Below are 116,498 nucleotides of genomic sequence, written 5' to 3'. Positions count from 1 at the left end.
AGTTTAGCAAGGCATAAAGAAGTCATAGTATAGTAAGGCATAAAAACGACATAGTATAGTAAGGCATAAAAAGTCATAAAAATTTCATAGTATAGTAAGGCATAAAAATTCATAAAAACAACATAGTATAGTAAGGCTTAAAAAGTTATAAAAACGACATAAAAAGTCATAAAAACAACATAGTATAGTGAGGCATAAAAAGTCATAGTATAGTAAGGCAATGAAAAGTCATAATAATGACATAGTATAGTAATGCATAAAAACGTCATAATATACTAAGGGATTAAAGTCATGAATACAACACAGTATAGTAAGGCATAAAAAGTCATAGTATAGTAAGGCAAAAAAAGTCATAAAAACGACATAGTATATTAAGGCATGAAAACGTCACGGTATAATAAGGCATAAAAAGTCATAAATATGACATAGTATAGTAAGGAATAAAAACGTCATAGTATAGTAAGGCATAAAAAGTCAGAAAAACAACACAGTATAGTAAGGCATAAAAAGTCATAGTATAGTAAGGCATAAAAGGTCATAGTATAGTAAGGCATAAAAGGTCATAGTATAGTAAGGTATAAAAAGTCATAAAAACGACATAGTATAGTAAGGCATAAAAAGTCATAAAAACGTCATATTATAGTAAGGCATAAAAAGTCATAAAAAGGTCATAGTATAGTAAGGCATAAAAGGTCATAGTATAGTAAGGCATAAAAGGTCATAGTATAGTAAGGTATAAAAAGTCATAAGAACGACATAGTATAGTAAGGCATAAAAACATCATAGTATAGTAAGGCATAAAAAGTCATGAAAATGACATAGTATAGTAAGGCATAAAAGGTCATAGTATAGTAAGGCATAAACAGTTATAAAAACAACATAGTATAGTAAGGCATAAAAAGTCATAAAAACAATATAGTATAGTAAGGCATAAAAACTCATAGTATAGTAAGGCATAAAAACTCATAAAAAAGTCATAGTATATTAAGGCATAAAAACGTCATAGTATAGTAAGGCATAAAATGTAATAAAAACATCATAGTATAGTAAGGCATAAAAAGTCATAAAAACGTCATAGTATAGTAAGGAATAAAAAGTCATAAAAACGTCATAGTATAGTCAGGCATAAAAAGTCATAAAAACGTCATAGTATAGTAAGGCATAAAAACGTCATAGTATAGTAAGGCATAAAAACGTCATAGTATAGTAAGCATAAAAAATCAGAAAAACGTCATAGTATAGTAAGGCATAAAAACGTCATAGTATAGTAAGCATAAAAAATCTGAAAAACGTCATAGTATAGTAAGACATAAAAAAGTCATAGTATATTCAGGCATAAAAAGTCATAAAAACAACATAGTATACTAAGGTTTAAATGTCATAGTATAGTAAGGTATAAAAAAGTCATAGTATATTAAGGCATAAAAAGTCATAAAAACAACATAGTATACTAAGGCCTAAATGTCATTGTATAGTAAGGCATAAAAGTTCATTGTATAGTAAGGCATATAAAGTCATAAAAACGACATAGTATAGTAAGGCATAAAAAGTCACAGTATAGTAAGGCATAAAAATGTCATATTATAGTAAGGCATAAAAAGTCATAAAAACTTCATATTATAGTAAGGCATAAAAAGTCATAAAAAAGTCATAGTATAGTAAGGCATAAAAAGTCACAGTATAGTAAGGCATAAAAATGTCATATTATAGTAAGGCATAAAAAGTCATAAAAAGGTCATAGTATAGTAAGGCATAAAAAGTCATAAGAACGACATAGTATAGTAAGGCATAAAAACATCATAGTATAGTAAGGCATAAAAGGTCATAGTATAGTAAGGCATAAAAAGTCATAAAAACAACATAGTATAGTAAGGCATAAAAAGTCATAGTATTGTAAGGCATAAAAGGTCATAGTATAGTAAGGCATAAAAACGTCATAGTATAGTAAGCATAAAAAATCAGAAAAACGTCATAGTATAGTAAGGCATAAAAACGTCATAGTATAGTAAGCATAAAAAGTCATAAAAAAGTCATAAAAACGTCATAGTATAGTAAGACATAAAAAAGTCATAGTATATTCAGGCATAAAAAGTCATAAAAACAACATAGTATACTAAGGCTTAAATGTCATAGTATAGTAAGGCATAAAAAAGTCATAGTATATTAAGGCATAAATAGTCATAAAAACAACATAGTATACTAAGGTTTAAATGTCATAGTATAGTAAGGTATAAAAAAGTCATAGTATATTAAGGCATAAAAAGTCATAAAAACAACATAGTATACTAAGGCCTAAATGTCATTGTATAGTAAGGCATAAAAGTTCATTGTATAGTAAGGCATATAAAGTCATAAAAACGACATAGTATAGTAAGGCATAAAAAGTCACAGTATAGTAAGGCATAAAAATGTCATATTATAGTAAGGCATAAAAAGTCATAAAAACTTCATATTATAGTAAGGCATAAAAAGTCATAAAAAAGTCATAGTATAGTAAGGCATAAAAAGTCACAGTATAGTAAGGCATAAAAATGTCATATTATAGTAAGGCATAAAAAGTCATAAAAAGGTCATAGTATAGTAAGGCATAAAAAGTCATAAGAACGACATAGTATAGTAAGGCATAAAAACATCATAGTATAGTAAGGCATAAAAGGTCATAGTATAGTAAGGCATAAAAAGTCATAAAAACAACATAGTATAGTAAGGCATAAAAAGTCATAGTATTGTAAGGCATAAAAGGTCATAGTATAGTAAGGCATAAAAGGTCATAGTATAGTAAGGTATAAAAAGTCATAAAAACGACATAGTATAGTAAGGCATAAAAAGTCAAAGTATAGTAAGGCATAAAAGGTCATAGTATAGTAAGGCATAAAAAGTCAGAAAAACAACATAGTATAGTAAGGCATAAAAAGTCATAAAAACAACATAGTATAGTAAGGCATAAAAACTCATAGTATAGTAAGGCATAAAAACTCATAAAAAAGTCATAGTATATTAAGGCATAAAAACGTCATAGTATAGTAAGGCATAAAATGTAATAAAAACATCATAGTATAGTAAGGCATAAAAAGTCATAAAAACGTCATAGTATAGTAAGGAATAAAAAGTCATAAAAACGTCATAGTATAGTCAGGCATAAAAAGTCATAAAAACGTCATAGTATAGTAAGGCATAAAAACGTCATAGTATAGTAAGGCATAAAAACGTCATAGTATAGTAAGCATAAAAAATCAGAAAAACGTCATAGTATATTAAGGCATAAAAACGTCATAGTATAGTAAGCATAAAAAATCTGAAAAACGTCATAGTATAGTAAGACATAAAAAAGTCATAGTATATTCAGGCATAAAAAGTCATAAAAACAACATAGTATACTAAGGCTTAAATGTCATAGTATAGTAAGGCATAAAAAAGTCATAGTATATTAAGGCATAAATAGTCATAAAAACAACATAGTATACTAAGGTTTAAATGTCATAGTATAGTAAGGTATAAAAAAGTCATAGTATATTAAGGCATAAAAAGTCATAAAAACAACATAGTATACTAAGGCCTAAATGTCATTGTATAGTAAGGCATAAAAGTTCATTGTATAGTAAGGCATATAAAGTCATAAAAACGACATAGTATAGTAAGGCATAAAAAGTCACAGTATAGTAAGGCATAAAAATGTCATATTATAGTAAGGCATAAAAAGTCATAAAAACTTCATATTATAGTAAGGCATAAAAAGTCATAAAAAGTCATAGTATAGTAAGGCATAAAAAGTCACAGTATAGTAAGGCATAAAAATGTCATATTATAGTAAGGCATAAAAGGTCATAAAAAGGTCATAGTATAGTAAGGCATAAAAAGTCATAAGAACGACATAGTATAGTAAGGCATATAAAGTCATAAAAACAACATAGTATAGTAAGGCATAAAAGGTCATAGTTATAGTAAGGCATAAAAAGTCATAAAAACAACATAGTATAGTAAGGCATAAAAAGTCATAGTATTGTAAGGCATAAAAGGTCATAGTATAGTAAGGCATAAAAGGTCATAGTATAGTAAGGTATAAAAAAGTCATAAAAACGACATAGTATAGTAAGGCATATAAAGTCATAGTATAGTAAGGCATAAAAGGTCATAGTATAGTAAGGCATAAAAAGTCAGAAAAACAACATAGTATAGTAAGTCATAAAAAAGTCATAAAAAAGTCATAGTATAGTAAGGCATAAAAGGTCATACTATAGTAAGGCATTAAAAAGTCATAAAAACGACATAGTATAGTAAGGCATATAAAGTCATAAAAACGTCATAGTATAGTAAGGCATAAAAAGTCATAGTATAGTAAGGCATAAAAATGTCATATTATAGTAAGGCATAAAAAGTCATAAAAAGGTCATAGTATAGTAAGGCATAAAAAGTCATAAGAACGACATAGTATAGTAAGGCATAAAAACGTCATAGTATAGTAAGCATAAAAAATCATAAAAACGTCATAGTATAGTAAGCATAAAAAATCATAAAAACGTCATAGTATAGTAAGACATAAAAAAGTCATAGTATATTCAGGCATAAAAAGTCATAAAAAGTCATAAAAACAACATAGTATACTAAGGCTTAAATGTCATAGTATAGTAAGGCATAAAAAAGTCATAGTATATTAAGGCATAAATAGTCATAAAAACAACATAGTATACTAAGGTTTAAATGTCATAGTATAGTAAGGTATAAAAAAGTCATAGTATATTAAGGCATAAAAAGTCATAAAAACAACATAGTATACTAAGGCCTAAATGTCATTGTATAGTAAGGCATTAAAAAGTCATAGTATAGTAAGGCATAAAAAGTCATAGTATATTAAGGCATAAAAGGTCATAGTATAGTAAGGTATAAAAAAGTCATAAAAACGACATAGTATAGTAAGGCATAAAAAGTCAAAGTATAGTAAGGCATAAAAGGTCATAGTATAGTAAGGCATAAAAGGTCATAGTATAGTAAGGCATAAAAAGTCAGAAAAACAACATAGTATAGTAAGTCATAAAAAGTCATAGTATAGTAAGGCATAAAAGGTCATACTATAGTAAGGCATAAAAAGTTATAAAAACGAAATAGTATATTAAGTCATGAAAACGTCATAGTATAGTAAGGCATAAAAAGTCATAGTATAGTAAGGCATAAAAATGTCATATTATAGTAAGGCATAAAAAGTCATAAAAAGGTCATAGTATAGTAAGGCATAAAAAGTCATAAGAACGACATAGTATAGTAAGGCATAAAAACGTCATAGTATAGTAAGCATAAAAAATCATAAAAACGTCATAGTATAGTAAGGCATAAAAACGTCATAGTATAGTAAGCATAAAAAATCATAAAAACGTCATAGTATAGTAAGACATAAAAAAGTCATAGTATATTCAGGCATAAAAAGTCATAAAAACAACATAGTATACTAAGGCTTAAATGTCATAGTATAGTAAGGCATAAAAAAGTCATAGTATATTAAGGCATAAATAGTCATAAAAACAACATAGTATACTAAGGTTTAAATGTCATAGTATAGTAAGGTATAAAAAGTCATAGTATATTAAGGCATAAAAAGTCATAAAAACAACATAGTATACTAAGGCCTAAATGTCATTGTATAGTAAGGCATAAAAGTTCATTGTATAGTAAGGCATATAAAGTCATAAAAACGACATAGTATAGTAAGGCATAAAAAGTCACAGTATAGTAAGGCATAAAAATGTCATATTATAGTAAGGCATAAAAAGTCATAAAAACTTCATATTATAGTAAGGCATAAAAAGTCATAAAAAAGTCATAGTATAGTAAGGCATAAAAAGTCACAGTATAGTAAGGCATAAAAAGTCACAGTATAGTAAGGCATAAAAATGTCATATTATAGTAAGGCATAAAAAGTCATAAAAAGGTCATAGTATAGTAAGGCATAAAAAGTCATAAGAACGACATAGTATAGTAAGGCATAAAAACATCATAGTATAGTAAGGCATAAAAGGTCATAGTATAGTAAGGCATAAAAAGTCATAGAAACATCACAGTATAGTAAGGCATAAAAAGTCATAGTATTGTAAGGCATAAAAGGTCATAGTATAGTAAGGCATAAAAGGTCATAGTATAGTAAGGTATAAAAAGTCATAAAAACGACATAGTATAGTAAGGCATAAAAAGTCAAAGTATAGTAAGGCATAAAAGTTCATTGTATAGTAAGGCATAAAAAGTCAGAAAAACAACATAGTATAGTAAGGCATAAAAAAGTCTTAAAAACAACATAGTATAGTAAGGCATAAAAACTCATAGTATAGTAAGGCATAAAAACTCATAAAAAGTCATAGTATATTAAGGCATAAAAACGTCATAGTATAGTAAGGCATAAAATGTAATAAAAACATCATAGTATAGTAAGGCATAAAAAGTCATAAAAAGTCATAGTATAGTAAGGAATAAAAAGTCATAAAAACGTCATAGTATAGTCAGGCATAAAAAGTCATAAAAACGACATAGTATAGTAAGGCATAAAAACGTCATAGTATAGTAAGGCATAAAAACGTCATAGTATAGTAAGCATAAAAAATCAGAAAAACGTCATAGTATATTAAGGCATAAAAACGTCATAGTATAGTAAGCATAAAAAATCAGAAAAACGTCATAGTATAGTAAGACATAAAAAGTCATAGTATATTCAGGCATAAAAAGTCATAAAAACAACATAGTATAGTAAGGCATAAAAATGTCATATTATAGTAAGGCATAAAAAGTCATAGTATATTAAGGCATAAATAGTCATAAAAACAACATAGTATACTAAGGTTTAAATGTCATAGTATAGTAAGGTATAAAAAAGTCATAGTATATTAAGGCATAAAAAGTCATAAAAACAACATAGTATACTAAGGCCTAAATGTCATTGTATAGTAAGGCATAAAAGTTCATTGTATAGTAAGGCATATAAAGTCATAAAAACGACATAGTATAGTAAGGCATAAAAAGTCACAGTATAGTAAGGCATAAAAATGTCATATTATAGTAAGGCATAAAAAGTCATAAAAACTTCATATTATAGTAAGGCATAAAAAGTCATAAAAAGTCATAGTATAGTAAGTCATAAAAAGTCATAAAAAGTCATAGTATAGTAAGGCATAAAAATGTCATATTATAGTAAGGCATAAAAGGTCATAAAAAGGTCATAGTATAGTAAGGCATAAAAAGTCATAAGAACGACATAGTATAGTAAGGCATAAAAACATCATAGTATAGTAAGGCATAAAAGGTCATAGTATAGTAAGGCATAAAAAGTCATAAAAACAACATAGTATAGTAAGGCATAAAAAGTCATAGTATTGTAAGGCATAAAAGGTCATAGTATAGTAAGGCATAAAAGGTCATAGTATAGTAAGGCATAAATGGCAAAAATCATCACAATATAGTAAGGCATAAAAACGTCATAGTATAGTAAGGCATAAAAAGTCAAAGTATAGTAAGGCATAAAAGGTCATAGTATAGTAAGGCATAAAAAGTCAGAAAAACAACATAGTATAGTAAGGCATAAAAAGTCATAGTATAGTAAGGCATAAAAGGTCATAATATAGTAAGGCATAAAAAGTTATAAAAACGAAATAGTATATTAAGGCATAAAAAGTCATAAAAACGTCATAGTATAGTAAGGCATAAAAAGTCACAGTATAGTAAGGCATAAAAATGTCATATTATAGTAAGGCATAAAAAGTCATAAAAAGGTCATAGTATAGTAAGGCATAAAAAGTCATAAGAACGACATAGTATAGTAAGGCATAAAAACGTCATAGTATAGTAAGCATAAAAAATCATAAAAACGTCATAGTATAGTAAGCATAAAAAATCATAAAAACGTCATAGTATAGTAAGACATAAAAAAGTCATAGTATATTCAGGCATAAAAAGTCATAAAAACAACATAGTATACTAAGGCTTAAATGTCATAGTATAGTAAGGCATAAAAAAGTCATAGTATATTAAGGCATAAATAGTCATAAAAACAACATAGTATACTAAGGTTTAAATGTCATAGTATAGTAAGGTATAAAAAAGTCATAGTATATTAAGGCATAAAAAGTCATAAAAACAACATAGTATACTAAGGCCTAAATGTCATTGTATAGTAAGGCATAAAAACGTCATAGTATAGTAAGGCATAAAAAGTCATAGTATAGTAAGGCATAAAAGGTCATAGTATAGTAAGGTATAAAAAGTCATAAAAACGACATAGTATAGTAAGGCATAAAAAGTCAAAGTATAGTAAGGCATAAAAGGTCATAGTATAGTAAGGCATAAAAAGTCAGAAAAACAACATAGTATAGTAAGTCATAAAAAGTCATAGTATAGTAAGGCATAAAAGGTCATACTATAGTAAGGCATAAAAAGTTATAAAAACGAAATAGTATATTAAGTCATGAAAACGTCATAGTATAGTAAGGCATAAAAAGTCATAGTATAGTAAGGCATAAAAATGTCATATTATAGTAAGGCATAAAAAGTCATAAAAAGGTCATAGTATAGTAAGGCATAAAAAGTCATAAGAACGACATAGTATAGTAAGGCATAAAAACGTCATAGTATAGTAAGCATAAAAAATCATAAAAACGTCATAGTATAGTAAGGCATAAAAACGTCATAGTATAGTAAGCATAAAAAATCATAAAAACGTCATAGTATAGTAAGACATAAAAAAGTCATAGTATATTCAGGCATAAAAAGTCATAAAAACAACATAGTATACTAAGGCTTAAATGTCATAGTATAGTAAGGCATAAAAAAGTCATAGTATATTAAGGCATAAATAGTCATAAAAACAACATAGTATACTAAGGTTTAAATGTCATAGTATAGTAAGGTATAAAAAGTCATAGTATATTAAGGCATAAAAAGTCATAAAAACAACATAGTATACTAAGGCCTAAATGTCATTGTATAGTAAGGCATAAAAGTTCATTGTATAGTAAGGCATATAAAGTCATAAAAACGACATAGTATAGTAAGGCATAAAAAGTCACAGTATAGTAAGGCATAAAAATGTCATATTATAGTAAGGCATAAAAAGTCATAAAAACTTCATATTATAGTAAGGCATAAAAAGTCATAAAAAGTCATAGTATAGTAAGGCATAAAAAGTCACAGTATAGTAAGGCATAAAAATGTCATATTATAGTAAGGCATAAAAAGTCATAAAAAGGTCATAGTATAGTAAGGCATAAAAAGTCATAGGAACGACATAGTATAGTAAGGCATAAAAACATCATAGTATAGTAAGGCATAAAAGGTCATAGTATAGTAAGGCATAAAAAGTCATAGAAACATCACAGTATAGTAAGGCATAAAGAGTCATAAAAATGACATAGTATGGTACTGTATAAAAACAACATAGTATAGAAAGGCATAAAAAGTAAATAAAAAAAGACATTGTATAGTAAGGCATAAATGGCAAAAATCATCACAATATAGTAAGGCATAAAAACGTCATAGTATAGTAAGGCATAAAAAGTCATAGTATAGTATGGCATAAAAGGTCATAGTATAGTAAGGCATAAAAAGTCATAAAAACAACATAGTATAGTAAGGCATAAAAAGTCATAGTATTGTAAGGCATAAAAGGTCATAGTATAGTAAGGCATAAAAGGTCATAGTATAGTAAGGTATAAAAAGTCATAAAAACGACATAGTATAGTAAGGCATAAAAAGTCATAGTATAGTAAGGCATAAAAGGTCATAGTATAGTAAGGCATAAAAAGTCAGAAAAACAACATAGTATAGTAAGTCATAAAAAGTCATAGTATAGTAAGGCATAAAAGGTCATACTATAGTAAGGCATAAAAAGTTATAAAAACGAAATAGTATATTAAGTCATGAAAACGTCATAGTATAGTAAGGCATAAAAAGTCACAGTATAGTAAGGCATAAAAATGTCATATTATAGTAAGGCATAAAAAGTCATAAAAAGGTCATAGTATAGTAAGGCATAAAAAGTCATAAGAACGACATAGTATAGTAAGGCATAAAAACATCATAGTATAGTAAGGCATAAAAGGTCATAGTATAGTAAGGCATAAAAAGTCATAAAAACAACATATTATAGTAAGGCATAAAAAGTCATAGTATTGTAAGGCATAAAAGGTCATAGTATAGTAAGGCATAAAAGGTCAGAGTATAGTAAGGCATAAAAGGTCATAGTATAGTAAGGTATAAAAAGTCATAAAAACGACATAGTATAGTAAGGCATAAAAAGTCATAGTATAGTAAGGCATAAAAGGTCATAGTATAGTAAGGCATAAAAAGTCAGAAAAACAACATAGTATAGTAAGTCATAAAAAGTCATAGTATAGTAAGGCATAAAAGGTCATACTATAGTAAGGCATAAAAAGTTATAAAAACGAAATAGTATATTAAGTCATGAAAACGTCATAGTATAGTAAGGCATAAAAAGTCACAGTATAGTAAGGCATAAAAATGTCATATTATAGTAAGGCATAAAAAGTCATAAAAAGGTCATAGTATAGTAAGGCATAAAAAGTCATAAGAACGACATAGTATAGTAAGGCATAAAAACATCATAGTATAGTAAGGCATAAAAGGTCATAGTATAGTAAGGCATAAAAAGTCATAAAAACAACATATTATAGTAAGGCATAAAAGGTCATAGTATAGTAAGGCATAAAAGGTCATAGTATAGTAAGGCATAAAAAGTCATAAAAACTACTTGGTATAGTACGGCATAAAAAGTCATAGTATAGTAAGGCATAAAAAGTCATAAAAACAACATAGTATAGTAAAGCATAAAAAGTCATAGTATAGTAAGGCATAAAAGGTCATATTATAGTAAGGCATAAAAAGTCACAAAAACTACATAGTATATTAAGTCATGAAAACGTCATAGTATAGTAAAGCATAAAAAGTCATAAATATAACATATTATAGTAGGGCATAAAAAGTCAGAAAAACAACATAGTATATTAAGGCATAAAAGGTCATAGTATAGTAAGGCATAAAAGGTCATAGTATAGTAAGGCAATTAACAGTCATAAAAACGGCATAGTATGGTAAGGCATAAAAGCCATAAAAACTTCATAGTATATTAAGTCAGAAAAACAACATAGTATAGTAAGGCATAAAAAGTCATAAAAACGACAGTATAGTAAGGCATAAATAGTCATAGTATAGTAAGGCATAAAAAGGCATAAAAAGTCATAGTATAGTAAGGCATAAAAAGTCATAGTATTGTAAGGCATAAAAGGTCATAGTATAGTAAGGCAATTAACAGTCATAAAAACGGCATAGTATGGTAAGGCATAAAAGCCATAAAAACTTCATAGTATATTAAGTCAGAAAAACAACATAGTATAGTAAGGCATAAAAAGTCATAAAAACGACAGTATAGTAAGGCATAAATAGTCATAGTATAGTAAGGCATAAAAAGGCATAAAAAGTCATAGTATAGTAAGGCATAAAAAGTCATAGTATTGTAAGGCATAAAAGGTCATAGTATAGTAAGGCATAAAAAGTCACAAAAACGTCATAGTATATTAAGGCATAAAAACGTCACAGTATAGTGAGGCATAAAAATGACATAGTATAGTAAGGCATAAAAAGTCATAAAAACGTCATAGTATATTAAGGCATAAAAAATCATAGTATAGTAAGGCATAAAAAGGCATAAAAAATTCATAGTATAGTAAGGCATAAAAAGTCATAGTATTGTAAGGCATAAAAGGTCATAGTATAGTAAGGCATAAAAAGTCATAGTATAGTAAGGCATAAAAACGACATAGTATAGTAAGGCATAAAAAGTCATAGTATAGTAAGGCATAAAAAGTCATAAAAACGCCATGGTATAGTAAGGCAATTAACAGTCAAAAAAATAACATAGTATAGTAAGGCATAAAAAGTCATAAAAACGACATAGTATAGTAAGGCATAAAAAGTCATAGTATAGTAAGGCATAAAAAGGCATAAAAAGTCATAGTATAGTAAGGCATAAAAAGTCATAGTATAGTAAGGCATAGAAAGTCATAGTATTGTAAGGCATAAAAGGTCATAGTATAGTAAGGCATAAAAAGTCATAGTATAGTAAGGCATAAAAACGTCATAGTATTGTAAGGCATAAAAAGTCATAAAAATGACATAGTATGGTAAGGCATAAAAAGTCATGAAAACGTCACAGTATAGTGAGGCATAAAAAGTCATAGTATAGTAAGGCTATTAACAGTCATAAATACGACATAGTATATTAAGGCATAAAAACGTCATATTATACTAAGGCATAAAAAGTCAGAAATACAACATAGTATAGTAAGGCACAAAAGGTCATAGTATAGTAAGGCATAAAAGGTCATAGTATAGTAAGGCATAAAAAGTCATAAAAACGCCATGGTATAGTAAGGCAATTAACAGTCAAAAAAATGACATAGTATAGTAAGGCATAAAAAGTCATAAAAACGACATAGTATAGTAAGGCATAATAAGTCATAGTATAGTAAGGCATGAAAAGGCATAAAAAGTCATAGTATAGTAAGGCATAAAAAGTCATAGTATAGTAAGGCATAAAAACGTCATAGTATAGTAAGGCATAAAAAGTCAGAAAAACAACATAGTATAGTAAGGCATAAAAGGTTAGAAAAACAACATAGTATAGTAAGGCATAAAAAGTCATAGTATAGTAAAGCATAAAAAGTCATAGTATAGTAAGGCATAAAAACGTCATAGTATTGTAAGGCATAAAAAGTCATAAAAACGACATAGTATAGTAAGGCATAAAAAGTCATAGTATAGTAAGGCATAAAAACGTCATTGTATTGTAAGGCATAAAAAGTCATAAAAACGACATAGTATAGTAAGGCATAAAAAGTCATAGTATAGTAAGGCATAAAAAGTCATAAAAACGCCATGGTATAGTAAGGCAATTAACAGTCAAAAAAATAACATAGTATAGTAAGGCATAAAAAGTCATAAAAACGACATAGTATAGTAAGGCATAAAAAGTCATAGTATAGTAAGGCATAAAAAGGCATAAAAAGTCATAGTATAGTAAGGCATAAAAAGTCATAGTATAGTAAGGCATAGAAAGTCATAGTATTGTAAGGCATAAAAGGTCATAGTATAGTAAGGCATAAAAAGTCATAGTATAGTAAGGCATAAAAACGTCATAGTATTGTAAGGCATAAAAAGTCATAAAAATGACATAGTATGGTAAGGCATAAAAAGTCATGAAAACGTCACAGTATAGTGAGGCATAAAAAGTCATAGTATAGTAAGGCTATTAACAGTCATAAATACGACATAGTATATTAAGGCATAAAAACGTCATATTATACTAAGGCATAAAAAGTCAGAAATACAACATAGTATAGTAAGGCACAAAAGGTCATAGTATAGTAAGGCATAAAAGGTCATAGTATAGTAAGGCATAAAAAGTCATAAAAATGACATAGTATAGTAAGGCATAAACAGTCATAGTATAGTAAGGCATAAAAACATCAAAGTATAGTAAGGAATAAAAAGTCATAAAAACGTCATAGTATAGTAAGGCATAAAAAGTCATAGTATAGTCAGGCATAAAAAGTCATAACAACGTCATAGTATAGTAAGCATAAAAAATCATAAAAACGTCATAGTATAGTAAGACATAAAAAAGTCATAGTATATTCAGGCATAAAAAGTCATAAAAACAACATAGTATATTAAGGCTTAAATGTCATAGTATAGTAAGGCATAAAAAAGTCATAGTATATTAAGGCATAAATAGTCATAAAAACAACATAGTATACTAAGGTTTAAATTTCATAGTATAGTAAGGTATAAAAAAGTCATAGTATATTAAGGCATAAAAAGTCATAAAAACAACATAGTATACTAAGGCCTAAATGTCATTGTATAGTAAGGCATAAAAGTTCATTGTATAGTAAGGCATATAAAGTCATAAAAACAACATAGTATATTAAGGCATAAAAATGTCATATTATAGTAAGGCATAAAAAGTCATAAAAACTTCATATTATAGTAAGGCATAAAAAGTCATAAAAAGGTCATAGTATAGTATGGCATAAAAAGTCATAAGAACGACATAGTATAGTAAGGCATAAAAACGTCATAGTATAGTAAGGCATAAAAAGTCATAAAAACGTCATAGTATAGTAAGGCATAAAAAGTCATAAAAACAACATAGTATAGTAAGGCATAAAAAGTTGTAGTATAGTAAGGCATAAAAGGTCATAGTATAGTCAGGCATAAAAAGTCATAAAAATGAGAGTATAGTAAGGCATAAAAACATCATAGTATAGTAAGGGATAAAAACGTCATAGTATAGTAAGGCATAAAATGTCATAAAAACATCATAGTATAGTAAGGAATAAAAAGTCATAAAAACGTCATAGTATAGTAAGGCATAAAAAGTCATAGTATAGTCAGGCATAAAAAGTCATAACAACGTCATAGTATAGTAAGCATAAAAAATCATAAAAACGTCATAGTATAGTAAGACATAAAAAAGTCATAGTATATTCAGGCATAAAAAGTCATAAAAACAACATAGTATACTAAGGCTTAAATGTCATAGTATAGTAAGGCATAAAAAAGTCATAGTATATTAAGGCATAAAAAGTCATAAAAACAACATAGTATACTAAGGTTTAAATGTCATAGTATAGTAAGGTATAAAAAAGTCATAGTATATTAAGGCATAAAAAGTCATAAAAACAACATAGTATACTAAGGCCTAAATGTCATTGTATAGTAAGGCATAAAAGTTCATTGTATAGTAAGGCATATAAAGTCATAAAAACAACATAGTATATTAAGGCATAAAAATGTCATATTATAGTAAGGCATAAAAAGTCATAAAAACTTCATATTATAGTAAGGCATAAAAAGTCATAAAAAGGTCATAGTATAGTATGGCATAAAAAGTCATAAGAACGACATAGTATAGTAAGGCATAAAAACATCATAGTATAGTAAGGCATAAAAGGTCATAGTATAGTAAGGCATAAAAAGTCATAAAAACAACATAGTATAGTAAGGCATAAAAAGTCATAAAAACAACATAGTATAGTAAGGCATAAAAAGTTGTAGTATAGTAAGGCATAAAAGGTCATAGTATAGTCAGGCATAAAAAGTCATAAAAATGAGAGTATAGTAAGGCATAAAAACATCATAGTATAGTAAGGCATAAAAACGTCATAGTATAGTAAGGCATAAAAAGTCATAACAACGTCATAGTATAGTAAGGCATAAAAACGTCATAGTATAGTCAGGCATAAAAAGTCATAACAACGTCATAGTATAGTAAGGCATAAAAACGTCATAGTATAGTAAGCATAAAAAATCATAAAAACAACATAGTATAGTAAGGCATAAAAAGTCACAGTATAGTGAGGCATAAAAAGTCATTAAAACGTCATAGTATAGTAAGGCATAAAGAGTCATAAAAATGACATAGTATAGTAAGGCATAAAAGTCAAACAAACGTCATAGTATTGCAAGGCATAAAAAGTCATAGGATAGTAGGGCATAAAAAGTCATAGTATAGTAAGGCATAAAAAGTCATAAAAACGTCATAGTATGGTAAGGCATAAAAAGTCACAGTATAGCAAAGCATAAAAAGTCATAGTATAGTAAGGCATAAAAAGTCATAGAAACATCACAGTATAGTAAGGCATAAAGAGTCATAAAAATGACATAGTATGGTACTGTATAAAAACAACATAGTATAGAAAGGCATAAAAAGTAAATAAAAAAAGACATTGTATAGTAAGGCATAAATGGCAAAAATCATCACAATATAGTAAGGCATAAAAACGTCATAAAAATGTCATAGTATAGTCAAGCATAAAAACAATAAAGTATAGTAAGGCATTAAAGGTCATAAAAATGTAATAGCAGAGGAAGTTATAAAAACTTTGTAAAAATGTTATAGTAAACTAAGGCATAAAAATTCATAAAAGTTTCATGGTGTATAAAGACATGTATTAAGACATAAAACGGCACAGTATAGTAAACCATGAAAACATTATATTATATTATGTATAGTCAGTCAAAAACTGACAGTATAGTAAGTAAGCAATTTAGTTTTTGTTGTTAAATACAACACAGCAGCTGTGTTGAAGAAAAGAGGAAGTTGCCATTTCCTCTTTTTCTTCTTGGCACATCAGATGGCAGGTGGCAGCAGTGTGCAGTTGTAAATCAACCTGTGGGTAGTTATTCGGAGACACACAGTAGCAAGAAAACATATGTTAACTCTGTGGAATTCTGTTTTCTGTATTGATTGGTTATAAAATGTGATCTGATCTTTACAATTGCTCTGACAGAAACTGCTTCAGCTCAGGCATATTTTTATGATGTCTGGTGTGAGCGGCTGTCTTCAGGTCATTCCTCAGCATCTCTACTTAGTCATTCTGTAGTAGATTTGCTTTGATGTTTCCTGTCCTGCTGCATTACTTACTACGTAACTTCTATTGAGCTTCAACAGGTGGACAGCCAACCTGATATTATCCTGTAAGAGACCTTGATAAAGTGTATAATTAATTTCTCCCTCTATGATGTCGAGCTGTTCGGACCAACAGGCAGTGAAGCACCAAATCATCATCTACTTCACCTTTGTGATGTTTTCACGTTGGTATGCAGTGACCTTTTTACACCTCACATGTGCTGTGTGTTCTTCACTAACTTTTCAACCTGAGTTTCATCAGTCCATAAAACATTCTCCCAGTAGCATTAAAAAGTGTCAAGCTACTCTTTGGCAAACATTAGGGATGTCAGCACTGCTTTTTTTGGAGAGCAGTGGCTTTTGCTGTGGACACCTCGACTATTTATTAATTCGCATTTGGTAGACTCATGAACGGAGACAGTTAATCAGCTCCAATGATTCATTTAAGCCTATAGTTGTTACTCTGGCCTTGTTTTTATTTTAAAGTGTAAATCGTTGCAGCTCTAAATATAATACATATACACAACTCTCTGAAACCCTGACTACTTTCAGATGTGTGCGTTTTGTCATAATACTTTAACTTCAGTAAAGGATGATGTTCACAGAACACAGGAAGCGAGTAGTTTCAAGTATGTTTGATTTATTTCCAAAAAATTAGGGTCAACACCAAACATGGTACAAAGATACAGTAATGAAAAATGACATCTTTGAATAGTTTCATTTCTCTTTTTCTTTTTTAATGAAACTGTATAGGTTGCACGAACAGAGAACAGATATAATGAAGATCTCTGAAAACCACAGTGTCCTACTTGATATATTCATTTACGTCTTTAAAAGCCCTTAAGACACAGAGCCTGTCTGGACAATCTCAACAACAAAAACGAGTCTCCATTTTCAGAACAATGTTTCATCACAAACAGGGAACAGGCCACTCAGGTTTTTGAACCAGTAACGACACATAGAAAACAAAAAAAAAAGACTGGTTAATCACATTAGAACTGCGGTTAGAAAAGTATACTTATGTTCAGTACATACAGTATATAAAATGAAATGTCACACATGTATTTACAGAAAAAACATGTAGCCACCACACTTACAGTTACACTTTTAATAAAAAATAATAATTTACATTACATGAGACACGTGTTAACCACAAGTCAATAAACATTCAACAAAATAGAGAAAAAGTCACTTATTTAAATAGAAAAATGTCAGGTAACTCTTTTGAACTCACTGTGCAAATTCTGTTCATTTAGTCTTGTCATGAGGAAACGTCGTATGTACATTGTAAAGTAATGCCTTTAGCCTCGCTGTCTGCATCTGTTAGAAAATCTATATTTGATAAGGAGTGCATACTTTAGAGCTAAGTGCAAACAAATTGCTTCTTAATGTTGTGCATTAAAATCTCTGAGTTTTTGGTGGTTCACACATTTCTTTAAGCAGCAATAACCTTTCCTCATAGTAAAATATCTGATAGAAATTATTTTATAGGTTATTTTCTATATTTCCAAAGTCTAAAATTGAACCCACAGTTTGAATGGCCAGTGATATTGCTTTGATCTATTTACAGCTTAAGTAGGATAACAATTCCTCTGTAGTGCAGTCCCCTAAAACGTCAGCTTATCTTCACTTCATCCCTGTCGGAGGCACAGAATGAGGGAGCTGACAGCAGAGACGAACGTGTTCAACCGACTCCGACTGAAGCAGAGTGATGACAGCCTGATGAGCTGCTTAGTAACAGGCAGAGAGGCAGATGGACAGTACTCATCCTCCACTAACAGGCACTTTGTTCACTGTGGTCCCCAAATTTAAAGACATCTGAAAGCTGAGTTGAGCGGTTGTGTCATGTCTCTGCTCTCAGCCACCTGACGTTGCCTCTAATGTTCATGATACGACCTCAGTGTTCAGGCGTCAGAGATGCAGTTCTGGATCTTGTCCATCCACAGCTGAGCGCTGGGTGCGTCTGAAGCACAGAAGTTGTAGACTCGCTTGCTGGTCTTCAGCTAGAGGGGTATCAGATAACAAGGGTTAAATGTGGACCCAAGGGATAGAAAAGGGCAACAATAACAGAAAAGGACAACCACCAATGTCACAAGTACATGTTTGTATGTCATTATTAATTTGCTAAACCTGTTTCTATTGCATTTTGTTGTTGTTTTTTGTGATATTTAGAATTTTTTCCTATTTCAAGTGTTTCCACTTTTTTTAAATGCAAAAAACTGAAAATGCGCAGACAATCAGGTGGATAGAAATGGACATCATCTTTATCTGTCAGGTCTATTTTTGCCGAAGCAGCCACAATTTTCTTTCTACTAATATACAGAGATTAGATAGTATCCTGTGTGAAGTCATTTAAACCAGTCTGCTGATGTGCACTCACGTCAAAGAAAGCCTTTTCACTGATGTGTTTGGGAGCTCCTATAGTCGGTGCAGCGATCACCACAGACTCCACCTCTGCCAGATCGATGTGGCCTCTGCAGTTGGTGTCCTCCCCAGTGTCATAGTACCTCAGCTGTGAAGACATGAACGTTACGTTAACCTGCAGCCGGTCACTCGGGTGAAGCTTTAGTGTTTCTTAAGTGCGACGCAGCTTGCTCACCTGGTGTTTTGTAATGTCTAATACAAACCAGCGAGGTTTCCAGCCTTTCAGCAGCGCTCCACGTTTATACAGGATCCCCTCGTAAGACCTAAACAATAACACACTGTGAGATCCAAGTGCATTTAGACTGGATGTAATGTCTCTGAACCTTCTGGAATACAGATGATGGTGTTAAACTACAGTGAGCGTGAACAGTATCCCTAATATCAATATCCCTAATCTTTTTTGTTTGTTTATGTGGAGCCTTTCTGAAGCATTTGTTGCACAGAAGGCAGAGAGATGAAGTGAACAACACAAATACTGAGCGGCATGTTTCTCCATATGTTCAACACCAGCACTGTTTGTACATTGTGTTCCCAGTGTGTAAAGAGGCCAAAAATGGGTATTTGCTCTGTGAGAGTAAAGATCAGGGGGTCTCTCCTAGAGGTTTCAACTCTCATATTTCAACTTAGTCAAAGTTTTCAGTTATGTCCAACTTATGTTTCTGTCTCAGTAATTTAACTGCGTTGTAGAACAGTGAACATCTGGTAATATAGGTTATATGATCCATCAGTGATTTATCATATAGATACAATGATGGTTAACATTGAGTTACAAGCGTGTTTCTAATGCACCAACATCATCTGTTAAGACATTATTTGGAATGAAAAATGTGATTAGCACGTGGAAGAAAGTAAAAAAAATAATTTACATGAAGTAGATTTTAATCACTGTTTGTCCAACTCAGTGGAAAATATCCAGATATTTGAGCCAAGAGACTGTACTTTAACCTCTCAGTAATTGTAAAATTACACACCCAGAGTTTAACAGAGTACAGACAATCCTCACAAACATGACACACAGCATACCACAGCACTGACTCATCTTCCAAAACTGGACTGGCCCCTCAGCAGCAGCAGTTTGTAAGTGAATCAAATGTGGACTTCATATTTTTTTCGGGACTCAGGAAGTTCACGACCCACCTGTTTTCCTCGCTCTTGGGGGTGAACTGGTTGTAGAGTGTTGCAGCGCGGCGGTTGATACCGTTGGCTGTGGCTGTGCTGCGATCCTCGCCCAGTGCGCTGTCTGGCAGGTGCAGCATGGAGCGCCGCTGGAAGGCCTGCAAGCTGGACGTGGGAATGAGGCCTGAGATGGACATCGATTGTTTATGGAGCTGCAAACGCACAAGACAACAAAGTATGAGTGGGAAAAATACACACAAAGGAACAGTTTTTACACAAATGCACAACTGAGATTTGAGACTATTCCTGGTGTTTTTTTTAATGTAACATCATCTCTCTTCTTTTAACACGCACATTTCCTTCTTGCTTGAAATCTTCCTGAATGCTGATCCTGACTCTCTCCAGAGTTGTCTGCCATTTCTCAGGTGCCTGGTTGAGCTCACCCTCCAGCTTCTCGATGTCCTGCAGCACCAGTAACGAACAGGGAAGATGACAGATGTGACATATGATACAAGAACAAAACAGGATGAAACTAAAGATGATAGCTTTGGTAGCAAACTCTTACAGCGAGGAGTTTGGTGATGGCGTCAGGCTGGGCGCGGCTCACACTGCTGTAACACGGCCAAACAATCCTCCTCTTACTGTTGGAGATGGTGTCTGCCTCCTCTGAGCTCTCCAACCTCACAGCCATCATGCGCCAGTCGTAACATGGCCCCGTAGACAGAGTCTCATCTGTGAAGAAGTCCCATTTCTTCAGGCTGGGGATGCTGATCAAAGGCTTCAGGATCACCTATGACAGAAAGGTTTTAATGAGAATCAGATGTAGTCCTATGGTGTCCATTGTGCAAACTACTGAGGAAAAAGGTCATTTCTTAATGAGATTAAATAAAAAGATCACAATTTGTAATGGCCAAACAGTGTGAAATATCAGGCTGTATGGTAAACAAGCTCCTCTCATTGATTTCCACACAGCTGAAATATAACAGGAAACATGAGGCATCATCAACATTCAGGGCCCGTTCATTCCTCAAAACAAGACTTATATCAGTGACAGGGAACTTCTGTCTGTCAGAAAACAGCAAGAACACGGAGACACTCAAAATGATTACAAAACTAAATAACTGCAATCATACAATAAAGACAAAACTCCAGAGACTAAACTTCATCTGCTGAGTTTGATATAGTATTTCTGCAACTGTACTTTGGTCAAAGATTTGGATTCTTTATTAACCAATAAAAAAACTGAAACAGCAGAAATTTGAAGAAGTAGAAGAAAAAAAAAAAAAAACAAGAAGCAGAAGTCCAAGTTCTTCTATCTTAAATCATAGAAGATAAAAAGCCCACATTGCATAGGCTGGAGGACAAAAAGTACCCACACATATCTGCTCAGGCAAACTTTTTAACCATCGTTAAAATGTTTATCTATTTTCAGTCACCACAGAGTGCTTGGAATTTCTCAGTAATACTGCTAGGCTTCTCTTTTTAGTCAGCTAATTTTATCTGCTGCCCTTACTTCAGCAAAAGCACTAATACCAAAATACTCTGTTACAAGTAAAAGTCCTGCTTTGAAAATGTTACTTAAATAAAAATATGCAAGTATTAATTTAAAGTAGATATACTTAATTACATTTCACCACTGAATAACAGTGATATACTATAATATACAATATATATAATATATATACAAAAGTATTTACTTTGATGAGGAGCAAAAATAATTATCTTGTCTAGTCAGCGCACGCTCTAAAAGCTGCTTGACCTTGAAGAAAGTGTTGCAGCCCACACAGACAAACAGATAATGCAGCTTCCTTTAGTGAGACTAAAGTTAAAATGATCTCACTGTGTCATTATGAAACCTTGACACGTATTTAGCAGCTATTTGGGTCATGACTTTCTCAATTAAACTTTGAAGCCCATTTTATCAATATTTTAAGCTCTGAAGCAACTTGTCCCATCAGCCTGAAGGTAACATTAGCTCTATGAGAGCTGAACAGACTGGGGTTGGGTTGTGTGGGTTCACTATTATGGTATCGCGACACAAAGTCATGGACGTTTGTATCATGGTTTTGTTCTTGATATCAGAACAGTTACAATGGTGATAATAGTCGGTTGCCAAGCGCTTCGGCCATCGTTGCATTTAGAAGACGAGGGATTAGAATACGCCCTTGGATCAGTGCTACTTCTTCAGCCACTCATGCTGAACTGGAGGCATGAGTGGATGCTATAGTGAGTGACTCGCTATCGCAAAGTAGTAGTTGCCAACGTTGGCTATGTAGAGCTACCAAAACTTAAATATAGCACTTTTTTAACAACATTTTTAGAATACTTTATATGATAGCATGAGAGGAAAGTCAGCAGGCAGTGATTAGTTGAACCACACCATTGCTCCTCAGTGCGGCAGCTGCATGACTCAGCTGTGGCTGTCAGGACACAGGTCAGACAGGCGGTTAGAAACACTCACTTCACTCTCTGAGGGGCTGTACAGATAGTTGAAGAAGATGGGACTCCTCCTGTGCATCCTGTTGATGCACTCCCAGATACAGATGCCTCTCCGGGCCTGCTTATCACCCTTGTCATCAAATAACAAGCCTGTGACAAACACAGAGGAGAAGCTGTTGAGCACATGGGCAAGTTAATCTTGTTTCAGCTGATGCAACCCGCCAGTCAAAAAAAGTTTTAATTCAACAAAGGTGTTTGTGTTATGTTATTGGATACAAGAGAAAGTTTTGGCTTGCTGTCGGGGTTCATCACTGGAGAACTACAGTACATAAACACAGAATTCAAGCACAGACATCTCCCCTCATAATTTCCACACATCTTTTCTTATTGCTCTGCTTTGCAAACTTAGCATCACTCATCAATTATCTGTCCAGGTACAAGTATATTCAGATTATTTTTCACTTCAAATTGGTTTCAGATAATACATTACACCAAACATGTTTGTTTATAGTCTATGTTTATAGTATATGTGTTGCATTCCTTCATCTTGTTCCTTACATGGACATTTAAAAAGAAAAGGGAGAAAGAAGCAATGGTAAAGTATTAATTCTGTTACATTATTCTCTGATTATATGAAAGTAACATATAGCCAGTTGTAGTGCAGCAGTTCCACAGTAAGAGGAAGTATTAAAAATGTAATAAAAAAAATAAAAAAAATCCCCCTGGGGATTTAGCTTGCAAAGGACACTTACCATGTTCCAAGCGCTCATAGTCTGAGTCCAACAGGAAGTTCTTGAAGCGGTTAGAGATGTGATGATAGGCCAGGAACTTCAGATAATACTGATTAAACTCAAACTCCAGAGGATGTTGCTCCAAAATCTGCAAAGACATGAAAAGAGAGATAAAGATAGTTGAAGACAGAGAGAAAAGGTCAGTGTGTGTATGACAGCTGGATCATGTCCTTGTTTTGTGGCTTCATATCCCTCAACTGCAGAAATGACCAATTAGAAACAGGAAAGAACCTCTCCTGTGCTTTCCGGGGCAAAGGTTGGTGATATCATCACCGCCAGACACAATCCAGACTGAGCCAGGAGGACTACAGCTCCATTGTTCCCATCCAGTGGTGTGAGGTGGCCAATGAGAGAGAAGAAGTGTTGAATATTTGAGGCCACCTGGGCCTATTGGAAAAAACAACAGCTGTTTTGGAGATGAGGCACTTCTATTTTCAGCTTTTGTCCGAATCCTCTCTCCCCCCTGTTTATAGCTCTCCAGACCCCAGGACCCCCGCCAAACTGTCTTAGCTGCCAAGCTAACAGTTTAAAAAGACAAATGCAGAAACTATGTGTTGATGTAAGTGTATGGGAGTGGGTCTCTACAACCCCAGGAGACACAAAAAACCCCAAAACATCCTCTAAAGTTAGCATTTCAGAGCGGACACAGTTTTCTGGACCTCAGCTGTATGAGCTTCATTCTTAACCCCCCCACCCCCCAGCGAAATCCTGAAGCACACCCAAGCCTTCCTAGAGACTCTCAATCCCCAGAACTGCAATTTTCCACATGCAGCTCTAAACACGCACTGAATTGCAAAGGGATGCTGAAACACATGAGTGCAGACAGCTCAACGCTGATCACTGGGTTCACGGACCATCTGGGCAGCAGCTTCCCTGCACACTCTGCTGCAAAACACTGTTGAAATTACATATCCAGCATTAGGAAGTGCAAAACTAAACCAAATGTATGGATAATGACAGCTGAATTTCTCGCCTTCTTCACCCTCTCGCCTGTTTGCTTTTGAGGAATGTGATGAGCTCAGGAAGAAAGTATGAATGACGTTCAGTTGTGGAGGGATATTGTAAGGGCAGAGATACTTAAGTGCACAAAGCACCTGTGGAAGTGAGGATCAGTGGGGGTAAACCTCACCTGGTGCACACAGTCCAGGAACTGCATGAAGATGGGTGTAAAGCCGCTCCCCTGGCTGCTAGGACTCAAGTTGCTCCGCTGGCTGAACTTGTGGCCGAAAGACAGCCATTCCTTCTCCAGCAGCACCTGAAAACCCTCCAGGGTCCGGTAGAAAGGATCACTCAGCAGCTGCACCAAAGACACCACCTGCAGAGGGAAAGAGAAAAGGTGAGAGAAAACACAAGACAGAAAATGAGGATGAGATTTCTCACAGTTTCACACGGGAGTCAGTCGGGATCAAACACAAGAAACTTATCTGCAGTACTAAGATCATCCATTAACAAAGAAAATATCATTTTGTTCTGTATGTTTCTCCTGGATTGTGGTGTGTGTTTTCTTAAGTACTTTGGCGAAACAACAAAACTCCAACGTATACTATTAAAGTTTGGTTTATATGAAAACACTTGGCTCCAAATTGTTCAGGACATATATTTGATTAAGAAGTTTACCTGTGTTTAGAGAGTTAAAGGAAATATATTTGACAAACAATGGGAATAGGGGAAATTAATCATTTATATTAAATAAGGACAAAAAAAACTAACTGTTTAAATATGGAATAACTGCAATGTGTGTATTAATGTCCATGTGACTCATGACAACCTTTTATGTTATCTAATGTTTTATTTGTATAACTGTCATGTTGCCAGATTTGAAAACCCAATAAAAATGTCAGTATTAGCTAGAATTACTGCCTCTTGGTTGTATGAAATATGAAAAATATGGCCACCATCTCCCCTTCCAGAGTTACAGCATTGAATAATGGCCAGAAGTGTTTTTGAAGGGCATTATGATATCATTGACAATTTAGTTATATTTGGTCTACATGACCCAGAGTTATTAAATTTTATATTATGCATTAGTCATTACATTTTTCAGTACTTCCCGGCAGTATACGACAATAATTCCTAGTGATATAACAAATAAAATTTACGCGATCTGGACCAGTAGTGACAGCGTTTGCTGTATCTGTGGTTGGAATGTATTCAAACCCATCAATAACTCACTATCACTGATTGAACTTGATATCGCTTATTATGTTAAATACACAGTTGAAAAACCCTCATATTTTGGAGATTAAGCTGTTAAATCATTTTACCACTAGAGGACAAGGAAAGTGGAAACTGTTCCACTACCAGTGTGAAGGATTTTTTTTTTCTCTTCTAACAACACAATGTTAAACTGATCATCTGCTATCAATAACATTTATATAACATTGTAGCGAAGTCTTCAGGCACACTTGAGCTCACTCCACAAAACACCAGTTGAGAACCACTTGTCTACACATATAATATGCTTGGCCAGCTTTACTGCCCGTGTCTCCTCCAACACAACTAATGAGGCCTGACGCGTGTGGAATGAGCGGGAAAAACAGTTCATGGTTTCCCCATGGGGTTTACAAGAACATCCAGCCCTGAGTGGTAGAGAAAGCACCCTGGGCCCCGGCACTGAAATAAACCCCTAAGATTATTGTGAGACTACAGCCGACTGAGGAGTGGATTTAAGAAAGAGGGCAAAGCATGAGAGAGCAGAATGAGGATATGAGAGAGCGGCAGAGGGTTAGATGAGAAATAGAAACATAAAACAGGGTTTAAAAAGAAAGCAAGACAGTTCTGCATCCTGTCTGCTGGGTGTCTATGGTCCGTGGACAGAGGCTGGAGAGCCAGAGCATATGGAGCCCATTTGCCTGTGTGGGTCGATCAGGACGTGGCGTGATGGAATTGGTGGCCCGTGGAGAGAGATGCTCCAGGCCGAACACGTGCCTGGCATAAGAGATCCACAAAGTGTGCTTTTAAACAGCAGCCCAGGGCTTTACCAACCCTATAAACACATTTGAAGGACAGGCGCTTGCAACACAAACATGTGCACTTTAACAGGTCAACATGGAAAATATGAGCTCAGAGAGCAAACATGCGATGAAATACTGAGTGAATCAGCAAACGGATACTGAAAATTGATCAGGATTGAACCAGACTTTCTGTTTACATGCCTAAAAATCAGAACCATGAACTTTCATGATTGAAATCAGCAGATATCAGTGACATATGGCTTCAAGACTTCAGACCTTTTCATTATCTATCTCTGCATAATCGTGTCAACAGTGACAAGTGATTAGAAGATGAGAAAGTGTGGCAGAGCGAGCCAGATTTATGATTCACACATGGCCCATTCAGAAGTGCAGTCTGAATGGATGCCACGGGTGTCTGTGGAGAATCTTCAATAAACTTTGTCGTCAACATTGAAAAATCACATTTAAACTATTATAAGTTACTTGTTTCTGCTTTAAATCTCTATAAATGACAAGAATGGAGGGCAACAAGACAGCTCTCTTAACATAAACACCAAACAGTTTGGCCAGAAGTAAAGCATTGTTTATCAGAGGTATAACATTTGTGTGGCTGCATCTGGATCCTTTTTTATATCTTTTTGTTTTTATAAATTAACCAATTAGTTTGTTTCTTGTTGTCTTTGCTTGGCATTTTATTTATTACATTTATTTGCTCAGCTGTAGTGAAGTGAAGTGTTTTTAACATGAAAAAAAATAAAAAAAAAAATAAAAAAAAAACCTGTCATGATAAAAACAAGTGTTTTATGGACAGCCAACTGTTTTCTGTCAGTAATTCATCTTCAACAAGTGAATCTCTTGTCGCATTTTACAATTACAGTTTGTAGCCAGTGCCCAGTTACGCTTTCATTAAAATGTTTCAAGGTAATTTTTGAAATTTTGGCAAAATACAATGTGAATCAGTGCTTATTCCATCAACTACATTTTTTCCAAAATTCAGGTGGCATCCATCACGGCATTTTATTGCTGCTTCCCACTAAGGATGGCACTTGTGTGTGTTTTGTAATGAATTAATTTGTCTCTTTTGATCCGTGTGTTCCCTGTAGTGTTTTTATCAGCTGTTATGATTACAAAGAGGTGGTGTGAAATATGACAAGGACCCCATCTGGACACAACCCCAATCTGCACCAGGAAGTTGTACTTATATACACTTACCCACCCCCCTTCTTCTTATTCCTCCATTTTATGGGCTTTTAGGTGCAGTGGAGGCATATAATGGTGAGTAGCTGCACAAAAGGAATAATTTGTCTATTCTAGTCTCCATCACCATTTACCGCACCCGATTTTCTTATTTTGTTATGCCCACATTCCCACTTCTGTTTTTTGTAATATATCATCTTAGTATTAATATTCTGTCATTTCTATACAGAAAATCAAAATCTGTAGCAGCTTGATGGAAAAGAACCTAAAGACAAACTCTGCACCTCTCTGTTTTTCCTAGATATTGTGCCCCTTACTTGTGTGTTAATTCATAAAAGGTATTTGTGCATTTTTTCTCACTTGTGTAGTAATGTCCCAGCCATCCTCCAGGCTGAGGAGAACAGATGAGCCGCTGTCCAGAAGCTCCACCAGAAACAGTGCCAGCTGCAGGATCTTGTGAATCTGTGGGAGACGAGAATATGTGCATGTGAACACACACACACACACACACACACACACACACACACACACACACACACACACACACACACACACACACACACACACACACACACACACACACACACACACACACACACACACGCGCACAGCACACACAAATTAATCCTCTTTGTGCATACAGTATCATGTTTGTCACTGCTTGGTGCCTATAAAGGGTTTCCCACAGATAATACTTTTCGACAGTGTATAATATGTTCAATGTAAGGACAAAGGCTGCAGAGGGTCAATCAGATAACCAGCATGATAAGAGCTCTGCTGCTATCCCATCGTTGTGAATCTGTTTCCCTTGGGAAACTGGCTTCAGAGTGGATTTATCCATTATGTGAATCTGATACACAGGATGAGCAGGAAGAGTGGACTGCTGGGTCGTTCTCACACACTAAAAAGCTGACTCTGAGTCACTGCGAAGGAGAAATACAGTGTTGTTTGTGTGTGTTTTGTCACCTGCAGGATCCATTCAGAGTCTTCCAAGGCTTTAAGGAAGGAGTCCTCCGAGTCGGACGAAGTGGCACTAGGAGCGCAAGCCCTCAGCAGCTTTTTAAGTGCAGCTTTCACCTGCCGCGTGTCTGCAAACTCCACTGGCACCAGTTCACAGTTCAGAGAGGAGTCCACTCTGAGACCCTGTCAAAACAGAGAGCCAGCAGTGGATGAGACAAATCTTTTAAACATTAATACCGCTCCGGTTGTATGCCTCCGCCAACCAGCAAAGTTACAAGAAATGTAGTCATCAATACTTTTGCAGAATATTATGATGTCACAGTGAAGTTGACCTTTCACCATTTGGATATAAAATGTCATCACCTCATCATTTGTGAGGTCCCAATGACCTTTGACCCCCAAATTCTAATCAGCTCATCCAAAGTGAACGTTTGAAGAAATTCCCTCGAGGCGTTACTGAGATATCGCATTCCAGTGGCATTTAAGTTTGTTTTGTTTTTTTTGATCAAAATCCGCTTGAAGGAATGTGGATCGTAACCATCGACTCGGGACACTGTGGATAAAACACTGTGCAAAGTACAACTGATGTGTAACAACTGCCTTAGTGGCAATGATGAAAATGCTTTTGGAAAACTGCACACTCAGATACTCCTACTCACACTACTTCCAGTACACTAAGTGACACAGTAGTGACTCAGTTTACCACTTATTTTACTGATATGATTTTATGTACTAGCACACTGAGAAAACTGAACTTAAAACTAAGCCACTTTATGGCTGTTGATATGTGATTATTAAAATATATAAGGTAACTTAATGAGTTACTACACATTTGTTTGCATATAACTTTAAACACAAACATAATCAATCATCAGATATGGAAATGCATGCATGTATTATGTGGAATAAATTACAACTTATTATGTATTAAATATACAGACCTGATGCCACACGTTGGAGCATTTTAAATTTCTTAATTTCTTCACAGTTGTATTCTAAAACAACCCAATTATTCCTCAATAGAAAGTGTCCTTAACACACCAGTAAAATAGCTTTTTGTAATACAATAGTGTTGTTTTACTTCGCTTGGTGCTAGTATGGATTCTGAACTTCACACATATTGTGATGTCCAAGTCCCACTAACCAATCTGTTGCTATCAAATACATCAGCTCTACCATAAATTCTACCTTTAGTTTATGTTTCATTTTTGCTGACATAATTGGAAATGTGTAGATTCACGTTTATGTTTATTACTGCATATATTATTATTATTACTTATAGCTAAAGGTCAAGTCAAGTCAAGTCAATTTTTATTTGTATAGCGCCAGTTCACAACATACGTTATCTCAAGGCACTTTCCAAATAGAGCAGGTCTAGACCTCCTCTTTATAATATTATTATAAAAAGTCCAGAACAACACCATCACTAACTATAACTGCAAAAACATGCAACTGAATTAGCATCTCAATGACAGTGCCAAAAAATTATTATAACATTATTATAATGTTATGAACAATATGGGCGTCATAAAAGTTTACTTTATAGCAGAAGAGTTGCATTGGATTGAAACTTATTATGCAGGTGTCCCCTTAAGGCACAATTACAACAGCATACTTAAAAAAATCCATGATAAAATATCCTCTCAGCCAACAGAGAGCAGCTTTATTTCATTCTCACCCTTAAATGTGACTTTTCTCCAAAGATGTAGAGGGCAGCTTGGTGTTTGAGGAGCTGAGCCTGCAGACTGGTGCTCACTGCAGGGGGCGCCAGATCCTTCCCTGCTAGTCTGGCGCCCACGTCTACTGCCAGTGGGTGCTGGCTGAGTCTGCTGCTGGAGCGCAGGCTGGCCCACATGCCTGCAAACACATAGATGCAAACAAAAGTCACACACACGCAGGAGCCGGCCTGTTCAAATGCCACTGATGTACACATGCTGTCAAACAATCTAAGACTGAATGATGAACAACACATGACATGCGGACTACGTTTACATGCACAGCAGTACACCAGGGATTATGTAAACACCTTCATTCTTTCAGTCCACCAACAAAGCAGTCCCCTCTGTGAATCGGGTGTGTTGAGATATTAGAAGCAGAAGTTGTTGGAATTTTTTAGCAAGTCAACAAGTCTAGAAGCAATTTCTCTGAAAACCAGCATGCAATACCTTCCAAACAGCATAAATCACTGTCAGGAAGGACATGATTTTTCACAATCATTGCCTCAACCCTTTTGAATTGAACTTGTGTGGTTGTCAAACTGCAACTAATGTCAGCTTTTACAAACAGGGCAGTTATAGAAGAGCCTCTGACCAAATGGACTCAAATACAATTGATATCTTGAAATCCTTGGGAGTCATAACTCCGGTATATACTGAAATTGGATCAGTTTCAAAAGCTGTTGCTAATACGTTTCACAGATATGATCAACAATGTAACTGTTTACACCTTACACCACACCTGATGGTATTATTAACCTGTCATCATAAGTCATCACACACTCATTTGAAATGAATCCTTTTGAGTCACATTTACAGAATACTCAAGCTGTTTTCATTATATTAAAGACCACGACGTGAGGAGCCACACTGTGTGTGATTCATGACTTGTCTGCCATGACAAACAGCTTTGTTTCCTCCTCAATCTGAACCTGGCTCTCAACTGACTACAGTTAGCCCTGCTGTGCCAACACATTAACAATGGAAACAGCCACATTAGAGCAGCCACTTTGGTTTGTGAAAAACCACGGCTTCCAGAAGAGCTCCCACAAAGTCAGCGATGATTAGTACAAGGTCTTTGTAAGGGGTTTGCAGCACGGTGCGGTGTAGTCGTGACTTGGTTAGTGAGCACTTGTGTAGGTTAGCAAGAGGAAAAAGGATGAGTCTTGGAGTATGTGTTAGAAAGAAGAGGAGCACTATAAGAGGACTGGTCGTGGAAAGAGACAGTTTAACTATACCTTGATGGTGGATTCTCTCCTTACTGGCAGGTTTTTGGTTTGAGTGAGTGAATAGTTTATCTCTGTACTGAAGCACTGGGGGTGGTTTTGTACAAGAAGTAGAGAGAGGATGAGGACAGAGAGAGGGGCAATGAAAAAAATAAATCATGTCAACATCATAGGGACATCACCACCTACCTTACTAGCCACTTCAGACCACAGAAAAAGTCATGCAAATGCAGAGTTATACAGATGAGGGTCAAAGATTGGACTAGTCCACAATTCAAGAGAATGATTGTCACAGCATGCATGAATATGTTTGTCCATGACTATGAGTGATGGTGTGAAGACAAAGAGCCAGATTGCACCACCCTGCACCAGGCTGGAGTCACAGCATGCTTATCAATTGTTCTATCCTTAGGTGGAGACATGTGAACAGACGTTGACTGTATTACTAGAGTTGGACTTTGTTACTCTGTAGCTGTAGTTGTTCTTTTCCTTTCTTTCTTCTTCAGATTTTCAACGTATTTAAGCTGCGCCCTCTCTAAACATGCGAGTACAGGGAGTATTGGTCTGTTTTTCCACCATGGGATCTTTCTGAGCCGGCATGGTGACCAGGACACCAGATACCCCCTTAGAAATCAGGAGGAAGATACATTTAAGATGCAGTGGGGGAATGAAGGGACGAGGGAAGAGAGTTGGGTCCGGACAACAGAGACTCATGTTGAAGAGCGTATCTCTTTTCTATCGTCATCGGCAACATCAGATCACTGGACAATTAGGATGGACAAGCTAGCGGCCCTAATGAGGAATCAGATGGACTTTGGTGAGTGTAGTTATGTGTTTCAAAGAGACACGGCTACAGGAAGATACTCTGGATCATATCGCTACCATTGACAGCTCAGGCGGACACAATGGAGCATTGCTACAGCCTAAGACATTAAACTGTTAGCCATGGGGCTATGTCCATACTACATCCCCAGGGAATTTCTCTCTTCATCTTCATTTGTAACACATTCCAGGTAAATATGATTCAAAAAGAAACACTCATGTTACAAATAATTTAAAGGGGGGTGTCATCCTTTTGACAGTATTTGACAGTCAATTTAAGAAATGGTTTCAGCTTTGACCTTCATCTGAACCAGTGACTGGCTTCCTCAAAGACTTTCACATTCCAATTTACACAGTCAAGATGTGTCATCTTAACAGTTCATTAGGTTTCTTATCTGGGAGATTACATTTGCTGTAATGCTCATTTGCCGGGAACACTACAGGTTACAATTACAAAAGGTTAATGTGGCTGTCACAAGATCTAAATCTGTAAACTTCATATAAAAAATAGATTTTTGATAAAGTGTATATTGTACACATGTACAGCTATACAGTAAGCTACAGATTGTCACACAGACAAACCACCATGTACAAATTGTGCTGTATTTAGAGTTTTTTTTTTTTTTGTCACTCTTTCTCGCCAATACTAAAACAATTTGTGTACTGTATGCCTATGATTACCATTATTTTTTTCAAAACAATCATTATATTCATGGTATTATAACTGCAGAAATAACATTCTGCATCTTCATCTTTCATGTATTATAGATTAAGTTGTATATTAACAAAATTAATATCACTATTAACATTTGCCATTTAATTTGGACATTAAGTAATCTTGGCCTATACAGTTGGTTATGGCTCACACATTTTCAAAGTAAAATCAAACAATATCTATCTTTTACAAGAAGAAAACTCTTTCACTACTATCTGGGAAAGAAACTCCTCCCTTCAGGATGTCTGTAATTTAATTGCATACTTTTGTCTTCTGAGGTTCTCCATCTGAAGTTGTGTGATTTTAGCACCTTAACGGCTGTGGTGACACATTCATTCACATTTCTAAAATGGGTTTTATAACAGGAGAAAAATGAGGGAATATGTGACTAAGATGGACAAAAGAGAAAGGGGAAGAAAATCTGGAAAACCAGGAGCGCTGGCAAAAACAATTCACAGCCTACATAAAGTACTGTGATTAAATGTATAGATCCGCCATGTAACCTTTCCCTGAAGTGACTGGATGATGTTAAAACATTCATTACTGTAGTCTATAGATGACAGTACTGGTATATTATATTTTACCAGGCAGTAGGAGGACACATGCTGTGTTGAGTAGGAAACAGAGGAAAACACTCACCTCCTCTGGTAAAGCTGTTTGAGAATGGGATGTCTAAATGGACAGGAGCCATCTTTGGTATCCTGGATGTCCTCCTTTCACTGCCTGAAGACAAAACATTCACGGGGGTGTCAGAGGAGATGGATGGGCTGGACAGTGACCCCAGGTTGTCCTGTGATTCTTACATAACCCTTTATTGTACAAATTTCCTTCCAAGTATTCAGATACAGTATTTCTTCCGTGGAGTCTCTCCCTCTCTCTCTCCGTCACGCACGCACGCACGCACGCGCGCACGCACGCGCGCACGCACACACACACACACACACACACACACACACACACACACACACACACACACACACACACACACACACAAACACACACAAACACAAACACACACACACACACTTAAAGATAAGTAGGTGAAAAATAACTGCTGACCAGAGCAAACAAAAAAGGAAAAACAACAATTCCATTGAAAATACAGAGCTGGAGTGAACAAAAATAAAACTGAAGAGTGCAAATCTGCAGTTTTTCTCTTTATCAGAAGAAATGAACTCTACATGGCCCCTTGTCCTTTGCAAACAAACTAAGTTTTTCCCACGGCAGAGCCAAGGCCATCACACAGCAAATTCAGGTCAGGTAGGAGCATGGGAGTCAGGTGACGTAGATTTGGTTTGAAGGAACTAAATTCCCATAGTAAACCTCACAGGCACTTGTTAGTGACTCCCTGCAGACTCTGCAGAAAGTTATGTTTTTGATATTATATGAAGTTATGATTAGTCTCATGATGTGTTATGGACGTCATATGGAAGTAATTGTATTTAGCAGTTTTTGACATGAAAATAAATACTATCAATGTCAAGTTGTAATTACAGCTAGGAATCTTGTATTCTTCTGAATGCTCTGCCGATAAGTAATAGAGTCTGACAAGCATGCCGACATGGATGTCTCAATTCAGGTAAAATCCATCATTCAAGGTGGTTGTACCCTAATTTAATACTAATTTGATACATTTACACTATGTAATACCAGCCAAATTAGCATTAAATATGTTTATGTATAAGTCATAGTTTGGGTTTGGATCAGACAATCATTGTGAAGAGGGAAAAGCATAGCTACAGCCTGAGAGACTAACCTCAGGGCAACAAAGCTTTCTACCCAGTTTGGTTTTAACAGACCTTTCTCATGCCCAACACTTGGACTTGTCAAATACATGTTTAATTGAAAACACTGATGGCTGCATGCCATTTAGGTGTTCCATTATCAGGCTCAATGGTTTAGTGTAGTTTAATGCTTATATGTTAGGGAATCATTATTAATAAGATCTAAAAGAAACTTACATAGCACATGAATCTTATATTCATATCTATGTATCAAATCTAAAAATCCAAACAATCCTAGAGGCAGATCGAAATAGTCAAGTAGCAGAGATGACAGTGATATTCATTCACCAAGTAAATAAAAACAGAATCTGAACATACAGTGTGCAGTGTGTTAGTGTTAGAGAATACCTGGTGAAAGGCCAATGAGGGAGCGGTTGGACAAGGTGTTGTTCCCATTCATTTTGAAGTAGACAGGGATAGAGTCCAGGATGGCTTGCAGGTACTTCTCTTGTTCAAGACTACTGGATGAATCTGAGGATGAGGCAGGGGCTAAAGGCAGAGGACAACACTTTATTTAGACAGAAAATGATTACCACTACTTAAAAAAAATGACAAGTTACAGATCACAGATCCAGTGTATTATAGAAAAAACATATTTCAGAGGCAGAGCTGCTGAAACAGTAGAATTCAGATCAGTAGAAAATCCGATCAGTTCAAACTCACTTCACGAGGTAGTGAATGCAGAAAAAAAGTAATCAACATTACTAATTTTAATGAATGTTTTCCAGCAACAGTGGTGCCTCTCACTAAGTTAATATAATAAAAACTGTTGTGCATTCACACCTGTTGAGGAGGGGTTCTGTGACTTGAACAACCCCACCACACTCTTGCTGTGGAAGCCTCCTGAGCGGAGCAGAACGGCTTTGGTGCGGGGATGTTTCCAACACACAACAGGCAGACGGTTGTGTCTGTAGCAGCGGGCCACTTTGTGTAAACTGCTGTCCTGTACTGCCTGAGGAACCACCAGCAGCCCCGGGTAACTGACAAAGACAGACAGAACAGAAATCACAAACACACAAGTTTTATGAAAACTAATGTCTATCCTCAATAAGCCACTGCAATGCAATCTGTTCATACACAGATTTTTGTATAACAGGCTGGATTTGAATCTTGTTGTCTCAATACAGAAGTCAAAAATGTGTCTGCCAGGTAAAGCAGGACTCCCCAACTGGCCTCTAGAGATACTGAAGCTTACAAAGCTTCCGGGAGGGCTACAAATCCTGTAAACTAATATCCTTAGTACTCCTCTGCTATGATTAGTGGAATCAGCACAGATCAGCAGGTTTCTGAACTGATGAATGTAGCCGCACCGCTGCAGCTAAAGCTATTTCACTGGCAGCGAGGTGGTGTACCTGCGGCAGAGAGAGTAGAGTCTGTTCACGGCTGTGATTCTGAACTGTTCCCCTGATTTGGAGCGGGACGAGCTGGCGGTGACGGTGCCGAAGCCCAGACGCTGGTAGTCACGGAAACAGGACTGCTCCACAAGCTGCTCCATGGTGGACTTCTCCGATGCTCGCAATGTGCTGCTGGGGGGCGGCTCACCATCGTCTGATACTGAAACACACATGCAAAGCTGAAGTGCTATTTTGAAGCTTTTACCCTTTCTTCAGTCTCTTTTTCTCCCTTCACATGATCAAGTGTCAATGTGTCATTTCTCTCACTTGAAATGTCATCATCTTCATGCCATGTCATTCTGCTGCCTCTGTCGTTCTTCTTCAGTGTGCTCTGGCTACCACGGCCCATGGTGATCTTTCCGGCCCTCTTTGCTCCCTTGACAATAGTTTTGGACAGTGTTCTGTGAGGAGGAGAGAGTAGACAAAAGTTACTGTTGGCAGCTTGAGCAACAAAACAAAAGGATTTCTCAACATTTCCAGAGAAGAAAACTGTTGAGGCATGTATTTATGAACACTAATATTTCACTAATAATTCAAACATGAAATGTGCATTCAGTGATGTACACTGCGCCACAAACCTGAACCCAGTGTTCCTCTCTTTTTGCTTTGGAAGGATTAGCTGAGGTGCTGTTTGTCCTGCAGCAAATGCAAAGGAGCTGAAGATGGATTGTGGGTAGCGGATCCTCTGAAGGTGCTTCCTGAAGATCTCAACTGTCTCTGAGTTCACTTCCTCATCAAAAGCCACTTTTATCAACTAAAAGATACATCAGTCAAAATGATCATTTAACAACACAGGCAAAAATTCAGAGACAACATTTCATATTTACACACTATTTCTAATTCTGTCCAAACCAAGCAACATGTGTTGAAGCCATCTTTAAATGTAGGGAGCATCTCAATTAGTCAGAGATGTCTGTTTATCACTGCTAGTATTCCTCACTGTTTTAACCCAAAACATTTGCTTAAGTGTGCAGATCTGGAACTTCCACATCTTCTTCAACACAATATTGGTAAAACAGCCCATGTATAATTTCCACAAAACACCCACACACACAGATTCCAGTGAATGTGGAAGCTCAACAAAACTGTCCACAAAAAACGTCCGCAAATGTCAACTGACCTACACCCCAAGAACATGGCCACTTTCATCATCTGTGTTAGTAAAAAGATAGGAATGAACCATAAAAACTTTTACAGCAGTACATCTAAAGACTAAAAACACATGCTTGGCTGAGAATTGCTTTTCTTCTGACTCTAAGAAACAAGCTCATGTTATGAAACACAAGACATGGGGTTTCTAAAAGATTTCCCACACTGAATTTTAATTATAATTTCAAGTGTTGCTGCTTATTTATGAGATTCTCCAGTTTGTAAATCCTCTGGCGGCCCAGTTAATTAAGAAAATTAAAAAAGTTAACATAACAATATGAATTTAATATCTGAGAAACAGAACCACAGATGCTAATACATGCTACATGCTACATCGCCATTCTATGAGTTGTTTTTTTATTTTTTTTTATTTCGGCGCCTCACTGTCATCTAAAATGTCAGAGAATCACATTAAATAAAACATAACATCTTTGGCAACTTGTGTCCATACTGGACAACCCTGAGCTTGTTGTCTGTTTCACTGTTTACCTGAAATGACGCAGAGCGGAGCTGCAGGCCTTCCTGCATGTTCTGCTGCAGCTGGTTTTGGATGCTTATCTTCTTTTCTTTGGTCAGCGTGGACACTGGGAAAGCCCTGATCACTGCCTGCTCCCCCACTGGACACAAACAGGCACAAAGACCAGCATTGCATTACTGATATGATCGCTGCAGCATCTTCCTGACACAACACACTAAAGCACCTGCTAATTATTGTTTTCTGTTCTTTTGTTCACTGTAGGCAGGTGTCAGGAAACGAGGGGAGAGAGAAAGAGAGGGATGCGGAATGACATGCAACAAAGGTCTAGCTTAAGTTTGGTTCTTGGTTGGCTCGTTAACCCCTAGGCCAGTAGGCGACTCCTGCTGCCAAGAACTTTAATGGTGATGATGGTTTACCAGGGTAAAGTCGATTGTTTTTAGTCATAACGGGGTGCTGTTGTTCCTGGGTGTTGTTGACTTAATTTATGGTAACATGATCAGAAATATTAGTTGAAAATTTCTGTTGACCAAGAAAAAATGGCATTTTATGTCGAATAAATTTTTGAATAGTTTTTTGATTAAGAAAAACATATTAACATTGTAAATTAGCTGGCAAATAAATTTTCTTTTTTTTTTTAACTTCATTGAAACTTAAAAGCTAATGTTGCTGTGGGTCAGTATTTACCCAGTGGATCATGGGGGATGCCTTTGAAGATGATGCGATATGTGGTGAGAAAAAGAGCTCCCTCTGCTGGCAGGATGTGTGGGCCCCCCAGGAGGCCCCCGGTGGCTTCTTCTCTGCCGTCAGGGTCCAGAAGCACCCGCAACCCCTCCAACACCAGCTCCTCTCCAGGAAGTAGTGCTGGACGCAGAATCTTAGGCTGATGGGGGAAAAACCCACAATAACATTATACCCAGGGACACATACATCTCCACAAAACTGCCCATGAACAAGTCTGAGTTTAAAATGAGACATTTTTGGTTGACAGTTAGGTACTCAAAATGAGGGACGTAGCAAAAACATTTGCGTCAGTGAATCAGATTTTAAAATAGCAAGGAAATAAATCTATCATTATCATGTCAAATCAGAGCACCACATGGCCTCAGCAAATTTAAGCTTCACATGCATGTCATCATCAAAAACACACAATCTACAAGCACACTAAGAATTAGATGGCATTCTTCAAAAAGAAAACTGCCTACAAAAACAAATTCATACTAGAGAGAGACCAATATACCATTTCAACTCTTCAAGCAAGGCCCATCTATTTTCCCAGTAAAAGCTGTTCTGTTCTGCTGAATAACCAGTGGTTTTCACTTCATGTTTTTAAGATTTAAACATATGAATGACATGATGCGTTTTTACTCATAGAATAAACCGACAACTACAATGCATTAAAGGTTTCATTCAAAAATATAATCACAAGCTTTATTCTACTTACTCAGTTTAAATCATTTTAAGATGAAAACCACATGTAACTAAATTTCTTAGAATAAGTGTAGTATTTGCTGCTTGCGTAACATTATTGTCAGCAATCATATTGAGAATTTGAGTTTCAAACAGCAAATATCTTATATATGCAGCATCTCTTTCAGAGTGTGTCATATATACAGTACAGGCCAAAAGTTTGGACACACCTTCTCATTCAATGCGTTTTCTTTATTTTCATGACCATTAATATTGTAGATTCCCACTGAAGGCATCAAAACTATGAATGAACACATATGGAATTATGTCCTTAAGAAAAAAGTGTGAAATAACTGAAAACATGTCTTATATTCTAGTTTCTTCAAAGTAGCCACCCTTTGCTTTTTTGATAGCGCTGCAAACCCTTGGTGTTCTCTCAATGAGCTTCATGAGGTAGTCACCTGAAATGGTTTTCACTTCAGAGGTGTGCCTTGTCAGGGTTAATTAGTGGAATTTCTTGCAGTTGGTACCTTCAGTTGTGTTGTGCAGAAGTCAGGTTGACACACAGCCGACAGCCCTATTGGACAACTGTTAGAATTCATATTATGGCAAGAACCAATCAGCTAAGTAAAGAGAAACGAGTGGCCATCATTACTTTAAGAAATGAAGGTCAGTCAGTCCGGAAAATTGCGAAAACTATGAATGTGTCCACAAGTGCAGTCGCAAAAACCATCAAGCGCTACAACGAAACTGGCTCACATGAGGACCACCCCAGGAAAGGAAGATCAAGAGTCACCTCTGCTGCTGAGGATAAATTAATCCGAATCACCAGCCTCAGAAATCGCAAGTTAACAGCAGCTCAGATTAGAGACCAGATGAATGCCACACAGAGTTCTAGCAGCAGACACATCTCTAGAACAACTGTTAAGAGGAGACTGCGCAAATCAGGCCTTCATGGTCAAATAGCTGCTAGGAAACCACTGCTAAGGAGAGGCAACAAGCAGAAAAGATTTGTTTGGGCCAAGAAACACAAGGAATGGACATTAGACCAGTGGAAATCTGTGCTTTGGTCTGATGAGTCTAAATTTTAGATCTTTGGTTCCAACCGCTGTGTCTTTGTGCGACGCAGAAAAGGTGAACGGATGGATTCTACATGCCTGGTTCCCACCGTGAAGCATGGAGGAGGAGGCGTGATGGTGTGGGGGTGCTTTGCTGGTGACACTGTTGGGGATTTATTCAAAATTGAAGGCATACTGAACCAGCATGGCTACCACAGCATCCTGCAGCGACATGCCATCCCATCCGGTTTGCGTTTAGTTGGACAATCATTTATTTTTCAACAGGACAATGACCCCAAACACACCTCCAGGCTGTGTAAGGGCTATTTGACCAAGAAGGAGAGTGATGGAGTGCTGCGCCAAACCATCTCGATTGGGTTCAGGACCTGAACCCAATCGAGATGGTTTGGGGTGAGCTGGACCGCAGAGTGAAGGTAAAAGGGCCAACAAGTGCTAAGCATCTCTGGGATATCCTTCAAGACTGTTGGAAAACCATTTCAGGTGACTACCTCTTGAAGCTCATCAAGAGAATGCCAAGAGTGTGCAAAGCAGTAATCAGAGCAAAGGATGGCTACTTTGAATAAACTAGAATATAAGACATGTTTTCAGTTATTTCACACTTTTTTGTTAAGTACATAATTCCACATGTGTTCATTCATAGTTTTGATGCCTTCAGTGAGAATCTACAATGTAAATAGTCATGAAAATAAAGGAAACGCATTGAATGAGAAGGTGTGTCCAAACTTTTGGCCTGTACTGTATATATATATATATATATATATACACATATATAAATAAAGAAAGAAGAATAGAATAGGAAATTTGTAATGCGATACATGTGCCTCATATAGCATGCACTGCTGTTGACCATATTTCTCGACAGAAGTGATTATCAACCATGTCTCAAAAACAAACACCACATCCCACCAACTTCTTCTATGTTGTAAACTAACAACTAACTAATAACAGTCAAGTCCTCAATCCTAAATCACTTCAGCTCCTTCAGGCCTCCAAACCCAGTAGAGAAACACTCAGTTATTCCACTGTCACAAAAATGAACAACATTAGATCATTCACAGCATTTCCCATTAAGGCCATAGCTGGTCTGGGGGACTTGAGGGCTGGCCAGGAGATAATCTGAGCTTCTTGAATCCGTCCTTGAATGGACTGTGAGACCAAGAAGAGAGTCCCTCTGCACCTCATTACTGCTGCGAGCTCAGCTCCTTATTAGAGCTGCACCTTAAATGCATTCATTGTTTTTCCTTTTCATGTTATTGCTGCCATTACTACTGCCATTCAGACTTGTCATGAATCCACAGTCAGTGTTGTTTACACACTTTTTAGTATTTTTTGGCATGCGGCTCGCAGCTTCCAGGATGGAAGCTTCGTCCAACACATAAATGTGTGAGAAGTTAGCCACAAAGTGCAGCAGCCAGACTGCTCACCATGGTCTCCAGGTTGATCCCAAGGCAGTGCTGGCATGATGGTTGTCTGTGTGTGTAAGGGTGTGCAAGAGGAATTACCAAGAGCTGGCAGACAAATCGCACAGCAGGGTCCAATAGACCAACTGGTAAAATATGAAAGTGTGATGATGACTGGAAAACACTGGATGAGATTTGCAGTCTGTATATTAATAGCAAACCAGATGAAACTGGACATGTGGACATAACTATGAGTTAGGATATTAGTGAGCAGTTTTAATGAATGAAAAACATTCATAAAGATGACAGTGCAGTTTATACATCATTTAAAATGAGTATAAATTAACTATTAGATAACGTTAGACTAAACTATTAGAGTTTACAAGCTAACAAGGTTGTTAGTAAAAATTTATTAGTGTTAAAAAAAAAAAAACAACACCTCAGACTACCAGTGCGTTTTCGGTAGTCGTTGTATACATGTCATTGTAACTACTTCCACATATCAACCAATGCTCTCTATGTATGAGAAATTTTAATGTTCTTTGCTGTAATATAATGTCTCATTGTTTCCTCCCTTTTCCATTATCGTACTCCACCACTCAACTGACCTCATTCTCTCAAGCTAATGATATTTTACTTGCAACAGTGTATGTATTGTGGAAAAAGCTGTTCATTTAATGCTCCTAAACCAGAAATAGACACTGTTTATCACTGTATTACAAGGGATATATGTAGTAGAAGACAGGAATTTTGAATTAAGTTTTCTAACTTTTGGAATGGATCCCAGAAACTGCGCTTTAGCCCTCTACAGCTAGACTTTGCATTTAAAATATTTCTGATTCTATTTAGATTCAGAGTCTGATCCTGACATATAATTGTATATATACTGTATATACAGTTAAAGTCCCAGCAGGTCAGAGTCAAGCAACACTCACCTTCTGAATAGGCGGTAACCTCCTGCTCTCCCTGTGAACTGCCTCTAGAGCCTCCATCTGCATAGCTACAATGCCTGTGGGTCAGAAGTTGAGGTCAGTTAACATATGCACACACACAAGTACACAAACAGAGCTGGTACAGAGAAAAAAACGTGTACACACACGCGCTCTTAAAACCAGAGCGTGTATTACCAGATTATATGGCCATTTAACATGTCAGAAGTTAATCAGCTCAGAGGCCTCTGTTGCTTTTGGCCTGAGCTGAGAATACACACATCCAAGGGTTACTCTGTATGAAGCTGAGGGAATTAGGATAGCGACAGAGTGTGAATGAACACTGTGAGCGCTGTACCTGGGATCATGCTGTGGAGGCTCTTGATGTGTTCCTGGGTTACTCCACTCTCTGTGCACACCTTGTCGATGAAGCGTGCAATGAACCTCACCACAGAGTTGGCCACGTCACTGTTCTCTGAGTCCTCAAACCCGCTTTCTGTGTCAAAGCTCTCTGCCACACTGCCAGCAATGCTGTAAAACAGGCATGATGACACAATGCAAATGAGAAAGGTCAAGCCACCATGTCTGGTAGGTCATTTGATCTGAGATCTGAGAGTTGTGTGTTGACAGAAATGGATCTGAAGATGCACGGGGATAAAGAGCACTGAAAGTGAGAACGATTTGCAGCCTGGCATGAGCTAAGCGTTGATGCCTGAATCAATCGTTCAGACTCCATTAGCCAAGAAGAATGTTTCACATGAAACTGTGATGCAACCTTCCCTCTGGATGCACAAATAGTGAGTGATGAGATCCAAATGTCTTCTGTGAGAAACAAACAAGTCTGGGACAAAAATGAAAGAAAAAGAGAGAAGATTTCCACACAAACAAATTCTTGGCCCCAAGAATAAATTAGTAACATCGTGTTCTTGCGGTTATTTGGGAATAAAATGTATTTATGAGAAAATGCTTAATAAAGTTCCAGTACTGTACATAAAAATTAGAAAATATTAATATTGTGGTTCAAAAGCCTGAAATGCTAAGAAAAGACATACATGGGGGATCTTCCCAGATTTATTTCACTCTACAATTACTGTAGGGCACAGGAAATCACTACCATTGCTATTTTGTTTGGTTTGGGTGAATACAGTGTAGTCCCATTAAAGACACCCAGAGGGTTTTGAACTTCCCAACAGAAGTAAGTGAGCCTCACTCTGTTTTGTGCAGTAGCAATGTAAGCCCACAGGATGGATGTGGGCCGGAAACATAGCAAGAGCTGCGTTCCATTTGGCTAAATAGGAAGGTATCATGTAGACTGTGAGTTATGCCGCATCCACCCACATGCTTATCATCACCTTATTAAGAGAGGTACACATACTCCCAAATCATGAAACCTTACCTTGAGGTTTCCTCCAGTAAAATTGATTATTCTACCTTACAAATACTGAACAAGCCAAAACAATGTTCTACTCTAGTCTTTGTTTGATGTTGATGTGTGAAAGATGTTATTTACATGCTTCTACTCTGATAGTCAACCACAGTATTGCCCCCCCCCTGACCTGTTTGTGACAATGCTGTTGCTGCCGCTCTCCCAGTCAGCAGCAGGGGCGTTGCGCAGCAGCTTGTTCTTGCTGGTGTCCAACGGCACTAGCAGGTAAACCATGAGGCTGGCGTAGTGGATGGCCTGACTGAACACAGTGCTCTCCTCATTCTTCACCAGCTCCTGCTGCTTCTCCTTGCTCAGACCGGGCCATGAGCGCAGCTGCTCCGCCGCCAGGTCCATGGCTGTCTGCTCCTCATCTCTACCCACTGCAGGAATGGGGGCTACATCCTAGAGAGGTCAAAGTAAATGGATTGAGTTTGACAGAAATCTGTTTGGCTTGTGACCCTAATTGAATTGCAGAGTGAAAAATAAATTGACAACTTTTATCTGCTTTGCTAATGTGATTTAGGTCTATTGTATGTGTCAGGAAATTGTTAAAAATGTCTATCACAATTTCCTAAAGCCCAAAATGACATCTCTACACATTGTGTTTTGTCCAAAAACCCACCGATATTCAATTTCATATCACAACGGTGGATTTTGGCCTATTTGCTTAAAGTTATATAATAAAATAAATTTCAGCCATTCAACCTTTTCAGCTGTGGTGTGGATTTAAAATAGAGGGGTTAAACTAACTTCATATTAATTTTCACATAATATTTACTCATATTGGTCAATCTTACCTTTAGCCTGGCGGTGATGCCCCCTTTCTCCTCTGGGGTGTTAAGATAAAGGGATCGGATCTGGCCCTGGACCTCGCTGTAAAAAGTGGCTTCCCAGAACTGCTGGTTGGTCCAGATTGGATGGTCCTGAATGCAGGTGTAGGCAAACTGGTTTACGCCAGCAGCCAATTTCTGTAAGACAAAACGCAGTTCACAGAAGTCAGGACGTTGTAAAGAAGCAACATTAAACAGCTGGCGATGCCTTTGAAAAGAGATTTGAACAGTGCTTTTTTCAATTTCGCAGGATATCAAACCAATACTGCATGCTCATGCAGATGTGCCAACCCACTCCTGCCCACAATGATTACATGTGTAGCAGTTGTGAATTTTTAAATATAGAAATAGTTAATAAACCGGTTGTGGAGAATGAATATGAGGCTTCTTAAATACAGTTAAATAAATGCAGGGAAGTACAAGTGGAAAAAAACTGTGATCCGCATCCTTGTTTCTCTGATAGTTTATGTTGTCTCCCATAGCAACAGATAAAAAACAGATGTTGACTTGTTAAGCTTCAGAAAGGAAGTGATGGTGTTACTGTCAACTGTTTAGAGTTAGATTAGAATGACAATTTTCTTTCATGTTACTGACGTTGGAATAAAATTTCTGTATTTACTACGCAAGCAGTCTAAATAGACAGACAGACAAACTGAATTAAAACTTTCCACCGGTAACCTCTTCAACCCCAGTGAGTAAAAACATGCTGCGCAGCCAAACTTTGATCAAAACACTGAACTTTACTTTAAATTCTAGTGGAAATCCCAAAGTGGCCTTGGATACCAAATATGTCAGGTGTAATTTTGTTCCGTGTATAAAATAACAAAAACACAGACTTAATATTTCACTCAATTTAATAAGCTACACAGTGTGGAAACTTACAAACTTGAAGCTACAAAGGTTGATACTTAAAGCCCCATACAGACATGTAATAACAGTCTCTCTTTTATCCACATATATCATATTTTATTTCTTCCCCTGGTGATGATACTGATAACTGCTCCTGCCCAGAATTAACATATCCTCTGCCTGAAACATTCATGTTTGGTGCTGCACTACTATTGGCATCAGCAAGGGGCTGACCTGTGGTCAGTGACCCTTTGAAATAAGGTTGCCAAAACACTGGGGGAGAAGTAGGAAAACCAAAACCAAAAAAAACCCAAAACAAGTCAGCTATTAGATTTAAAGTGAAATAAATCATTCTCTGTGAGTCATAACTTTTCACAGATAACAACCCAAAGTGGAGTGACAGACCACCCCTCTTTCCCACTGTGTCTGGATGTAATTGGAAGGAGAGCTGTTGTTTTTCATCAGTGTGGACTGAAGAGTAAAGCACCTGCTGCCTGCAAAAACAGCTACTAAAGGGAACATACAGTACTCAGCTAAAGGCATTAACGCTGGTCCACACCAAGCAGATGGTAAACGACACAGAGCATTGCCTGAGAAACAGTATCACACCACAAATAAGATGGGCTGAACCAGAAGCACAGTGTGCCAATAAATGACCGGCCACAAACCATCATTCACCAACCGTCCATCTCCCTGAAGAGTTTGAGGGCCATGTGTAAGGCTAAAGCCTCTTATTAGATTAGCTTCTGATTTCTTTCCCCAGAGCCTGACACAGAACAGTGGTTTAAATTATCACTTCAGAGTTTTCCTTTGAAGGATGAGAACTGAAGGGTTACTGTAATTAAAACAGACAGAACCAAAACAGCTCTATTCCCAGTGTGATGGTCCAGGAGCCAAGAGAGAGGAGAGCTTCGAGGACAGGGGGCGAACAGAGAGCTAATGCCCCCACATCACTGTTACTGTAAGTTGTGTTTTGTTTCTGGTTCATGGGAGTTAATACATCAACCATTCGTCTTTGAGATTCCGAAGGAGGAAAAATGCAGGTAAAACATCTTGAAAAATGGAACCACGCTCTAAGATGTTATTAGACATTTGCTGAAGCAGAGTATCCTGCTGCTCTCCTTCTAATATTAGATTACAAAAATGAAACCACTTTTTTAGGAAATCTGACACTTATGAGGTCAGCAGATTTTCATGAGTTTTCAAAAAAGAGTCTAGGATATCATACCGGTTAATGACAGAGGACAACAACGTCCCAATTACCTAAAGGTATAAACACAGAAAACAAAGGGTGGTAACTTTAAAAAAATAAAAAAAATAAAAATGTATTCACCATCTGTCTGAGTATCAGGCAGAAAACAAAAGTCCATCACACGCAAATGTAGATAAGCATTAACAACTAGAATCTGAGGTTGATTCCAATTTTATTATTTTAGAGTTATATGAAGACTAAGAGTCTACAGCCACATCGACTGTACCCACCATGGTGGCCTATATTTGGGCACAGTGGTGCCGTGAGTTCAATATCTGAATCTGATAACAAAATATTGTAGTTTTTCCAATACAAATATGCTGTTAGTGGTCTGTGGTGGAAAAAGTATGTGATTGTGACACAACATTTTGTAGATGACCTAATTTTTTCGGTCTGTCCTACATTATACCTCATCTTTAAACTATGAATCCACATCATGTCTTACCAATCACTCCTACTTAACACACATGTCACCTGAAATGTACAAGTGGTGTAGCCTCGCAGTAGATCATAAGGCAGCACTAGGATGCCATTAATGGGAGCTTGGTTAGATTAACGGTTTTCTCTCTTGAAACAGATGATTATACTAACTTTGCTATCAACAGAGCAAACGAACATACCACCTTAAATTGAGTGGGAATCAGGCCAGAGAAAGACAAATCTGCAGTGGTGAGAAATGCTTTGAAGAGACGCGATAATGCTAGAAAACTTGCCGCTGCTCAAGCTAATGGGCTCGCAGATTGTAGAACACAGGGTCTCTGGCCTTGTTGTACAGAGAAGTCAAACTTGAAGGATGGACGTGAATGAAAAATGGTCACAAGTAAATAAATAGTGACAAATACAATAAGAAGAAGTGCAGCCCTTTGAATAGTAGTGCAATACCTTTCTGTCACAGGAGTTTGTTACATGGCTCGCAGCAGATGTTGTGCGAGTGTGTGTTATATGATTTTGTAAGAGCATCTATGTGTGTGTGATTTGTCTATGCTGTCATTACACAGCCTGGATGTACTTTTTTGACTTGTCAGGTATGTGAAGGTCATTTTGACCGAGGTCAGTATTTCCTAATATGATAATACATGGAGCTTACAGAGACATCCACAAGACAGATGGTCAAGGAGGAGGACAGGGAAGGATAGAAGAAAGCAAAGGAAAGGGAGGAGGAAGGGAAAGTAGCAAGTGAAGATGAAGGAGAAAGAGGGAGTATACAAATATCAGACCCATCTGGCCATGTGACTTGTGAAGAGGAGGAATGCAGACTTGAGGGAGAAAGGGTGAAGTACAGGCAGAAAAACCACTAGGGGAGACAGAAAGGAGAAAATGCAGGGTGCAGGTCAGGCTATCAGGATTTGGGATCTTGTTTTGAATGTTGGGACATGAGCCCAAGGTTCAGAGTATGATTGACGGCAGCCTCCAAACATCAGCTAGACAGCCAAACTGCATCACACATGTCAACTGTGTCTCTCAGGGAATGAGAGATGGTTTCTAAGGGAGTGTATTCTTGCATGCAGACACAGAGTGAAGACTGCAGTATCTGATATGTCACCAGCCTTGGGGCAGCAACATTATTTACAAGTGTTTTGAGAGAAATCATAACATTCCTGAATTGTAGATACAAAAACAGTCATTATTTATGGACAAGTCCTTTGTGGGAATGCATGCCTGACCTGCACCCAATCCACTTCCTCATTGTTGCAGTTTTGCATGACTCAGTGTATTGTGAGGAAAACTATATGCATCCTGAAACCATGAACTCAAACAAATGTATTTACAGTATTCAGTCACATAAAACAAATAGAGAAAAACATGTTGAATGTCAGACTAATAAACAGCTCCATCATGGTATCCATAGGCCATAACTATGCAAAAAACACCATGTACAAGTAACATAAATGTTCCAAATGAAGTAAACATAGATAAGTCAAGAGCTGAACATTGTGAGATACACAAGAGTCACGTAGCACGTCATTTTCCTCACGAAGACATGGTGGAGAGCAGTTTTACGGAGTCGGCTGCCAAATCCCCCCCATGCATAAACTACGGCTGAAAGAATGCTAACACTCTAGCGTTCTTGTTGTGTAAGTCATCAAGAATTGTGTTTGGGTTTTTCACTTGTTGCTGTATTCGATCTGTGTTTACCCGGACAGAGGCATTTACTCTAGTGACACATTCAAATGTAAGAAGAAATATCATGTGGCACCACAAAGGGTAGAATAACAACATATCCAGACGTCATTGACACCTGTTCATCTCCTGATAAACCCACTCTTCACAAGATAATGAGTGCCAGAGGAACTGTCCGCAGATTAGAGAATCACAACAGAATGTAAAAGGTCACCTTCAACAAACAGACAGTGTGCAAACGTTGTGCAGCGTTTAGATTAAATTTACCGACAGTAACCAAAAGACTCCCTCCATGTACAGTCTAGGCCAAAAGATATTTTGATTATCAGCTCAAAATTCCTTCTAAGTGTTAACGAATATCTATCAAATACTGCCCCATAAGCGTCTTGGTTTGAGCAAAACATTCAAGAAAGGTCGTGCTGAGGGGAAACCACAGAAATGGGAAAGCAAAACATCTGTCTATAGAATGTGGGTCGATAGTATAAGCTGTTCATGTCAACATATGGGAAGCAATGAAAGTAAACACAGTCTCTATCCAGCAGATTCTGGGATCAGACGGTTGCAGTGTGAGGGAGCTTCCCACGTTCCCCGACCTGGAGACCTAAGGGCCATGGGGACAGTACCACTGTAAGCGTGACCGAGTGTAAGCTTGCCAAAGTCTGGCCAAGAATACTAAACAGGAACTTGACCAATGTCTGACTCCTGAAGTTGACCTACCAGTCTTTCATGTGCAGTGGCTAAACAGAGGAAACCCAATAGTCTACATTTTTCATTAGAACATTTTCATAAGAAATATATGTTTTAGTTTGTTTGTTTTCTTACTGCTATTGCAAGGTTTTCAATAAATGTTATCTTCTGCCATGGGAGTCTATGGCAGCCCCTGGAGCCATATGGTAAAAAAGTTTGAAATTCAGCATACTGATTGGGGGCACTCCCATGATGCTTTTCACCTAGTTTCATGTCTGTGACTCAAATGCTCTAGCGCCACCAAGAGGTTAAAAATAGAGGTAATTTCACTTTTGAACTTTATGCCCTATTTTTAAAAATGAGGTACCATTAAGTTCCTTGAATCAGACCTGATGCCATGTCATGCCTGTGACATCAATTTCTTCCTGATTTAATTTTCTGCCAAATTGGATTGTATGTATCAATATTCCTTGGACAAACTTTGTCAATCTTCACTAAAATTGGCACATATGATCTTCAGACAAAGCCTCACAAAAATTATGACATGGACATTTTATTTGCGAAAGCATTCAACTATAACAGCACAATCGAAATTAGCTGCAATGGCGCCAAGCAAGAAATCAAGTCATATCTCAGCCAATCTTTAATCAACTGACATGAAACTTGCCGTAAGTGCTTACAACCACGCTCTTGACATAATGACATCATGTTTCCATGGCAACTCTAGCCTGCTGGGCTGGTTGGCCCCTACATCACTGCTTGCAGCTATATTTCTTATGAAGGCAAAAAATGTCCACTATTGATTAAAATGTGTGGAAGGCGCTTTAACACTAGCATTTCAGATTTTAAAGAATATCAGAAAGTAATTCAACCCCAAATCAATTCAGATTTAAAAGTCTAAAAATGTGCAGGAAATCAAAGGGCCAATACGTCCTCCAGTCCTGCTTATGAGTCTGTTTCAAAATTAATGTCAATGTGCAGTAACTGTAAGTGGGTCAGTGCAGGAAATACAGTTTTGAGCGGGTCAATGATTTGATTCATAGCACAGCTACCCTGGTTCCTTTCCTTGTGGTATTTACAAGTAGCCGAGCCTTCCTTAAAGCAATGGCTCTATACTGACATACTTTACTGCAACACCATCGAACCACTTCCAAAGTAGGGCTGTCATGCAGTATTAGAAGATTACTCTCCAAATTTAGTCCAGTTATGTGAGATCAGGTTCAATTGATCATCATCTGGAGTGCGTTCTTTCAATGAGACTAAGGGACAAATGCAGCATGAAAATAATCTAAACAGTCTTTGTTGGGTCTTTACCAGTAACACACTCAAGACTTACACAGCTTCTCTCTTTGTGTCAAACCTTCTTTTCAAAGCATCTACTTGGGACTCTTGGGACAATAGATAACATTTTGGCATTGTTTAAACAGTTAAGTCAAAAATTTAGTATTTTTTTAAGATATCTGCAAACCAGACATTATATGCATTCTTAAGTGCACAACTCACCTGTATCAACGGACACACTCATTATTGATATTGTAGTCTGTTTTAAATCCATCTCGTAAAAGACTTCTTTAAGCCCTCTATGATATGATGACGGGCCTAGGGCGTACCTACCTGGACAAGCTCAGAGCATCCAGATAATAATCTGTATCTGACAGTCATAAAGGATTGTCTGGTCTTGGCAGAGTGGTGGGCTATACTGAGGGTATAGTACAGAGGAACTGTGAAAAACCCCAATAAAATAAAAAAAAGAAGTGGCCATACTCAACTATTCTCACATTCTTCTCAGTGACTTTCATGGTCTTGCATGTAGCAACTATCATGTACAGTATAAGCAGTTGTTTTAAGACCATGCTAGTATTCCCACAGAGGTCATTACAGAAGGGTAAGACGAGATGATATGTTCTGAATATCTTAAAAGTTTGTAAAAACAACCGCCTGTTATCTAAACACTTTGTGCTATTTATGCCTCAATGTCATGGAATATACTGTTCCTTACAAAATGAAGGCATGCCATTTATGTTACCAAACTTACAAGGCTACATTTTATAATACTCAAATTTGCATACGAAGAGAAGAGTTGTTTTAACTTGTCCAGAAACATATGAAACAGGGTATGATGGATCAATTGTAAGATGCCAGGATCATGCATGCCTCTCAGTCCACACCCATGATGACAGCTGCTGGGATGCTCTATTACTGAGCATTGTTTTTCTCACATTTCTACTGCATGATCCTTGCACCACTAAACCAGAGATTACAAATAATTTTGGCAGATTCCCTTCTGACCTCACTTTACTTTTCACCCTTTGGGTAAGGCAGAGCTCAAGCTTGTCACCAGTTCCAATCATCTGTAAATTACAGGGAAAATCTGTTGCATTCTTGAAATATCCTTTTTTCTCATGAATTGAACAGTGCCAGACAAGAAATTATTTATATTAGTCTTACTGAAACAGCAGATAATCACTCCATTGTGTAATAACTGTGACTTACGATAAAAAAAATTATTCTACGAAACTTAGAAATAATTGATTAATTTTCAGTGCTGGTGGCCTCTAAGAGAAAGAAGCAAAACAACATATACAGCTTATCTAAGAGAGTTACATCAGCCTCGGGCATGTGAACTGGATGAGTCATTTGGCGGTGGAGAGCGAGCCAGGTCCCATTTCAGCCCATCAGGACATGGCACTGGTGCCCGACAAAAAGTCAATGCGGACAGTTGTGTCTGTCCCCATAGCAACGAGCAAGCTGTGGGGACATAGTTGTGGAGAGCAAGACAATCTACCCTGCGTTGATAATGTGGTTTGGAAGCCAATCACCATGACTGGTCCTTTACACTTCCATGTGGTGGTTTTAACATGCTGCTCTGTGCATGTAAACACTTTGGGATCAGCAAAGGTCAAAGGTTGAGAAAGCTCCCTCTGGCTATTCCCTGCCTGCAACCTTCTCTATAGTGCATATATCACATGCAAACAGCCTTAAATTTATTCGACTTGGGACCATAAATACTGAACAGGACATTTTATAGTCGAACTAGAATTGCCGCCAAACCAGCCAAATTGCAGGAAATATGGTCACAATCTTCTCTTCCAGCTTTGAATAATGGCCAGAGATGTTTTGCAGAACATTATGATGTCACAGTGAAGTTCACCTTTGACCATTTGGATGTAAAATTTCCTAACTTCATTTTATCCTTATACACTTGAGTTAATTTGTGTGACAATTAGTGTTAGGTAGAGTTATGGCCGGGGGTCACAGTGACCTTCAACCACCAAATTCTAATCAGTTCATCCTCGAGTCCAAGTGAATGTTTGTGCCAGATGTAATGTAATTCCCACTGGGCGTTCCTGATATATTGCATTCACTAGAACATGAGGTCACCATGACCTTGAACTTTGACTTTTTCCCACCAAAATTTAATCAGTTTATCTTTGAGTTGAAGTGGATGTTTGTGGCAAATTTGAAGAAATTCCCTCAGAGCGTTACTGAGATATCGCATTCACAAGGCCATAACCAAGTTTTTTGAGGTCACTGTGACCTTGACCTTTGACCACCAAAATCTCATCAGCTCATCCTTGAGTTGGAATGAAAGTTTGTGCCACATTTGAAGAAATTCCTTCAAGGTGTTACAGAGATATTGAGTTCAAGAGAATGGGACGAACAGATGTACCGACAACCTGAAAACATAATGCCTCTGGCCCTGGCTGTCGCCATGTCCCCTTACAGAAATAACTGCAATAAGCTGCACCACCAGTCAAACACTGGGCAATGTCCCGACCTGCTCAGTGTAGTCTAGATCAGTGGTTCTCAAACCTTTTCACATCAAGGACCCCTTAACTGACATAAATTAGACCACAGACCCCCATCTGATAAGACATGTGTTTTAAATATTTTATTACAGAAAGGGTTTGAAACCCATGACCAAAATAGTCATACATTCTGTCATTGTGTTACTTATGGACGGAATTATAGTGAAAATAAATGATTCCCCTTTTTTTGCTGGGGACCCCCAAGAACCCCTCCAAGGACCCCTGGGGGTTCCTGGAGCCCTCTTTGAGAACCGCTGGCCTAGCTTTCTTAATAAGAAATACTGTTAAACATGCTCCTGCTGCTTACTTCTGAAAAAAAAAAGTTAAACAGAAAACTGTCCAAAGTGAGGTCTGCAGACAGTTTTGAGTGTGGACATGAACCTGAAGGCAAACAGCGGTAGCTGCTCGGATTAGGCCACAAAGTCACTGGCGCCTGTTGACAATTATCCTGAATAACTCAGGCATTTTCCCTGGAAACTCACATTGCTTCTTGAGTTTTCAAGGGTCATTTGTCAATGTTTTGAGCACTTCAAAAAAAAAGAGAAATGCAATCATCTCAAATTTATTGGTGGTGACAGCAGATTCAGTGGCTCAAACTGCAGTATCTGTATGGCTAGAAGCCACTTGGTTTAAATGAAAAAAAAAGGTGAATTGGAAACTGGTCTCATATGTATTTTGGGGTTTGTCGGTTGTACTGATCCTTTAGATGTGAAATTGAGAGGTATAGGTCTACACATTATATATTTAACCGAGCCATAGTTTGAATGCATAATAATGAAAATAGGAGAGAAATGGAAGCATTACGTTGAACTCACATACATCCTTGTTTTCAATTAATTTCCTTACCCTGTAAAAGACCGTTGACAGGGGCAGCAGTGCAGCAGCCATCGTGTACTCTTCTGAGCTGGAGCAGTCCTGTGGGCCAGACAAGAGGGGAGAAGTGAGAGCAGGGCACAACACAACGGGACACATGTTACAGAGCTCTGTGAACACCTTTTCACTGGAGCCCCAAAACAAGCAGCAGTGGTTTCCCACAGAGAGGTCACACACACTAGCATCAGAAGGAAAGTCCGCTGATGACATTTCTATCAGCATTCGTAATTTAAAGGAAAACCATTTTATAACTGCAACACTGAATCTATTGTAAAAAAAATGAAAAGTTATAAGAAGAAACTGTATGTTAGCAATGTAGCGGTGTGATCTGGGGAGAACACTGGAGGGGGCAAAGCATTTTCAACAAACGTAACTTCCTGTTACATAAAGACACTCTGTCTTGTTAAATTTCAGGGCAATGCACAAAAAAAAAAAAAAAAAAAACCCTCACTCTGCTCTGCTCAACTATTAGGACATATGCTTTCAATAGCCTTATATAATCCCTGCCCTGACACAATTGTTAGACCGTTCCAGTCTTCAATTTATTGGTAATTTTATGTTTTGCATTCCTGAACTAGATTGCCATACAAGTCTCATTCAAGAAAATCACAAGACGTTGCATAAAATCCACTCACTTTGGCCATAAAACGCTTTGTCCATTTATCAAAAGTCCACAACTAGCCAGAAAGAAAATTTAATTCTCTTTTTTATTTTGTTTTTTTAAATCAGGGAATAGTTGAAGATATTCCCTCTTTGACATTTACACACCATGCCAAAGTGTCTTTGTATCTGGGATTGTTTCAGGTCAAAGAGGCGGCGCTTAATGGTGCTTTCAATAGAATGGTATTAAGATGAATAGTACATTAAGAGGCTTTGAGCGGGGGACTTAGGGGCCCAAACTAAACTTTTCCTACAGAGATCACAGAGAATGATGTGAACAGGAGTATATGAGAGGAGGATGCGAGTTGGACTTGAAAGCACTTAATTCACAGGAAATTGGTACTTCTCTCTGGTAAGCTTTGTTGGGATTTATTTGTTGAACTCTGCAAATGAGAATGGCCAGAGGAAACTTGATTTAGGACCACGTACAAACAACATCACTGATTCTGACATGGTGCCGCACCTCATAACCCTCCGTGGGGCCTCATTGCCAGAAAATGTGTACATCACAAGCATTTTCTTTTTCCTTCTTCTGTTTTTTTCTTTTTTAACAAGGTTCCTCTTAATATCACATGAAAATTAAAACACACACATAAAGAAAAGTTCCTTTACTGAGTTTTTCTTAAAAGTATCAATCTTTCATTTTGGTGGGAGAGATAGAAAGAAGAATGCTGCGCTTTCCGATAATGGTCCTCAATGGGGGCCTCTATTCCCACCATTTCTCGAGAAAATAAAAAACAAAAAACAAAACCAAAAAAAACTCCCCAAAAAACAGACACACACATACACACACACACAAGAATGTAGAGAGGGGAGAAAATGCAAAACACAAGTTCCACAGCCACACATGAAAGTCTGGCCCCCTGTCGACTAAGCAACATACTTTCCGTTTTATTTTTCTTGTCGCTAGTGTTTTTCTTTGCAGTTATTTGGGCTGTGGTACAATGTTCCAGCTTGGAACGGGACCAAAGCATTGTTTACCAGCATCCTTAACAATGCTGCAGGTCACAGGAGTTCATGGACCCCAGTCAAAATAGAACAACAAGTGGAAATGCACAGGCATAAAAGTGTGAATATCTAAAAAAAACAGCCTTATTCCGATATAAAGAGTGACGTTCAGTAATGCATGTCATCAGTTCGTTGAAACAGAAACTTATGACGACAGACATTTTCAGCACTGAAAAGGAAAAAAAGTTTCAGATGGAGAAAACCTCACAAGCTTTGTCCGAAGGCTGATTCAACACGTCATTTCTCATACAAAGTGACATTATCAGGTTTACTTAAGCCCCACTTATTATATCTACATACCTCCACCTTAATCTCATGTAAGCAGACAGAGAGGCTAAGTGACAGCTCAAAAGCTTTGGAGGTCAACTAACAAAGCATAACAAATGAAATCTACAGCAGGTCTGCAATTAGACTCAATGAAAAGGGAAAAAAGTAGCAGAGCTGTTGGTACTCTAACTTCACAAAGGTAAGACTATTGTCTTTAGGACTCCATCATTGTCATAGAGCTGAACAGATCCACATGTTGCAGGGTGGGGAAAATATCTTAGCTTACTTGGGATTTTAAAAATGGAGGAATAGGAGGTTGTTGTGTATCCCCACATTTGTTTGCGAGGACACCCTGCTGTCTTCCTTTCCTCCTATTATTTATTGTAGTCTCACCATTTTTTCCTGCATTCTTGAAGCTGCAGGAGCTATGTTAGCTATGATGACTAACACAGCCATTCCGTGTAAGACACGTATACAGCGAGCAAAAACAAGAAGCTTGAGCATGTGACACAAACGCTAGAGGATGTGAACAAACATCAGCTTCCTGTGTGTTTCAGAGATGTTAGTACTTTCCAGGAAAGCTGTGAGAAGAGCTGACTTGCTGGCATGCTTTTATGAAACCTTTGAGGTTAAGGATATACAAAAAGATGTTTAACTTAGAGGCTGCTACTATTAATTGAGTCATTAATAGGAAGAGGAATAAGCCACATAGTTGAGCTCTGTGCTGTCAAGATGAGCAACAAACAGAGATTCCATAGCGAAAGCATGAAATCTGATTAACGCAGATGTTTACCTGGCCATACTGGTGGACATTTTAGAGAAACAGTTATCTGAACATGGGAATGATGTCCAGTGCAGATTCCCAGTGACCATGTTACGTAAGGCAGTCCATCAAGGCCACGAAGGCAGACAGGGGCCATGTTCTCACAGCAAGAGACTAATTCATGATCCAAATAATGTAAAAATGTAATGAAGTCATCTATTGACTATTAAAGGAGATGTTCAAAGCCTTTAGGCTCCAAGGGGTGTGGGGGAATGGGGAGCACAGACTCAGTTGGTGGGGAGGTAGAGTTTATCAGACTTCAGCAGTCTGCAATTTAGTCAGATAAAATGCTGTATAGTACTCAGACTTTTCCATCATCTGTGTTGAACGCATGTCCTTGCACCCTGTTCCATGTCAGACGGTCAAGCTCAGGATTTTGCAGAACTCAGGGACTCCATGCTGTTGCAGCCACTTCCCATGGACCTCCCGCCCTATTCTCTCTCAACGTAAACTGCCATTCAGAGCGTGCTTTTGAGCACCATCATGAGGCCCTTGGCCATGAGAGAGCAGAGCACAGAGGGCTCATAATCCTATCTGACAGGAAATGGTTGGGATGCCAGGATACATCCACAGCAGGGCTCATTCCCCCACATGGCTTGCGCAACATTTAGTCCTAAAAGCTGGAGCAATGACGAGACGCACGCACACACACACATACACACACACACAAACAAATAAAAGTGCAATTAACTCAAATGGCTTAATGAGGGTTGTTACTGTGCGTGATTCATGGCAGAGAAATGCCACAAATCTGGATTTCAACAGATGTTTAAACAGGAAAAATAGGTCACTTTAAACTTTCGGACCATATCATCTCAATCCAGACAATGTTTCAACATTGTTTTGTGAATTAGGAAAAAAACATAAAGACTGAAAAGCAAATGAATACGTTCTGACAAAGTACAGTACCACCTGATTCTAATGTCCTAACCTTTGACCTATTTTACATTTTTGTACCGTGTCCTGCAGCTACGCTCCCCTGCGTACCTTTCAAAGGAAAACACTGATTACAACCAGACAACAGAGCTGTCACTTAGCCTGAACTTGACAGTTAAATGATAAATGTTGTAATTGGCCTCATAATGATGATGTCACCGTGGATCAATGTGTCACATCAACATATATGCCAGAAATCCTAATGAGGCAACATGCTGTCATTGTATAAAGAGCAAGCAACATTTTTTGCAGAATAGGTCACTCCGGCTTTGTTAGGCAATGAAGGATCTCTCACAAACACACACACACCCACACAACTTCTGACAATGGTGAACTCTATGTAATATCATTTTGGGGTTCTTACGTGGCTGAGCATTGAAAGAAAGGGCAGGATGCAGAATATGAAAGTAATTACTGGCCCAGCAATTTACTATTTTTATTCCTTTCACAGCTAGTCTGAGACAAATCACTCACAACTTAACTGAGACCAAGAAATGAAAGCCAGGAACAAATGCTTGGCTTCCATCGTTAAGAAAGAGAACAAATGACAAACAATGCACAATAAAATCTAAAAAAAAAAAATAATAAACCCCCGCCCCCCCCCAAACAAGCAGGAAGCCATGAGAGAAAAGCTGACTATATGTTATCCCATGCTGCATTTAAGTACACTCCATATCAAGTCCCCTCTACTTGTGTAAAATCATTACTTTTCACCCTTTATGGCTGTGGATCACATATACATTTTAATCTATATCAAAAGTTAGGCAAGACAGACCTCTCTCACAGTATTTTATTATGAGCCGTTATTATGAACAGATGCAATCAAAAAAGCAATGTCAGCATTACCCCCAGTGTGGGTTTACCAGCTTGTGTTGCAAATAGCAGATAAAGTACAGATTACATCTGCATTTTTCCAGATGTGCATGACAATTACCTGTTTTTGTGGAATCTGTCCTTGACTAAATAAGTTCTGTAAAACTTGGACTAGATGTATTTCATATTAATCTCCTCAAGGCACCCCACAGGGAGGTTTTCTGCAGTGTTCATCATTTCATATTAGAGCTCATTTCATGTCCAGCTTGGAAAAACAAAACAATATACATATACTATATAAATAGTATATGCATATGTGTGTGTGTGTATATATATATATATATATATATATATATATATATACCTGGATATAAGAGAGCACCACAACAACTGCACATCAAAACAGTATGCAGCTTTGCATCAAGTAGTAGTTAGAGTTAAACTACAATTAAAGCCTTGACTAAAGAGGTCATGCAAGGGAGATGGTGGCTTTTTGGCTTTTCAACAAATGCACATCATTGATAAACTACTGTCAATACAGAGTTCATCTCCCGGAAATGAAGACAGTGAAACACTGCGAAGCATAAAAAAAGGAGGGTGCAACAAGCTTTCCTTTTCACCTCTTCCTGCATACGTCGAATCAGTAGCTTTTTCATGCATAACTTCTGTGATCCAAAGTCATCAATGCTGCACTTGGTTTCATTTTGACCTGTTGTATAATTGCAGAGCAAATGACACGTCAAACCTTGTGTGTCCCTGGCCCAGGCAGATGTCGGGATTAAATGGCTTTCTATCATTTAAGGGGGGGAGAGAGGAATGTCTGGAATCTGAAGCCACTCCATAAAAGCTGCTCTCTGCGAGGACTGCTTAAAATTATTAAAATCCCTGGAAAGGGTTGATTCAAGGCAGTAAAACATGAGGAACTACCAATAAAGACCTGCTGCTATGGTTGAGTGAAGCCTCACTGACTGTTTACGAGCTGCACAAAAACACATTACTTACTCACTTTGACAAGTAGCCGAGGCATGAGGGCACCATGAAGAGACAAACATACTATCTGATAAACAATGTTGGGACACGCTGCCTGACTGTTGTTAACAAAGATAAACTTGAAAATGAAGGGAAAAAAAACATTGAAGAGGAGAGGTTGGCTTGTGCTACACAGGTTATGTGTGCTACTGCCACACATAAACAATGCTTTTGCTAAATTTGAAGAAGTTACAGTTCAGAAAAAATATCATCTGCCGAAAATGTGAGGTATAGGGCAAAAACATTCAGAGACGGATGAGTGTACAGTGAACTTTGGCATCAGTTTTAGATAATGCTTTGTCAACATATTGGTAAAACCCTGAGTTCGTAGTATTTGATTGCCTCAGTTAATTCTTTAGATCAGTTTTGGTCACATCTGTTGAGGAAGCATAAGACAAAGCCATCTACGAACCTTGACTGTGGTCTGCTGGCTAAGAAAGCTTATTGAATCAATCTTTCAACAATATTCATAGCAATATTTTCTTCAAATTACATTATATTCTGTTTGCTATGATAAGAATAACACAAAAACTCTGAAATGAGATTCACTTTCACAGTTTGGGTAAGCCTGCTGGACCAAAACAGGTCAAATGGTCAAAAGGTACAACTACTGCACATCACAGTCTCTGATGTATGATGCAATTTCATTGAATGTTGCATTATGTCTGGGGTGGGAACAGAGTGAATCGTAGATGTAGTTTTTCCTCTCCAAATTTTTGCTTTCACAGCAATTTTTGATGAAGAATCTAAAAACCATTGACATCATTGTTTAAGATGATAAGTTGATTAAGTTTTAAAATGATCAATTGATCATTCAGTCTACCAAATGTCAGAAGTGACTCACAATTTTCTACAGCCAAAGGTGACTTGAACAATGACTTAAACAATCTATTGATTATTAAAGTTATTGTTAATTCATTTTTGATCAACTAATAGATTAGTTGACTGATTGTATATCACGATCTTGACATTACAAGAAAAAAATATCTAGACTTTTTAAAGATAATAATTTATTTGTAATTTTCCTCCTCGGCTGCATGGACTATTACTACACGTTTCCCATCCATTTACAGTACGGACGCAGCAGAGACGAGTTTCTGTGACTTGTGTTGGCATGACTGGCTCTTCCTTACCTGGAGGGCACAGTTCATCATACGAATGATGTAGTCAAACTGTTGGTGGTCCATGATGGCGCGGTTCTGCTGAACATGAAGACTCAGTTCCTCAGTCAGACACTGGCGAGCTGCCTTGCCTTTCAGTGCGCGCAGTGCAGCCGGCAGTGTCTGTTAAGTAGAAGGGAGACAAAAGGGGTTTTAGTAAAGAAAAAAATACCTCTACATTAAGTGGCTGACCTGACATGACAGGTTGACTAGAAACAGACAAGACAATTAACAATGTGTGATTGCTCAAAAAATGGGAAACACCTTTCCTTCTTGAGATTTTCAAGTTTCTTGAGAAAGCAGACCCTTATTACACAGATAAAGAGCGATGGTTTTATTTTGCTATCTATTCACTGCTTACAGCAACACTATGTACCAACACAGTCCTTCCAGCTACTCTGACTTGCTGCATGGTTATGCTCACAATTTGGCAGGGAAGAATTTACGGCCTCATGGGGTGTTCAGAGGATGCATGCTATACATTCTTACATTTGCACAGAGATGCATGCCTGTACTATATAACTCCTATATGAAGCCACAGGGATACATAAAGTAACTGGCAACCATCCCATTTTAAACACATCTGCATATTGTGCAGAACGTTCACCTATGACTTCACATGGGGCTGCTATGAAGGAAAACTGGAACTGACATCAATAGTTAATGCTTAGCAAAGTTAGCAAGCTAATAACATGGATTCAGAGTGCGTTTTGGTACATGCTCTAAACATTTCTGTGTCTGAGTGTCTGCGTTTTCTGCGTGTCAGCTGGGATATATTAGAATGACAAAAGGTGAGAAGAGATCCACAGCTCCATAACGGCCTGCTGGAGTGGAATAACACAAAGGACAGACGCCTCCAGTTAATGAGCTTGTTTAGAGGTTGATTAGCTCCTCTGATGAAAGACATTGTGCATCACCTTTTCAGTCTCCAAGGTCTTGCTTTCACAGCAATTTTTGATGAAGAATCTAAAAACCATTGACATCATTGTTTAAGATGATAAGTTGATTAAGTTTTAAAATGATCAATTGATCATTCAGTCTACCAAATGTCAGAAGTGACTCACAATTTTCTACAGCCAAAGGTGACTTGAACAATGACTTAAACAATCTATTGATTATTAAAGTTATTGTTAATTCATTTTTGATCAACTAATAGATTAGTTGACTGATTGTATATCACGATCTTGACATTACAAGAAAAAAATATCTAGACTTTTTAAAGATAATAATTTATTTGTAATTTGCCTCCTCGGCTGCATGGACTATTACTACACGTTTCCCATCCATTTACAGTACGGACGCAGCAGAGACGAGTTTCTGTGACTTGTGTTGGCATGACTGGCTCTTCCTTACCTGGAGGGCACAGTTCATCATACGAATGATGTAGTCAAACTGTTGGTGGTCCATGATGGCGCGGTTCTGCTGAACATGAAGACTCAGTTCCTCAGTCAGACACTGGCGAGCTGCCTTGCCTTTCAGTGCGCGCAGTGCAGCCGGCAGTGTCTGTTAAGTAGAAGGGAGACAAAAGGGGTTTTAGTAAAGAAAAAAATACCTCTACATTAAGTGGCTGACCTGACATGACAGGTTGACTAGAAACAGACAAGACAATTAACAATGTGTGATTGCTCAAAAAATGGGAAACACCTTTCCTTCTTGAGATTTTCAAGTTTCTTGAGAAAGCAGACCCTTATTACACAGATAAAGAGCGATGGTTTTATTTTGCTATCTATTCACTGCTTACAGCAACACTATGTACCAACACAGTCCTTCCAGCTACTCTGACTTGCTGCATGGTTATGCTCACAATTTGGCAGGGAAGAATTTACGGGCTCATGGGGTGTTCAGAGGATGCATGCTATACATTCTTACATTTGCACAGAGATGCATGCCTGTACTATATAACTCCTATATGAAGCCACAGGGATACATAAAGTAACTGGCAACCATCCCATTTTAAACACATCTGCATATTGTGCAGAACGTTCACCTATGACTTCACATGGGGCTGCTATGAAGGAAAACTGGAACTGACATCAATAGTTAATGCTTAGCAAAGTTAGCAAGCTAATAACATGGATTCAGAGTGCGTTTTGGTACATGCTCTAAACATTTCTGTGTCTGAGTGTCTGCGTTTTCTGCGTGTCAGCTGGGATATATTAGAATGACAAAAGGTGAGAAGAGATCCACAGCTCCATAACGGCCTGCTGGAGTGGAATAACACAAAGGACAGACGCCTCCAGTTAATGAGCTTGTTTAGAGGTTGATTAGCTCCTCTGATGAAAGACATTGTGCATCACCTTTTCAGTCTCCAAGGTCTTGTTATCAAAGATGAAGGAAATGCAGCTTCGCACCACCTCCAGCCTGCGAGCGCTGTTAAACACGGAGCCACTTTTTCCCATAATGGACACTGGAATACAGGAGATGGAAGAGGAGGAAAATCAGGGAGAGGAATCACTGCAGGTTAAAACTAAAGATGCTACAAACATCCAGGACATATTTAGCAGATACCAGTCATGTTAAATTTATCACTGTGGGAAATTTCACACCTAAACCAGGTATTTTAAGTCTAAAGACTTTTAGTCAATGTTCATATCATCGCAGCAGTGCAGAATATATTGTGCAATGACAGGTGTTTAAAGTTGGCCATACCAACAGGTGGTCCAGCAGGTACAACACACTTCCTTTCAGGTCGCACAGAAGGAGGTGCGCTGCTGTATTTTGCCACACCCTCCTGCAGCAGCTTCTCCACCTTTTCGTCAGCCAGCAGGGGGAAGGGTACCTGGTGCACGCGCAGGTGGGACCCCTCTGACGGTCGAGGCACTTTCTGGAATGCCATGTGGGGGTTCGGGTTCTCCTACAGCATATCCGCCAGGGAACAACATTAATTAATAGGATACACACTTGTATATACACCAGTCAGCCGCAAAATTAAAACAAAAAAATGATTGGTGTAAAAACATGTAAACACATGTTTAGCATGCTAAAATGAGGACATCTGCTCTGTATGGTACAACAAAAGAGATGTAGTTGTAGTTATGTGCATGAAGACTTACATTTCTGAACAGCTGCTCAGAGAGTTCCCTGATGTGCTTCTGCAGCATGACAGGGCCGACCTCTTCTTCCTTAAAGCTGTCAATGTCTAAGGCCACCAGCTACAAAACACACAACCAACAAACAAAGAAAACAATAAAACAGTAGTTGGTGCATCATCTAGGCAAATACATTCAAATACAGTGTTCCTGCAGGACCATTAGTGATAACTGATAGTAACCTTATCAAACAGATAATCATACACAGATCAACCATATGTGAGCAGTCCATAGTCACTTAAGTGTAAAACAATATTTGTGTATGAACTTCACCACTTAACAGATTTAGAGTGAAGGGTAAAAAGTTCAGCTTTAAATGGAGCATCGTGGTACAGTACCTCATCAAAGAGATCACAGGCTCTGTAAGGCGGACCTCTCTCTGAGACAAAGCCAGCGAAGGCCATGCCATCCAAAACCTTGGTCAGGAAATCATTCTCAATGAGGCCTCGCTGGCCCAGGAAGGCAGTCTGGATAATGTCAGAATTAGAGCAATTACAATCCGGCACAGATGGGAGCAATGTAATGTTATTCATATGGATATACTGTAGACTGAAAAACAAGAGTGATCACAGCCATTTTTAGATCAAGATTACAAAACCTTCAAAAATATCTCTGCAGGGGGAGGCTCAGACTGACATCTTTTATTGTTGAAATCATGGATAAGTTCTACAGCATGTACAAAGAGGGAAATAAATCTATTTACAAATGACTACATGCAAATGAATTTAATTTACTTTATGCATAATTATTTGTGCTTGTGGGTAGAAGAGATAAAACACAGTTCTCTCAAGCCTCCTCCACTAAGCGATACCAGGCCACTAAGCAGAGCGTTTGTTTATAATGTGATCCATGTGGGGTACTTTGAGGATGATGTGCTAAGGGGTTACTATGGAGACACCACAGACACGAACAAACAAAAACCCCAGCACAAAACAAAAATGTAAACCTAATACTTTTCATATGGCTCATTGCCGGGCTTTGCCCAAGGTTGCGGGACTGTGTCCGAAGCTTGCATAAACAAAAGGATAGCATCACAGAAGAGTCATGGAGCCTCTACGACACATGCATACACAAACACACACTTTATACACCCCTGACAGGTTTATGTGTCAGGTCTTTACATGTAATTCCACACTCCCTGCTGGACTCTGGCTAAAACATTCTTGGCAGATTTAAAGAACAATGTGTTTGCTGAAGAGCAATTGCTAAAGAAAAAGAATCTAAGGTCACATATCGGGGAATAAGGTTTTTGACAAATCGGAATTTCTACAGTGGGAATTCCCTTATGTTGTTTTCTTACCTTGTGAAAATGAATAACTGGTTCAGAATGGATGCGGATGAGCTGCAGGCAAGACCTGTAGCCCTGGAAGAGTTGTGCAAACAGCCTGAGAAAGACGGCCCTCACCTCTTTATCCTGGAACACACACACACACACACACACACACACACACACACACACACACACACACACACACACACACCACACACACACACACACACACACACACACACACACACACACACACACACACACACACACACACACACACACACACACACACACACACACACACCACACACACAACACACACACACACACACACACACACACACACACACACACACACACACACACACACACACACACACACACACACACACACACACACCACACACACACACACACACACACACACACACACACACACACACACACACACACACACACACACACACACACACAACACACACACACACACACACACACACACACACACACACACACACACACACACACACACACACACACACACACACACACACACACACACACACACACACACACACACACAAACACTTCATCAAACATCTATGCCACATTTGCAGTCTCATAAGTTAATTATGCAACAGACATGTTTTTTGTCTTGAGGCTAATGGGTTACCGTCAGTTGGTGCCCTCACTCCAACGCTAAGCGTTTTGCGATAAGATAGTTTTTTTTGATGAAGGCAAACATGTCCTCCTCATGTGGGAGGAGGAGGAGGACATCACTTCGCATAATGGAACACCCTGAGGATCGCGAATGAAAGAGGGGGCATGTGATAGCAATGCTGACTTACCAACAACTTGAGGTTGGAGGGGGCAGTGCGAGGCGGAGGGAATGCATTGTCTGCTATCTCCAGATCAGGGTGTAAAACCTAAGAAAAAGAATTTATCTCCAGATTATTGATGTTTTCATTTGGCACATGCTTTTATATACAGAAATGTGCAATTACTAAAACAGCAACATAAGTGATGGATGGCTAGCGAGATAATTCAAAATATCAGAAAGTATCATATAACGTAATTAACCCTTGTGTGATGTTCATATTTTTGTTACTCAGCCAGTGTTGGCGGGTCTGGTGGACCCGCTGCATTTGTTGGGGTTTAATTCAACACAATCAAACAATTTTCTATTAAAATACTTAACAGATGTTTACTTCATCTCAATTACAAGCAATATACAGTAAACAGCATTTACTTTTATGGTTAATATTTGCCCTTTACCTTTCTTAGATCACACTTACAAATTAAAGTGCTACTCGATTTTGTTTGTTTTTTAATAAAATGTAATAAAAAAAGAAAATCAATAACAATCAAGATATGATTGGAAAAAATTCAACAAATTTACAAATGAAGCAAGGTTTTTTGTAACTATTGATTTTCATTTATTTGAACACCATTTGAAATTTAACCTCCTAGGACCTGGCGTCCACATATGTGGACCTCACATTTTGGGTTCTCTAGACCACAATACTAACTTTTTCTCAACAAAGGCCTGGTGACCACATATGAGGATATTATACTGCCACTCAGTAATCGAAATTTAAAACTAATGTCCTCATATGTGGACATCATTTTTCTCAGGTCCCAATCAGCCTATATAGCAAAGTATAGAGCTCGGGTCTTAGGAGGTTAACAAATTCAGGTCAGTTTACACAACACAAGCTGAACACATATAGTAACCATGTCAGTTTAGACAACACATCAGCCCCATTGAACACATTGCCTTTTCATACCAGCCTATACAACACACGAGGGTCCATCAGGTTTCCCTGTGTAGACTTGTAAGTTCCAAGCATATGAGGAAGTGGCATCACAGGCAGCCCAGATCTTTATACCATATTTTGCAGGTGTAGATGGTATATACTGCCTAAAGGGGCAGTGGCCCCTAAATGGCATCATTGTTTTGGAGCTAGCTGATGCTCAATCTCATACGCTTCTTCTAAGTCACTGTCAGACTCTGAATTTTCAGTAATGTGATCCTCACATTCTGAAACCTCTTCCTCCAGGCCTACATCATCATCAAAAGCTTCACTCTCTTCAAAAACCAATTGCAAGGCCCTCTGAACAGAGAATCTTTTGGCCATCTTGATCAGTTGTGATAAGGAACCACACTGGCAAAGCTATATTTATAGTGTCCCGCCCCCAATTTGCATCTGGGATAGACTATGAGAAAATAAAGATTGGTTCCCGCAATACAGAGGGTAAGATGTACGGGAATGTGAGAGCAGACAGGTGTTGGTACTTGAATTTTGCAACAATGTTGCAACCTTGTGTGGGAATGGCAGTGGCAGAAACACAAAACTCACATTCACACACTCTCACTCACTCACACACACACACAACACACACACACACACACACACACACACACACACACAACACACACACACACACACACACACACACACACACACAGACACACACACACTAACAGCTGGCCCAGACTGGTGGAGGACAGAGTGAAGGTACAACAATTTCCATACTTTTATTAGCCCCGGGTCCAGTGGACCCGAACATCTTGTATGTAATAGAAATGTGTAGGGGGGGTGTACAATGTGTGGTCATTGAAAATGTGTTCTGATAAATATTCTTCACAGAAAATGAGCCAAGGCCAATGAGTCTGGGTTTGAAAAAATACTTAATCATATAATTTTTCTTTTGATAAAAAATGAAAACGGGTCCCACAGACCCGAACACCACACAAGGGTTAAGAAGGTAAAGCAAGAACATCACTTTTACCAGCAGTCACTGAGCAAGTTTCTGTATACGAATACAAGAATTACTTTAGTAAGTACCTTGTGTGTGTATTAATGTGTTTTTCTTACTCACTTCAAATGACATCATATTGTCATTATTTAAATAATATGGTTGCACCTGTGTGCGTGTGTGTGTGTGTGTGTGTGTGTGTGTGTGTGTGTGTGTGTGTGTGTGTGTGTGTGTGTGTGCGTGCATGTGTGAGTAGGTGTTTGCGTTTACCAGAGACAGGGAAGACTGTGTTTGGTGTAACAGAGGTTCAGGGAGCAAGGACAAGTGGATACACTCAGGGATCTTTATTGTTCCTCCATCCAGGTCAGCAATAATAACATCCAACTGGTGAACACACATAAAAACACTGACAAATCAGGTCGCTTGATTGCAGCTGGAGTGTGTCTGTGAGGTACAACACGTATGCCTGACGGGGTTCAGCCAAAAGCAGCTAAATAAACATCTTGTAGGAGGGCAGTCTACTTAATCTTCATGTGTAAAAACTTCCTGAAACCAAAGGGCTTGTTATGGGAACACTCTTGCCAGTATAAAGAACAAACAGTAAAATGTCATGATGCATCATCACTTTTAGGATATCAAAATAAACTCTAAAAGACTCCAAGATTTGTTAATGATTCACAGGTGTTTGGAAGTAAAGTTTATGATCTTCAAGCTCTGCATACAAGTAAGAGGATGCACATGACACATCGACACTCACCAGATCCTGGATTTCAGTCTGAAACATGGAGTGCACGCCGATGATGAAGGGAGTGGGTGAGCTTAGGACCTCCAGCAGCCGCGAAGGTAGAATAGGGATGTATGGGTAACTGAAAACATGAGAGGACATTAAGAATTAAATAAAAGAATATGTTCAATAAGACTAGGAAGACAGATAAGGAAGAATTACTGGATGGCCGAGAAACTGAGAGCCTAAAATAAACTTCCCTGCAGGGAAGTGGATGTGGTTGACTGGCTGCTATTATGAAATTGAAACTCAAATGAGTGATAGGACTGCAATAAAGATAGAAACTGGCTATTGCGTGGTTCTCAGATAACATTCATACATTTTGCAATGTTATCATTGACAAGTTTTGGAAATTTTACATCATCATCAAATACCGGAAACTAGGGCAGTGTGACAAAATTACGTTAATACTGATATTAACTACACTGATAGGGTGACTTCCACATAATATATGCATAACATGTCGAGAAACACAATCAATGATGAGGGAATGACCCCAAATTGGCAGACAGATTCATATGTCATTTCACTACAACAGTCAGATAATCTCAACACTTACTTAATCATCAAGATCAGGATTATGTACCATTCACCTGTTACTACACCGAAAGTGTAAATTATTGTTACTGTTATTATTATTATTGTATTATCATTATTATTATTGTTGTTATTATTGTTATTATATTACTTGGGCAAAACAGTGAACAACAATAACATCGCCTACCATTACAGTTTGCCACCAGTGTCCTGTGTGTGAATGGTCATGTTTAATGGTCATGTAATATTGAGTAGAAAAATTACTTCTAAAATTTCTGTCACAAGATAGATAGTGGATCTGTTTCATAAAAGAGAAGGAAACAGATCACTGTACAAATGAAAGGCTCTTTTAGGGGAAGTGAATTCTACATATACAGTACAAGGTTAAATAAAATGTGACCTTTAAGGGTGATCTCATCCCATGGATATAGCTGTTTATAGAACTGAATACAGTGAAGTTAAGCATCAAGTCGGATCACAAGCTATTGAAGTCATAACACCAGCCAAGGCGTTAGTGGAAAGTCACATGAGGGTCTGTCCCACTGCCGGGGTCAAACACATACTTACCTGTATTTAAGGGGAAACATGAGGGCTTCCAGGGCACGGCACGCCTCTCCAAGCCTCTGGTAACTGGTGGAGTGGAACAAAACCTTGTGCTCTGTCAGAACCGCACAAAACAGGCTTAAAACATTTTGGATTCCTGGAACGAGAAAAAAACAGGGAACAAAATGAATGAGGTATTGGTTCGAATATGACTTGCACATTGTTCCAGATCATTCATCAAACATTCATGGCTATTTGTGCAGGATTTTAAAACCTCAAACACAGATTAGGACAAACAATATCCATTTGCTCTACGCGTCCCCATAACTGCTTCGAGACACACAATACAAAAAAAAACCCGATATGAAACCCGAAATATTCCACCACCTCTGGTTTCATTCTGCTGCAACCTCCGCAACTTGTCTGCCATCAACTTTTCCTCCATGGCCACCATCCAAAAGCAACACACCTATCTCAGAGCTGCTGAGAGAAAATGGCATAAAACCAGTGACCCCACTGACCTCATGGGCCTCAGTCATCTTCCTTCTCATCCAGTATCAGCGCTGCAAAAACCACTTTTTGCAATAAGATCAGCAAGACCGCAGACCTTCAAAACTTTTCTCAATCCACCACCACTCCCACCAGACACAAACCTCTCAGCTTGAATATGTGTCGCCATGCTCTTCTCCGCCTCCTCTGGTCAATGGTTCAACCTGTCCCTCACTCAACACCACATGTCCAACCCTGTCTCCCCAGGTCAAGGACGCATGTTTTCTCTCATTCACACCTCTCACTGAGAATGATGTGTCAAAACTTCTGAGTAGTTGTCCTACTACATGTGCGCTGGATGCCTTTCCCACAAACCTTCTCCAAGCCATATCTCCCACCATTGTGCCAGCAATCACACGTGAGATGAATGCTTCTTTGGCTTCGGGTACATTTCCAACTGCATCCAAACAGGCTCAGGTAACTCCTCTCCTCAAAAAACCATGACTTGACACTGCTGAAGTTGACAACAATTGACTGGTCTCTTTACTTCCATTCTTATCTAAATATATTGAAAGGGCAAATTTCAAGCAGGTCTCAGAATTCCTCTCACAGAATGACCTCCTCAATCCAAATCAGTTGGGCTTTAAGAGTGGCCACTCCACTGAAATGGCTCTGCTGTCTGTGACTGAAGCTCAGCTCAAGCTCAGCTGCGGTTCTGAGCTTGTTGGACCTATCAGCAACATTTGTTACAGTGAACCGCCGCAACCTGCTATCTGTACTCTGTATACTGTACTCATTTCAGGTAAAGCGCTTTCTTGGTTTGAATCCCATTTCACTGGGAGCTCCTTCAGTGTATAATGGCAAGGACAAATGTCCTTATTCCATCCCCTCCCCAAAGGATTGGTACTCAGACCCCTATTCTTTGCAATATACACCATCTCCTTGGGTCCAATTATCCGCTCGCATGGCTTCTCATATAACTGCTGCACAGACAGCACCAAACAACGCCTGTCCTCCCATTTCACGACCCCTCTGCCCTCTGACATATCCACATGGATGAAGGAATGCCACCTTCAACTAAACCTCTCTAAGACTGAACTCTTAGTCATCCCAACCAATCTGTCTCTCCATAACGATATCAATATAAAAATCACCTCTTCATCTCTTACTGCAAACAGGGTACTGAGAATCTTCAAGAATCACTTGAAGACTCATCTCTTCTGAGAGCACCTCCTCTTCTAACACCTCTAACACCCTAATATGCCTAACTAGAACTTTCTGCTCAGTTTACCTGATCTTCTTCCACCTATTGAATAGAGGTAGTACTAAGTACTTACACCAAGGTCTCCTACTGAACTAAAGCTTAAGTGTTGTCTCTTGTAAGTGTAATTTTTTGTAATTGTGGCAGTGCTGTGCAGATCAAACTACCAATCATATATAGAAGGTTGTAGTGCTACTTATGGATTGGATAGCCATGTCTGGGTATGGGTATAAGCCTCATTTTGAAATTTGTTCTGCCAGTGGTGAACATCACTTAGTCTGCACAGGCAACTGCAGCCTCACCGGTTTATTGATTAAATTCTGCCAAAACAGTATTCCCAGTCTTTATCACTGGCACTGCACCACCTCTGTGTTTTAAATAGCATGGAACAAATTCTGAGCTAAAGCTGGTGTAGAGCAGTATGAAAAAAATTCAAGAGAGAAAAGAATGTGTGCATATTTAACTAAATTACTGCGAATTACACAGTTACTTTGGTTTAGCTGTCTTAATTGTGATTGCCAAAGGTTTAATCTAAAATAAAAGAGCTGAGAAGTTGCAACTACACAACAACTACAATAGCAAGAGTTTGAATCACTGCACATAATCTGCAGTCCGTCCACTACTATTTTAAGCCATGTAACCTGCTGGCTCATGAAGACAATAATAATACATGTCCACAATGTAACGGGACAGTTTATGTTAAACACCGAATATGAACCTATGGGAAAACTCATCTCTGAAAAACAAAGGAAATGACAGACTCTCATACAGTATAAATAATTTTTCAAATGCCGATGTGACAATCAGGAAGAATTCCAAGTTTACAGTTCCTGTTATTGTTTCCTATCAAGCAACTGACAGACCAATTCATCACACATTGGAGTGATAAGGAGAGAGGAACACTGGCAGACATATCCGCGCCACTGGGGGCGCTGGGTCTGGATGTTTGGCTGTCTGAGTGGAGCAGGTCAGTGATAAACAGGAAACACGAGCCTCAACAAAATCTGAGTTTTGAAGGTGAAAGGGCTCGTCAAACCAAATGAGTTTATTCATCTTATTTACACATTGTGGTTCCAAATGATGCATTTTTGATGCCACCTTTTTCTATTGCGAGAGCTGCAAGAGTGTGCCTTGGTCATGTGACCAGACTATTGAGGCTCAGGTTTCATAATCACACCTCAGGTTCAGGTGTTTACTTATCTTGTGGAAACAGCGACACATTTCCGTGCCCTAAATAAAAAGTAACAGCCCCGGACAAAAGAAGACACAAAGGCAACAAACAACAAACGGTAGGTCTGTTGATGCACGGTTTTATCTCGCCCTGGGGAATGTACTTCCTGTCCAGTGTGACATGTTTAACACACATTCCTCACTGGTGACTCGAGTGACCTGTGCACACAAAATGATGTGCCGACTTGCCCGTCTGCACAGCGACTAGCCTGTCCTTACATAGACATAAAGATGACCTAATAAGTGTAAACGATGCACTTGTTCTCTGAGTTTAGCTGATCAGTTGACATATGATATTTACCTTCCTGTCAGCATGCAGAGAAATAATCAGTTTAAGGGCAGAAGAATGATTAACTGCCTGAGTCTGTCAGTCACTTTCACTCTGTATGCCATGAGGGCTTGGCTCTCACTCAGGTGCTCCTGACATATGTCCTCCTACAACCAAAAACAATTATCATATTACAACAAACTGTTACTTATTGTTACAACAGCAGGAGGACGGACAACAGACAGATAACTTTTACTCTTGCAGTATGTATTAAGCATATGGATAGACGAATCCACTCATTGTTAAAGGAAAAGTGCAGCACTTTGGAAAATATAATTACTATCATTAGAAGAAGGATACTACCATTATATCTATGGAAAATATAAGGCTTACAACCAGGAGACAGTTAGCACTGCATAGCGTGTAGATGGGGAGAAAAAGCAAGCCAAGCTCTGCCCACAGGGAAAATAATAGATGAATAAAAATGAAAAAAGAATCTGCCCATACCAGCATCTCTTTACCTCACCAATTCCTCACAACATTTCATGTTGTGTTTGTCGTTTTACACGTGTAACAGTGACAACTTGTGGTTTTAGGACTAGCTAATTTCCCCTCCTTACAGTCTTTATGCTAAGCTCCCGGCTATAGACTTGTATATTAATAATTATTATATTATAAGCGAATAACTGTATTCCCTAAAATGTCAAACTCTTCCCCTCAACAGCAAATTTGAAACTGAAAAAAGAAACAAAAAAACCCAAAACAAATACAAATGGTATCGTGTCACCTGTCTTTGACACCCTGCAATAGTTTGAGCAGTGTTTTTATACAACAGTGAAAATACTGTCATGTCACCCTGACCTCAGATGACTTGACAATAATTAAAGCAAGTCAGACTTGAGCACAACAACACTTAACACTTATCATGCAGTGCTGTTTGCATAATGTACTGTACTGATTAATGTAAACCAGTTTATGAAGACTCACAGACCATCGCTGGGTATGTGATTGTTTTGTTTTGTGTATCCAGATCCCAGATCGGCTACAAATGCTTGACTTCCACATGACCCTGATCACATGTGTATCAGTGAAGTACCCCCCCATGCGCATGTTCTAAACTTTGTCCAAACAAAAAGAGGATGGTGTTAATACACTCAGGAAATAAAATCCACTCTATTTTGAAGCACATTTTTCTAATCAAATGAGAATAAATGAGGGCCAACTTTCCATTACAAATCAAATTTCATAAAAATCATATTACATTTCACTCTCATCTTGCCTAGGGTTGCAGAAAGTGAAATAAACCTGATTCATCTAGAATGACCTGAAAAGTCAAAAAATATAATAAACAATGGTTCATTTCATGATTTATGCCAAACCGTCATTTTCAAAGGCTGCGGAAAGCGATAGGTACAAGGTTTAACTACCCTATGTACAATGTGAATCATGGTGACTCAGGCATGGTGTGTCTTTAACAAAGCACGTATTGACTGTATAAATCCTTTACTATGAGTGTATTGTGCAAACACAGCAACGTGATAACGAGCAAACTGCATCAAATCTTCATCATGTGCAGAAACACTGATGGGACACAGTGAAAACCACATAATCTTGCCTCAGACACATTTAATGTAGAATTAATCCCACTTCTTAATGGTTCACTGCAGAAGTCTCCTGATTGTAAAAGTCCTACAGTACTGCAGTTTATCAGCATGTGATTAGCAAAGTAGAATGAAGGATCCAAAAATCTGATAAGGATCAAGACTGAATGAATGTAAAATATGTCGCAGCAAGCTGCTTTATTTAAATCAACTAAGACGATGATGCCAGTCACATTATAACAATCAACAACACAAAAAATGTCTTCAAACCGAAAAAGGAGTGTTGTGTAGACATTACAACCTGCAGGAGCAAACTATTCTTAATTTAATTAATTATGTACCTTGATTCATGTCAATAACAAGTAAATGACACAACATATTGCCAAGGGCGATATATGGTAATACAGTCCCTAACAAGTTAAGTAGTGACTCATTTCCCTTCCTGTCTCACAAATACTAGTGAGTAGTTATCAAAGTGCCTGGACCCACCCAGCTGCTGGAAGAGCAGAGCCACACTCTTGCATGTGACAGGCAATGTGTCGTTCAGAGGCGTCTGGATGAGCTGCCGGTCTCCTGCTCCCAGGCTAAACAGCTTCTGTAAAGAAAAACAAACGCAGTAAAGGTCAGAAAACAGCCATGGAAAATTTCCTTGTCTGTCGTGTCTACAGGGTCAAGGACTTACAACTGCAACTGACAGTCATTCATTCAGATTTACAGCTAAGTGTACTGCGGCTGTATCAAATACTACAGCTGCAGGACTGAATAAGCCATTCGAATGAGTTCTCACTGAGCAAAGAAAACCTCGATTACATGTTCACCAAAATATAGCTGGTGCAGCACACAGCTGCAGAAACATCACCTTTAAAAACATCCTCGCATTAAAAGATCTAAAAAAAACATATTTTAATAGTGTGTCTGCTGCTCAAATGCATATCTACCGATTAGTCAAGTCAAATCAGTGATGCAACAATTGTGCTTTGAATATCAAGTCTTGAATGGTTTGTGATTCAGATAATAGAGAACTGAGAAGTGAAAAGTAGGTGGTAGAGCCCTTTAGGATGTAGAAATATCAAAAGGTGTCACAAGGTCTCATTCATACAATTCTTTGTGCTGTTTTGACAAATGAGTCTGTTCCACTGATGCGGTTCTCCGCAGGCAGATTTGAGGACTTTGAGGTGTTGTGCGAGGGAACAGGAAATCATGCCAAATTCTTCCCTCTTTTACCGCATTAGCCAACGTTTAAAAGAAAACTTTGTTTTCACCTCTATCCGCCAGTGGAAGCAGTAAACACAAAGTAGGTTTTATCTTCAAAGGTGAAAATAAGTAAACTATTGTCTAGTTCACTGCATTAATAGCCTCACGCTCTGACACTTGGCCACCAAACTGCAGCAACCAAAACTTTTTTTTTTTTAAGTTATGACATTTTAAATATATTCCTCTAAACTTCTATAAAAACAGTTTAACAGCTCTGCTGTCCTTTACTCCACTCGAGGCTGAGGTATTTTGCTCCAAGTAACATGATGGAAAAAAATGACGAATATGTATTAGAAAATTACTGCCTGTGGCCGGATAACAATCTCTGGCACCATCTGAACGCGATATTCTTGACTGGCTGCACAGAAAACATAAATCATTTTAGTAGCTGCACCATTGAGCCTCAGCCATCACCTCCACAATCGCCGCCTCACACAAGAAAAAAGGATTGACATTAACCATTTGTAGCTCCTCTGTGGCCCCCTGTGAGCAGCAGGGCCAGGAACAGAACAGTGACATGTCTTGCAGACTGTGGTGCTTTGTGACACTTTGCCTCACTTAAGACTTACCTGCGATCCACCAGCGACAGGAACCTGGAATGTGAAGAGGTTGGCAACCAGACCCTCCAAAGGGAAATTTAGGCTATCGATGTACACTGTGTAGACCAGACCCAAGCACCCCTGGAAGGACAGCAAATGTAATTAAACTAAGACATTTCACACGGAAAGGTACAGAGGATAAATAATCTATATACAGTATATCAATATTGCAGCTCGTTGTTAATCACCATCGGAATTTATGCCATCTGGGCCATAAGACGAGAATGATAAGGTTGATTAGTCAGTGACATTTACGTAAGGTTTCATAGCACAGTTTATTCCAAAAGCTCCTAGTAACAGCAGAGCACCTATTAACAGGGAACAGCATGACTGACCGTGTGTCTGAAGAAACTGTGATCAACTTAACTGTGTCATAAAAAGATCAGAAGTGCTTATGTTTATATCTCATTCACTTTACTGAGGTGTGTGCTCATGCTTAAGCAAACTCCAGCCTATTTTGCAGACAGTACAAATCAGATTAGCATTGTCTCAGAAGTGCAAGATGAAAGCAATGATCTGAAAAACATTTGGAGTATTCCCTCTGAACAAGACAGAAAAATATTTTTTAATCAAGATTTAATCATATCTTGTCTTAGTACCCGGAATATTTCGGGATAATCCAGCCTGGACACGAGAATGAGACTTTTTGGTGCAAACACTTGAGCTGGCTGGATCAGGCCATCTTCCTCTGCCTCCTCATCTTCATCTCCATCAGCCTCAATACTCTTTGATCCCTGAAACGTAGAAAAAAGAAACTATTTCAGTGAAGAGTTCAACACAGTGCCATGGACTATAGGCCTTGAACTGTACTGAAGAGCATGCCAGCACCGCTGAGCTCCTGGTTTAGCTTCTGAATACATCACTTGTTTCTAACTCAGACTGTCCTCTACGTGCCTGGCATGTATCATACATCACATGTGTTATTTGCACATTTTCCATGGAAAAATAACTGAAATACCTCACCATAAAGAGCATTCAGTGGTAATAAGTGTTGAAATTTAGATGGCAATTCAACTTCTAACCTTTAATTTTCCATTTTCACTTGAAGAGAGTGTCTTAAAATAGGCTTTATAGTTGTACTCCTCCTATAATATAAAAATAACCATTTAAACTCAAAATATTAAAAATCCTCCTTTGTCTCCAGAGGGGAAACACGCATATATGAAAGTTTGGACTATTAATTATCTCCTTTCCTAATCTGTCCCTATTCAGCACAGTTGCTCATACCACTGGAGCCAATGACTGAACACAACAGATTTAATAAAACTACAATGAGGTTAATAAAAGAGATCGCCTACAGAGACAAAGATCATATGAGTGCATTTACTTGAGAGGAGCCAAGATGAGTTTAAGAGATAAACATTGCTTCCCTCTCAGAGCTAACACAGCAAATGTAAAACATCAGAGGTATAAGTGACAGTACCAGACATGCTAACAGCTGCACAATGTTTAGTATTTATTATGGTTAGCAAGATATATCATTTACAGTTAGCCAGGCTTAGCCAAAACAATATTTTTTATTGCAGGTGAAAACATATCTTAAACTACTTCAGTTTTTTTTAAATGTATAATTAACCTAAGTAATTGTAACTGAAATAGTAGAAAATAATATTGTCAGATATAAGAATGAACTGGAAAGAGCATAACAACTGTCCTGTCAAAGAGAACTGCATTCAGATATGTATTGACAAAAGCCAGGTAGTATAAGTGGACAGTTTTGTGTATTTCAGATAAAAAAGATAAAATGTCTATTAAATTATTCTTTACCATAATCAAACATGTTATCTACCTCTACCCAAAATTAAAATGGGCCCATACAAGCAAGTCTCAATCTGGTTCTAATAGTCTCTATTGTGAATCCCTGAGTTCTATCAGAACACTGATACACCAACCTCTCAGTGCTCATTCCTAACTAAAGCCCTTATCACAATCTGGTATATTTCTCCAGGCAGTGAAAACATGCCATAAGTGCTTCAGTATCTTCACATTTCAGCATTATTCTTAGGATTTGGTTCAATTATTAGACAAAATACATTCCTCTGCCGCCTGTCTGGAATCCGACTGAGCAGATAAGGGTGTCAGTTTAGAGAATAAAGATTGTTAAAACACCCTCACGTTTCAAGAAGATCTTCAGTGCCATACACTGAATCCAGGAATGTGTGTTTATTTTGCGAGAACATGATGTCTGGACGAGGCCAAATATAGCCTCATCTAATAATTAACACAAGATTGAGAAAAAAAAGCTAAGGTGTTGTGTTGTGGTTGGGGAAACTCTCAGATTCAAAGGTTTATAGGTTCAATCTTCTCAATGCAGTCTTTAATATACACAAAGCGTCAATCTGTCTGGGTGTCTGGTTTTTAAACATACACAAACATTTCAATTACTGTAAGCTATTTTAGATAGAAGTATGATAAAAAAGTTTTCAGCACAACCCTGCTGATAGCAACAGCACTGAGAAACTTTCTGCTGCAGCTTCTTATAGTTATATATTATTATACTATGTTGTGCTTCCTGCTTCTGACTGAAAGTGTAGTTTATGGCCATCTTTTTTAATCAGTGTAACTTTTACAACCTGTTTCACAGCACTAAACTTCACAGTTTGTGAGTTTAAATTCTGACAAGACATGATTTGAGGGAGGTGAAATAAAAAAAAAAATGTTTGTATATAAATCAGACTTTATTTAATATTCCATGTGAAAGCACCTTTCTGTTAAACCTGGAAAATATCTGGCACAATTTCTGATTAAACTACTGCACTAAACTTCCGCTGTAAAAGTAACATCTTTACAGCTTATTCTGTCCTGCAAACCTAATATAAACATTGAATATGGAGTGTGTGTGACTGGCCCTCACTAACAGCCTTGTCAGTGCCCAGATAACAGCAAAGAGACAAACATACATAAACATTAGGCCCCATAATCAAGTCTAAATTTGTTGTTAATAACAACTCCTATTTCCTCCACGGAGCCAGTGTGTGTGGAGAGAAAACAGCACTGGGAAGATTAAAGTTTCTATACTGAACAAGATGATCCACTGGTCTATAGTCTCCAACATATTTGATACAGTTGAGGGACCGCACCAACCAGTTACAATGACAATAAAGTCTGTCAGTACGCTCTTCCAAAGACACCCCATAACAGTCAACAACTGGGCTATTTTTGGTTATTTTCTCTTTTGATGTGGCAATTTGCCCTGAATCCATCCTCCTCTGATGCTTTTGAACCAACATGGAAAAATGTGCCCAGTTGTTCAACACAGGAATGTTTGTGTAATTACGGCCTGATTCACACAACAAGCAGACAGGATAGAGTAATTAGAAAAGGATGAACTACTACAGTGTTGATTCTAAACATTCCAGTAACTCTTACAGGCGCAAAAGTTCTCGTAAATTGACTGCATTTGAATTTAACTTAGAAACGATTGGCTGATCTAAGTGGAATGTGATTGATGACTGCCTTCCACATGCGAAAGGATGTGAAGTCACAGTGGGCAGAGTGACCGGAGTCATTTAAGGCCTCTGACAAAGTCAAACACAATGAAACAATTAGCCTGGTATTCTGTGGGCTTTTGGCAAGAGTGGGATATTAACAAGATCATTCATAAGTACCAAAATGATCCCGTTGAAACTATTCTGTTGTAATCAATAATTTATGGGAGTTTTGAACGTTTGTGCCGTGACCACTAAACTGTAATCAAAGCCAATCTTGTATGCATGAGTAAATGAAAGGAAACGTGCTTGCGGAGAGCACAGGTCCATCCTCCCTTTTTATAACAACGTCCCCCCGCCAGCTCACAATTTATTAGACTGGATCCAAGCAGGCTTTTGTTTTCTACCACGCGACAGACATTCCTAAAAGTTAAAAAAAGTGCCAAAGACTGTAAAAAAACACAACAATAAGCCTAAAATGGAAAACAGAAATTGAGAACCATCACATTACTCAATAGATATCCCCGATGGCCCCGATGGCCCGAAGAGTCATGAGAGAGACATGAGGATGAATGTGACCTCATGCTCATTATAAAACTGTGAGGATTATCACTGTGATAGTCTTATAAAGAGCCTTTTAAGGAGGAAGACAAGCTCACAGTGATGTGATGCACAGTTGTCTGAGGGAGTGACAGAGTGAAATATTTATGATTACAGATTTTACTATATCAGGATTAATGATGCCAGCATGGTGGCTCAGTTGTTAGCACTGCTGCCTCAGTTAAATGGGCTTTGTCATTTTTGTGTATAGTTCACGTTATTGTTTTGTTCTTCTTTTCACTTGATATTCATGTTTACTCCAGCAGTCCTAAGATAGCTGCAGAGTACAGGGAATGGAGACTCTTAGTTACTGAAGTCCTTCTAATGGAGGACTAACACCCCAGTGGTTTCTGGGACAAGCTACAGCTACATCTGAAAGGCAAGCTTTTAGAGACAATAAACAAATGAATCAATGCATGAATGAAAACAGCACTAAAACAAAGATGCTAAAGGAAAGCTCAGTCCTAGCATGTAAAAGGAGTTTTTCCTTACCACTGTCGTCAAGTGTTTGCTCGTGGGGGAATGTTGCGTATCTATAGTGTGTGTGTGTGTGTGTGTGTGTGTGTGTGTGTGTGTGTGTGTGTGTGTGTGTGTGTGTGTTGCAGTCTTACCTGCAGATTGACCTCAGCCTCATAGAAAGTGAGGCAGGAGCAGAAGTGTCGGTCTGAATCAATATCTGTCAGCACAACGGTGAAGAAGGTGGGTGCTTTCCTATCCCTGGACAGCCTCCAACCTCCAGGCTGGCAGAACTAAAAAGACAGTCAATAAAATGCCATTACATGAAAATAGAGGATATTCACACAAGTCACACAACATGGTCAGATATACAGAGGGCAAAGCCCATGGTCTGAGTGTGTGGCAGAAGTGCAATTAGGACATGTCCGTGTCTTTTTTGCTATTTTAAGAGCGGAAAAAACTGTTGCTGCGGCCGGTCCATGGTTCAAAAAGGTTGTTCTTATTTATTCATGGGAGTGTTTTGGGTGTAACATACAATAAACCAATCACAGTGCCATCTCCCATTCACTTTAAAAGCCAGGCACGCTTGCACCCTGTAACCACCTGACTTATCCAAACATCTGAGCACATTTTCAGTATAATCTGCTTGTGTGTAACAGGCAGGTGTATGCGCTCTGTGCGCCCGCCTATGTTGTCACATATTACTCTTAATAATGCGCCTTAAAATAACAGTGAAATTCTGCGCTACTGACTTAAGACCATGATTTTGCTGGTTAATCGCACAATCACTTTCCGCTGCCTCAAGATAGCAATGCGCCTGACCACACCTCATTTTAAGACCAACACACCCCTGGCCACTCAGGTACGCGCAAGTGTATTGGTAATTAGCATTTGCTAAATTGCTGTACCAGCAAAGACACTTACATCGCTTTGCGCCGGGTGTAAGATAGGGCCCATAGTGTTTCAGTGACTGAAGCAGCGGCAAGAAATGTTTGTAGAGAGGACATATGTTTTTAGACTTTTAAGCTCTGATCATTTGGTTTCGTTGAAGATTTGAGTTAAAAGCTCAGTAGTTATGATGTCCTCTGAGACTCTCTGCTGGTAACCTAATCAAACAATAAATGGATCATCATATTACCGTAGCTTGTCCAATTCTAATGCCCCCATAGAGAGCATAGACAGGATGTCCTGTTTCAGTGCAGCAATTACATCCACTCATCAGAGCGGGAAATGGCGTGTTCAGTATTCATCTTCCTTTGCTGATGAACTCAACAGCAAAGGTGTCAGAGTAAACTGCTCACAAACTCTCTGATCATAAAAGGAAGCATCTTAAATAAGATGGAAAATGGAAAAATACCCACAAACCCAGGCATAAAGCAGCATATCCGCCAACTGAACTTGAACACATTAGATAGATCCAGCCTCAAACTTACTGGTCAAGTTTTGGTTTAGTAAAGCAGATTTGTATTATGAAGTATGATTTCTATGAAGTCAAGTACTTTTTCCTGGAATAAATTAGTATTTATATTTCAAAACAGTCTGTTTATTGAGGATTTAAGAATCACACAAATCAACAATTTTTAATGCATGACAAAACTCAGCCATTTTTAGCAAACTGTGGGCACAGAAACAGTCTGTTACCATAATAAAAAAATCATCTTAAACAGGTTCTAGGTCTCAAAGCAGCAGTGTGAGTCATAACCAGTCCTGACACAAAACATCTGTGAGTGTTGAAAAAAACAAGCCCTTTCTGTTACAATGTTGTTAGACAGGATTGCTAATCGGCAAACCGACTTTATAAATGGAGACTTTATTTTCATATATTTTGTCCTCGTGCACCAACACAACAGACAAAAATGTTGCTTTCACATAAACACTTCATTCTACAAACCAATAATAAAAGCAACCACTGTGGGTTCATAAAGCACAATGAAAAACTGCCGTGTCAAAGCAAGAAAAATAAGGGGTTAATGATAGGTACAGAGAGATTAATATGTTATTATTTGAAAGCGAGAGTGGTACAGAGGAGAGGAGAGGCCAAGCTATGGGACGCAGGTGGGCATTTGGTCAGAGAGTCCCGTGTTTGTGTCTGGTCTCTCTGTTTTTCCTGGAGGCTCAACTGGACTGGCTCTAAAAACGGTGTTTAGACTGCTCCTCAGGGGTTACAGAAGGGATCACCAGACACATGGAGGAAGGGAGGAGGGGCGGGTAAAGGAGGGGTGGGTGAGGGCAAAAACAGATGGACTGATTGATAGACAGATCTGTGTACAGCCAAAGAAAAATATACTGGCAAGGCAACGTATCTGGGGCAAAAGAAGAAGAGGAGTAGAAGAGAGAGGTGATGAAGAAAAGGAGACAGAGAGAGAGAGAGAGAGAGAGAGAGAAGAATGGAGATCAAGAGAGGAAGAGAGGAAAAGGGGGAGGAAGGATTTGGCTTGTTCGACGTGGAAGACTGGACCAGGATGCCACCATCTTCCAGCAGATAGACAATAGCTCACAGGAAATCTGTTAAACCTGCATTGTGGTGAGGGGAGCGTGCGTGCGTGTGCGTGTGTGTGCGTGTGTGTGTGTGTGTGCGTGCCAGGCCAGACAGGACCCAAGGACAAGTGGGGATAACTGTGATCCTGCCCTAAACTATTCCAACTATGCCATTCATTGTTGTCAAAAAAGAGATAAACACCTTTGGGCCTGCATAGCTCAAAAGATCACAGGAGATACAACATCCTGTTCTGTGTGAGTGTGTCGATTACAGAGTACGCATGCGTGAGAGAGGGACTAACTGTAAGGGAGAGCGACATGCAGATAACACATGGAGGCGCAATGCTGAAAAGATTCATTGGTTTCCCTGATATTAAATCAGTGTTTCCTTTAAGCCGTTATCTCGCCTGTAGGTCTGCAGGGACACACTCGAGGGCTGGCGCAGGTTCAAAGACACTTTAGGGAGCTCAGTGTTTAGAAAACTTCACTGTATTCAGGGGACATTGTATCCAGACAAAGTACTGTCATCATTGTAGACATAACTTATTGGTGTATAACCAAAAGATGAATGATCATCTAGCTTGAATGTTGTAGCTGTGATCTGATAAGGGTATTACAAAGGGGGCAGTACTGAAGTAAAAAATGATTGCATGTATCCTTCCCTATTGCGTTTTTATTAAAACATGTAGTACATTATGACTCTCATTATGACTATGAGTCTACAACAACTAAGAATGTATCCTAAACAAAGGCCTTCACGTAGTTCAAACAACTTGAAACAGAGTGTTTTGATAATTTCAGAATCTGTCCTGCTTTTCTGAAACTTCTACAAAGGCAGGGAAACTTTGGAAAGGCTGCAGCGCTTTCTGCAAATGTTGTGTATCATTTTAAGTTTAACTACGCACGGTCATTTGTAAACAGAGATAATTTGCTTATGCTATTTGTTTAAACATCCAACTTGAAAAATTGTCATTTGCAACACAAAATAGCTTAGATATAAACACACACCATCACATTTCTGAGGCTAGTCCTAGCAGGCAAAATGGATATGAATATATTGTATTACTTCCTCTTGCAATATGTTGTCGATACACTGGTGCCAAATATTGATATTTTTTATCAAAACATGCAGACGCTCTTAACGGATTCCCTTGCTAATTTGCCTTACCAGAGTCACTACTTCATGACTCCTTGTGGCGGTGCCTGTCAAAAGAATGACAGTAACTTGTGCACAGGGGCAGACAGCGGGAGAAAACAAATCACAGAGGCACCATCGTCTCTCAAGTCCAAAGTGTGCTTCAACTTTGGCTTTAACAATGGCACAAATAAAATTAATAAAGACTATGTGACAAGAACAGCCCATATACAAACTGCCAGACCATGCAGACCAGTGACACTGTCCTGCACATAAACACACACACGCATACACTTTAACTACTCAGCGTTGTGTCAACATCCAGGCTCTATTTCTTCTGACGGAGTGAGCGGGTCTTTCACTCTCAAACACCAACACACACAGGCTTCAAGAGGAGCGGACCGCTCAGCAGTCTGCTGCTTATGAGACTGAATGTGAATACACACACACACACACACACACACACACACACACACACACACACACACACACACACACACACACACACACACACACACACACACACACACACACACACACACACACACACACACACACACGCATCAATTTATTTCAAACACTTAAAACATTTAAACTCCAGAACTGTTCCACTTTCTGGCCTTTTGCCATTTTATGACTGCAACATGGCACAAGTGTGTGTGGCTAAGCTGAGCTAAGATTCTATGCACTTTGCTGAACATTTTTTCATATCAGTTGTCAAATTCTGTGAAACTGACACCACAACGCAGTGAATAAATACATGATTCCTGCTTTTTGCCTTTGTATTTTTCTTCTCTAACACACATATTGTGATATAACGTAGATGATTGTCCTGCACTGACACCATCATTATCATGGGCAACGTGATGTGATAGTATCGTACTGTGAGTTACTCTGTGGTTCCCAGCCCTGATATTTAAGATTTAAAGGATGAGAATGACGGATGAATAATACGACACAAGCTGTACTGTACATTCAGCTATAGCATGACACAGAAATCCACTGTAGTGCAACAGGTGCAAGGGTCATTGCTTAGGAAACATACCCTTTATACAGCACACACACACAAAGACACAGAGACACAGACACACACAGACACACACAGACACACAGACAGCAGAGAGAAAGGACATCTCCTATTCCCAAATTAGACCTTAGTCAAGTGACAAAGGAACTCTGGGACACACTTGCTGTATTGATGTCAAAGCGTAACTGCGTCCTGCTAAACCCTCTGCATCACATCATGTGCTGCAGCCTGGCATGACTGACTCCCACCAACTGCACTATTCACCTACTCAGGCAGTGACACTGGATCTGCAGTCTGACCTGCTAAGTATCGTCACAGCAGAGTGCTCGAGGAGCAGCACCAATAAAAGGAAAAGAACAAAAAACACACACACACACACACACACGCGCACACACACACACACACACACAAACGCACATGCACACACGCATGCACACGCACACACACACACGCACGCACATATACACACACACACACACACACACACACGCACGCACGCACACGCACGCACGCACACATGCACACACACAGGCTTTGCCCGATCGGGACAGGGCGGCATTCTTATACTATGACAAGGCATTAATGTCTGGTCACGCAGGCCAGATATAACTGGTGCGGCAGCCATTACTAAAGATGACTCAGGACAGAAAGGCAGCCACTGACACTGACTTTAAAGTCAGCTTTATGTCTTCTGGTGTGATGTAGCTGAGATGTGACAGGACACAGGTTTACTGTGTTTTTATTATGACCCCAACATTTGAGAGTCCTGTACTTCAGGAAATACAAACAGATTTTGAAAGGTCATAAAACCTTTAAAGAGTTCCCGTTACCACAAATGAGCTCAATCCCACAAATTCTTTCAGAGAGGGGCTTATTTCATAATATGGTTCAGTTACAAACCCAAATGAAATCAGGAACCAAACTTCTTCATGTTTTCTCTCCATAGCAATAAAATGTGAGTAGACTAAGCTGTCTCCTCTGATCTAGGCATCAGCAAGAATAACCTGGACTGAATGAGGGAAAAAAGAAAACTGATACTAATAAGATAAACAACATAAATCATAAACAACCAAAACATTTGTAAACCTAAAGATATATCTAAAACATAAGTAAATATGCTGCCAGACCACCTCAAAGGAAAACATGTGGAAAAAAAAGAAAAATATCAAGACTGTAATCATCTATACTTTCAGACTTTCAATACTAGTGAACTGTCGATGGAGCCTGAATGTAAAGTGACTGCCAATACACTGTGGTCAGGAAAACTTAGCAACAGATGTGCACTACACCGTGTCCTTCCATCATCCTCTTCCTTTCACCTTATTCTTTCCCCATGCATGTGGAAGACACAAATGCCAGGAAGACAACACAATGACGGAAAGTGAAGTGTGAGGTGTCAGGGGCCAGAGAAGGACTGGCCAAGGGTGAGAAGGTCAATGGCGTGCTGCCTGCCCAGCACTTCTACTTTATCAGGTCTGCAGGATGAGCAGTGGACAAAACAACCAGAGCCGCCTGCTCCAGCCGAGCGGTTTGGCACACACAAACATGCATGTGCTCCCCCCTCCCTCACTCGTCTCATTCGCTCAAGGTCAGCATGATGACTACAAGAAACAAAACTGTCAACAAAATGGCCATAATAGCACCGTTATCCAAATACTATTCAGCGGTTGCCGTGAGTTAATTTTCTGCGCCAGAACGTTTAGTGTTTAGCTCCCTCGCTGAGCGCTCTGCTGAGGTGGCAGCTCCCCTCCAGTTCGTTTCTTCATCTCAGCTCCCCAACTGTCACCAACACTCCTGGTTTCCCTTTGCTCATCTGTTACGCAATACCAGGCACATATGGTTCATTTTAGACATAGATATTTTTAGACGGCCATGATGAACCACTGTAAATCAAAAAAAAACGTCTAGTCAGGAAGGATAGGAAGAGTCATCTAGCAAATATTACAAACAGTGCTGTACACAAAACTTTGAGCTTCATAAATGCCATATGTGTAAGAAATGTAACACTAGACAAAAGGCCTACTACATGTATTTTTAGTGCAAATGTAAAGGGTAATCTTTTTTTGCCATGCACATTTCAGCAACAAGCTGAGGACAACTGTGGCCGAACCCCCATTTACCCAACATCCCCTGGGAAGATTTGTTCACTTGAGGGTGAATACTTGGGTTTATTTCAAAACAGCATAAATTGAAAACATACGACCAGTTCACCACATGAAACTTGAAAACAGAAATGCATAAAGAGGCAAATAAATGATGATAATTAGACATTCCTATGCCTAAATCAATCTGCTGTCAGATCAGTCCATCCTGCTCTCACAACCTTACTCCTGAAACTAAACCCCACGCATCTGTGTGATGTTCACGGTAGGCGTGAAGGTCCCAAACAATAGATGGATCTTATTATGTGTCGGTTTTGTCAAAAGTAAGTTAACAAACCGCATCTTCCAGACATAAACGAGTTGAGTTATAGTTCAGGGAAAATCTGCGGCGAAATGTATTCATGAAAATAAAAATTCCCTTTCAGAATCCAAGAAAAGTCCGTGGATTTTCCCGGGACTGTTTAACAGCAGGTACAACTGATATTAAAACCACTTGAACAGTTTAAGAACAAGCATAATCCAATAAATACTCCCATTGCTGTGATGAAATCAGTCAAAACAAACAGCGGAAAGATCAATGGCGTAAAGCCTTTGGCATTTTAACAAAAACAATCAATGACTGCTGTTAAAGATGAACCCGGTCTGTCATGTATGGGCATGCCAGCTTATTCTACACAGTTAATCATGGTCTGACAGTTTGTCAGCACACTGTACTTCTTAGAAAAGACTACATTTATGTCAATGCAGCGTAATAACTACAGAGTTTCACAATTCATGCGAGGTGCCCTATATTAAACGGAAATGTGGTTAGACAGTACAGTTGGCCATGCAAAACAACCATTTACGAATTTAGCTTACTGGTAGATAAATGACAGTGACTGCTGAGCACAGCACATATTGTGTTGCACATGGATAAGCAGACTTTGTAAGTTCCAACACTAAATACATGTAAAATAAAATACTTCAACTCAGTCGCCAGTGAGCTGTAAAAGAAATACAGTGTACCATTTCTCCCAACTTCCACATGACAAACAACAGACCATAACAACCTTTTCTGATTCTGGCTTTTGTGACAGCCATGGTAAAAAAAAAAAAAAAAAAAACACAAACATAACTGACCTGCTACGGTTCAACCTGGCCTTAACCTCAAACATTTAGCTAATGAGCAAGTGAAAGACGGAGACTTTTAACAGAACTGGTGGTTACACTGAATATTTACAACAGTTTCCTTGACATAAATATTTGTGAAACAAAGGATTAGACTTCATCATAATTCAAAGAGATGAAGTCAAGAAGGAGTACTGAGACATATTTTTTACTACAAACACACCTAACTTGACTTAAACAATTACATAAGTGACACTAGTATGGAGAAAATACAGCAAGCAGGTGGTGGTAGTGAATCACATGGTATATTGACTATTCTTGTCCTCTCCTTCAGTGCAACTTTAAAATCAAACTTTGGTATTGCGCTACCATAGATCATCGTTGTGCTTGTGCCTCTCAAAATAGCTAACATTTTGCAAAGGAGATGAGCTCTGTCGGATTTAAAGTTTGCCCTTTCGCTCTGCCCAAGACCTGCCACACGGTCACATCTGGCCTCCAAACCTAGACCGCCTGCAGCTGTGCATTTGACCTTCCAGAACCTCGCCTGCATCTGCATGACTGTGAAATGGATCTGTACTACTTATGTACTATAGTATGGAGCACAGTATGAGGCACCTAAAGTTGTATCCAGACTGAACACAATGTCCTCAGGCCAGATCTGTCAGTGGTTAACATTGTGCATTCCTTGTCTTTTTTTAACCACTGGGGGCGCCAAAGTTCAAATGCAGTATTTTGGTAATTATTCCTCTGTTATTTTTCTTTTATCAGTTCTGATCAACACCAGTTGCTATATTTTTTTACCTGTATCAGCTGAGGATAAGTAAACATGTTTTTGTTTTTTTTCTATTATTTCATCTGTGAAAATATATGCAACATCAAAACACATCTCTGAGCTCATAGAGTGATGAATGAAAGGGCAGGGTAAACAGCTTTATCCTGAGGTTGTAGATCAGTACAATGGCTGTCCTGCGTCAGACTGCTGAGCCCCGGTCTTTAGAGTACTGTAAGATAATGGCTGATAATGACCTGGCTGTGGAACAGGTGCTTCCTCTACCGCCTTGTGGGGGCTCTGGCTATCGGTCCTCAGTCTCACTTTTGCTCTTAATAAGCTCACTTGAAAATGCAACAAGTTTTGTTCCTTTCCAAACTGAAAACTAATGAGGTGTAAAGAGTAGATGTGAATCTGTGCATGTGCTGTACATGTCGGTGTGTTGAATGTGTATGAACACAGAAGTGCCTAATGAGTTTCCCTGTGTCTTACACAAAAGTATGTTTACCTTTTTCTCACATAGTTTCACTGACAAACATAAATTTGTTTATCTTATTTTGTTTGTTTATTTAGTAATTATTATGTTAATATAAGATATCCTGCTAAATAAACCACATGATTAAACTACTGTATGCAAATTTAACATGGAAATTATTTCTTTGAAGCTGTGCAGTTGATATTTAAAAATGGTGAAAGTGAATTTAATTTTTTTTACCCAGAATGTCTCACAGGTGGACTAGATTGTGCACAAGGGGAGTTAGCCTTCTGAGTGGGGAAGAAGACTAATGTGCACACTAATAATATTACTAGTAGGAAAAAACTTGGCGCCTAGCCACAGGACCTCCGCATACAGTGTTCTAAAACAACAGCAAGGGATGTCGTCTGTGACGTACCTTAAACGCAAAGCGTGCAACCTCACATCCCCTCTCCAAACACATCATAACAAACGTGAATGTCCAGCATTTTTTTTATGGATAGCGGCTAGCAGCACTTGCCACAAAAGTTAAAAGATGTATGGTTCTGTGAAAAGTAGAGGCTCTTTTGCTTACAATGCAGTGGTGTATTTAGTAGCTGTAGTCCGACAGCTGAGCAGTTAAGGTATTAGACTTGAAACCTTTCCACCAATACACAAACTCTGTACCACTTTGTGGCAATAAATCCTGCACTGATCCCCCTTCTTACAGTATGTCATATAAACAAACAACTCGTGAAAGACTGTAGGGGAATGTAGCCATATTTGTAGTTTTATGATGATAAATGTGAACAGAGGACTTAAACCCTGCAACCAGCTTCCAGAGGCCATGCTGCTCCTCAAAGTCAGAGAAACTAACAGAGTTTGACAACTGACAAACATTGCCACCCTTAGAGCCCCAAACCCTTACTACTAGAGCTAAAAATATCAACGAATAACAGCAATGTAAAGTATTACTGTACCATGTTATTATGCTGTCAGTGGCTAAGACTGTTCCAAAGAATCTGACAATTTTTCACTTAGAATTTCAAACATGCAGCCCAACCTAATACCAGTATGTCTTCTTAAGTGAAACTCAGCAGGCTCAGCACACAGGAGTTTGGACCACATCCCTATTACGCCAGCAAGAAAAGGGAACCATTACAACAACATTGGCAAGTCCCGTTTAAGTAGCTCAACACTAGGGAGAACACCTGAAACTGGGCATGTGTGTCTGCATAAATCAGACACTACTGAGATTTTTAAAATTTAAAAGCAGATAAACTGGTCGCAAAAGTTCTCAGAAAGTAATTTCTGGGAGAAATGGAAAATTACATACATGGAGACGATGAGTATGTGGATTTTTGCAAAGTATGTAGTATCAAAGTTATGTCATCAGCCACTGGCCCTGGTGTCAGCAGCAGTCAGCACATTTTTTACTAGCAACAGTGGTATTCACCAGTAGCCAGTTACATGGATGTCTGGAGCCAGCCAGCTCTTTAGATGTGAGGGAGGAAATGTACAGGGTAGCTTGGAACTGATCACCTGGCTACTGGCACCATTTCACCGCTGCATGCTTTTGCCCAGCGCCTGTCTGGCTACAGAGCTGGTCATTTCCAACATTAAAATTGGGTCCATCAGGAAAAAACAAAATTTCTCTGTAAGTGTATGTGACAGAATAACAAAGGAAGAATGAGTTCTGTATACAAACAATAAACTATTAAGACTGAAAGCTTTCTACTGTATTTCATCTAAAGGTCTGAGTATGTGCGCTCTCCAGCGTACTGTGGCGTAATTTCATCCTGTGTATTCCCATTTCCTGGTGAGCTCACAGTGCTTTTCAGCATGGAAAGTCCTGCCTGCTTGACAGCCCCAGCTTTGTTTCCTGGTGTGTTTAGCTTGACTGGAACACAGATCATTGATTACTCATATGTGGATCTTCCTGACAAACACATGATCCCATTCTCCCCCTGGCTGGAAGGCATCCTGCTATGTGGAATGCACTGTTTAGTTTTTCTCTCATAGTTTTACAAACATCATAAGACCGACGTGCAGCGTGACATGTCAAGTTATGGTCACTTGAGTCAATCCATCAAGTGATACAATTAGGCTACATTCTTTCATCTGTCTGTGGTTTGGCCCAGAGCCTAAAACTGACTAACCAAGGCTGCTGATTGTGAACAGTGCAGTTAAGCTTTGTCATGATTTGCTTATCCAGCCTACTCAGAGAACAGGGCCAGATGAATGACTCCTCGCAGCCATAAGGGTGAACTGAACCTGACCTAAGCCCAGAGGCTCAGGTCATACTGGAGTCAGGTCCTCTTTTGTCGAGACAATATTTATTAAAAAAAAAAAAAAAAACCAAAAAAACCCTATTAAAACTTCTGTTAAAATCTTTCCACCGCAGCGGTCATATCAACTATCCACATAACTACAGCAGTTTACAAATTTTCCAAATAACTTGAGCGTCCTTCCCGGAAGTGCAAGGCATATTCCTCATTACAGCTGGGATTTGGGGGGAAAGGAAGGACTTCAAGAAGTCCAAGATCTAGACAAGAGAAATGACAGCAGTGTTTACAATCTGGTCAAGTAAGGTCACATTCCTTCATCATGGAAGGAAGATGGGCCCCAAAGAGGAATTTTTTTTTATTTTATACACAGTCTACAAATTTCTACTGGAAGAAAACAGGTGGGGATGTAAGGTGGCGTTACATATAGCATAGCATCTGAGTCTGTGATGTAGTAAGCTTTTGCAATTACAGTATTTTCTGTATCTTCTCTAGACAAACATTACCCCCTACAAACAGAGCAAGCTGTGCAATAACAGAGCACAATCACCTTACTCTAAATAATCCAAGCTTCTCTCTGTTATCAACCACCAGAGGATTAGCCTGCTGCAACAGCACATGTGATTTCTAACTGACTGTTTTTGTGTTTTGATGGAGGCTTGTGGGACTCTAGCATTGCTGTTCAGCCTAACATTGCAATGTGTTTAGTGTACTTGTGACCTCAAAGAAGCAATTCACAAACAAGTGAACAAACTATTGAAAGAAAAAGCAAGAGAACAACACACAGCCTGACTCATGGGGCTCCTCCCATTGTACCTAAAAACACTTTCATATCTTGATTAAACTTTTGAACCTGATTGACACATTGCGTGTTAAAAGTTGCACCCCTACTTCTCAGAGGCAAAACATATAAAGGTTTCTGCAGTTTCCAATTAGGATAAATAGGATAAATCTGCCTAGAAATCATATAAAAAGGTGGTCCTTATAAGTCAGGTGTATCCCACAGATAACCGACTGACTTCACAGCATTCATGAAAAAGGGAAAAAAAGGAAGCACAATACAAGTGATAAAATCCAGGAAAAGTTTTTATGGTTTTACATTATAAAGACATTTTTTGATAGTAGACATATTTTCTAGTACATGGCAATCATATATTTGCCATATGCTGAAAAAATGAAAACAACATCAAACTTTGTACAATGACGCTAAGATGCAAAAAGAAGCAAAAACAGTCAGGAGGGTTAAAAGCTTTTTGGTTGCAATGACTCTAATGAATCTATAAATTATATCATAAATTTTGGAGCCACAATATAAATCGTAAAAGAGCCTGTGTTGTCCCTGTCATTTTGAAGAATTGTGGGATCAGACAATTCAAATTAGGACAAAGAGCAGAGATGTTTTGGTAGAAACTAATGAGAGACGAGAAAGCGGCAACCACCACATCTCAGTGTGAGAGACTGACTGTTGTCAAAACTCAAAAACATCTACCTCTGCTTTTAAAGACCACCAAGAGACAAACTGCAAATTCAATTAGCTATCGAGACCATAACGTTTATCTGCCAGTGTTTTAAAATTTGGAATGGATCTTGATCAAAAGGAAAGATTAAAGAATCTACTGGCCATTATTGAAGCTGCATCCTAGGACACTTCCATTTTGGCTTTAGCTTTTGGTCACTGTGGTGGCTGCTTGTATAAATGTCTTTCTCTTAGTAACAATTATGGCTACCAGTATATGTCTGAGTAAGCAATGGAACTGAAAAGCAAATGACCGATATGGTATGCGGTCAGAGAAACAACTCTGCTTGCTTAGCTGACTGAGTGGAACAGAGAACCCACACCACATACTGTGTGTTGGACTGGACCAGCACAGGACTACTATTGTTCAGTGCTGCAGCATCTCGCCCACAGCCACAACATGTGGGACTACGTAGAGATGGAGCGGTCTGAATATTAGGCCGAGACTCCCACTGTTTTTACTGTCACACACCTAAGGCTGAATGCAACAAGCCTTTAAAGGTGAGGTGATGACAGGTCACCTACAAACTTTGAAAACAAACTAAGAAATGCGTCAAGAGGGGAAAACGTGCAGCAAATGGAAGGTCAAGGTTTTTGAATCAACAAATCCTTTCACGATGTTTCAGTTGCTGTGTTGTGAGAGGTCAATCTCAAACTGCTGACTATGGTTGTTTTTAAAAATGTCTGGCCCACATAACCACATTAAATTATATATAAAGTATTTGGTAGTCAAACGGAAACTTAAACAAACCGATAAATAAGAATTGTACGCACCAATTAAAATAAATCATAGCCGTGAAAAACCTTTAACACAATTGAACTCCTAATTAAATTAGAGGAGTTATAAAGTATTATTTTGATTACTGATTATTTTCTATTACTTATTTAGTTTATGAAATGTCAGGAAATCTTTAGACAAATAAATCCATTGAGAGTTTCTCATCTTTAACTTGTTGTACAGATAGAGAGGTGGTGGGTGTTTTACCACAGTCCCACCACTGTGTTTGAAAAAACATTTTAACCTGACTTTCAGACGTTTGGGGTCGACGTCTGTCCATGTTCGGTTGCAGAGTGATTTATGACACTCGGTGGAAGGCTTGTATTGCACTTAACATAAGGAGCTTTCAACGTGTCTGTCCTCTGCTCCGCTCCACTTTGTGTCTGTGGAGAGGCAAAGAATCAAGAGGCTTATCACTTTAGTTAAGCGTCTAACGCAAAGCTTTACTAAAAAGGTATTTTTTTTAATGACCAGTAATGTGATAATTAATATAAACATATAAACACACTTCACACATAATAAAACTGAATGTAAAAGTTATCAAATAATGAATGCCAACATTAATATTGTGTTTTTTGAAGTGAAATTATTTGGTTTATTTATATCAAAATGATGGTAACCTGCATGGAGTAACGGCTGTACATTTGTTTATTGGTGTTTTGGGATGAAGCCAGTTTGAACGGGTTCAGGTCAATCTGTTTTAAAATACTAACTCAATTTGTTTTATGTACCTCGGTTATACAACAAACAGCATTAAACGAAAAACCTTCCTGTCATAAACTGGAGGCATATTGCTTCCAATGTGTTGAAGTGCAAAACACGAAGGTTTGATTTAGGTGAAGTTAGTTGTAAAAATTTACAACTCTGGCAAACACTGTTCCCCGCAAAAGCAGTCTTGGACAAGATTTGGCGTTTGTTACTCCAAACACTCACCGATACTTGGATTGGGTTGATTTAAAAAGCTTGTCCATCTGGTTGTCTTAAAAAATAGACACTACATCTACAATTAACCTGGCCCATTTAACATGAAAGGACCAAGTGAATAACAGAGGAAGACTCTGGAAACTCACAAATATGACACCGATATGTTGTCTACAAGCAGGGAATGCTATGAACATTTACATACTCCAGGCATTAAACAAAAAGCGCTTGTAATTAAATGAGCAAACTCAGCAATTAAACAGTGAACACCACAGTAATTCCCTTGACATTAATGTGTCACTTCTTTGCTCTGAACTCTATCTAAATCTAACTAACAAAATATGGTCCGCAAAAATAGTTTGGTCACTGTCCAATTTAAAACTTCTTGATTAAACTGAGCATGACAAACGTGACTAGGTTCAGCTGCTATGCTAGCTCCTCAAACTGTAAAACGCAGATTCAGCATTGAAATTTAAAAATGAGTAAAAGTCTTATCACAGCAAACATATTCATTTTGAGTATAGTAAGCTGAAATTAATAATAAAATACGGACAACCTTTATTTGCCTTTCAAGTAATTATTAGGTTCATGTTCAAGTTAACGTTGCTGTCATTGTGTGATTCATTTTAACGAATCACAACTCGTTTAGAGAAAAAAGATAAATTAAAACAAAATGAGTCAGAATCAAGGAAATCTGTGTGGAGTAATAACTTCCACAACAACTGTTCTAAATGTGTGACCCTACTACTACTACTACTACTACTACTACTACTAGTACTAGTACTGGAGTATAAGTACCATGAGGACCGTGCCTTTATATTGGAGGGCGAGGCTGTGGAAATGTACTAGGTGTACAACTTTCTGACCTCCATCTAGAGACCTGGCTCATCCACAACAGATGAGGAATTGGGCTGGTTCCTATCATCATCACTTGCCTGCAAAGATGAGAAACACATTTTTCCAAGCACAAGTTTTAATGCTTTTTCTTGGTGCATTCCTCATCTGTGGTTATTTAGTTTGCTGGGGGCCTGTTGCGACCGCAAAATGCTTTTCGTGCACAGCTTCATCCACTGTTTTCTACAGATGTGTTCCTTAGTGTTTGTAAATGAGTCATTTTCTTTTTCACGGAGTAGAGAAAATCTGCAAATAATAATGGTTTACATACCAGTCTAAAACAGGGCCAAAATGCAAATTGCTTAGTGGGTCTGTTAAACACCATGGTGTATCTTCATTTAAGCTTCAAAGTTGGAATTTCAAGCATTTGAATCTTGACCAAAGTTTGTCACACACCACATAGTAGGAAGGCAAATTTCTGGAATAACCCCCTCTTTCCTGTTCTTGCTTACTCCTTTGGGTGTTTTTTCATGTAAAACTCAAAATATCAACATACGAATCTTATTCAGTACGTTATCCAATATACTTGTACGTATAGTTGTATCTCAAAAGAACATAATCTGTCTAAGTTTCAGTAAAAATGTGGGGTACAGGCCAAGAAGCACTTAGAAAAAAAAAAAAGCCCTTGCATTGAATGCATCCTCTTGTTTCAGCCCAGGCTTACTGTCTGTCTTCAATGAGAAACGTCATGCCTTATGCTTTCTTTAGACACTGGGGATTGCAGTATGTCTCAATTTCAGTCAAGGCTGACACATAATGAAGAAGCATTGGAGGGATTCACTTTAGCAAGACGGAATATGAAAAAACACAAACACACCCACAGAGACACACAAAAAAAAAAAAAAATTGGTATGCAGGTCCTCAGTGACATCTGGAAACACTAAGCTAATAGATTTAGCTAAACTTGTGGCAGTGTTTCTATATTTAAACACGACTATGAAACCATGACAGGATGCTTGAGTGATGATGCTGAGAGAACAGAACTATCATGGTTCATCATACAGACTCCCTGAGAGGTTAAATACCGGTGTTAGGGTTTTGGCCTCATATCTAAAAGAAGATCCAAAGATTAAACTTCCAAAATCACTTTGTCCGAATAGGACATACTTTCAATTCTCTACATTTTTCATAGTTTTACCAGTCACAATTATCATTTCTTGGCTTTGAGGAGCATTATGCTTTGCTTTGCCCTGTGACACGCCACTGTTTGTCTCCAAGCAATAACTCTTAGAACACTCTTGATGGCCACCAACAGACTCAGTGAGTTACACAGGAAGACGCTTGCAAGGCATTCAAACCACCCACTTACAATATGTCTATTTGTGCTCTCTTCCCCTCAATTGCCTTATAAATAGCATCGCATTATACAAGAGTCATGTTATAACAGTGTCTCTTTGACGTGTCCACACAGAGCCAAAGATTTCAGCTGCAGCTATAAAAACTGTTGGCCATCACTTATCGATCACTGAAAGGTAGACAACATTTAATTCACTACTGGTCGAAAAAGACTTATTTACAACCCAAGTTTCATGTTAAACCTCTAAATCTGCATATTCTGTACAGAAATGTAGATTATATTTGTCCTTCTACAAAGTGTCCTGTCCTGGTGAAAAAATGACCTCATCTAAACACGAGATGTTGAGGAATGTCTGATGTTTAGATTCACTCTCTCCATTTATCTTGGCTGAGATATCTGATCCATATTATGCAATTTGTTGGCCTCTGCACCTGCTGCTCTGCTCTGTATCACTGTGCTCCTTTTGCGTTGTGATCTCTGACCCCTGTGACCTCCATCAAACACAAAACATACCTTCAACAGTAAAGTAGAAAACATGCAACATTAATTTTGGCACAGCACTTCCGATCAACTACAGCTATGGATCCTTTAAGCATTAACTGTAAAAAAAAAAATTCAACCAAAAGGGGCAAATCTGATCCCTTTGATCATCATTTTGCATCTATATATTTATGGTGGCACAGATAAATGGTTGCTAATTTAAAAAATGACTTCAACTGCAACTGAGTAGTAACAACTAAACCCAGTAAGGCCTGTAGCTGATAAAGCCTAAATTGCAGTTGAGTTTTCAATTGGAAAAAAAAACATTATCCAAAAATCTGTATTTGTAACAGTAATTTATGGTGCCAGAAAAATGTAATGTTACTGAAGTTTGTGCTGGATAGTACTTTCAAAGGATCAAGTACTGTGTTGGGATTTAGAGTCATTTTTCTCTCCTTGTCGACTGCCAAAACCATTCTGCTTAGTCATTAAAACTTTATCTGCAGTAGCCAATATAAATGAACAAAAACAGATATAACACAGGCGTAATGTCCTGTGCAGTATCACACTGTTAACTGCTAATGTTGCCCTAGAGATCGACAGTTTTTCCCAGTTCTGATAAGCAAATATTTGTCCATCCATTGCATTGTCCATATAAGGAAAAAAGACCCCTTGTCACAGACCCCTTAGAGTGGCCCTGCAGAGAGGGAGGAAACAAACTAAGAGAAGCAACTGTTCCCTTAATTTTCCTGAAGAGGACGATGGAGGCGGCCAGATACCAGGGAAGCAGATACTCGGCCAGACAAAGGGATTTTGAGGAAAGACGCTTCCTAATTAGTGAGCGTGGAAAGGGTTTACAAACAAACTTTTGAGTAAACAATCATTATTAATTTATCTGAAGCAGGAAATGCCAACATCTGCTGCACAGCCTCCAAAGGGCAAATATGCTTTTACAACATGAAAGTTCCTTTGGGTGTGATCTGTCATTTTGTGACACAAGAGAATGCTGAAGACAAATATTTTGTGTATTACAGTATTTTACGTACAAGAAAACATCCTTAACAGTCACTTCAGGAAACGGGCAGTGGGTAAGGGGCATAAGAACAAGGACACTCACTAACTAGAAAAACACAGTATAACCTGTGAACGTCACATATCAACTATAAACTCTTCCACAGACGCTGTCTTCTCTCCTGTTATGAATTATGAAACGTCGATACTGGTCTGCAATACAAACAGCAATGTTCTGAATAATAATGCAACCATTCAGACACCAGCCTGTCAATTATACTTGGAGTTTCATAACTGATTCCTACCTTAACCCTTCAAAACCACAAGAGAAGGGAGGTGAAAATTTATGTAGAAGCAAAACAGATAGAAAGGTGATATGTTTTCCAACTTAGTAAAATGCTGTCCAATTACTGGCACATCAACTTTGAACACTATAACATATCCTTGATTGATTAACTTCTTCCCAGTGATTAATCAGTTAGAGATTGATCATATTCAAGAAGTAACAATATTTGTATTTCTCTATTGATAAAAAGCTGCAGTGCAATCAGGTAAAGACAGAGTCTGGTGTTCCCACATTTTCTAACCATATTTTGACTTAAAAAGCATTTTAATGGTAAATGCTAAAGAGAACAACATCTCTGCAGTCATCTTTTTTCTAACCTTAGATAGAGTACTTGAGGTACTCTGGCAATACAGTTGTGTGCAGTTGTGTTGAGTTTGTAGGCGGCTGTTCACTCACCATCTCCACCCCCTGAGGAAAGGCCGTTCCCTCCCAGTCCTTCTTTGGGAATCGCTGAATGATCTTCCCACATCCCTCTCCTGCACCTACGGATCACAGAGGAAGATCAGTCAGTGCAGTGAAAAAACAGATGCATTTCGAGTGATGTATGTTCTTACGTTATCCAATTACTCTACATCATATAGGGATGGGCAACATGGTTGAAATCTTCACAATAACAATATAAATATTTTATAATCAATATATGCCATTGTATGGTGAATGTATGTGAAAGTATGCAGCATGGGCAGAATAATTCATCTGAACACCAGAAATTTAGCAACGATAACAGCAGACTGATCATCACTATATGGTTATACTGAAAATCAAATGATCACTTTTCTATTTATCAATCACCACGAACATCACATTAAATGCATTAAACAAAATTTAGTCTAATAACTATATTTTGGCTGATACAGAAATGCCTCCATTTAGAGAGCCCACTTTATCTACAACCACAAAAAAAATTTAAATAACTAATAAGAATAAAGATCAAATAAAAAAACAGATAAGAATTGCACCAAATTATTGTACTACCCAACTTCCACTGTTCTCACAAAGGTCTGCATCTCATATCCTTCAAATCAAACCTACAGAACAGTACAGGACGTGAGGAAATACAAAGCACGCTATGGTCTCAAAACATTTCCACATTTTCCTGTCACAGTTTCTGTTAATGCCAAGACAAATCTATTTATTAGACTTGACTCATCATGGCTACATTACCCGAATGAATAAATCTTGTTGTGTTTTCCTGCTATGCCAAGACCAAGAGAGAACAAAAGATAGATAAAATGTAAATAGAATATATGAAATTTGCCAGAACTAACTCAATGCAGGTCAAAGGCAGGTCCATAACAACAGTATAACTGTTTCCATTTCCTTTGTATATGGGTTTTCTTTAAACACATAAGTAAGCAGGGTGCATGTAGAAACAGCGTAGGATTTCCCTACAGTTTATAGGTTTCCTAAGTGCTCCCTCCTTGGAAAAAGTCATCCATAGAGTTCTATAATAATAGTGAAGTGATCTGTGAAGCAGATTTTACTTACTCTGAGTGTTCTTCCGAACAAGCTTCTTGGAAGTGAGAAAGTTCTAAAGAAAACGTAATTGGTTGTAAAGAGGAACTGTGAAAAAGTGTAAGCTAAAAAAAAAAGAGAACTAAATTTGCTGACAGAAAAAAAAAAAAAAAATCAAAAATCGAATGTGATACAGACAACTGAAATAAACAGTGACAGAGATGAAAAGAATTAAGCTAAATGCACCAGTTAATTAGATGCAGTTACCGCAAACCAATAAAGGAATTATCAGGTTGAATAAAATCAGCCACTCGCCACTATTGTCTTTGCAATATTTAAAGCAAATCAACCAATCACTGTGGTATTTCTACCAGCTTACAATTTGCAAGTAAAAATGGAACAATGCTTGTCAATTTGTTTAAGGACTTTTACTCCAAAAGTCTTCTCAGGCACTTACTCTCAGACTACATTATTTCACCCAGTTTAACGGCAGTCAAACTTAAACGGAGTTCAGTTAAAACAAGTTAACAAATCACTCAACAGGCAAAGAGCATGTATCTCCTTCCATTAGTATGTTCACACTGAGTTGAGTTAAATTAAACCATATTATTTACGTTTGTCTTTACGTTTGAGGTGAATTACGGTTAGTGAACGCCAGCTGTCTTCTAAAAAAAACCACTGCAAATTCAATTTTGGCCACAATAATCAAAAAAAAATACTGGTGGTAGGTTCCTGGTGGGACTGATTAAATCAAGATGTTTCAGCAGGAATGTGGTCCAAAGTGTGAGATATGGAACTTAGACCACTAACACAAAGCAGATCACAGGAGTGAGAACGCCATTCATTTTTTTTTTTTTTTTTTTTTAGTGATAATGCTCTGACAAGCAAATACTGAGGAGGAGACACAGTCAAACCAAGAGGCACACGGAACAAAAATTTTCATTCTTCACTATTCAATCACAAAACCCAGCTGCGACCTGAACAATACAGTGTGTACAGTATGTAGTGTAATACACCACATCCATGGATACTGATCTATAGCAGGTGTAGTTAACTTCACTTTTAACTACACAGATTTGCAAAGTTGACCATCAAAAGCCTTACCGGTGAAATAACTCTCACAGATTTCCCACAGGACCCCATATGGCAAGATCTTACAAAACACTGAAACCTAAATTGGATGTAATAATTCATGTCGACACAAGTGCAAACACAACACACTATGTATTAAGGAGTTGATATATGACTGCAACATTCTTATTTAGCAATCTGGAAAGCTAATAAATGGAAATTTTATCTAATTAAAGAAAAATTCCCTTCATTTAACATGCCAAAAACAGCATTTTATGGTCTGTTTCACAATATCCACTTTGTCACATTGCGTTGTCTGACCTCATGACTTCATTTCAACGTTATTTTAAACTCTTAGTAACTCTTTGACAGTTAAGACACTTTTTCTTTTTTTCAGCCAAGGGAAAATGGTCTCCTATGAAGAGAGTAGGAGACAGAAATTGAATACATGTGGCCCATTTCTTGGAATTCATTGCACTAATATGCATATATATATATATATATATATATATATAAAAGCAATTTGTAATCAATAAAAGCAAAAATTCCCAATTGAAAGCAATCTGGCTAAATGCTACATTAGTTGATTAGTCACATATGCTGCAGATAGTGTCAGCTTTTTTAGATTCTGGATCATCTGTTTATATCAACAACACATTTTTAAATATTTGGATATTCCATGTATTTTGGCATCTGCAAAAAAGCCAACCGGTTAGTGCAGAGCTCAACAGCACTTGGGATTTACTCTTAATCAAAAAATAACAAGAATAGGTGAAAATCTGGTATTTGGCTGGACCACGTCATAGCATTCTGCCTGGTGACGGCCGGTTTCAGTCCTTTATCTCTTTGTTTTTCTACTACTCTGTGCTCTCATATACAGTATTTTAATGCAGCAGAATTCCCAATAAAGCTGTTCTCATATCCATGTTTTTTTGGTTTCTGCTTTTAGATAACACAACAGGAACAGGAACAGGAACGGGAAGATCCAGTACAGAGTCATACCCCAGCTGTTTATTCTGGGTAAGTTAACGTTATGTTCATCATTATCTGATGAAGTTCTGAGTACAGCACAGTTATCGACAGGCCCATGTCTTATTTTACTGCTACAAAAGAGGAATAACCCTCTCGTTTATGTAAAACACGATCTCCCACCGGCGCTTGTGAAGGCTTGCTAATATTATCAGCTATGTTACCATTTAAGGAGGGCACACATGGTCATTTACAAATCAAATCACTTACCAAAATACTTTGCTAGCGACCCTGACAACTGTCACTATATGCTCAGTGGAAAAAAGGGGTGGTGTTAGATCCGTTTTGCCACTGAGTCCATTTCAGCAGTTCTATCTCAACGGAGGCAAATGCCAGGACTCAGCAAACTACTTAGAAGACTGCTTGTGAAGCCCCCTATGTCACAGTTTGGCCAGAGGTCAGATACCATACACAAGGGAGGCAAATTGCTTCAGCAAACAGGAGAATGAACTGCTACACATCATCGTAATGACATGAGGTCCTCCGTGGCCGGCTGCAGCCCTCCTGCACTGAGTGCCTCAAGCCTGCTGTCAACAACTACATCTCTGTCAAGGAGAGTGACTGATTCATCACGATGAGGCTCTTGAGTGAATGTATGCTATAGTTTAAACAGAAAAGAGAAGGACGCTCCACTTTTGCCTTTGTCCACCTGTGGAGCGTGTCCAGACACTGCATGGAGACTGGTGCTAGCAGAACACCAGTCTGTCTGACCGTTACGTGTCTCCAGGTCTTTACAGCTCCTCTAATTGAAATCACATGCTCTGAGTGCTCCAAGTTCTAATTTTCAGCCACGGAAAAGTCCAAAATCGAATTTATTTATTTATTTTTTGGCAGAAGCTGTTGAAACAACAAGAACAAAACCTGTCCAAAGCCCACGGCACGCGTGTGCATGTTTAAGAGTATGGCTCATTTCCAGCTTAATACAGCACAGACTGTGTGTGGTACAGCAACATGTTTTCCAACTTTCTGATGTATATCTACATATATGATGATTTTTATTTCTGTAATGGCTTTAGTGGCATATTTATTACAACAATAAATATGAACTAACGAGCCATTAATAAGTGGCGTTACAGATTTGCACAGTCCAGTACAAACATTTTGAGCATATAAAAAAAAATCTATTGTGAACTGTTGTGGGATTTATCAATGTTTTCTTATTACCAAAATAAGAAAACAACATTTACGAGTGGTCCCGACCGCGCCATGATAGCCACAAAATCTTATTGAGGTTTGTAGCAGGTTCCAGGCCATAAAGCTGCTCATAAAATACAATTGTTGAGAAATATCAATTGGATGGGGTATTACTAGTATTAGCCAAATATGTTAAAAATATAATGTAAAATAGACATCACACCAAGCCTATTCAGGGCTGTCATGTACACTAGTTCTACCGTCTGTTTCTCGCACTTTTGATGAATTGACTTAAATTTTACATACGCTAGACCTAAGCTTAGACTGTGCTGTCATCTGCAGGCTGCATTGTAGTCAACATCCAATACTTTTGCCATTTGCATGCCCCAGTGCTCTGATAACACAGGTTGCCCCGACAATGACCCATTAAACATTAGGCCAAATATTGGAAGTAAAAAACAATTCTGGACTCATAATATTGTTCTCACTTCTTAAGCTGAAACCAATTGATACCAACACAGTTCTGACTTACCAGTGTATTGTATGTTTATTGATGCCATTTTATAAATTAATACTCAAATTAATCAAAGTTTGATCAAATTGAAAGGTTTTAGAAACATTAGTCAGTCATTGTGTCATTCCTTTCTCTGCAACTTCCTACTGAGACTTCAGCTATTAGGTCAGTATTGACGGCCCCTCATACACACACGTACATGCACGCACACACACATACAGTTGTTTCACCATCCCTGTGGGGTTCCTGTGCATTTCTTAACCTTATCCTACCTTTAACCTAAAACTAACCTTAAAACATGTCTTCACCTTAAAATTTTGTGACTTCCATCATGCAGACTTACTTTTTGTCCTCATAAGAAATACAAGTCCCCATAATGTGAGTTTGCAACTGAAATACCTGGAACACACACACACACACACACACACACACACACACACACACACACACACACACACACACACACACATATCTGATTTGAGCGACTTAGAAAGATTGAATGAACCTAATAATTTATCACTGAGTTGCATGATTTAGCATAGTTTCAATGACAAGTGGAAAACCACAGAGTTAAAGTTGTTAGTCTTTCTTGATTAGAGCAGATGTTTCTCCTCTTGGGAAAAAAAGCTCCATTCATCTCCTTGATTTATCTTACTGCTGTTACTGATGATTGAATCAGCCAAATGCTTATTTTACCATGTATGGAGAGGCCACCAGTGGACTCTGCTGGTTGACGTAACATTCACGTCAGCCTGTAACCTGATTTTGGCACACAGGTGGAGTATCCTGGAACCAGTCCACAGGTATCGCTTCTCTTTCCTCCACACCAATATCAAGATCGGAGTTTAAAGGGAAAATCCATTCCAATACTAATTTACATTTCGCCATTACAGCAATTAAGATATCGAGGATGTCGTCATGTCCATGTCACGTAATCAATGACTGGTTCTGTGTTATCATAGATGTTTTGTTGGACATATTGTATCCAAATGAGTTTGGGTTGAATGTAGAGCTTTCAGCAATGCATCAGAAAATGTGAATACTTCCCAGTAAGATCACCACAGATGCCGTCATATTGCCTTAATCTTTATTCCAGCAGCTCACTTCACTTGAATATTGAGTCCCTCACTCTGCTGTTTAGCTCAAGGACAGACCTATTTTAAATATACTAATTAAAACTGAGCTGCGCAGTTTCACAGAAGCAGACTTGTCCTTTAAGATCATTAGTGAAGTGTTGGAAAATCCAGTCTGAACTCAAGGGTGACCATCATCAGGAAACTAAACTGTTCTGAATGATCTATGTATATGATATGCAAAGGAAAATGCCAAGGTGTTGTTTGCATGGCAAAAGGCTATCAGAGATTAGGAAACTGATGTCCTCATAATGATCTAAATGAGGAAGCTTTCCAGCCTCCACAGACAGCTACAGAGCAGGAAAAATCTGTAAAAAGATAGCGAGTCCTAAATGTCATGCCCAGGTCAAAATGTTGGGAGGAAAGATATATTATCCGGGAGAGGAGTTTCGCAAAATCAAAATACCAGATACAGATGCTGTTTCTCCAGCCTTCCCTTTGCTGATGGCTACAAATACATAAACCTCCGGCCTTATTCTTGTGAACACCAGTCGCAACTGTGCATATGGTGGCTAACAGTTCATCCAAGAAAATTACTTTCCCTTTCCAGCTTTCAGAGACAATAAGATGCAATTCATTTCACGGCCCCTGGTTCCATCTGTGGATATATTAATCCTATCCAGACTAGTCTGAGTTCAGAACCACGTCTGAGTTCAGAAACACGTCTGAGTTCAAGAAATCCACACTGAGTTCATTTTAGTTCAACACTGTATCTGTTTTAAAGATGTAGATATATATTGCAGTCATGAAGTTATTAAATCTCATCAGATTGAAAAAATGGTAAGCCTGGTTCAGAGAGGGGGTGACGTAATGGTTCATAGGATTTTGTTTTTTTTCCAACTGTATTAATATGACTAAGATGTTTCCTGATATGAACTTTAGCATAATTTGCATTCACCGCAGGCGTCGGAAAGCACTGATTGTAAACCTTATCAACAGACTGAGAGTAGTGTAACAGTAGCCAGTGGAGTTTCCCCACATATCAACTTTAAACTTTACAACAGAGAGGAAGGAACTCCTCCATTGTGCTCAGGATGCCTCTCACTACCAAGTCTGAATCCAAATGACACACTGCCAAATGTGGAGTTAAAAAGTAAACAATCAATGAAGGCAGAAAATCCAAGATGTCAAATAGAAGTAAATCAATTCCACATCTGCCATCATACCCGGAGTAACAACATTGATGTGACACCTGTGTTTACCACAAGCAACTTCTCGGTGCTGAAATAATACTGACATTTGCCACTGGTGGCTGTCTGAAGAATGTATGATAGCCTTATTTTTCTGACAAAATCCCTAGTCCCCAAAGGACAGATGGGAAAAAGTGAAAGTCAAAACGAAAGTGAATGTTTTTCAACAGAAAGAACTTAAAGATCATATGAAGTTGTTATTACGGCTGTTATTGTGTGATAATCAGCCTATAACAGTGTTGGCAACACTTATTCATTAGCATTAGCATAGCATTTGTAATCACCCAACTAACACCAAGTAAACCAATTACTCATTTCTTAAGTACATGCTAAAATGGTAGATATTATAGGTGTGCTTTCCTGAGGTAATTTCTGCATCTTAAGCTCATCTCATAAATTATCAATTGGCAGCAACTTTGCACTGAAATCTAAAACTTTTTACAATTATCACTATGTGTAAGCAATTAAATACAAGATTATATACAGGATAGATAATAAAGATATATACATTGTTTTCAGAATGTAGATTGACAGTACAGTTATTAATATTCCACTATCCATAATATCCAACAACCAATCTTGTAACAGACAGCAGTATATGTCCATTTCATATGTCACCGGTGCAGTTTTTAATAACAGATCCATGATGCACCTATGCCAACATTAATTTTGAGATATAAGGGGTGATATCACCAAAATACAATAAATATGGAGAAACCCATTGCAAACTGCTCATTTGACATAAATTATCCTTAAGTCACAACAATCTACTCAAATAAACACGGAGCAGAACACCATTTCAACATATGTTTATGTAGCTGCTGATAAAAGAGGAGACAACTTTAGTTGAATAACTAATGATTTAGAAAGCCAACCACAACACATGGCAGCACTTCAAGATCCGACATCTTCAACATGGAATCAACATCTCCAGCTGTTGGAGGAGACGGTCTCTAAAGTCAGTGTATCCAAACAATGTTTACTTTTTGGCATTACTTGGCCAAATGTTGTACTCACTAAGTTAACATATGACTCTTAGCCATCACCACAGCATAAATAAACGCCTGTCAAATATAATCTTGGCCTGATTATCCGGAGTTAATGCTTTGTTGAGTTTTGTTCATGCAACATATTCTTAGACAAAGGCTCAGAGAGTTTATAAATATAAAAATGCAGCCTCTTGATACGGGCTCCAGGCAACTTACTACACAACATTCTGACCGAGTGCAAAATTATAGGAGTTTAAGTTACGAGAAATGTGTCATTTTATTCAAACTGAACAAATTAAAAAGCATACACTTATATCATATTCTGAAATAGGAGAGTTAAGATCTCCAGATTCAGATTTTCATTTCACGTTCCAATCAGCAAAAGCTGCAAGAAAAAGTACAACGTTTAATGCCATCAGTAACATGCAGCTAAACTGCGCGGGCGTTTTCTGAGATGAGTAGACCATCGTTATTTTCGGGAGCCAGCCCAAAGCCAACAGACGCGTGAGCATGAGTCAAACAGTACTTGAAGCTAATCAAAAAGAAAGTGACACTATGAACCCCAACCGATTCAGACCAACACAAACTTGAAAACCACTTCAGAGCCTAGAGTGAAAGTCAAGAAATTTTCTAATAACAGAGTTAAGTTTATAGGTTCAGAGAAAAAAAACCATCAAGACAACCCGCAGACAAACCAGCATATGCCATGTACTAAGTAAAGTAAGCAAGTAAGCAAAAATAGTGGACAAAAACTTTTTTTCTTTCACCAAACCACTTTCCTTGTGAGTGTGCCAAGAGAGCCGGCACAAAAAAACAAACACTCTTTAAGAAGTTGTAACAGAAAGTAAATTCATGAAAGTTTTGGAGGATAAAACCTAGCATGGACTCATTCTTAGGACATTATTAAAATGATGCTTTAAAAGGCATTAATGAATTTGAGTCATGCAACATTACAGTGCAGGCTGATAAAGAAACTACTCCACATCTGAAGCTTGCACGCTTGCATCTCTACAGATACACATCTTATAATCTCTGCAGATGAACATCTTATGACACAAGGCGATATCACGCAGTCAAAAAAATATCAGCAGATGGAAGTATTTTGCTTTTGATCATTTGGAAGTATTTTTTTGTTATTTTGCAGGACTGTGCGATGTTACGTAAGCCATTCCCCAAATCCAGACCAGAAAATCCAGACCGTAAAGTCACACAGAAAAGAGATTGGGCACAGTGTCTGTGAAACACATTCCAAAGGCAGTTTGATTCAATACAGAGTGATAATATCCATCCAATAAACTGTTTGACAAAAGCAGCTGGGCAAATTCCTCTTTTTCACTTGGCAAATTACAATTTATGGTTAACAGCACGCCAAGCCGTACATGTCCCCTTTCCAGTGAAGAGAAACGGGTGTTCTACAGCAAAAGTAAAATACATAATACAGAGCAGCTTCAATACAGACTGCATCCATCTAAACCAGTGTTTTCACATTCCAACATTATTCATGAAAATATTTCCAAGCTCTGTGGCTCATGACATTGGCCCCCAGGGAAGCAGACGCTGGTCAGATTTCTGATGAAAGAACCAAGTTCCCTTTAATCATGCTCACCATTGCATATTATTTTTCACATATCTGAAGCACTAAAATGACAACAGTGTACCTGCTATAGGCTGACAAAAAACTATAGTATTAGAAGTTTCCCCACTTCCATTTTGTTTTTTGTTTTAAATCACTTCAGTCTGCTGCACCAATGATTTGACCATTAGTTATGTGACTTTCAATAAATTTTTCTAAATAGGTCACCTGTCTCACAATTAAATTATCACAAAGTTCTTGCCGGAGACATATACCCTGGATTTATATTCATTCCCAAAGGGCAAAGAAAAGTAAGAAAAAAACAATAAAGGCAAGTTAGTAAAACTGGGTCATGCAAGTGCAAAGTAACAATCTGAAAAGAATTTGGGATCTTTACTACATAGCACACACCTCTGAGTGACTGTCTCTACTATTCCGCATGGAAACTTCACTGCACTGTCTCTGCCTGTATTTCCCACTCCACAGCATCCCGCATCACCCAGAGAGAAGCTTCATCACCACTGATACTGTTACTTCTGCCTGTAGCTAAACATCAGGCTTCTCCTACTTTAAAAGCAAAGTTTTCTGTTTATTACAGAGGTTTTTAAATTTACATTAACAATACTACTCCTATTCAATTCACCAATTCTAACAATGAAAACTGGCATTTTTTTAAAAAGGTATAGATTCAGTCAAGTCACTGAGGCTGATGTAGTTTTGACAGTGCAATTCTATCCCACTACAAACTGGAACTGAGCCTATTCCTCAACAGATTGCATGCTTAGTGTTATTTCCAACTGATCCATCAGTAGTAATCTAACAATGAGAATTGGGTCAGGCCAGCGGAGCAAAAGCCAGAGCGGCGCAGGAGGATTGGTGATGACCCACGTAGGGATCCCTGGTTTGAATTAACGAGCAAGGTGGACGGGAAAAAATCTGTTGTCTAGACAACGTATTGCACATTACTGTGACCAGACTGGCTCCTATAAGCCAACTTCACCGGGAAAAGGCATGTCTGTGAATAGTTAGAAACAGTCATCATTTTATTTTCCTCTGTATTTCAAATGTATAACGCCTTTTTTAATTCTCTAGTTCTGAGAAAATCACTCCCACTTACAAAGAAGGGCATCTCAGCGTAGCTCCCAGCCCAAACCAACATATGATATGCTTCGTTACACTCAGCAAAACATAACAACAGCAGACAAATACAATTCAATAAGGAGAGGGGGATCATTTTTGTCCTCCAGAGAGGCTTACATGTGGATAGGACATAAGCCTGTTACAGTGTCCTAATCAACCACATTTTGAGATGGGAGACTTTTATTGCTTGCTCTCTCCACAGACGACTTCATCATCATCAGTAGCCAGTGGAGAAAAAAATAAACTCGTGGTCCCCGTGTCTTCTTGTGGCGAGACGGTCTGAATGTGAATCCATTCAGACTCTTCTGGTGACGCCAGGAACATTTTGTCCCTGGAGCACAAAAAATTCATTTGTCAGTTGGCGCTGGGATGCACAGAGCTGATGAAAGACACTGTTTACCTATTGTCCATAGCAAGCCGTGGCGACTAAGAGGATTCAGCTGCTCTGGCCCCCTCTTTGACACACATGGTGCTGGATGGATGCCACTGAAAGAGGCTAAGAACTTCAATTTGTTCCCTTATGGCAGATTAGCTGAATATCTTTACTTTCTCCAGGTTGCCCACGGAGCAACAGCTCTTATTGGATCCTAACAACAAGAACAGTGGCAAAAAATTGTGCAGGTGTGAGCTACTTACAAATATCATTTATCATTTGGGGAAATTAGAAATGTGAGGACTCAACGTCTGTGCAATGCCAAAAGGTTTTCATCAATTCGTGTATAAATGTTTGGAAATGCGTGCAAAGCAGTTCCCTGTTTTGGATGAAAAGAATGTGAGGCTGGACCTGAGGCACAACATTTAAGTGGAAGCATGGGGAGCTTCCTGTCCCACTACACAACAGTGGAGAGGGAGAAGAGTGCAGAGGATTTGGCTGAGCGCAAGGACTGCCTTTCCTCGCAGCTGTGTAACGTTACGCCCATCATGAAAAAGTTGAGCAGTCTTCCGGCAAAAACAAATCAAACACAACAAATCATTGACAAGTGCGGCTGCAGCGGGTAAAAATAGACCCAAAACAGACCGTGCAGGGCAGGCAAAGTGCACGACCACCGCTACCAACATTGCGCAACAAAAAATACAAAACATGGATGCAAACGCTGGCTCCCGTTACCAATACTGACCTCGATTGTGTCAGCAAAAACAAATATGACCAAGGGGCAGCCAAATTTGATATGGTCTTTTGTTAGCGTTACTCATCAAGTGGTTCCATTAGCTGACAGGGAAACCAGCCTCCGGACCTGACAGGAGCACGATCAACAGGGACAGGATGTGACTGATTTTGAATCCATGAAAACTTTCGACTGATCCAAGTCAAATACCGCAGCGAGTCGCGTGTAAAGATCCAATGGCGACTTGCCATCAGGCGTGTGCTTGATCTGGAAATACATGCCCGCCGGACCATTTTCAGCATCTGGCCGGTGAATGAGAGAAAAAAAAAGAAAGTGTTTCCAGTCTCGGCTGGTAGCTGTGTGGCTAGCGTTAAGCTAAGCGCAAAGCTATCTAGCATCAATATCAACCACACACTGACTGACGGCCTGGACACAAACCTCAGCTTCACAGTTCAATCTGCGAGCCGCCTCGCCGCCAAACTTACCAGCTTTTTCCTGATCGTATCCCACGACAATAAAATAGTCAGCCAATCTAGCCATGTCTGCTGCTTTTCCCGAAATATACCAACACAATTCAGCATTTTTCCTTCTTCCAAAGCACAGCCATGTTTGACAGAAGGAGTGTCACTGCGCTTGCGTGCAGGAGCGGGAGCAATCCATGGGCGTGGGCCCTTGAGTTTACAAATGCAGCACTGTGTCCCAACAGAGCCTCTTTTTGGCCCTAAAAGCATAGGGACCCCTCCTTTTTTTGCAACAAAGACAGCCAAACAGACAGCCACCACACCAGAAATATACTGTGTTTTATTGTAACTGCGGGAAAAATATTGATAACAATGGCACAGTGGCAAACCTGTTATCATAAAAGTGGTTACTACCTGGTTACTGCAGTAGATGAGAAAAGCTGTTCCCAAAGACTGTTATGGATTGCTGACAAATATTCACTGAAATGATTGATATGGTTAATAAATAAATGTTTTATACCACATCCCAAAGATTTTCTTTTGGATTCAGATCTGGTGACTGGGGAGGCAACTTATCGTCAGGTTCATGAAAACAGTTTGAGACAACTTTTGCTTGATGACATGGTGAATTATCATGTTGGAAGAAGGAAAATTGTGGCCATAAAGGGAAGCACATGGTAAGCAACAAAATCCAGACATGCTGTGGTATTCTAACAATGATTGAGTGTTATTAAAGTCTAAAGTGTGCCAAGAAAACATTCCCCACACCACTACACCACCACCACCAGCCTGGACTGTTGACACAAGCAGGTTGGGTCCATGGATTCTCGCTGTTGATGCCAAATTCTGACTCTACCATCTGCTGCCTCAGCAGAAATCCAGATTCATCAGACCAGGTGAGCCTGTGTCCACTGCGGCCTCAGATTTCTGTTCTTGGCTGACAGGACTGGAACCCTCCGTGGTCTTCTGCTGTTGTGGGCCACCCGCCTCAAGGTTTGACATGTTGTGCTTTCTGCCCACCACAGCTGTAAAGAGTGATTATCTGAATTACTGCAGCCTGTCAGCTCCAATCAGTCTGGCCATTCTCCTCTAACCTCTCTCATCAACAAGGTGTTTCCGTCCACAGACTTGCTGCTCACTGTATGTTTTTTTGTTTTTCGCGCCATTTTCAATAGAAACTCAAGAAAATCCCAAGAGATTGTCAGTTTCAGTTTCAGTTTCCGGTGTGAAACTAACAATAATGCCAGGGTCAAAGTCGCTGAGGTCACATTTTTTCCACATTCTGATGTTTCAGTGAACATTAACCGAAACTCCTGACTTGTATTGCACTGCTGTGATATGATTGGCTGACTGAATAACTGCACAAATAAGCAGGTGTACTGGTGGTTCATATATATAATAAAGCGCTCGATGAGTGTAGTGTTATCAGAAAGACTTTGTTCCAGGGACACTTCATTGCAACAAATGTTTGTTAAGCTCTGGGCTACACACAGCTTTAATTGGAAGTCTGAAACCAGCAAAGCAAAATGCTAGCTATAATACAGTGTATTACTTAAACGCAAGGAGCTGAGATTCTTTTCTCCCCTTCATGTGAAAGAAAGCTGTCCAATTTAAACTCCCATTTTTGAATACTTCAATTTTGTGGTGCTACAAGAGAAACAATATTCTTGGTGCCATCACAGACATTTCTTTTTTTTAAAAATTGGTCTATGAAGCTGAAGGTGGTTGTGATTTGAGTTAGTTAGTTAGATGCGTGATACTGAATATTTATGAAAACTGGTAAAGCTAACACAGGAAATAGCACATGTAAACCACTGCTTCAGCTAAAGTGTGTGAGAGAAACAGACAAATCACAGTCACTGTCAACAATAGCAGGAGCACAGCAAATTCCACTGTATCTACACTTCACACCCTTTTTAATGTCTCTCTCTAATTTGTTATTGTTTTAGCTCTGTTTTCTTTGTCTCTTTCTCGGCCCCATTTATTGTTATTGCTTGCTAGTAAAAGGAAGATGAAGACAGAGGTAGTCAAATAGTTGAAGCTGTGCCAAAACATGAAGAAATACAGACCAGGTGTCTGCATACGGTGTTTTGTTGTCACACAAGAATGATGGCAAAGTCATGGGATGCCAAAGAACACACACTTCCCGGTGACATTTCAAGGTTCATCATGGTATTATAACAGTTATGAATCATCTGCCTAATTTGTGCCTTTGGGGCTCACACCCTCATTTTACTGGCACACACAACATTAATTGCTCAGGTTCCCCGCCCTTCGTACCTGCTCACACGTAGAGTATAAGGTCGTGCAAAAACCCTCCGATAACAACTTCATGGAGGACAAGCAAAGGATTGCTATATAAGGAGCCAAAAAGCAACAGCAGAACTTTGCAGGCCTGATTGCACAATCTCATGTTGTAAACTCTGGTAAGGGGATTACTTGTCTGCTGGAGGCAATTATCATTACAAACTGCGTACAAAACATTCACTGGTTCACAGCACATGTGTTTGATATTTATGTATTTTCTTTTTGTTTGAAATATGACACCGTGTATGGAAGGAGGTTACAAGCGATATAAATCAACTCAAGAAGGTTCTGTGTCAGGGACTAAATACAATAATCTAGGATATAGTGCAGTGGAATGTCAATTGTTAAGTTCCAAAAATTCTGTTGAAAACAAACTGAAACAAAGATCTAAATCAAAAATGAAAGCTTTGCTTAGAGCTACTCGATGGGACTAATTTACAAAACACTGTGTGGAAATCTTAAACACTGGAATTTCTACACTGATAAAACTATATGTTTTTTCTCCGGTATTCACAACATTTCATACACTGAATGTGAGGGAGTATATACTCTGTTTCTGAGGTGTAGATTACCTCTTCATAACAATATGTCCATTTCAGATATAGACATGCATCTACACTAGCAGAGCGACAATAGGATGGAGGCTGTGATAAACAAAAGTTGTTACCACCCCGGTCTGTCATTTCTAACGGCCTGTTCTTTGTATTTTTGCCCCAAGGGGTCTTATCCACATTTGCCTCATGAGCCGCTCTGACAGGGCTGTTATTTTGAGCTTTTCAGAATAAACAGATTTTAAGTGCTCTGATTTGAAATATCTTCTTTCTGTGTTGCTTTCAGTTATCTAGCTTTAATATGAACACACATGGACATAGTGTGGTCATGTAGAACATGCATTACGGTTTAGAGTGACTCAGTATACTGCCCATCCCATGAGATCGATTAATGTTGGGGGATAATGTCCTCTATGACATGGGGGTAGACTTGATGGCTCTCCCATCATCACCTGACACATTCTTGTGTGTGAATTCCAAGGGCGAAAAGTGAAGTCATATTACTTATAATCTATAACAGCAACAAACCAGCAGAATTATTTGAATAATGTCTAAGTCAATATTGTTCATTGTTCAACATAGATTATTGTTCAAGTTCATATTCTGACTAGATTTATTTTTAGATAATTGTAAAATTCCATTTCACATTTATACAAATATCATAATAAAGTATGATAAGTCCAGAGTCAAATATTTGCCTTGTACAAACAAATACATTAAGTATATTGCGTTTACAGTTGGGCGTACTTACCATACTTAATCAGTTACTCAGTGCTTGTTTCTTTCCAAATCTCAAATTCATCATACACCGTACTTTCAAGCTGAAATGGAAGTTCACTGTGCCGGGGAGTGCCCTGAAAAGCAGACTGTGGAAACATTCCTTAAATTTTATTTCATAAAATTAGTGTAGTTGGACTAAAACGAATGTTAACAAAAACAATAACCAACTGACCTTAAAGTCCAAATATAACAGGATGAATGTTTAAACCTTTTTATTATTAAGTTTTCTAATACACCCCCATAGAAAGCAGTCAGCTAAGATGAACATGTTGTTCTCTTACCGGGACAGTGACTTAAATATTTGATTCACATAAT

General features: G+C 38.3%; 1 protein-coding gene across 1 annotated transcript; it reads right to left on the bottom strand.

Moving 5' to 3' along the window:
- Positions 1-17,082: 17,082 nt before the first annotated feature.
- sbf2 (SET binding factor 2) lies at positions 17,083-112,716 on the bottom strand. The gene is made up of 42 exons (XM_056372391.1): positions 112,570-112,716; positions 100,147-100,232; positions 81,306-81,443; positions 77,266-77,400; positions 76,637-76,747; positions 75,303-75,408; positions 69,989-70,121; positions 68,858-68,966; positions 68,371-68,484; positions 66,189-66,266; positions 65,371-65,484; positions 64,409-64,537; positions 64,035-64,133; positions 63,631-63,835; positions 63,279-63,388; positions 62,335-62,484; positions 54,259-54,327; positions 44,662-44,832; positions 43,995-44,266; positions 42,797-42,969; positions 42,445-42,518; positions 38,308-38,503; positions 37,635-37,762; positions 36,575-36,750; positions 36,264-36,397; positions 35,955-36,156; positions 35,386-35,582; positions 34,951-35,091; positions 33,458-33,541; positions 31,294-31,368; positions 30,019-30,197; positions 28,347-28,523; positions 27,741-27,842; positions 24,359-24,544; positions 23,191-23,317; positions 22,461-22,588; positions 20,565-20,789; positions 20,354-20,461; positions 20,021-20,211; positions 19,059-19,146; positions 18,840-18,971; positions 17,083-18,462 (listed from the first exon to the last, which is right to left on the bottom strand). Exons 1-42 carry the CDS (start codon positions 112,622-112,624, stop codon positions 18,364-18,366), a joined length of 5,706 nt encoding a protein of 1,901 aa, XP_056228366.1. The 5' UTR covers positions 112,625-112,716; the 3' UTR covers positions 17,083-18,363.
- Positions 112,717-116,498: the final 3,782 nt, after the last annotated feature.

This window comes from Seriola aureovittata, chromosome 1 (assembly GCF_021018895.1).
Source record: "Seriola aureovittata isolate HTS-2021-v1 ecotype China chromosome 1, ASM2101889v1, whole genome shotgun sequence".
Lineage (NCBI taxonomy): Eukaryota > Metazoa > Chordata > Actinopteri > Carangiformes > Carangidae > Seriola > Seriola aureovittata.
The sequence above is the reverse complement of the archived record's forward strand: the minus strand, read 5'-3'. Positions and strand labels throughout refer to the sequence as shown.

Excerpts from the sequence above, each read along its gene's own strand:
- sbf2 (XM_056372391.1), bottom strand. The coding sequence starts at position 112,624 with ATGGCTAGATTGGCTGACTATTTTATTGTCGTGGGATACGATCAGGAA. Across the intron at positions 31,369-33,457 it reads AAACAGCTTTACCAGAGGAG|TGCTTCAGTACAGAGATAAA; the intron begins GTGAGTGTTTTC and ends AACCACCCCCAG. Across the intron at positions 28,524-30,018 it reads GAGAAAAGTCACATTTAAGG|GGTCTCAGAGTGGACTCCTC; the intron begins GTGAGAATGAAA and ends CTGTTTTGACAG.